This window comes from Diplotaxodon limnothrissa, linkage group LG13 (genome assembly GCF_057381915.1).
Source record: "Diplotaxodon limnothrissa isolate DT_005_m linkage group LG13, D_limnothrissa_male_GT1.1, whole genome shotgun sequence".
In the NCBI taxonomy this organism is placed as follows: domain Eukaryota; kingdom Metazoa; phylum Chordata; class Actinopteri; order Cichliformes; family Cichlidae; genus Diplotaxodon; species Diplotaxodon limnothrissa.
Window position 1 is genome coordinate 6,019,160 of NC_140608.1, and position 115,992 is coordinate 6,135,151.

The 115,992-nt window shown below is 40.1% G+C and overlaps 4 protein-coding genes across 4 annotated transcripts; 2 read left to right on the forward strand and 2 right to left on the reverse strand.

The window, feature by feature from the left end:
• Positions 1-6,019: 6,019 nt before the first annotated feature.
• Positions 6,020-67,952, reverse strand: ccdc88ab (coiled-coil and HOOK domain protein 88ab). The gene is made up of 34 exons (XM_085369699.1): positions 67,316-67,952; positions 67,119-67,219; positions 56,321-56,429; positions 39,767-39,836; positions 33,775-33,833; positions 32,906-32,989; positions 32,639-32,779; positions 31,849-32,021; positions 26,326-26,407; positions 25,636-25,794; positions 25,069-25,215; positions 24,826-24,970; positions 24,071-24,249; positions 22,968-23,105; positions 21,671-21,854; positions 21,381-21,511; positions 20,916-21,209; positions 20,443-20,625; positions 19,711-19,989; positions 19,337-19,461; positions 18,958-19,096; positions 18,114-18,290; positions 17,866-18,027; positions 16,344-16,621; positions 16,036-16,179; positions 15,728-15,914; positions 15,460-15,605; positions 15,232-15,324; positions 14,702-14,901; positions 12,687-12,764; positions 10,488-10,724; positions 10,313-10,366; positions 7,320-7,600; positions 6,020-7,134 (listed from the first exon to the last, which is right to left on the reverse strand). The coding sequence occupies exons 1-34, from the start codon at positions 67,376-67,378 to the stop codon at positions 6,244-6,246; spliced, it is 5,913 nt and encodes a 1,970-aa protein (XP_085225825.1). The 5' UTR covers positions 67,379-67,952; the 3' UTR covers positions 6,020-6,243.
• A 12,599-nt stretch (positions 67,953-80,551) lies between these two features.
• On the forward strand, positions 80,552-88,441 carry pnpt1 (polyribonucleotide nucleotidyltransferase 1). Its single transcript, XM_085369067.1, has 28 exons — positions 80,552-80,730; positions 80,838-80,898; positions 81,371-81,445; positions 81,561-81,666; positions 81,779-81,828; positions 81,948-82,011; positions 82,112-82,159; positions 82,281-82,394; positions 82,807-82,993; positions 83,207-83,258; positions 83,355-83,412; positions 83,521-83,617; positions 83,711-83,813; positions 84,182-84,252; positions 84,751-84,787; positions 84,889-84,955; positions 85,050-85,139; positions 85,249-85,302; positions 85,500-85,609; positions 85,745-85,816; positions 86,158-86,221; positions 86,308-86,391; positions 86,491-86,574; positions 86,725-86,831; positions 87,266-87,321; positions 87,457-87,535; positions 87,625-87,672; positions 87,752-88,441. The coding sequence occupies exons 1-28, from the start codon at positions 80,612-80,614 to the stop codon at positions 87,905-87,907; spliced, it is 2,313 nt and encodes a 770-aa protein (XP_085225193.1). The 5' UTR covers positions 80,552-80,611; the 3' UTR covers positions 87,908-88,441.
• Positions 88,442-90,617: 2,176 nt separating this feature from the next.
• Positions 90,618-102,214, forward strand: ppp4r3b (protein phosphatase 4, regulatory subunit 3B). The gene is made up of 16 exons (XM_085369700.1): positions 90,618-91,051; positions 91,581-91,636; positions 93,668-93,766; positions 93,972-94,595; positions 95,310-95,387; positions 95,618-95,734; positions 95,849-95,965; positions 96,530-96,661; positions 97,147-97,249; positions 97,331-97,372; positions 97,764-97,922; positions 98,099-98,268; positions 98,349-98,488; positions 98,776-98,921; positions 99,002-99,141; positions 99,456-102,214. Exons 1-16 carry the CDS (start codon positions 90,910-90,912, stop codon positions 99,558-99,560), a joined length of 2,370 nt encoding a protein of 789 aa, XP_085225826.1. The 5' UTR covers positions 90,618-90,909; the 3' UTR covers positions 99,561-102,214.
• Positions 102,215-103,985: 1,771 nt separating this feature from the next.
• On the reverse strand, positions 103,986-112,746 carry cfap36 (cilia and flagella associated protein 36). Its single transcript, XM_085369068.1, has 11 exons — positions 112,429-112,746; positions 112,005-112,069; positions 111,777-111,878; positions 109,720-109,834; positions 109,543-109,630; positions 107,417-107,576; positions 106,742-106,832; positions 106,267-106,448; positions 105,203-105,367; positions 104,670-104,789; positions 103,986-104,228 (listed from the first exon to the last, which is right to left on the reverse strand). The coding sequence occupies exons 1-11, from the start codon at positions 112,532-112,534 to the stop codon at positions 104,145-104,147; spliced, it is 1,278 nt and encodes a 425-aa protein (XP_085225194.1). The 5' UTR covers positions 112,535-112,746; the 3' UTR covers positions 103,986-104,144.
• Positions 112,747-115,992: the final 3,246 nt, after the last annotated feature.

Consider the following 115,992-nt stretch of genomic DNA (forward strand, 5'->3'; position numbering starts at 1 on the left):
TGTGTGTGTCTGTGTGTGTGCGCGTGTATGTATGTGTGTGCACTCGTTTCCACGCTTATGAGAATGTTTAAATGGAATGGGGAAAATACAGTTAGGCTTTAACGACTATCTTAGAAGGAGGAGAATTTATCAGAGTTTGCCAGAGTATTTGGACAGTTGACATCAAGCTTTTTTTTTGGTCAATTATGACAAAACCAAACTAGACTCAAATATTTTGATATGCTGTAGCCGAGAAAGCTCAGGCAAAACCAAAAATATTAAAAGGCTGAATTCCTTTAAGTTTTGACTATTTTAGGGCCCTTGCACTCACCTCTGGTCTGCTTTTGTTAGGCTGCAAGTGAGCCATCATTGATGTTAATATGTGAGCTGCACAGGCTTAACAAATAAGTTTTCAGTTAAACGTTAACAGTGAGTCTGCTCACGACTTTAGTCACACAGGTGGTGTGCAGATCCATCTGTATCCTGTTGCAAGTCCATATTTTTTTTATTCTTGGACTTTTACTGACTTTATTATTCAACTTAAAACAATTCTGTCCTGTCCCCCTCCTTTAACCTCCTAGGACCTGGCGTCCACATATGTGGACAACACATTTTGGGTTATTTAGACTAAAATACTCAATTTTGCTCTACAAGGGCCTGATATCCACTTATGAGGACATACTGCTACTGTTCTATCAAAATTGCTCTTTTCTTAAAAACAAAAATAAGGTTAAAAAAAAAATAAAAATCTGGTAATTCTTTGTTTTTACATTCATCGGGCCCCAATATGCCCAAATATCAAAGAGAAATTAAAAATGCATGTCGTGGAAGAGTTCGGGTCTTAGGGGGTAGCTTTTTTTCCTGATTGGCTGCCCCTCACAAACAGAAGGTTTGAACAGGAAATGGCTAGAGCTTCTATGCTCATAAAATATTAACTTACATGAACCAGAGCTAAGAGCATGAGATTTTGGGTTGTGCATATGCTTACCTGGTTACTTTGAATTGGGTGTGTTTAGTAAAAAATATTATGGAAAAAATATACACTTTAAATTTCATCTCCACTTTCTTTGCTCATAATTAACCTTAAAAATTAGATATTTCTCATGTTTTGCTTAATTGCAGATGGCAACAACAAGCCAAGACAGGGACTGCTAGTAGCAAGTTACGATGGATCTAAACAGTGCGTAAGATGATTTTAGAAATATCCACTTTCACAAAGCAACTTTAACATGGTCCAAATTTTATAATTAATGCAGTTTCAAAGAATCTTTTTCTCGACGTTAAGTATAAACTTACCTGTGAGTCGTTCAATTTTTGAACCCTTACCTAGAATATTAAAGACCGGAAGATCTAGTTTTGGTTTCTCAGTTTTCCAGTTTCTGTCACACCACATATAATCCGTATTTCTCCTTGGCTGATGTCAGCTGTTGGATAAATCAGCTGTTTGATCACTTTAGGGCACAGATTAACTTTGGAAAAAGCACCAAATGCATATAAGAGAATAATGATTCCCTATACTTTAAGTAGCTTTCCTGCATTTGAATTCTTTCAAAAGTCCTATTGTGTTCAGCAGTCAGGTTCTCCAAATACTTTGGCAAATGTGTGAAATGTGTTAAGAGTGTACCCGAGTGAACCGAGGAGCTGAAAAGATTTGTGAAAGGCTTAAAACAGATGTTTAAAGAGGATAATTTAAAAACCACAATCTTTAACAGCAACACTATATATGCAGTTTTACAAATGAAAGAAATATGCATGTCTACTTTCTGGTAATTTTTCACTGTTTACTTGATAAAGAAATGGAAACCTATGTTATTTGCATCCTCAAGGTTATGAAAAGGCTGAGATGTTAAAATCAAGTGATGTTAAATCGCTTTAAAATGCTTAAAAGATTAGCAAAAGCCTTAGCTTTTATGTGCCCCTTGAAAGTGAATTTATTGCATTGTAACCTTACAATAAAAAAATTAAAAAAAAGGGGGAAACATGTCAGAGTTTCAATTGGATGCTGGATTTTTGCATGACCATACAGTTAATAAACATACATTAAAAAAAGTGTGTTTTTTTTTTATTCAAAGCTTTACTGTTAATGTAAAAACATTTTGCAATATAAACAATGTTAATATATAACTGGAGAAAACTGTGCCTGCAATGAGATTAATAGCAAGTTACTTAAATTGGTTAAAATGTGTTCATTACCCAACCCACTCTAAGGTCTATTGGTAGTTAAAGGTAACATGAAATTACAGAATATATTGGTTCATCCATTTCTGTACCATCCATCCCTTTATTCAGCCTACATTGCCTCCCATGTGCCTATTAGGGAACAAAGTCCAGTCTTCATGCATATTTTAAAGTTAAATGGGCCCTGGGAGACAAACACAATGTTCTATTTTCAGAGAAAATTAGAGGCTTTTTTTTAAATGATCAGTATAAGTAAGAAGGGATCATTTGCAAGCACGCTGCAGAACATTTTAACTACTGCTTGCAGCAGAAAATACGCAACTTGCCTTTAAGAACCATACCTCTGACTCCTGGTCATCCTTCTCCCATCAGTGAGCCTGGATGAGGTTCGATTCCATCACTGACTTGATGGTTTGAAGTTGGCTGCATGTGAAGACGTTAATATCTCTCCTCTATACAAAGGCAGCCCCTTCCTTTCTCGTCATTTTATCCATTAATGGATATTTTATAACAAAGTCTGTTACATAATTATTCCCTTCATGCCTACATCATGATGGTAAAATTTATTGCAGCACTTCAGTACTAGACTGCATTAACTTTTAACTATGCGTATCTACTAAAGTTACAAATTAACGTTACACTACACCAGCTATTGCACTGGCTATTTTATACATATTTGGGGTATTTAAATCTGACTGTGTAAAGTTACTCACACACCAATTCTGCTTAAATGTAATAACTCAGAAATCAAGAGTAATTCAGCAGTAAGATAAACAACCAAGTACTGCAAGAACTACATTTGAGTTGCTGTGTTTCACCTTTGAAAAAGGAAAGGACCACAAACAGTAGCTCAAATAGAACTCCAACACGATTCACACTGCAGCGCTGTTGTATTAGACTACACTCTCATAACAGAGTACCCTGACTATATATACACATGCACACACAAACCAAGAGCGCACACAGGTAGTCTTGATGAATTTTAATTACATCAAATGAATTCATGTAAAAGTGGAAAAGGAGGAAAACACTGGGTCTCATCACTGCCAACATGTTCAACACAACAGAAGTCTGCACATGCTCCGTTTGCACTGGGCAGGTCGCAGGTCACCTATACTTCAGACAGATTTATTAAACGCTTCCTTACGGAGTGTCTTTTTAGAATGTAAAGACTGTGCTTTTACAGTTATTCTCTGGATTAGAGCAGCAATGGAAGTGATAAATGAGATGCTTCAGTGCCATTTGGTGAAGTGAAAATGAAGGGTGAAGATGAACTACATGTAGGGTTTTTCTCAGGGTGTGTCTCTGCCTTATAGGTGACCTGAAACACTCCCATGATAAGTCTCTACTTCTCTCTCACACTACCTTCACTCAATCAAGCTGTCATGGCTTCCTGTCCGAGTCCATTTGGCATCCTGGCATGTTTCCATTGAACACTGTTCTCTTTGATTGGATAAAGGAAGCGGGATGATTGACTGATTGCTCCATGCAGATTGTGATTCTTCGGACATGCTTCATGTTGTCTTTGTTTGTGCGTTCTGCCCAGTTACAAAATGTTTTATGACCATGGCACTGGGCAGAAGAAGGTCTGTCTCACTGGTTCAAGGTTGCCCTGTTGGCTGTTGTGTGAACACTGGCACTTTAATTTTAGTCCACAGACACTAGTGCATGTCTAACTGTCCGTCACACTGAAGGACACGTGGCAGTGCAATCTGCCATTGGAGTCTTAGTGGAAAGAAAACAAATAAAAACTGTCACTGTAACATTTTCTAATAATTTTAAGTTGTTTCCTTGATTCAAGGAAGAAAGAAGAAAACAGAGAAGGAAGCCACTTTTCTCTACTGAAGTGTCCTGGGTTAAAAAAAAAAGGGGGGGGGGGGGGGGTGAGACAGGCTTTTACAATCTTTTCTCACTGTAGACGGTCTCAGCAGATTCACCCTACTAGGCTTCAGACACACAGCTCCAAGGCCACCTTTCTCTGAGTCCCAAGCAAGCAAAGAGGAGTAGAGAGAATAGGAAAAGAAAGATGACAAGAAAGTTGAGAAAAATAAAAGAAGGAAAGGAGATGGAAAACAGACAAAGGAGAAAGTTAGAGATCAGAAGCTGTACCAGCAAAGACAGAGACGTGACAAGGGAACACAGAAGGACGCCTGGATCTACATGCAAGAGGGAAGGATTTGAGCGCTACACCAAAGCCATGCAGCAACAATAAGCAGCCTGCAAACACCGACTTCTTCACTCAGCAGTCGCCAACAGCATGAGATGCTTTATGAAGGAGTGGGAAACGGTGAGCTGCTGGAGCCGAATGGCTCGTCTTGTCGAGGGATTTGAGATCCAAGGGGGGGGGAAGCAGCATACACTGAGAGCTACACGGTAAAATGGCCCATATGCCATGCAGACGGGTCTCATCAGGCTCCTTGAACAGGCGTTTGGCACCACAGTGACAGTGAGGGGATGGACAGGACAGTGAGGGAGAAGGGTAACAGCTTAGAGAAGCAGGGGAAAGCAAGCGCACAGCAGGATGGACGACATCTGTTACACCATGTTTTAGGTTCCCATGGAGACAAGACTGACCCCACCCTCCCCACCCCCCTCCCCCTTTTCCTCCCGCTCGCTCACTCACCACGCGCTCACAGCATGGTAGCAGACAGACGAGGGTGGGGGGGACAGGGTTTAGCAGCTTTGCTGCGGCTCCCCGCTCCTGCTTTTAGACTTTCTGCCCTCCACATCTGTAGGACAAAGGCAACGCTTATGTTACATCTGCAGAGTGATGACAGACCATTTTCATTTACTTCATACCTGCGGATACTTTGAATCAAGATAAATACAATATAGCAACTTCAAAACAGCAACTAAAGAGTACAAAAGCAGAAATAAATAAGGACGTAGATACAGGCAGTTCAACTAGTATTGGCACAACATGTAGTGCTCGTCTTTGATTATAACTTAATGATAGCAGTCTATACAAGATAGGTCAGTCTCAAATATCACCTCAAGTTATCCAACTTGTGGCGTGTCAGGAGAAAATACCAAAAGGAATGATGTTCGCTTCATTCACAAAACAACCTCAAATGAATCAACTTACAGTATCAACTCCACGTTCTAAAAAAAATAATTAAAATACCCCCAAACAATCATAAACTGCGTGAAACCAAATCACTATTGCCATGCTGTATTCTGTGTCCTCTCCGTCAACTTTCACGTTTCAAACTAAAAATGCTGCCCTGATTGTTTTGGGAATGAAGCTTCATCATTTTGTCACCAGCCCAGGAGGTCAGCTTAGATCCACCAGATCATATTAATCCATTTGCAGAGGGGAGCAAACACTCCAGTGAACGAGTACACAGCAAAGAAAAACAGAAAAGATATCAAATGTAAAAAACAAACAGCACACACCATCATAAGAAACAAACTGATGAAAACCATTTTGATCACAGCAATCCAAATGAAAGTTTCAGGTCAAACAGACAAAACAAAGCCATGCAATTTAGGAGGTGAAAAGTGGGACTTGCCAAGAATCACCATAATAAACAGAAAATGCAAAGTGAACCTATTATCTGACTTTACTATGTAGAAATTGCCCCAGAATGCTTTGCTCATTATGCTCATTATAAAAAAAAATAAAAAAAAGCTTTTCCTGCTGTTTTTATGATTCCTGGTGTGACTTGAACCGACTTGCTCTGTGTGTTCTGGCCTCACATGAAAGCTTTAGATAATTCTCTATTTCTTCTCATTCCCAAGATAAAATGTATCACCTCACTGCAGCAGATAATAGTATAATGTTAGCCAGGTAAAACTTATCTGATGAGGTAAAAATAATGTGTGAAAGGGTATTGGACGGAAGAACAGTCAAAGTCCCGCATCATAGAAAAGAAAATGGGGGTTAAAAAAATATTAAAAATGAAAGTAAAGTCACCAATCAGCACCATAGCAAACAGGGAAAAATGACCCACATACACCACACAGAGACAGACAGTACTCTGACAAATACATGCAGAGGAAATGGCTTTGCTCTTTATCCATCCTTTTGTTCCTCCCTCTTCAAGTCAAGTATTAAAATCAGCAAACCAGAAACCTCCCCGTCATTTAGATACAGCCGTACTCGTACCACAGAGACTCCCTCTCCTCTGGGCTCAGTGACTGATCCGGATTATTTACACAACTCTGATCAACACCCTCGCTGGATCTCACCTGGCCGTTTGATTGGCTGTGGGGGGTCTGGTTTTGGGTGCGAATGTGATGCGGCACAGGAGGAGGGTGGGTCTTATTTGTAACAGGAGGCCCGCTGATGTTGCTGACTAAGGTGGGGTTAAGAGAAAGGAAGGGGAGGTTTTTGTCTGCTGACTCACTAAAGATGGAGTCCATGAATACAGATTCTACAGTGAAGGAAGGGCCGAGGAAAGACTCAAGGGTGGAGAGGTCGGGGTCCTCCGAGCTATTGCAAGGTAAGCTGACTGACTTGGGCATGGGGGTGATGGTGGTGAGGGGTCCCTTAAGGTTGGTGCTGTTGGGGTGGTACTCACTGGGTGTGGGCTGCGAGCGTAGCCCAGCCCTGGTGGAAGCAGCAGCAGCAGGAGCGTCAACCGAAACGGGCTGCCGGTTGTCCTTGGACAGCAGGTCGTGGATGCTGGTACGCCGTGTGGTACCTTCAGCAGTGGAGATGACACTGCTGGCCCGGGGCAGGGTGGAGGAGGCTGAATCGAGCCGTTCGGAGACAGAGGTCGCTTTGCCCTGTGAAGACAGGCTGGCGCGGATTGGGGCGGAGCCTTTCACCCGTGTGCTCTCGGCCTTCCGCAGGGAAGGGCGTCCTGGTTGTCCGGAAGACCTCGGAGGCCGGTCAGCGCTGACTGCTGCTGCCTTCCCGCTGGACGAGCGCAGTATGCCCCGGCCCTTTGTGACAGTGCGTTCTTTCTGGCCGTGCTCAGAGGAGGTGGAGAGGCGAGGAGAGTCTACAGTGAGGTTCTCCTGACTGCCAGACTACAAAAGACAGCAAACAGCATTAAGGACAGAACAAATAACAATGGAAACAATTCACGTCCAACTCCAAACGTTATCTGAACTGACTAATAAAGAAGAACATGTTCGATTTTAGTCCACTTCATATGTAGGCTGTAATCCAATAAATCTAAGAACAGCACTTATAGCAGAATTTCAGGCCTCACCTCTGCAGGATCAATACCCTCATCCAGGAACTGCTGCAGGGAAAGCACCTCGTTCCCTGGGGATCCCGTCTTCCTGATCTGGGACTGGACCACGCTGCCCGCGGCGGCGGATGGGTCAAGAGATCTGCGCAGCTGCAGGGGGCTCTGGTGGGAGGAGCGTGAGGAGGTGGGCTGCTGGACGGGGCTGCTGCCGCAGCTGGACCACACCTCCTGGTCCAGACTCAGGCTGAACTCGCCGCTGCTCTCGCTGTGAGGCCTGCTCAGACTGCCGTTCAATGTGCCTGCAGGACGAGGGGAGGCATGGATTACAAGATTTCTGATTGCATTAGTAGTGATCAGACTACCCCACACTTTCAGAACACACCATGCAATTTAAAAAGCATTATATTGAAAAAACAATCTCATAATTTAACTCAGATCTAATTTTATTACCATCATGACTTATTGCTTTCTACCCAATGAAGAAAAGAGAATGGCTTAAAGTTGAACCAAACCAACTTGATCACATTTTTGCGCGAGAAAAAAAAATTAATTTTTTGAGAAATGATGAGAGAAACGAGATGAAAGGGAGCAAAAGAAGAAGACAAGAGTAACAAGTGGATAGGAGCAGAGGAAGAGGAAAGGAGGAGCATACCTTTGCCCTCCAGAGGAGAAGTGAGGTGGGAGTTATTGTTACTATTACTACTGGTGGTCCTGTTGCTATGAAGACTGGAGGGTCTGGCGGCTGGGTAAGGGACGAGAGGTAAGACACATGCACACATACATTCACAGTTAGGATTTATATCTGTACACGCTTACATGTATCCACACCAACATGCACCAACGCGAGGAGTAACACGTATACGGACGCCAACACCCTGACAGAACGTCTCCTGCTGGGGGAGCAGATGGCACATGCCAGGCAGAGGGACAGGAAAGGTGGCTCAATGCCAGGCTGCAGCCCCAATATGTCCATTCAATAAACAAAGGAACTACTGACAGAGACGGCAGGGACACCCAAATATAAGGAACGATTTCCCACCAATAAAGGGGAAGTGACTGACGATACAAGTGTGAGTCTGTTAGTAATTAAAGAGGAAATGACAGGCCATGTTAGGAACTGAGAAGGAAGACAAAGAGTAAAAGGAAAGGTGTGAAGACAACATGAACTTGCTCTTTCCAGTGCTGACAGGGACAGCCCCAACTGAAAACCAGTGACTGTGAAATCATCTCAAACCGGTTTTCACGACATGCTTGACACCAAATTAGAATTTCAAATCAACCCCAATGTTACAGATCAGTATCAGAGTCAGAAACCAGCGGATTGCTTGTGGCCCCACAGTTCAGTTCCGTTCAGTTCAGTTCATTTTTATTTCAAACATTTCAAACATGTGCCTTCACAATCATTACAAAATATCATTCCATTATTTGTTTGAAAAGGAGTAGGCTGAAGTATTTACTTATTTGTCCCTACCCCCTCAAGTTTTACCTCTCATTCATTTAATTTTTTTTTGTCTTAAATTAAACAAACAACATATGAAACATATAAACATATGAAGTAAAACAAAACATAACATACATAAATCAAAAACAAGAAATTAGCAAGCCCCACCACAGTATAGTTTCTTTCATATGAAAAATACAGAATGTGTATATTTGCAGATACACAAGTTATGGAAAAACAACAAACCAAAACAAAACAAAAAAACAAAAAAACAACCAAAAAAGAACCGCAACACCATTACCAGCAACATTACCATCCTGGGTTAACCCCGTTTTCTTCATTCTTATACTTATTTAAAATTAGGTTTTTATATTTTACTTTAAACTGTTTTATGTTTTGACTGTCTTTTATTTCTTCTGTTAGACTGTTCCATAATTTAACTCCTGCAATTGAGATTGACATAGTTCTTAAAGTTGTTCTAGCACTTTGTATTTTTAAATTCCATTTCCCTCTTAAGTTATACCCACCTTCTCTTTCTATGAACAATTTACAGATTTCTTTGGGAAGCAATTTATTTCTGACTTTATACATTATTTGCGCTGTTTTAAGCTTCACCAAGTCTTGGAATTTAATAGCTTGCATTTTGACAAAGAGTGATCCTCAGTCCTGAGTAACTGTCACTTACTACAGATGCTACAGGACACTCTGCACACAGCGCTCAGACCAACAGCACAACGATTCAAATGGCAGGGAGACATATACCTCTGTGGCCCTGATAACAAACAAAAAAAATACAATGCAACACACCTAAAGGGTAACATGACAACTCAATACTGCTCAAAAATAATAAAGTTTAATGAAACGCAGATGGAAACAAAATTTTTTTTACAGAGTCTGGGGGAGGGGGGAAAAAATCAATACACGTCTCAAACTACCATTAGTGTCTACAACATCCGATGACCTAATGGCTCATACATTCTGAGCAACATCCGGTGTGTGAGTGAGACTGGGCGTCCTTCAACCATTACAGTGATGAGGTGGGAAATGAGTCTCACTATAGTCTCTCTCTCTCTCATTCTGGGAACAATATCCTGTGGAACCAGTTTATTGACCATCAAAAGTGCAGATGTTTGCAGCACTCAAGCACAACAAGAGAAATCTGTCTGTAGACCTAACTTAAGGAATGTGTGCCAGTAGTTTTGTGGCTGTTTAGCAACTGGGTCATCTACATTAAAGCGACACAGACCTGATCAAGTGTTGCCTGGATCCAGATTAACTGCCCTGGATAACACCCTAGCGCCTGTATTAAAGTCAATCCTGCTTTCAGCAAAGGCTGATCTGTCTCCCTCTCCCCGTCTCTTTTGCTCCCATCTAACTCTAAATCAAGCTTAATCAAAGTGCAGGAAGGCAGCCCAAAGATTATCAGTGGGACTCCTGAGGACATGACCTGTTTTTTCCCCCCCTCATTTCTTGTTTAAGGGGCCGTTAGATTCCAGCCTGGTGCTGAGAGACTGCAGGCGCTTTTCTTTGACACAGTTTCGTGCTGATGTCGTGTGAAGCTTTACTCTACCTTGACTCTTGGGATCATCCAATGAGCCGGCGACATCCTCGCAGGAGGCATTGTCTGTTGAGATAAAGGGTGCAGTCATGCTACGGCTTCTTTTCACTCTGTTCTGAACAAATTTCGTCAACTAAATGCAATGAGGAAATTAACACAATGTATTTCCACAAACAGGCATCCTGACCTTTGACCTGAAGCCTGTGCTTGGCTCTACTGTGACTTGAACTAGGCAGGGTGAGGGTGGCACAATCAATGGCATTGGTGGAAAAGGCGAGTTCCTTCATGCGCTGCCCGCTGCGCCTGCTGCTGCCCGTCATGTTGGCATCTCCGGCTTCAGCCCCGTCTAGATTCTCACTGCTGCCCGCCCACTGAGCCTCAGGACCACCTGCCATTGCCATGGTCTGAAGCAGGTCATTCATAGCTAGGATGGATGGGTTGGCATGAAGAAAAAAAACTGAGATTAGACATTTTAATACATATAATCTTACCTCAAGTAATGGCTCAGGATTTATAGCCATTTTATCTTACAGAAGTCTCAATTTAATCCATCTAGACTTTAAAGGCAAACTAAAATCAGAGAAACTGGTCGCTAAAATATGCTTACGATGGAAGAACAACCTTGCAAAGATTTTTTTACAACATTTTTTTGTACACAGGACACTCATCTAGGTCCCTCTTGGAGACAAAGGCTAAGTTACCATTGGGAATGTGCCTAGAGACATTACAGGAAACAGACGTGGCCTCAAAGAATCCTTCAATAATCTAAAAGGATTCTGTAAAAGCAAAGGTGGCGGTTATCCCGCTGCTGCCCCAGCAGAGCAAATCAACTGACAAAATGGAAAATACATTAGCCAATCATGTTTAAGTTTCATATAAGAAAAGCACATCTCATATTCATTATCTTAGCAAAGATGCGCTGTAATACTGTATCATGAATTGGCTGTGCTGAAACGAGAAGAGCACAGATCATGTGAGAAGTTGTGTCAGCACTGAGCCATTAGCAAAGCTGTAACGTTTTGAAACTGTGCACAGACAGAACTATAACTTCTCTCGGCTTTCATTTAGATGATAGCAATAAACATCTGTACAGAGGCTTTTCAAAATGGCTACCCAGTGCTGAGACTTGCTTCTCGAAGGACTCTGACAGGGCAGATCTAGACTATAATTATCAGTGGATATAAGTCAATATTCAATAATAAATTCATGCTATAGAATAACAGGTCCAAGCCTTTTAAAACTCAATGCACTTGCAGGCATACAGCATTATAATAATAATATTTTAAAAGCCAACAACATATCAACCAAAGTGCACGGTCGGTCACAGCCAGACACTTTTTGACATCCCTGACCGTCTCTATGCACTTTGATTACTGAGCCGACAGCGAAGAAGAAGCATGGAAACATGCAAAGCTGCTCTGAGCGACGGCGGTGGTGCTGTGCACACACACACACACACAAAAATAAATAAATCAGAGCGAGGCAAGCCCATGTCAGCAGAATAAGATCTGAAATGCAGCACGCTGACAGAGAAGAGAGAGAGACAGACGGAGGGAGAGAGACAGAATAAAGGCTCCATTTCAAGTCCTCCATGGTGAGTGCGAGCGATGATCAAGCACTTAGTGATTTTCTTTGTCATGCTGTAATCAAAGACGGGAGCACACATTTCTCAGGCGCATGAAAGGCAAACCCACAGTCTTTCCCGCTGTCTCACCTGAACACACACCCTCTCTCTCTCACACACACACACACACACACACACACGGCCTTTCATTCAGCATACACAAACAAAATAAAACCACAAAGCACACAAGAAAGCTGCCCATTGCACATTACTGTAAGTGACCAAATGACATGGTTTTGGTCCAGAGGTGAAAATGAAAGAAAACAGAAAAAAATAAATCACCACTGTTCCTATAGTTTAGCCCTAACAAACACTAAAGTTAGTGTTAAGGTTGTGTTAATCATTCATCTGCAAATAGTGAGAGGAAAGTGAGTAAAGACTTGGAAGATACTCTACAGGAGAAAGTGGCGGCGGCAGACGTGGCGGCAGAAGTGATGGGATGGGTGGGGATTACTAGGAAAAAATTTTAAGGACAAGTCACTGATGTCACCAGGTATAGCAGAGCGGCAGGGGGATGGGATAAATTCTATAAAGAATTTAAAAATTGATCCTCTGGTAGGTCCTTTGCAGACATCTCTAAAACATGGATGATAAAACTCTGGAGTTTTAAACACTGAATTCTGCAGATGTGACTGAAAACTGAAGTCCCTCACCACCGCCACCCTGACATCAGTGACTGCTCCTCCTTTGTTTCTCCTAGCGCGACAAGAGGAGGGAGAGGAGGCAGATGAAGGCTAGCGTGGCAGCTAACAGAGATCTTACACATGGAGCGCCGGTAGATGGCCTTGGCCTTGTCTTTGTCCTTGGATCTGTTCCTCATGAAAGGCAACCTTTTTATAGCTGTCCGATCACAGCCAGAGACAGACAGGTAGGGAGGGAAGAGAGCGACAGAGTAAGACCAGGAGGGAGGTGAAGGAAAAGCAAAATAAAAGAAAGAAAAGAAGGGCAGAACAGAGGGATGTGGTTAATGTTGTCACAAACAGAACCAGGGGAGAGAGAGCTGAGCTCCTGGACACCTTAACTGGACAACAGACAACACTGCAACAGACACAACAACAACTATAATATATGACTTTAAAAACATGTGGATTATAATATTAGAGAGCCTATTAGATGGTTAGTCAAGTGTAAGGTATTTCAATCTATACAAATTCTCTCCATATTATTAAAAATATACACACACACATTATTGGATGCCCTTTGGATGGACTGAAATGCCTTCCACTGACTTTCTATATGTTCTGTATTTAAGGGCAGGCTTTTGTATAAAACTACATTGTGTAAACAATAGAAAAACAGACACACATTATGCAAAACACACACCGTCTCCTGCACACAATCAGCATCATCCGCACATTCTCATGTTAATGGTTTTGACCACTGTATATTACATTCTCAACTTATTTCCAGGCATTACATTCTGTACACAACACAACACATTCCACACCTAGATGAGACGACAAGATGAAAATTATTAAAGGGTGCAATCAGGAGAACAAGAAGGGGCAGGTTAACAGCAAAAAACAGCACTACAGTGTTTCCAGCAAAGACTTTCCCAAGAACCTCAAAGAATGAGAGGTTTATAGCTGCTGTTCCAGCACACTCGACTGTGTAATTTCTGTACTGTACGCAAGTGTTTTAGCAAATGTTACTACATGGTTGTTAAAGGCTACGTTCTCTTTGTCTTACCTCTTATCTTGTGTGTTGTGAAAAACAGATTCATTACACTAACTGACAACTTTGTGCTACATAGCAGAAATATGTGGCTTAGTTGTTTCTTGGTGATTACAGTTAATGTCAGTACAACTGAAAACAACCAACCAAGCCAGGTCGCGATAACCAGGCAACGCATTGCACCTTTTAATATCTACGATGCTATGATACAGGACGTTTCTTATTTACGAGTGAGCTGAACAGATCGACAGGTTACCTGAGAGCAAAGCATCTTGGGATTAGATTTTTTTTTTTCTCCAATATTTAAACCATGAGGTGCACTTGATTCAGCTCGACCTTGAGCGAGTATGCTGGCAACATATATGTAGTCCAAATTATTCTGCAAATTCCAAGATATTAAATCTTACAGCTTAGCAAATGACAATGACTCCAGTGACACGAAGCGAAAGTGTTAAAGCGACTTTTCTTCAGAAATGGTGGACATGCCAGTAACTACATAAAATAGTACTATTCTTCAGTGATTGAGTTTAATAGCATTGGTAGCAGCTGACTGAGTGCACCTCAATTTGTTTCAAACACAAGAAATGCTTCTGCATCTTTAACCGGGTCTGAGGTCAAGAGTCAGCCTGCACAGCTCAGCCGTAATGTCTACGACAGCTGAGTGATATGGACAATGGACTCACAAAAACATGCCCTGAAAGACGTGACAGTCGGGTCACAAACCCCTCCCACCCTCCCCATCCGCAGCATACCATTGGAGGAACCCTGCACTTGGGCATGAGACTGCTGCCCTCTCCTCCCTTTGCAGAGAGATATAAAGAAGCAAAGGAGCAGTTAGGAGGGAAGACCCATTCAGTCACTCAGGCATACAAAGCCACACTCACAAAGTAGGCCATTATGTGTCAGTGAAGAAAGTTCAGCATCAAATTAAAGCTGTTAGCAAATGTTTCACTAATTCTGTGTGTACTACAAAACAGTATTTTAAGAGTTTCCCTTCTCTTTGTAACAAAAAAATATTGTGAACACATTAAAAGAAGTTCCTTCAGTGATGGTTGAAACTATAACTGTGCAATCTTGTGTGTGTTTGGTTCTTTCAGACTCACTGCTGCTCATGTGTGAGAGCGTGTCATCTAGCGAGTTGGTGCCCGAGCCTATGGATGAGCTGTCCTGGCTGTCCTGGGGAAACATCAGAAAACTGTCTCCAAACTCTGATCGAGATGGAGTCAGTGTGAGAGACCGGATCCTGTCCCGGCTCTTCGGCTTGATCAGCTTCTTCATCTTTAGAGTAATCCAGTTGCCGCGCCTGTAAAGCAGAGATGAGACAGACACTCAATAACAGACGAACAAAAGGAAATAGAATTTAAAAAAAATCAATACATAATCATATAAAGGATATATAAGGCTAGATGCATTTGAAATTTTATTTTAGGCCAAAAGCCCAAATGACTATCAGGGTTAAGAAAAATTTTTTTTCACTATACAGCTGTATGATGCTCTGCAGGTAATAAATATTTGATGCACTCCCTTCCTGATGCTGCACTGCTTTTCCATCTCAAAATACAAGACAGCATGTATGCAGAACTTTACCAATTTGACTCAATTTTATGTCATTTAAAGGAAACAAATTATGCACCTGCGTGGAGGTGAAGGGTCATAGAACTTGTACTGGTCCATGATCTTCTCCTCCAACTTCTCCTTCTGCCTCCTCAGCTCATTCAGCTTATCTCTGAAGGTTGGACGACGAGAAGATAAAAGCACAGTAAAAGCAGACAAGAATGCATACACTCTAAACATAAAGGCAGCATATTTGCATTTACAAACACAGATACATGGTTCTGGCATATTTCTTTGTGAGTTTTACATGTATTGTCTTTGCTCTACGTGGAACAGGTCCTTGCTCTCCATGGTCTGCTCCAGCAGTGTGCGATTTTGTAACATCAAAGTCTGGATTTGGTCCAACAGGTGACGGTTCTCTTCCTCCAAGTTTCCCTTCAGCTGGCTCAACAACTAACACAAACATAGACAGATACATTCATATTTGGCTTTAGAAGCAGTGTTTTGAAATATGATACATTAAAAAGGTAGACACCATGAGAAAACCTGAAGGGAAGAGAAGAGAGACTCATTACCTCACACTGGTTGGTTAGCTTGGTGGAGGTGATGTCCAGCTGCTGGTACTGCTCCTTCAGTTTAGAAAACTCAGCCTCCAGCTTGGTTTGGTCCAGCTTTGCACTGTTCAACTGGCTCTTTAGGTTTTTATGGTCCAGCTGGAGATTTTCATTGTCCTTCAAGAGCTGACGATAGGTGCTATTCAACCTGAGGAGAGAGAAAATCGACTCCTTGGTATACGGCCTCATTGATTTAATTCAGTCCCTTTGATGAATTAGTGCTAATGTGAGCATAATGTTTAAGGTTATGGAAAAAAGGTTGAGCTGACCTATCATTTTCCTCTTTGAGCAGTTTGTACTGGTCAGCTGTAGCTTGGTGGGTCTGATTCTCCAGGGCCATCTTTTCCTGCTGCTCCTTCAGATTCTTCTCCAGCTCCTCCAGCTCCCCCTTTCTCTGCAAGAGCTGTTTGTACCTACATACGCAAACAGACACACACCTTAACACTTATGTCGTTAGGTCCAGGACCATATTTCCTTGCAAAAGGCGGCCAAACTACAAACTAAAGTCACAAATGAGACTTAAGCTGCAATTAGACTTGAGCATGTGCCCATCCCAAGCTCCTAAACCACATCTCACTTGTCCTCCAAGTCCCTGTGCTGCTGTTCCAGGCTCTTGTGGGAGGTCTTCAGCCCACCGTGCTTTCCGATCAGCGCTTCATATTCGGCTGCCTGCCTCTCGTGGAGCGCTGCCAGCTTCTCGTGATCGCGCAGCAGCAGTTCATAGGTAGCTCTCAGCTCCTCTTTCTCCCTCAGCGCTCCTTCACGCTCTCCTTCCACACTGCTCTGCTGGGTCTGCAGCTGGGCGTTCTGGGCCATCAGGGATGCGCTCTGTGAGCTCAGAGTTGAGTTTTCCACCTAAAAAGAGGACAAAGGCAGAGGGAGAAAAGGACATATTACGCAAAGAGGTGATAAGAGTGATGTGTGGCGTGTGAATAAGAACAGCATTAAGCCCCTTAAATCAAACATCAAAGAACTTGGAAGCAGTAGCTGATGGGGCTTTGGTCTGTAGGGGGCACTCTTCCCTCAACCTGCTCTCCTGCTTCAAAATACTACAAAACATCAGCATGAAAGCTGTTTCTTTACATGTTTTCCTTTATGATCACAGCAGCACCCAGTTCTCAAATCCCTCTACAGACATGACTACTGTGTTTATTCACACTATGAACACACACACACACACACACACACACACACACACGGAGTCCTGGTGTTGCTACAATTTCTACCTTTTTTTTAAAAAACTCTTAACTACCTCTAGCCCACCCCACATACAAATGTCCTCAAACAGTGCCCAATTCAAAGCAACACATGCAAACAGAGAAATAGCTACTGTGTAAATCCCTCCACCCTTAAGAAGGGTTTGAATTACTGCCAAACAGGGAGGACAAGTATAAATCCAGAGCAGAGAGCTAAGCAGCCGGGCAAGGCAACAGTGCAAACAGGGCAGTACACAGTGGAGGCTATAAAGGCACGATGCAGTGCCATCCAAGTCAGAACGGCTAACAAAGCTCTGTTGCCTACTATATGCATGGTTGCCAGCTTTCTGCAAAGTCAATTGCTACAGAACCCAAACTCTCTGTTCTCAAGAACTGAGTAGAGAGCTTCATGGAAAGGGTTTTAATGGCATAGCAGCTGCATTCAAGCCTTACTTCACCAGACAGAAAAAATGGTTGGATGCAGTGGTGCAAAGCACTCCACCATTGGACTATAGAGCAGTGCAGGCGTGTTCTCAGGAGTGATGAATCACGATTCTCAGTCTGGCAATCCGATGGATGAGTTTGGCGGTTGCCAGAAGAACGGTACTTGCCTGACTGCACTGAGACAAGTATAAAGTTTGGGTGATGCGGGATTTTGGTGTAGGGCTGTTCTTTGGGAGCTGGGCCCAGCCCTTTAGTTTCAGTGAAAGAAACTCTTAACGTTTCAGCATACAAAGACTTTTTGGACAATTTCATCCTCCTAACTTTGAGGTAACAGTTTGGGGACGGCCCCATCCTGTTCCAACATGTATCATTCTCTGACTTCACAAATGCGCTTCTGGAAGAAGTGTGAAAAATTCCCCATAAACACACACCAAGCTGTGAGAGGTGTGACGGGATTACCTGTAGTTTGGCATTCTGCGTCTGTAGCGTTGTATTGTTCTCCTGTAAAGAGGCCGTCTGCCTCTGCACAGCCACTATCTGAGCCTGCAGGTTGGAGTTTTGGGTTTCCAGTTGTTTGAGTTGGCTCCTCAGGGCCACCTTCTCAGCCTGCAGAGTAGCATTCTGGGAAGACGACACATGATATTAGACAGGAAAATATAGAACCAAAATTCACACCATAATTCATTCCTGACAGTATCTAAACTTACATTCCTCTCCACTTCAATGAGTCTGTCTTTGACTTTCAGCAGTTCTCTGGTTGCTTCATGGCTTTCTTTCTCCCATTTACTGACAGCCTGAGGGTCTTCCCCCACTTTAGGGGGCGAGCTCTGCACCATCCTCTCCTCCTCCTCTCTCTGCCGGAGCGCCTCGTAGTTTTTCTTCACCTGGGGATGAAAATAGTAAGTCAACAAAATTAAACATTTCAATTCCTGCGACCGCCTGTTCATGGCTCATGTTTTTTCACAGCTTTGGATTAGATTTGTGTCAGCAGGTTCAAAATACAAACACCTCCCTGAAGGAAAGCAGACATCTCCTATAGCACATCAGCCCTTATAAATAGATAAAGTGCAGACAGAAACGAAGAGTGGATAAAATAAATAATGCATCGGCCTTGACAAGTCTTCGATGTTTTCATTGTTTCTAGCGTTTGAGTGTACGAGAAAGATGCTGGGACACGCTGATCTCAAGTGGACAAGCAAGCATATTCAAGTTTTTAATAATGGGGTTTTCTTTAATGTGGCAATGCTAAACATCTGTAAATGAACAAGTTTTATATTAAAGTATTTTTTTTTTTAAAAAGGAGCCAGTTGACATGGTTCAGGCATCTAGTTAGGATGCCAGATGGGAGGCCTCAAGAGACAGAACAGGCTGGGGAGTTCGGGAATGCTTTGGGATTGCCCAGAAAGAACTAGAGTGTGGCTGGAGAGAATGACATCTGGAATAGTCTCGTCAACGTGCTGCCAGCACAACTCCACTTTAGATAAGCAGAAGACGGCAGACTCACAGATACAAATCCATATTTTTAAAAAATTCATTGGTTGTGTTACAAACCGTTTTCAGCTCCTGGCGAAGCTGCTGGTTAAGGTTGGAGGACTCCTGCAGTCTTGCCTCAAGTGCAGCAATTTTCTCCTCTTTGATCTCCAGAGTTGATTTCAGGGTCGACTCCAGTTTGGTTTCCAGGAGCTTAAACCTGACGATAAAGGTTCAGGTCAGTCCAGACGAGTGTTTGTTTTTGCAAAGTGAGTTTGTGAAAGAAACGCTGTTTAAAATCAAAGCATGTCATTTACACCTCACCAGACTTGATTCATTTTAAGCCTTAACTTTAGTGATTGTGCTTTGTAATAATTCTGATTCCAAGCAAGCTGACAGGCTTCTCATACGAGCTGAATCTGAGGATGGTTTAGCTTTTGTGTGCAGATATAATATTCACCTGTCGTCTGAGCTCTCGTCATGCAGGAGCCTCTCTTTGTTCAGTCCAATCTTTTCCAACTCATGGGTCAGTTTCTCAAGATCATTGGTCATCTGCTGAGTCCGCAGCTTCTCACTCACAAGCTCCTAAACACACAATTACATGCTTTTGAATTCCATATTAGCAACAGACATATTATTAAAAATAACCCAATCAAATTGGTTGCAAGGTTTATTAAAAGGGATATAAAAACAAATTTTTAATCACAAATTCTTAATTTTATCAATATTTGTTTCAATACACAATGAATGGCCTCTACAATATATAAATCAAGAGGTTTAATATGTTTTGAGATAATATTTGCAGATGTCTGATAGTCTAACAGCTATTTTTACCTCTCTGAGCGTGACAAGGGTCTTCTTATCGATCGTGGCCTGTTTGACCAGCTCCTTTTTCTCCCTTTCCAGGTCCTTGACTCTCGTACAGGAGTCCCTGAAAAAGATCATCTCCTTGCCCATTGTCCGATTTTCCTTCTCCAGGGTAGTGATGCGCTGGTTGCTATCATCCAGCTTTGAGTCGCGGATCTCAGCCTGCTGCCTCAGTCGCTTGTTCTCCTTTTCCAGGAGCTTTTTGTCTTTCTCTAGCTGGGAGCTTTCCAACTCCAGAGCCTTGTTCTGGAGGAGAAACGAATGTAATGGAGAGCAGATGGTTAAATATGATTTGGGATTACTCTTTGTCTAAATGCCTTGTTTGGCTGAACTTGGACAAAGATTTGCTCAAAAGGCCAAAAATGTATACGACAAATAATCTGGGTTAATCCAACTCAGCTGGGAATCGCGCTATAATTTCAAAATAAACTAAAAAGAATCAGAGCGGCAGTACAATGCTCCTTAAGCACCAGATCATTTTTCACTTTTTTGATTTATTTAGGAGAATTCAGTCTGCTGAAACTACATTTTTTGAGCCAGTGTGACTGACCCCATTAATCAATGCCAACAAAAGTAACAGACGCCTAGAGCTGTCCCACTAGTTGCCATATATTTGAGCTGGACAAATAACTGCAAGTTCCTCAAAATACCTTTAATTCTTTCATTTTCAGTCCATTTCCACATTTAAGCATTACCTACCTCCTGCTCCAGCTGCTCGAGACGTTTACTGGAGATCTTGAGCTCCTCCAGGTTACGCTGGAGGGACTGATTCTCAGACTCCACCTCTTGCAGCTCTGCCTCCAACTGCTGGATCTTCTTGCTGCTGTTCTCTAAAGCCTTCTGCAGGCGCTGGTTCTCAGTATCTAGGCCCTGGTAGCTCACCTGGGAGAGGAATAGCCAGATTAGGAAATTCAAATCATCTATGAACTAGTTGTGCTTCTCCCTGAAGACAACTATATGTCAGATCCCCTGTAACAGCATTCAGTGATAATAAATTACAAAACTAAAACGGATTCTTCACATTCTTAAATAAACATCATCTTCGTTTGTGCCGAGATGGCCACTAATCTTCATTTGCATATATCTGCTTTATTTCTCAAAGAAATTTATTCCCACAGTTACATCTCACTGCTCTTCAATCACATATGTACCCGCTGTATGACCTGTATTACCTCTAATCTCTCAGTCTTCTTAGACGAGGCTTTGAGCAGCTCCAGACTGCGTTTCAGTTGGCTCTTCTCGCTCTCCAGCTCCCTGTTCTCGGCCTCCAGCTGAGCAGCCTTAGCCCCCGCCGAGCGGAGACTCTCAGCTGAGCGTCGAAGCTCCAGGTTCTCCTGCTCCAGTTGAGTGTTTTCTTTTTCCAAAGCCTCCAGCTGGAAGGCCATGTTTTTCAGCGTGTCAAGCTTCTTCTTGAGGCGGCGGCCTTCTGCCTCAAGCTCACTATTCTCCTTCTCCAAAGAAGCCACCTAAACACACACAGGAAACAAAGATGAGAAGCAAAGCATTTGGCAATACCACCAAATTCTTTTCATCTTACTCCAACAATTGCTTCCAAAAAAAAAAAATAATAATAATCTGAATGTGAGATAAGATAAGAGGATGAAAACTTGCAGACACTGTCACAAAATGCACCTGACCTTTTCACAGGTGATTCCAAGACTGGCAACTTTCTTCTGCAGGCTCTCGTTTTCCCTTTCCAACTTCTGTATCTGAATTTCCAGCTCTTCTGCTCTCTCTCCTTTCTCCTTCATAACTTCAAGCTCTTTTCCTGCAAAAATAGATGTTTAACAACAACTAGAATGTTTATCCATAACATTTTTATAGCACATGAGGAAAGATGAGGGGGGGAAAAAAACAAAACAAAAAAAAACCTACCATTACTAACTTGCTGTAATGAACCATAAAAAATAATAAACATGTCACTTACGCAGCTGTTTCCTTTCAAACTCCATCTTATTTAGTTTGGCAGTTGTCTCACAGATCGACTCGTGGAGAATGCGGTTCTCTTTTTCCACATCCTTGACCCGGGCCTCGGCACCCACCTGGCAGCGCTGACGCAGAGACGACACGGTTTGGCTCAGGTGCTTGTTCTCCTGTTCGAGACCCTTCATCTGGAGAGCACATATCAGTTTTATTGAAGGCTAACAGACAACTTTAAGATAAATTATTTACTTTTGGGTGAATTCTATGCTTAGTGACCATTTTTGCAACAACTAGCTTGGCTGCATGAGCCAGTGCTGGAGAAAGACTTTCATTTAGTTTCTTTTAGTCTAGTTAGATAAACTCATTAAAATTCAATTGACATCAAGAAAGAAAACTAATGATGTGTTAAAAAAAAAAGCAAAAAAAAAAGCAAAAAAACAAAAAAAACAAAACAAAACAGAAACTTATTAGGAGTATGCAAAGCTGTTCATGTATTTTGGAACATCACATTAGCCACATCTCATTATGTTCCCAGCCAAGTGCATAGATTTTGCTGCAGTAATCCCAGTGTTCTCTCTGTGTAGCTAATCAAGGCCGGATTTTACAAATCAGACACTTAAACTAATCAAAGGTGTCAGATTTAGGTCTAACGGCTGCAAAGTCCCTGCAGACGGGCAGCGAGCTAGTGCATCTGGGCGACAGAGTGCCAGAAATCTGTTCAGTCAATAAAACATTAGTGGAGTTTCCACTAAACAGTTTTTTGGAGCCAAACGCAAATCAATTACACAAAGATTGCTTTCAAGAAAACTAGAGACTTCAGTAAATTACACAGCCGTGTAGTAGTCGTGTTGTTTTAATGAAATTTCCAGGAATGAGAGTCAGTAACGGTTTTGTGGAGAGCACAGCGTCTATGTCAGAGCCCCATTTGTATTAATGTGTCTGAGACTGTCCAATAAACTGGAATGTTAATTACATTTTAAAGGCACAAAAATATTACGCAATTGGTTTTCAGAAAAGCTGCTCTCTAAATCAGTCAGTGAAGTATCATTCTTGAAAAGAGGCGCAAGGGGAGAGATTTAAATCAAAGTCAGGGCTAGCTTTCCAAAGCTAATTAGCTTTTTACCAAAAACTTTCCACTCCAGGTTATTATTTTTTAGAAAAATATATTTTTGATATTTTAGGCACATTCACAACTGAGTAGGATGTGACCACTCCAAAATATATTTGGATTACTGACTTCTAAAAATTGTGCATATTATTTTTTACTGATGACATGTCATTTCCTGTAAGCGTGTGCGTACCTGTCTCTCTGAGTTTTCTCTGAGGGTTTCCAGAGTCTTCTCCAGCAAAGCCTTCTCCTTCATCAGGTCAGTACTGAGAGATTCGGCACTGCGGAGCGACTCTCTGTCTGCTGTCAGTTCGCTCTCCAACGACTCCAACTGCAAACAATAATTAAAGCAAGTTTGCGATTTTTGTTCTTGGGAGTTTTTCTTATTCTGTTACAGAATAAGAAAAAGATGCACAGGAGATGGTCTTGCAGCATCAATTGTGTGGACGACATATCATAGTCACAAAGATGGCAATGCAGTTATTAATCTGTAACAAATGCTGAATACGTCACCTCATTCTGTCACTAATCTGCAGAGAGACACATAGAAGCAGCTGTTCACACATTAAAAGTAAATATTACTGTGGCTCGACTCTTCCAGCAGCTGCATTCACATTTTAATGTGCTCTGGCTCCTCAAGCCACTCAGAAATCTAACTCTGAATTTTCTCTTTGTGAGAGACGAACACAATTTCAAGCCTTTTATTCAACGGCCACAGAGAGGGGCTTATGTTTCTGAAAATAGCTGAGAAACTTCTCTTAGCAAGGGGCACTGGTGTGTCAAACACTGGAAAAGAAAAGGCAATGCAGGGCTCCCCGGATTTATAGGTTTGCTTTCAACCTCCCATCCACCCCTTTCTATACCCTCTCTCCTCCTTTCTGTCCATTTCCTACTGAGGGAAAAGGTCTAAAGTCAAGTACCAGGATGATATATTTTAGAGGAACTTGGTGCAATATGCTAATCTGATAAAGGACATAAATTTTAGCCTCAAAAAACGATGTAGAGCTGCAAATCTATACTAGAACACACACAGAATACCCACTTTATTTCAGTCATAGAAATGAACAGTGAACAGGACCTACATGTGAAACTATATATCCAGTTTTTATTGGGGAGGACTTGGGGTACAGGCAGGCATTTCTCCTTCGAATAACATAATCGGAAGCATAGTTGTCTGCGTAACTTTATTGAGTCATTCGACAAACATCAGATATGTTTAATCCAAACAGAAAACAGGAATTTACTTTCAGCTAGTTCCCAGAGAGAACAATAATAAAATATGACGTCAATTCTTACTTTCTTGCTCAGCTTCTGGTTTTCCTGGTTAGCTTTGACCAGTTTTGTCACAGTGTCCTGACTGGCCGCTGCTCTGAGTTCCTCAACCGTCTTCAGCAGGGTCTGGTTGTCTTTCTCCAGCTTTAGCAGACGGCTTGACGTTAGCTCATTCACCTCCTCCCCCAGAGACTTCTGAGGGGCTGAAAAATATGGATTACAAATAGCAAATGTTAACAACTAAATCCAAAGAATTCTGTTTTGATTAGTTCGTTACCAGGCCTCTGGAGAACTTCAGTACATGTTGAGGAGCTAATTTAGCCATTTAAATCAGCTGTGTTGATTCGAGGACATCTAAAACCTGCAGGGGCACCGGCCCTCGTGGACTGAGATTGCCCACCCCTGCACTATGGTATAACTTTACAGGTCTTAAAGCCTTTAAAGTGCCATTTTAACAAACAAACTCCCACACAAAGTCTTTATCCAGATCCCTGTCTTGTTAAACCTCTTAACCACTCTTATAATCCAAACGCACTGCTGATCTTTCAGGAGCGCTTGAATATTACTTACAGGTCTTAACCAAGTGGAAAGAAAACCCAGTGGAAGCTGACAAATGCACAAGGGCCATAGAGAAGACACCAGGATTAAGAGCCAATGACCACAGTCTGATCTGTCGGGCCATCTGAACCCTTAATCTTGGTGAACTCAGGTGACTGTCAGCAGCATTTTAACTCAACATGCTATTTTTCGACTTTTCAACTCCGTGGCTCTCCTCTAACCTTCTGTTAGCTCTGGTGTCTTTGATAATTGTTCCAGCTCCCATCCAAGGTGCAGGGATTCATCCATGCTCTGTTTCTGGGCCATCTCAAGCACAAGGTTCTCCTCTAACAGCTCCTTCATTCGCTTACGGTCCATGTCCCGCTCCTGGGTCATTGGGGATATAACAAAAGTTTTCATCACTATTTGTACTTTCCAAATAGTACCGATACTGAAACACCGAATTAAAAAACGTATCATCATACCATCTCCAGGTCGTGGATCTTTGATTTGATCTGTAGATTCTCCTTCTCCAGGAGATGTAATTTGTCGGACCGGGTCCTGCTAGCATCTAGCTGCTCCTCCAGCATCGTCTTAGTCTCCAGCAGAATCTGGTTGTCCTCCTTCAGCTCCTACAGAAAAGCCAGCAGGTAATAAAAGGTGAACAACAAAACTACAACTTGGACATGTGCTCTCTTTAAACAAAAACGTAAGATTTAAATTAATATATTGCATAGACTGGGCTTACACAGTTTTACATATGCATGAATCTTTATATATGTGAATGGCACAAAATATTCATCTAGAAAAGTGTTTTCTGTTAGATTTATAGTTTTTATTCAAGAGAGCACTAACAATAGTTCAATTTCTAATTCAAACATCAATACTTATTTTTTAAAAACTAGCAGTTTGCAGTGAACACAGATATTGCAGTATAGATAATAAGATGGGTCTCATACTGGTTGCATAATATCACAACACTGCCAACATAAACTAGAGTTATTAATATTTGGCTACGAGATCATGTTTGATCTGTATGTGCAGCCCTGTACCTCAACTCTGGCCTTGTAAAACTCGATGTCATGAAGTCTCTCCTTGTATCGGCTCAGCTCGCTCTCCAGCTTGTCCACGCGTATCGCTTTCTCTCGGAGCGAATCCAGCTCGTCACGATAGGCCCGAGCCGACCGAGCATCTGACAGCAGCTGATAGCTCTGAGGGAGTTGGCAAACAAATGTACAGCATGATAATGTGGATTCATGAAACAAAGAGCAACTGACAAAGAATTTCATGGACAAAGATGCAAACAACCAAAACATGCATTAAAGAAAAAAAACAACAACAACAACACTCAGTGAATCTGGAATCTTGTAAAAATATAAGCTATTAGCAACTTTAGCAAGTTTCTTCTGCTACATAAACAGATCAGGCCAGAATGAACTCGCCCCACAAACACCTCTGGAACCACAAGAATTACCCTCATGCACCTTGTTTACTGCAGTTCACCAGTCAGCCTGTCGCCCACTCCCTATCAAAAGCCATGTGAGGCTGCTGCTTCACTAAAGATAGCTCCAATAGCCTGTAATGAGCTAAGTCACCTGCTGACTGATTAAATCCTGGCAGAGCTGCACAAACAGAGGACTTAGAGGCACAAGGAGCAGGTGGAGGGGACATGTAGTCACATGAATGTTTGTGTGTTTGTGTGCATGTAGGTGCACAAGCATGGACGTCAGTGGAGACGTTACCTCTTGCTGAAGTCTCTTGAGCTCGACCTCCATGTTCTCAAGCTCCTGCCTGGTGTCCAAAAGCTGCTCACTCTTCTCCTCTCTGCAAACAAATGAGAAAGGTTAGCAATGGGAAAAAGGTTAGAAACATTAAGCTTTACACTGAAAAATCCCATGCCAAAGGGTTTTTGTACTTTTTGTTTTTAAGTGTGGATTCCTATGTATATCAGTTCTCGGGATGCACAAGAACATTCCCTTAGGGCTGTTTCGACTTCAAAGCTTTCAGCTACAGTTAATCATTTACAGGTGGAGCACAGAAATGAATATATGAACAAAATAAATGATCAGAAAAGTAGTTTCAGTAGGTAGACAGAATGTCAAACTTCTTTTATATTGTGGGCCACATGCAGCCTACTTTGATCTTAAGTGGGTTGGATCAGTAAAACTCCCTCTGTGTCAGTGTAAAGAAGTTTAACTACACATTTAATACCTGAAACACCTAAGTTAATACAACACTAAGTTCCAGTTTTTCTACATGATAAAGAAATGCTGCTGTAGTGAATGAAAGAAAGCATGACTTTACACATAAAGTTCTAGAAGCTATTTGCCCATACTGTCGTGTAATTATTAAAACAGGAAGTCTGTTAATTCACAGAAAAGGTTTAACCCCAAAAAATGTTTTTGGTGTCCTATGAAGGGCCATGGGAGAGCTCTTCATCAGTAGGAAGAGTTGTAAAATAATATGAAAATACAGTTAAAAGTCCAAAATTTGTGCCCTGTTTTAATTTTCAACGCTGCCTATCGGACTGCAGCCTTTGCCGGGCTGATCTTGGATTATGTTTGATACCCTTTAGTTTACGTAATTTGAGAAGCTTCAAGAAGTTATAAGTATTCAGCAACAGGCAGCAGGAATGTAAACCGAGTTTCAGCAGTTAGATCTCTTAAAACCACCGTCAGCTACTTGAAGGCCCCGATCTGTTTCACGTGCTAGTTATGCTCAAATTCCAGCTTTGATTGTTTTTGTCTGAGAAGCTTCTTTGCAATCAGCAGTTATGTAGTCTTTAAAAAAAAATAAAAAATACAAATCTTTTGATGCTCTTAAATCTTTGTGTGACATGTGTCATAGTGAGTAATATGAATCAGTTAGGTATTCAGTCCAATGTATGACTGTGCCACATTTTAGGAAATGCCTCCCAGGCATTCTTGTAACGTTGTGTCCATGAGAAAGGGAAGAATAACCCAAAATTAGGTTTTCAGTTGTGCCGTTACTGGGACAGACGCATAAAAATATCCTATCGTGCCTGGTGTGTATGACCTGTAGCTGTCAGGAGCGTCTTTCCTGCGTCTTGCCCTAAATTTGGTGAGTAATAAACAAACCGATTCTGCTTGACAGCACATTTTGAATAACAGCCAAAGGAAAACAGTCACAGACAAATGAAAAACAGAGTTCAAGAGATTGCATGTCAATCTTTCCCTGAGACTAAAACCCCTGGTGCACTTTGGAGCCAAAAAAATAAAAAGAGTGACATAAAAACTGGGATGGAAACTACAGAATTCAATTCATTACTCTTTTTTCGCATCAACAGTTGGGTCGATCTACTATCCAAGACTGTTCTGTAACATTTATTTCAATGACAGTGAAGTAGGGCAGCCTGACATTTGCCGTCTGTGTTGCAAATTCTCCCAGCTCCTTCCACAGAGGGTAGCTTTGAAGGAAAATAACTGCATTCCTGAGATGCTGCTCTCTGTGTGCATGTGTTTGCATGAATCCGCTCCACTGAACATTTGATGGACTATTTGATTACTGCTCTCTGGAGTCTCTGTCCATCTGAATAATAAAAAGCATCCTTTAATTCAGGCATTCTCGTTCACCTTCTTTCTTCCAAGGTTCACGTTATTCTGTTTTCATGTCATCAATTAACTCCCTGCCAAAAATCAAACACCTGTCAACACCACCCACGGAGATAGTTTTGGACTCTCATTGTGAATGCATCGCAGTCTGGTGCTTATTTGACTGGTTTAACACGCCATGCATGCACAGACAAACAGTTGTGTTAGTTGCCATATTCAAGAAGCCAAGAAACAAAGAAACCTTTATTCTTAGTCTAACAAATATCTAAATGTCCTCCATCTGTTAGTCTGGTGTTATTTTCATAGCTTTAATTCTTTGTCATATAAAAAAGTAGTATACTCTTGTCTAAGAACAAACAAAAGCATTCTCAATAAAAATACAGCTTTAAAATGAAAAGTTAGGACACCAAATATGGTTATGTTGAAAGATTTGTTGTGCTTTTCAATCAATCATTTAGATCCCAAAATGTAACAAAATATTACTTTTTACTTTTCAATATTTCTATCTATATGATTCTAGAACAGTCCAAATTTATATATCTAGGTGAAGCTGTAATACCTCTATATTAAAACTAATAAGCTTTTGGGGGCAGATAAGTGGAAATAGCACAAAAAATGAACAAAAACAGACCACTGTGGAAACAGTGAAACATACCCCCCAGCTCTGACCTGGTCTCCTTCAGACACAAAAAGCAGACACACACACACTTATATGGAGAGACACTGTCTGTGTATGTGCCTGCATCCATAGACACAACAAACAATCTTCCTCTCCCTTAAAGACGGCACAGAAATCATGTGACCAGACTACATCAGAATGGACAGACGGACCTTTTTGTTCCTTGTCACAGCTCATCACATGGCAATAACCTTTCTATCACAGACACAGCAGCACTATAGCAACACTATAGCAACCAACAAACAAAATAAATCTTGCTCTTGTTGTATTGTGCCCCTTTTTAAGTTAACTGAAGAGATTATAAATGTGGGTCAAGGAAGGAAAGATAAGCGAAACGCCTACAGTGATTGATGGCGACCCATTCCCGCACAAGAACTAAGACAAATTAGTTTAAGATCATTCAAGGTGAGATGTTTTTAATGTGACAAGGAAGTGGCTGATCTGCACCTCAATCTAAGATACAATCAATTGTTGAAGAACCATAATTTAGTCCTTTAAGTTAGGCCTCATACAAACATTTCGTTTAAACAAAGGAAACAAAACAACGCATCCTTCGACAAACAGGAATCTACCCTTTTGACTAATCAACAACCTGTTTAAACTGGAGTGAGTCGACAGTTAAAACTGAGAATGAGGCTAATCCATGACGTAGCACATTAGCAAATATTGCCTTATAAGAGACCAAAACCCTTTAGAAGTGATAGCCTACATTATACATTAACAAAATGTGAATATTATATAATGTGAGCAGAACTCACATCCCAGATCTAAATCCTTAAAATTATTATTTGGTAAAATAAATATATTTAACATTTCAATAAGAACACAGACAGCAGCTCACACTGCATGAACAAGCCTGCAATGTTGGTCATTTGTTATGGAGTTCTATCCATGTAAATTAAGCTTTAGCTGGTAGGTAGTTGGACTTCTTTTTCTATAAATTTAAGAAGTGCTCAGGACTTTCTCTGACTCAAAATGGGTCTTTGTGTAATAGATGGCTGTCATTTCTCTTAATTTGATAAAGAAAATGAGGGTACGCTTGACTAAATGAAACATACATGAACAAAACTACTTGAGTCCTGGTGATTTTCCCCCAAGTTAACCTCTTTGCGGTGAGCTAACATTTTTGTCAACACAGGGCTTGCACTCATTTAAATGCTGTTATGGTGACAGATTCACTTCTTTCCAGCAAATTAGATCCACTCAAGTGTGTAAACAATTTCCTTGACATAGTCTATGTCAGGACTGATAACAGCCTATCACAGGAATCCAATTCATGATTATTTCAGCTGGAACAGAAAACATGAAAATCAACCTCTGTAGAGTAAAACAGTTCCTGCAAAGTTGTTAAACAACACCAACTTCAAGGCACCAGCCAGTCTGTCAGGACAGGTACAAGTTAAGTTCATTCGTGCAGCACTACAGGGAGTGCAGAATTATTAGGCAAGTTGTATTTTTGAGGAATAATTTTATTATTGAACAACAACCATGTTCTCAATGAACCCAAAAAACTCATTAATATCAAAAGCTGAATGTTTTTGGAAGTAGTTTTTAGTTTGTTTTTAGTTTTAGCTATTTTAGGGGGATATCTGTGTGTAGGGTTAGGGTTAGGGTTACAAGGTGAACAAGGAGGCCATGTCATTAGTTTTTCTTCTTTTATACCCTTTCTTGCCAGCCACGCTGTGGAGTACTTGGACCCGTGTGATGGAGCATTGTCCTGCATGAACATCATGTTTTTCTTGAAGGATGCAGACTTCTTCCTGTACCACTGCTTGAAGAAGGTGTCTTCCAGAAACTGGCAGTAGGACTGGGAGTTGAGCTTGACTCCATCCTCAACCCGAAAAGGCCCCACAAGCTCATCTTTGATGATACCAGCCCAAACCAGTACTCCACCTCCACCTTGCTGGCGTCTGAGTCGGACTGGAGCTCTCTGCCCTTTACCAATCCAGCCACGGGCCCATCCATCTGGCCCATCAAGACTCACTCTCATTTCATCAGTCCATAAAACCTTAGAAAAACCAGTCTTGAGATATTTCTTGGCCCAGTCTTGACGTTTCAGCTTGTGTGTCTTGTTCAGTAGGCTTTCGAGCCTACACAGCTTGGAGTAAGACAACGTGCATGAAGAGGATGATGTGGACAAAATACTCACTTGCCTAATAATTCTGCACTCCCTGTAAAATACTTCCACTTGAAGTGAAAAGTTTTCTATTCTAACTGATCCATGTCAGCCATTAAGCCTTTGTCTGCTGGAAAATTACAGCACTTTAAAAAAGGAAACTCTATTATTCATAAACCACATTTAAAAGGCCTCTAAGGTTTCTGAGAATGACTTCACTTTTTCTTCTTTTGTGTGTGGCTCATAACAACAACGAAAGCTCGTGCAACTAATAAGTGGGCCAAGTGGAAATGGACTCTTTGGATAAATATCCAGTTAGACTGTATCCTTTTCTCACAATGAAGGTGATTGCTGATCACGAAGAATCTGATGAAGTTCAAATACTGATCCTGATGACCGTGCAAGATTTTATCTGCCCAGTTCAGATCACATTTGTGACACTTGCAACAGTAGGAAACAAAATTGGCACCCACAGAGATCCATTTACAGTTCTAGCTTCTTTTTTCTGTTCCCTGTGCTTAATTTAAATGGTAAATGGCCTGTATTTATATAGCGCTTTTCTAGTCCCTAAGGACCCCAAAGCGCTTTACATATCCAGTCATCCACCCATTCACGCACACATTCACACACTGGTGATGGCAAGCTACATTGTAGCCACAGCCACCCTGGGGCGCACTGACAGAGGCGAGGCTGCCGGACACTGGCGCCACCGAGCCCTCTGACCACCACCAGTAGGCAACGGGTGAAGTGTCTTGCCCAAGGACACAACGATCGAGACTGTCCGAGCCGGGGCTCGAACCAGCAACCTTCCGATTACAAGGCGAACTCCCAACTCTTGAGCCACGATCGCCCCAATTTAGATAATTATTGAAAAAGCTGATATGGTGGTTGCACTCACAGTTCCTGCCGAAGGCGTCTTATCTTGGCCTTGGCATCAGCCAACTCCACAGAGAGGTGCTGTCGGCTCTCAGTCCTCCTCATACTGGGAGAGTCACCGGGAGACTGGGTTGAACAGGGAGCCAGTGGAGAGAGCTGCACACAGTCTCTCTCCTGGGTAAGCTCGACTATAGTCTGGATGGGAGCAGAAAATAGAAGGTGAGGTGTTGTGTAAGTGCTAAGAGGGAAAAACAAAGAGGAGATTCACTGATTCAACGGAAGGACTCCCACCACCCAAAAACTAGAACAGAATAAAAAGTGCACACAGTCCCACATACAGCCCATTTTGATCTACTGCCCCCGACAGGAAATGGGATTTTAATTGAAAGCGGCTGGACTACAGTGATAATCTGGAGGCTATTAGAACCCCCTGACACACACACACACACACACACGCTGTATCTGTCATTGGGATCTGCACCCCATGGGTTGGAAACTCAATGACGCACGAAGTCAAAGTCAAACACACACACACACACACGCATCCATGCGACAGTTAACAGTTTCAACCCTTCCTTCCTGAGGTTTCTCTTGTGTGGTAACATGAAAAAAGGAAAAATTTCCACATAACCCTGTTCGAAAGTGACCTAAAGATTTTCATCAGCAAATCTCCCCCAACAACAGAGAGAATTTCAATTCATTAAATTTTCTACACTTCTTTGTTCTTTGGTCTGCATTGTTTATGTACTTTGTCATTTTACTAATAAGCCTAAATAAGTGTATATTCACACACATATACAGTATGTCATTACCTCAAGCTGTGTGTCCCTTTCATCCACCAGGCGCTTGAGGTGGAAAGCCAGGTTTCTGGAGAGGCTGTCCAGATCCTCTGGAGGTATTTCACCACTTTCCAACCACTGCAGGTCCACTACATTTTCTTGGTTATGAGTCACCTAAAATTACCATCATATTGTCAATAAAGCTTTAGCGAATAGTGAATGTAACAGTGAACACCAGCTGAAAGGTTTAGCAAGGCTTATAACATTTTCTCTTTTGTGTTTGCTGTGGAGGAGAAATACCTCTTGGATACGTGATGCTATGGCAGCTTTGGTGTCAAAGTCCAGAGTCTGGATACGCTCAATGTACTCTTCCTTCTTCTCACACTGTAAACAGAGAGAGGAGGATGCAGGGGCAAAAGTTAAATCTCTAAATCTTCAATGAGAGAAGAAGAGCACGATATTTGAGATGTGACATAGTTGATACTGTAAGTTTAATTGGGGGTCCAGAGGAGGTTAGCAGGCCAACAATGTAAACATGAGCTGAGTGTATTCTTATACATCAGAAAGATGATAAGAGCAAAAACAGCTGAGACAGGCTCTTGAACTGAATAAGAAGATGCAAGAAGATGGAAAAATGTATTTTTTTATTTTTAATGAATAATTCTGATTAGTAGCTAGGCATCTGTGCGTTTTAATGCAGCCTTGTGGTAGGCACATTATCAAGTCAGAGTTAAGTGCATGAACACAGGTGCAGCTTCATTTGAATAAAACAATGGAGTTTGTGAAAGGTCAGTGGTTTTATCTGACGTGCAGTGAGTAAGAGCTGAATGCAGGCTTTGTCATAAGACAGGAAAAAGGTCTGCATTGTCATTCATTACACAGCGTTAGTTGTATCAGAGTTAAAGCTGGCAGTAAATCAAGGAAGACTGGACTAAACAGACTTAAACTCTTCCAAATGTGTTTTTTGGATTGAGAATTAAATTGCAAAAGTATGACCACTAAAAATGACACAAATAACAATGATATCTATTTGACCTCCTCATAAAATATCATCTTGAGTTGATAGTCGTCTTTTATGAATCTTCTTAGTCCATACTTTCACAGCAGCATGAAACCTGTATCAAATGCACTTATGTGGAGTGTTTAGGTCGACTACACTGAGCTCTTACCTGGACAGCACAGCCTAGTAGCAACAGCAACAGTTTCTTCATCTCTTCCAGACCTTGTGCTGAAGGAAGACATAGGACACAGCAGGGGAATAACTTTAAATATGTCTGCATAAAAACCCAAACAAAATTCCTGTGGAAATCAAAGATCATTTGTTACGTGTGTCTTGTTACTCCCTTTATTTGTCTGGCTTTGTGTTCAGTTTTTGTGGTTTATTAAGGAGTAAAAACACAGAGGTTAGTTAATTAGTGCTACTGATTGGTGTTTTGTTGATAGCAGTGGAAGTATTTTCCGCAGCCTCTTCATCACAACAAGCTCAGATCGATTGCATGATGTAGGTCAGTAACTAACTCATAAATTAAGCTTTACAAACTGATTTTTTTTTTCAATTAGTAATAAATTTATCTTAAGGTTGTGTGTCCTTTGGAAACAGGGCTTCACACGACCAAATTCCCTGTAAAAATCAAGATGTAGTAGGTTCAGATTAAAACATCAGCTTCATCTTATTTTAAGACAGGAATAAAATCATTCCCACATTTACTTCCAATAAGCCTAAATTCTTGGGTTGTTCCCATTTCCCCTTATAAAACCTTTCCTCAGATACAGTGACACGATGTTTTCCACAGCGCAGTAGGCTGGCAGGGTGAACACCCAGTACTTCCACATGTCAGGACATATTGTCAGAAACTGCTGAAACCGACAAACAGCTGCTTGCCTGCTCAACAGGCCTGAGCTCATCTGTGTGATTTGGGACTGAACAACAGCAAACCAGGTGGTGCATGTTTGTGTGTGTGTGTGTGTGTGTGTGTGTGTGTGTGTGTGTGTGTGTCACACACTAACTAAGTGGTATAGTTAATGCTAGTTAAGGGCATCTGTGTCTCTCTGTACTAAGACTGTGTTCCCCCAGTTGATAACCAGAGTGTGTGTGATAAGCCAGCTCATCCCGCGGCCCAGGGGGGCTAGCAAGGGCTAAAAATGTCCCGCTAAAACGATCATAAATCCAGATTAGTGACAGCATGTTCTCGATGTAGGGTGGTCTGCTTTATGGGCCAATCATCACAGCTAAACAGCAGGCATACACAAGGACAATTTTCATTGACAACTTTAATCTTCGTGGGACTTTCCAAACGACAAAAAAAGAGAGATAATGAGATGAATGAGTGATGAAAGTACTTTTCACGAAGGACTGAAAAGTACATGTTTGGAGTGGGTTGAGGTGGTTAAAAAAAGCTGTGGAAAGCAACAACTTAAGGGCATTTCACATACAGTGTGGATACAAACGGCACCTCTGAAATCCATACATTCACACAACCCGTAGAAATGCAGACTGGCAGGAAGCGAGCGCATACCATAAACATAAAACCATAAGTGGCCGCAAAAAATGACATGGTACAGACAGAGAACAGAGAACAGTGGTCAGCGTTTGCTTGGCCTAGCAGTCAGCACAGCACATGCTGCTTTCTATGTGAAAGAGCTTTTTAAAGCAACAGACACTGTTGTCGCTCCAGGATGGCAAAACAGAGACTCCCATTGCAAGTGTCTATTCAGCTATTTTACAGGTTTCTCTATACAAATCAATTATGCTTCATTCATCAGTCTTGAATCAGAGGCACAAAAGTCAATATTATTACAGAGTAGCCCTGAAGCTTTTGAGAAATTACCAGACATGTCAGAATGCAAATGAGTCAGATCAGATATTAAAACTTAATCTCACAGCCTCCGTCTGTGTGACAGCCCCCGCCTCTCTGCCGGCTTGCACGTTGTGAAATATCACAGGTAATAATCCGGTGTGTTCACTGCATCCTGCCTCTAGGATGCTCTCTCTCGGCATCCTTCCCTAAAGCAAGTGGAATTTTGCCAACACCGAAAATCTATCTTGTGTGCCAACTGCTTGACAATGTCAGGACCCAACTGTGCCAACATTTGCAGCATTCATATGTGAGAAAATAACTTTCAGTTATGTTAAATATATAGTGAAGCAGGTCTCTTTTTCCCCCCTCTCTTTTTTGAGCATTCCAGCTAGTAGACCTGGAGCTTTGCAGCAGCCTTTTTTCTTCTTTAGGCACTTATTATAGAGATGCTTCAATCATAATATGGAAATTCTCTTGTAATAGAATTTGTGCTGAAGCGCAACCAAGGAAATGAGTGGCAGGTTGTTGACAACTCAGAGGGAAACTTTCTAACCTTCTGGTATAGAAATCAGTCATAACAAGGTCAGGTGTTTTTCCACAAATCCACTGTGCGTGTGACCCAGACATGGCATGATGTCATGAAACATTTTAGAAAAAAAAAATCAACTGAACATTTATGTCACTGCATTTTAAGTATATATTATCATTAATTAATAGTAAATACTCTTAACTCTTAATAACTGTCTCTAGAAAATAACCAGTGCTGTTTTAAGAATGAATACTGAAGTGTGCTTAGTCAGTCACTCATTATGAAGCACACAAAAAAGTGAATTTGGGCCTAGGAGCGTGACAGATAAAACTAATTCTCAGAGCCACTGGGCTTAACAATAGTCTATTAGAGCCACAGGAACCTATTCTAGTCAGGGAAGGGATTTAGCTCAGCAAATCGACTGAAGCAACCAAGGAAAGATAAGGGGCCTCATAGGATAAATAATTTATACCATCAGAGAGAGCAACCGAGAGACAGAGAGAACAAGAGCGAGAAGCGGTAAAGAGGGAGAGATGAAAGGAAGAGACACAAAAGGAGGAAAGCACCACAGCGCACAAGCAACACAAACACAAGGGAAGAATATAGAAACACAGAAACCAAAAGAGACAGAGAGCAGGAGGAAGGCGAAAAGGCAAGGTTGAAAATAACGAAAGAAATCTCCCTCCAGCAGCAAAGAGGTCGCCTTCAATCTCTGCTGGCTTTTTGTCCTCCATCACTCTCCTCCTCTCTTATCCAATCACTTCATCCACCCATTTATTCTTTGCAACACACATCCACCCATCCTTCCTTCCTACCATCCTCTAACATTGTTATAGAGGATCTGCACCTTCTGAGACTGAGCACACTCATCTAGGCTTCCTTTTTCACCACCTTTCCCTCCTCCCTCTTTTATCCTTTAGGCAGGAAACAAAAGGTCAGAAGGACAGTTACCAACCCTTCTTCCTGCAATGCCACAGCAGTGTGTGGGAGGATGTGAGTCAATTATGAGGAAAAACAGAATTGTGTACTTCCATGCAAGCTCTGTCAGGACCCAATGGCATGCATGTCAGTAATAATACTGGTACATGCAATATGATATTGCTTTGACAAGGTGCCAGAGTCTATTCAACCCATCTCACTGGAGCAGAGGACAGGGCAGAGTTGACTAAACCTTACTTAGAGATCATTTTAGAGCAATTGTGCTTTACCCAGCATTTCCTGCACATAGATTTTATTCAGGCAGGCTACCCATTTATATTAATAGCCACCAATCCCCCAGCTCTCAGAGCTAACCCAACACTGGTTTCCTCTCCATCTACTCTGCTTATTATAGACGCACAACTGACCACAACATAGTAAAAATAGGCAGAACTTTTTTCCTCAGTTTCAGAGATTTTCATATCGGATTTTCTTGCTTAAATATATTAATTCATAAAATAAATATTTACACTATATAAGGTATTTTTGCACATGGTGAAGCAAAGTCCTATTTCAAATCTTATGCAAAGACAGTAAATTCACACAAATACACAGTGGGTGACACACAAACAGAGGTAAACGTGCATCTCCACAAAACGAAAATATTTCAGCCTCAGGAACACAAATAGTCTGAGTGCTCCTATACAGTGAGGACAGCCAAAGCACTGTGATCGATACTGATTTAGACTTCGAGGAAATCCACTTCTGAACTGATGTCACCGGAAACTATTTTTATGCCTACACTTTTATGCCCCTCGTAGTTTACGTATGAGTTTTCAGCATAGAGTTAAAGAGGGCTTCAGATTATGGCGTTCTTCAATATAAGGGAGCATACTGTAGGTTTTAGAAATGCTCCAAAAACACTCCACTAATTTACCTTTAAATTTTGTCTGATGATGACTCAATCAGCTTTGTTTTTGGCTGGTGTCAGTGAATAGCATTTTCCATTAGGAGTGATGAAAAGAGGATTATAACTATAAAAGGCCACTCAATTTGCCCAAGGAAAGCAGCTATAGATTAGCTAAGATATTAGTGATGATAATTCACAGACTTTAAAACAGACTAAACAAAGGAGCTACTCTGTTTTTCTGACATGTGCACATAACCATACTGACCAGACACTACTTGCATGCACAAGGGAGTGTTTGTCTGTGCATATAACCCTGCATGTTTATGCAAGGGGAACTAGGGTTAAACCAGAGCCTTGAGGGGGGTACTACAGTGCATTCCCACTGTTCACTGTTGTGAAGACACCCCTCCCCCATCCACCAAACACACATGCATGCACTCACACACATGGAGAGCTGTCCCCTGCCCCCCCTAATGGGAGCATAATAAAAGCCACATGGCCAATGACTTTCAGCTGGCAGTCACTGAGCCAGCAGCCAAGCTCCACAGCTAGCACTGGTCTGACTGGCTGCTGCCTTGCTGAGTGATTATCTGATGAGCTACAAGGTAAAAAGCACTAGATGAGTGAAGTCTTCCTGCTTGGTCTGGCCCACTTACATGGAGCTTCACTCCACTCGTGCAATGGGTCGACCTCGGCATCCTCTTAATATTTCCTTCAGGACTTCTAAAGGCTGCTGCGTGAGGCTGTGAAAGACTGCCAAGGTGCTGTGAAAATGGCAGTGATGTATTCAAACAAACAGGGGCTGACAAGGATTAATAAACACCAAATAAAAGCAATTATGAAATCTGGTGCCAGTGATCCATACACAAAAGTATTCACTACTTGCAGCCTCTTATTGTTCATTTATTTACCTTTCATGCTAGTAGGGGCATATGAGAATTAAAAAGGGTAATTGTGACCACTAAAGAGTGCTGAAAACCCAAAAATAACAAACTGCTGTGATGAACGTATGATAAGGCAGCTGGGGGAGGATGGGTATTTAAAAAGGTACAGATCTTTCAGCAACATCTGTGACCTGAGCCTGGAAACAATACACTGAAGAGCTCATGATTAAAGTTGCAGACATCTACACAAAAGCTCTGAACCTTTGTGTGGATACTGTTTTCCCAAAGTAGAGCAACCAATCCAATGATCTTTTGTGTGTCTACTGATCTACACTGGCTGAACCCCCTCCAAATTATATATTTTAATACAGATGTATTTCTGCAACCACTACGGCATACTCTTAAATGATGACCTGCTGTTAGTTATCTTCTCCTCAGTGGCTTACTTAAGTTCATGCTGGAGTATCAAGTTGGCACTTAGGGCTGGACAAGTCAAGCTACATAAAATATTATCATGGTGTTCGAACACTTGACTCTGCACGATTGTTGCTTTTAAGGCGACTAAGACGTATTAAGTTGCATAGCTGGGAGCACCAGGTCAAAGCCTTGATGCCAAGGGGTTAAATGAATTTAACACTTTGGGTAATAGAACTCTACAGATGTGGCCGTGGGCGACTTGCTTGTGGTGGAAAATGTGTGTACAAGTTTTCACAACGCTTTCTGAGAATAGAGCTGCAGAAAGATTGTGAAACCTATAATTGGTCCACTTCACATCGCTGCAAAAATATGATCAACATTTTTCATTTTCTGCTGTTAAGTTTCGATTCAGCGTGGGTTATGAATGACATTTAACAGCTCGTTATTGTGCAGAAAAAGAAAATAAAGGCACCAAAGAGAAAGCACACATGAAACATCAAAGCACTGGATAATTTTAACAGGATTAAATTTGCATTCTGATGAAGTTTGGGGAGCTCTGCAATGTTGAATGTCCTCTTAGTGAACTGCCTGCAATGCACTTACTACCAGTGCCACTCAGCTAGAGTCAAGTTAAAACCGGCACAGGACGGGTCAGACCGTCAGTCTGTATAATGAAGACGTACTGTTTAGTACGCTGGCACTTACCAGAGAGGGGGTTCCGGCCCAGTATCAGCACATTTGGTAAAGGCATCATCACCAGCTGTTGGAGACACTCCTGTCACACAAAGAAAGAAAAAAAAATGTTCAGCAAGGGAGCGCAATGTCAAATATTTATTTTTAAAAAAAGAATTATGGAAAAGAAATCGAAGCAACTAAATCTAAACCAAGCCCAAATGTTACTTTAATTTGCCAGAGTTCTTGATTATTGGACTCTAAATAGCTTTAGTAGCGCTACATACGTCTATCAGAGGATACTACCATCCAAGATTATCTTTTTTTTTAGCATTGATTGTTTATCAATACATGGCTACATAGCAATAATTGAAATATTACAAGTATGATGCTCAGAGATTTGACAGTGTGGAAGTAGGAAGGTGAGATCCTTCCAAAGAAAGACAATTCTTAAATTTTTAAGAGTTACACACTGGGTGAGGCCAGATAAATCAATAGTATCTGGCTAACCATGAGATTTCGTGCATTGGTAGTGACTGCATATGTGAGATGATGCAAGTGGCAGTGGTGTGCATGTGGGTTAAATAGCTGGTGTGGTTTATGCCGCAGGGCCCTCTACATTCACATTTCAATCATCATAACCAAAATGAAACCAAACCAACAAATTACACTCAGGTAGACAAATGCACCAATGTGTACATCTGCACATACTGACAATGTTGGTGTTGATGCTTTCATTTTAGTCAAATTAAAGGTGCGGCAATGGTACAAAAACAGCTAGAAACAAATGACTTCAAATCATCATAATAATAAGATGTCTAATGCCATTTAAAAGGCTATATAAATTTCCTTTTAGAGGTCCACAACCATAAATAGATCATTTTTCACCCAAACTTTACATTTCTGCTCTCTCTCTGTATGCAACTCTATTCTAGACACAGTGTCTTTCAGACCATCTTTCAGAAAAGTTCTGTTTGCCTTGCATGGTTGGAACAAACAATAAGACAAAAGACTACTGTTGGCTAACCGTAAACCTCATGAGAACACGAGTAGCCATCAGCCAGTGGAGCCAGAACCAGAATCAGGCAAACAACGAGAACCTGCAACAGAAGACACTGTTTGGATGCCCTTACCATTTTCTCAAAGACCCGCACTGCAGCAAAAAAAGGCAACATGGAAACAAACCAACTCCCTCCCAGTCCTTGTTTACTGGTTTAAAATTGGTCTTAAAGTTTCCCCAGTTTCTGCCCCTTGCTGTTAAAATGTTGACATAACTTTGGCCTCTGGGCATATAATTATACCCACATTAGCCATGTAACAAAACAGCACAGAGTATTTTCCTGGTAGTGGTGTGGAAATCTTACTATAATACATGAAATCTGTCTTTTTCTACCAGCTCCTCCTGGACCAGTGGCTGAGCAACAAATCTGGCACGTGAGAACTTTAGTATTTCTGCACCTAAAACGCCTGATGAAAGCACCCTATTATTTTAAATTAATGACAACATCATTTATATCCACAAATGACATATGATGTGATGACGCCATCATGGTGCCAATCAACCACCAAGCAGCAGACTAAAATTACCTATTTTCATCATATAAACAGCATCTACCAGCCCTATTTTTTGTGATCAAGTATATCAGTTTGGACGAAGCATGAAGAGGTAAAAATAATAGTATAGCCTGGGCTTGTAGTAGTAAGGAGTCATCAATGTCTGGCATTTAACCAAGACTTGAAGGTGCAGCCTGAGCTACTGTAAAAGAATAAAAATGTTGGTCTGTAGGGTGCTTGTTCTCTGCCGGAGGTCATTAGGCAAATGTATTACCCGGCGATACAGACAAACAAAACAAAAAGCTGGACCCCAACAAGGTGTTTCAGACACCTAATAACAACTAGTATTTTCTGAAGTAGACAATTCCTTTTGACATGGGCTTTGTAACTTCTGCAGATATTACACATGCACAAAAAGGAAAAAACACAATAAATGAAAGTGGACAAGATAGGCAAAAGGTAAAATATGGCCTCCTTAAAAAAGGGAAAGAAAGGAAAGAAAAGAAAAACAGCAAACTGCCATAAAGCAACATCTGTAAAATTCAGAAAGTTCCAGCTAACCATCTGGTAGAAACTGTACACAGCTAACTGCCACAGTGTTCATGGTCTAAACTTTTAGAGCAGTATAAACCAACCCTAAACCACATGTCTGATTGCAAAGGAAGAGATGGGTTCTTTAAATAGAATATACATAAAGGTCAGCTAACTTGAATATTTCATACTTACCTGATGGCAGAGAACAACTTGAACTCATCTGACCTGACAGTCGACTATTCTGTGCAGTGCACTGCTGCAGTCATGACAACGAGGCTTATATTAGTAAAGGGTTTTGCAGAAGTTCTGCGTGTGCAGTAATTAACTGCTCTATACATACTCTGTGACCTCACCGTAGAAGGAGAAAAAAAAAGGAAAAAAAAAAACTGACATCACTTGGTGGTGGCTGGCTAAAAATTGAACCACATCTGTTGCTGCTTTGAAACATTTCCAAAATAATCAACCAGCTACATTCAGCTGATGAATTCAAAACTGTATCCCTGTATAACTTAGGGAACTACACAATAGGATATAATAGGAACTAAAAAACTACAACTTTTGGCCAATTTCACGTTTTCATTAATAGGCTCTCTTTACTGAGATATATGAAAATATGCATATATTTATGTACACACAAGAAATTTCTAGATTTGCTTCAAAATCTCAGTGCAGCTTTTCCCATCTCCATATAACTGTTTGTACACATGGCTGCAGTTTGAGAAACATGTATGGGCCAGTATATTTTTCATGTCAAAGGAAATTTAAGGAATTTAAGGAAATGTAAGTTGCAAACACAATTTCAGCACTATTATCCTTATCAGAGTCCTGCAGCAGAAGCAGCAGCTCTGACAACCTTTGTCAGCTGTTTGGATTGATGAAGAGAGAGAGAACCGCCGGTTCACACAGGAAGGTATACAGAGGATGGGGTGACAGATGTTCAGTGCATTTCTCACATCTGGTTTTAAACAGATAGCCACATAGTCTGAAAGACTGACAAATAACGAGCTATAACAAAAAGCTAGGGCTGTGCAAATAATTATATTTAATTATGATTTTCCATTGTTTGCTAAGGGTGCAATAATTCATAATTAAGATACAAATGACAATAATATATCAGTTTTGTCTTCATGTAGTGTCGTACCCATGTGGATACCTGTGTTTAAGAATTGGTCAGATAATGAGTGGACTGGAAATATATCAGAGTAAACACGTTTATTGCCAAAATTGTTATTTTGCCCTCCCATCCCCTCTAAAGAAAAACTGAAGTAAAATGTTAAACGGTAGCTTTGGAAAATTGTTACAACCTTAACGACGAACATGAACAAAAACTTTTTTTCCCCCTCCACTGTGAAGTTTATTTTGAGCCAAGAAAGGAAGCCTTTAATTAGAGGACACAAACCTGCAGAAAAATCATTAATACTTCAACTGAGTTAATGGATGATGTTCCTTAAGTTGAATATACGACCAAAATAATTGTGATTTTGATTTTTGGCCGTCATCAAATAGCACTACAACATGGTTCACATGGTCTTAGTTTGTTGTTGTCTTTTTTTAGACTGTAATATTTTAGTTGAAGAACGTTAGACTCACCAAATTTCCTTTAATAATTTGATAACAGAAATGATGCACAGAGACGCTTCACTAAAATGGGGTAAAGGTGAGAGTAGGGGGGGGGTCGCAGTAACAGGCAGTAATGGTTATTAGGTCCGAAGCGTGGTTGCCATGGTTTCATCCCAGTGGTGATAACAGCAGTGACCCTAGCTGCTATGTCTCTCTTCCTCTGTCTACACTGGTGTCTGAGCATGCACGGAGGAACGAAAGGAGTCATCATACATTTCCAAAGCAATTTCCAGAAAAGCTTACATATAATTTGCATTTCTGAAATTATAACTTCAAGTGCTTTTTGTAAAGAGCAATAAATGTTATAGCATTTTACAAGTAAATACTTAGCAATAAACAAATGTGGTAATGGCAAATACAACACTGATAACAATGACAAAATGGAGCGATAACAGTGACCAATGTCTGGCTGTTCCAGGCCGAAGCGACCAAACGGCCATAACGTCTGAAGGCTGAGACAGATTGACTCAACAAGCGTCAGACAGAATAATCAGCGTATCTCAGACGCCCACAGTTGGCATCTCACAGAGAGGCATTTGGTGTGCCTGACAGCCAATTCACCATGTAGAACTCATGACAGCCGCTTTGGGTGAAATTCATCTGATTTTAAAGGGCAAAAATAGAAGCCAAAATATGCTAAAGGAAACTAAAGAGCCTGGAGTCACCGTCTAAAATTTGGGGAAATTTTCAGCACTCTGCTTTATTATCTCTTTGGTATTCAGAGTGAATAAGCGCACACAGAGAGCTACACTTCAGACTCACTCCATTGCTGTTTAATATAGTACCACAAGTTCAGCCTGGGGAAAAATATTTTTGCCTTTGCTGCTGTGGAAACCAGACAAGTTTTAAACATTTGTGCCTTTTTGATGGTAAAACACCAGCAGAACATGATTTTTATAAGGTCAACTGAGCATTTGAGAGTACTAAATAAATAAACAAAGAAGTCATTTACTAGATTGACACAAACACACTTCTTTTCCTACAACCACCTGTCCCACTGCTGACCGCTGCTCCTCATCCATTCATGCTCACACCTGTCCCCTTCCATGCTAGCATGTGTTCGCCTTGCAAGCTCTGTTTTCTCACACTCTCATTTCATGACAACCATGTAATGACAACTGAGTTTAGTGCTTTATGTTCACACTTCAAGTATAGCTTTTCATTTGCAAAGGCAAACTTTCACTTTTCAAAGACCTGGATTTATATAATCATTTTGTTACTTTAATTTATTAGAATGTTTCCACTGATCATTTGTAAACATAAATAACTATGGAGAAATAGATATTATAAAACAGTCTCAGGGCTCGCAAAAATCGCTAGCCCGACGTCCCGGAGCTAGCGATATCTCCGGTCGGGCGACCAAAATCTATCTCAGCCCCGCCCGTTGGGTTATCATATAGCTATATTAATTATGCTATATTAATTATGTCATTAATTTGTAGCTTCTATGGCATAAAACCAGCTAATACTGATGGATTTGTCTGGGTGCATGACCTTTGTCATAGTCTGATACTCTTCTTCATGACCCATGTTGTGATTTGGCACTACAGCTGATTCATTCACTGATTCATCACCCAACTTCCTCTTCTGCTTTGTTAAAGACTTTATAAAAGAATGAACTACACCGTGGACAGTTTTTCCTTCTGTTCTTCCCCCACTGACACTGAAGAACACTTCGTAGTCTTTGATCTTGTGATATGTCTGGGTGTTAGCTTGGAGCTTTGTCAAAAAAAACTCAAGACAGCGTGCACTACATCTCTGCAGCTGACTTTATAACTTAGAAGAAAAAAAATATAAGACTGGAGCTTGACAGCATTCACGCAGACTAAATGTGTGGGAAATGTTCACAGTATAACATCATGGCGCAGTCACAGCTTCATATATTTTACCCAGACTGTGGGAGGGAGGTGTAGGGTATGTCGACTATAGGTTTCTGACAAGGTATAGGTGTTATAGGTAAGATCAGGTCCAGCACTTTCAAGTATGGTGCTATTTAAATTGACTTTTTTCCCTTCAAGAGCGTGAGTAATAGCATGCTTTGAGGATTAGAGGCGAATAATAAAAACTAAACTACAGTAGCCTAATATGCATCTTGGATTAGCTGGCAAAGGCTTAGCTCACATACATAAAACATGATGGACATTGCAGGAGAGAGACCAGCCATCACACTGAGCATGTCATGGCAATGTGCTACAAACACCAAGGGATGCATGTGCACACACACTTACTGTCATACAGATTTCAAGTGGAAAGCCTTCAGTGCTTTATCCGAACTGTGACAGCAGAAATGTCCTTAGCCAAGTCAATATGACAGCCTCCAATACTACAAATGTCTAATCATTTCCATTTCACACATGGGGGATGTGGAATAGCCAATCATTAAACTAAATTTAAAAAAATAAAAAAAAAGAGACGTTATTCAGACATTGAGAGGCATGTGTGATGAGCAAGGGGGGAAATGAGGAGAGAATGGGGAAAATGGCAAAGATGGAGAAATGAAAGAAAGAGAGCTACAGCTTTGATTCCATCACTTTTCACTCCAGGCACGCAGTGCTGGGCTCCTCCTCCTCCTCTTTTCTCATCTTTCTTTACCCCACCATCCCCCTATCCTGACACTATATTGCTGTATTATTGATTCCATGAGGATCCACAGCTCCTCAACACTGGCTGCTCTTGCATCCTACAGAGACATTTAGACAGGTTGCTAAAATGAGGTACAGGTTAAGTGGAAGCTTATCCACACACCCACCCCCATACATCCACCCAAACCTTGGAATATACTCCCTCAACATGTTCTCTCTGCACACACAGCTGTCATCATGTAGTATGTGTGAACAAAAAGTGGAAATACTTAAAAACATATTGCACTTCCTCTTTCCCTTTGTATTATTGAGCCATTTCCTCTGATAGGCGAAGCAAAAACATCCTCAATTGAAACGTAAGATAAACCCAAAGCATGTACAATAGAATACATTAAGAAAATTGCAAGGCAGATGATCATTTTGAGATCTGCAGACATCTCTATTGTCTAAGGCTCAAGGTCAGTGAATGGACGTGCTGAGAATGGAGATAATCTTCTTGCAGATGAGATTTGCACCTCGAGCTGCGAAAACCATGCGAAAATTAATACACATTACAGTATGTGTGCAAGTTTGCTGTGTGTTCAGTGTTGTCCATAGAGAGGTCATAAGCTGGCTGTGCTTTGGTCACACAGGACTGCTCTTTGTTAAGGTAGCCCTCTCAACACTCACACCTTCCATCTCTCCACCCAAGCACAAGTTCCGCTACCGGCAGAGCTTTAACAGGGGACTAATTGTGCAGTATGTGTGTGCTTGTACACATGCTGCCTGAGCCCTGAAAGCTTGAATCACACCCATTCTGCTGAGTGGAGTGTTACCATAGAAATGAGGAGATTGATTTATTCTCCCCATGCTCAAGAGTCTGAAGCACGTGGTACAGTAAATGTTCAGGAGCAGGCGTACACACACACACACACACACACACACACACACACACACCTCTGCAGAGAAAAACTGCAGAGATTATGAACTTGAAAAGGTTACAGCCAACAACAATGGGAAGGACCATGCTTCCGCTTTCTCTCATATCTATCGCACACACACCAAGCACTTTAAACGCCAGATCACACGACATCCCCACTGACCAAATCAATGCAGGAAAAGCTTTTCCTGTTGTTCAATGTGGTAAAGCCATTTTTACACTCATTTGAATTCATCCAGTGACATATTAAGGTTTCCTCTTTAAGTCTAAATGATCACCTTATTACAGCTTAAACTGATGGAAAACTTATTACAGCAGTGGTCCTGGGTATGTATACATATCACACTGTTACATAGCTACATAGTAACTGCAAAGTCCTCTGAAAACCCTATGCTGTAACCTTTGGTGTAACCTAATGTAGACCTCCCCAGAAGTGCAATGACATGTCAGGTAGTTACATCAGTGCGTTCATTACCGTCGATTCTTCCAGTGTATTTCTGGCTTCTAGTTTTTGAATTTATCAGTGAGAGAATAGCAATAATAGCCTCAATATAAGGAATAATATTAATAGCATTCACATAAGAACTCGAAAATGTCAGCAAATTCCTAGATGGAGAATGCGCCAACTACAGGATTAGACATGACGGGTCAAATGAAATGGAGGGACCTATATAGGAACCTTACATAGGTTGCGTCACAGGTTCTGCAAAGACTACCTACAGAAGTCTAAATCAGGCCTTACCCTACAGTCGCTTTTGGGGAGAAGGTGAAGTTTCTCTGTAGCAAGTCAAACTATTGATGGGACTCTGGAAACCATCAAGCTTTCTAGCTTAAATCATCTGCAGTCAGGTAAATGTAACTGTGTGTCATTAGCAATGTTAAAGAATAACACAGCTTTTCTTGATAAGTTGACCTGGTGGTAAAAATTTAAACAGTAACAGTCTCACGGCTGTCGACCAGGGAAGACCGCATGAGATAAAGCTGGAGCTAAAATTCCCAAGACAAACAGGAAGTCACATCCATCCATCAAGGTATGATAAAAATCCAGACTAATGCATTTTGCAGTCATTTATAAGGCCAGTTTATTCATAGTTTATCTCTGCTGCTGTCACCGTGTGTGAGAGATGAATGAGTTAGCAAGGGAGGAAGTAGATACAGAAAGAAAGAAAGGAAGACAAGTTACTTTCAACACACAAGTTTTAATAATAATAAAATAGCTGCATGAATTACACCTCATGTACCATGGCTCACTCTTCACTGCTCTGGCCACGTTTGAATAAAGTCAGCAATGTTTCATATCTCATGTCTGTAAGAGGCCTAAAAGAGCTGTAGGTACACTTAAGGGGTTTGCACAAGAGAACAAGGGGCAAGCCAACATAATTCTGTGAGCTTATTGGTCAAAGTAATATTTTAAGAGGAGAACAAAAATAAACTTTGATGGTCTCAGAGAAACTAACAAGTGAACAGCTTACCTGAACTGACAGCTTATCAAACTGAGTAAAAATCCACAAAAAAGGTTTGAGAATTATTTTTTAAATGAACACTTTATTAAAATTACTTTACTACTATTGTCAGTGGAGCCTTGCAGAAAGTGGTTACAAGCAAAAACAACTGAATTTTAGGAAAGAAATAAAAATCAAGAGTCACTCTTGGCAATAAAAACTACCATGAAAAGAGCAGCAGTGAGGGTCCACTGATAGCCAGATGGACAGATCATCATTTACATGAAGAGGAGTAGGCAAATGCACCATTAGTGCCCAGTTCCTTTGTTCATTGCTGGTATCCATCAGCTAGAGTGCTTTTAACAAGAGAGCCCCGAGGCAGAACGAGTGAACGGGTTGATCCTGCTGCTTGTCTCAAAGGTGTTGGCAGGTGGGCTGGGGAAGCCCTGCCCCACCACCCACTATCCAGTCATCCCTAGGGCTGTGCTTTACACTGACTGGAAAACTTTGTCTGATGCTACAGACGTCTTTGTAGTAATTATTGCTCTCTTTGATGCATAATTCAAATTAGCTTGGTTGTTTCTGTTGTCAATTCTGTAATGTGCTAAACCGTTTTGGAGCAGTAAATCTGAGTGGTTGTGTAAATGTGTTGCTGAAAATTGAATTTTTGGAGATTTCAAAGACACAGTGGGCTTTTTCTGCATTTATGTTTGAGAAAAGTGCAACTATTCACTGACGCTTCCAATAAAATGTCACTCTTATCTTCAGTAAGTCCATAACAGAGACATAGCAGACATGCTCAGTAATAGAAAAAGAAGAACCTAGCTCTTAGCTTCCCCTTAAAAACAACATCTATAAATATCTCCCTTTTGGCATACAGGAACTGTCTCTGCATTTAACTGCCACAAATTCCTGTTATGCTTTATCTTACTAGGCACATCCACAAACACTTGCAGATCAATGTGCACGCAGAGGAGCAGAGGCAAGCTAATGTTCAGTTCCCACTGAAGGCTGTGATTATTTGGTGTGAACGGTGAGAGGTTCTGGGTTTAAAATGGAACAACACTTAATACCAACCTTCATAAAATCTGAAGAAAAAAAAAAAAAGTGAGTTCGTTTACTGACTCATGCATCTCACAATATAGGTTTGTTTACAGTAAGCAGCCAACCAGAAAGCCAGTGGCAAAAGGTGACACATGGATGACATTCACTACAATATTTCTTTGACATTCTTTGATGTTTGACATTACTCAGAAAACCATCAACATGAAAGTGAAACCAGAAATTCAAACTTTTATTTATTTTTGAGTATCCTCAAGTTAAAATAACAGTTTCTGGCACAATTTCGTGTAGCTCACTGCTCAGACTGTCCCATATTTATAAAACTGAAATTTCTACTGTATTCAGTGAATGGCAGGAACTTTTCTGTTATTTGCTGTTTTTTTGTTACCCATCTACTGTGGAGTATAATTTTATTTCAAAGTTAAAAGTCCAAAAATGTATGCCTTCCCTTATATTTCAAAAAGCTGTTCAGCAGGTAGGATTAAGTCTTTGCCAGGCCGATTCTGGCCCCTGGGATTTACGTTGGCCTCTGCACCTTTTCTCAGAAAAGTAATAATACCGGGTTTTGCAAACCCGAAACAACTGCCAGCTTCAATTTGACAGTTTGGGGCCATGTGTCATGTACAGTCAATTTGCTTTTGAAACGATTGTTTTGAAGACAGGAACCAGGTCTGCAACATCTGCAATCTGTGTTTATAAACAGTGTTTTGATATAGCAAAATAACCAGAATCCAACCAACTAGCAACCACTTTTCTGTGAAAAGAAACACTATGCAAAAGAGTTGTGCTCGTTGGTGATTCACACTGTCTGCATTCATAAATAAGACGACAATGTTTTGCAAACGGTTGCTAATCTATCCGAGCGTGACTGCAGTTGAGGACCACAACTATCTGCAGATCACTTGCTTCCTACCAGGCAACCTGTGCCATCAGCTTGCGATCATTGCCATTTTATTTTTACTCCAGTGTGCTGAGCCATAAGACAATGACTGCCCCCTTCCTCCAGTCTATTCACGTCTTTTCTCATTTTCCTAACTCTGACAACCTCTATAGACAAATTGTTCTAAATTCTTCTGCCCTTTTTCAATATAAGTATGAGCATTTTTCAATATTTATTAGCTCCAAAGCCAACATAACCACCTCAGTGTTGCACGTGACTGCAGAGAAAGGTAAACACCAACAATATCCATTACAGTGTAACCTCCAAGGGATTCAGTGATATAAATCAAGCTTTTAAGTTCTTATTTGTATAGTCAGGTAATCTGATTAGCGACTTAATCAGGCTGTCTGGCATCTGTCAGTTTTTGAGACTCTTCAATTGTCTTTGCTTTAACCAAGTTATTGTTTTGGGAACAGAATAAAAAAAGATAGTTTATTTCATGATTTGAGCCAGACAGATCAATATGAATCAACTCCAAACCTTATTATATATGCCTAGAGTGATGTATGACTGACTGCTACCTGTGTAAGAGTTCAAAAACTGAGCTATTAAACTATTATAATCTACAGGACTTATTCAGAATAGCCAGCATGTGAGTCTGCATGACAAAGCACATTTAGCCTGCAGCTACAAGCACATGCCCTAATAAACTGATTTGCTCATGACTGATGCTGAAAGGACTGTGTGAGTAAGTTCAGACTTGGTGAAAATATACAAATACAGTACAATTTCTAGCAGAAAGCAATAAAACATAATCAGTATCTTGAGGCAAAGGCTACAACAAGAAAGATGCAAACATTATCCATCTGTGAAGTCAAGCCAGCCACACAATTTCAAAGGTTTCACCCTTATGCTTTCTCAGGTTTAGCTGATGGATAAAAGATCTGAAGCTTGGATTACAAATTCAAACACCAAATGCTCTTTTGAAACAACAGCAAAGAGAAAATGTGAAATAAAGGGTTTGAAAGGACTTTAGAACTGCTGCTCGCTGGTAAAGTGCTTACAGATCACCGTTAAACATGCAACGTTATCGTGAATTAGTCTGCAAAAAAAAAAACCCAAAAAAAAAAACCTTGCAGAGCTTTGGGGCCAGGCACACTCTGCATCAATGGTGTCCTCTGTTACTCTTTAAAGAGTCAAAACAGAGCTCCCAGCCTTTAAACCACACCCCAAACCAAAGCAGAGGCAAACAGGGGACAAAAACACTCTTATTTTCAAATGTAACGTCTAAAACTCAAAGGATAGAAGCAAAATGTTGCTGTGCACTAAAAGTAAATCAATGCAAGTTGCAATAATTTGTGTGCCATTTATACATTTTTATGAAAAACTACAAAAGTATATACACTTTCCTAACTTGAGGGAAAAAAATTATAATCCCTTCCATCAGTTTGAATGATTACGTTCGACTATGAATGACACCACATGGTGTCTGAGCCAGAGTTTCATAAACCAGGACAAAGGGATTCACTTAGCTTTGAGAAAAGTACATGCACAAAGACTTCAGTTCAGCTGAAGGCTCCATCTTACATCCCACTTAAGAATGCCAAACCAAGGCCACTAAATTAAAAAGAGGCCTGGCCTATATTTGGACTGACCATCAGTGCAATGGAAAAGTCAGTGGACTCTGTACCAGGAAACTTGATATTCTACTCAAAAGCAATGCAATAATTACCAGAATGAAAATTTCCACCCCTTGCTTACTTGTGTTGCAATCACCATGTCTGCTTCTTCACAACATTAAATTCACATGAAAAGGCACACACACACACACACGCTCAACCTTGATATGTTCACCAGATTCTAAAAATCAAAGCCTGAAGCCCGTCTAGACATCAACCTCCTCCTACAGAATCTACTTTACCAGAACAATAACCGAGACAAAGACTCACAAATATGACACGACACTGAAAGACAACCCTCATACTCAAACACAGCCCAAGACAGGGATACTTTGAAATGAAAGCCGTTATTACTGAATTTCTTGTTTGCCTGCTCACTTCTCGCAGCTTCTACACACACGCTCCTAGGATTACATCTCCTAGAGGCAAAGGGATGAGGAAAGGGACAAAGGAAAATCCCAGGTATGCAACTGCCTGCTATCAAAAAAGTTAATAACTGCATTTCTCTTGACACGAGGAGATTATTAAATTTGAACCCTTGCTGACTGACCAAATAAAGTCCTTCCCTCCTCCTTCCTCCCGGACATGTGCTGCTGTGCTGCTTATAAAGACGACAGCACAGTCACCGGGGCACGTCTGTTTAAAAAGCTTCTCTGAACTGCCTTGAGTTCTTGTTGCTGAATTACTCAGAGTTCCTCCAATGCTCCACTACACAGACTCAAAGATCAAGATCAATTTATTGAATCGTAGGAAGCAGCCAAGCATGCTGCATCCTCGTCCAAAGTGCTGCAGTAAATATAAAGCTGCTAACACCATTAGCCTAAGACCTGAAAGGTACCATCTTCTTCCATGTGTCACTGGAAATGTGAAACCAGTAAGAGGAAATGGAAACCACAGCAAAGCCATTTATCAAAGTCATTTTCCTCCTCATTGCTCCAGAAGACTGTGGCCTAGTGCGCAAACTGTGCATGTGTGCAAATATAGTATGATCATATATATTTATACATGGATACATATTTTGCAGGATGGCTCTGAAACTCTGCTGAGGAGCATAATCAGAAAATATGGTATACGTATGAACTGCTTTTCAATTTCTGAACAGCGCTGCAGAGGAAGAAAAGCCTAGCATGCTCAACAGGTATGACTGTTTAATCTTTAACCCACTGATTAATTTAACATCCAACGTGCTTCCCCACAGAAAGAACACATGCACACACAAACCGTTTCGCTATTATTAGAGATTGAAACAAAAAAAAGTGCTTTTCATTTTCATCTAAACAAATATAGAATTAATCTCATTCAGACTCACTATTTTTTATTAAATACAATACACACAGCCTCATAGACACTTTAGTTTTATTTCTTTTAAGCTGCTAATGAACTAAATATGAACTTCATTTAAAAAAAAAAAAAAAAAAAAAAAAAAAAAAAAATCAAGATAACATATGTCCAAAACCACACAAATCAAAATGATTAAAATGCTCACTTAAATAGGTAATTACATCCTACACATAACCCTTCCGTTGTCAGTTAAATCCCTAATAGGTCATCATAGGGGCAGTCAGACACACAACAAGGACAGCAGGGAACTTTGAGGGATTTAAGCCTGTAGGTGGTCTCCGAGAGTCTGAGGCTGCAGACACAAGTGGCTGAACAATGGCGTGACTAGGAGGTCAAAAGAACAACACCCATACAAACAGGGATGATTAATCAAACGCCATGGCCCTACAAGAGTTGCATTGTTGCCTTACAACGTTCACGTAAAGCTAACGACCACACAGATTACACAGTACTATATACACCCAAAACAACACCTGTTTACTTACATTAGCAAGGTCTTGAACTGAATTTGTCTCATATTAGTGCAACAAATTATCCCTCACAAGTAGGCAGGGTCAGTACTTAAATCTTAAATCACAAAAAGCTAAATTTTTCAGAAAAGGATGTTTTTTAATTAATATAAATAAGCAGGAAGCACATGCTGCATCCTGTGCTGAACACCTTGGAAAAATGACAAACCTTACTACAAATGCAACGTAAAGTAAATCAGATATCTGTATATTGTGCATGCACTCAACTAAATACATATATTTTTAATCTACCTCCCGGAAGATGGGGGCATTATTGAAGCCTAAATCCAGGATGTTAAAAAACAGGATAGATTGGGTCACTTCCAGTTAATGTCATTAACACTTCCTGTCATCTCATCATTCATTTACTCTGCTAGTCATTAATCAACCTCAGAGGAAACTGGCACACATTGATTCTATGGCACATAATTTGGCAAGTCCTTTTAAAGATGCCCACTGGAGCTTTTGTGGCCTTATAATGTAAAAGTCTGCACAACAGACTTTGCAACAGAAATTAGAAATGGCAGTTTTAATGACTAATTCTTACACAAGCCCAGCACACTCACAACCCATGAGGATACAAGTCAATCCTAAACCTGTAGTGTGGGAATTTGTGTCTATCAGGTTGACTGCTTGGCTAGATCGGCATTCCTAAACTCATTGCACTGTTGCAACAGCATGTTTGCGCACACAACTCCTGATTACCATAAACACAGTTCCAGCAACAATGTGAATCATATTCTCTGCGAATCTGTCAACCTTGCAGGTTTCACAACACACATGCATAACCATTATAAACAATACGGAGCAGACACTGAGGAATGCTGTGGGACAGCACGCTAAACTACACAACCGTAACAGCAACCTACCATGGGGCAACTTATGCATTTGAGGTTGGGCAATAAATCAACCTGTATTACAAAACTGTTTTCCAAAGATTACAAAAAACAAAGCACCTTTAAAAACATCTTGCCACAGGAACGCTGGGTGACACTGGTAGTTTCACAGAAATGCTGATTAATGTGTTCTGTCCTTTTAGATACATGAATTTATCTCAAGTTAAAGAACATCCACTTTAAAAAACAAAAAACAAAAAAACCCCACTGAAATCAAGTAACCCTACCTCATCTTAACACCTTGAATTTAAACTGCATGATACATAAAAATACATGACTGTCATGCTCACCAGTATTTCTTGGAAACACCGGGTGTCTCAACATATGTTAAAGAATATCAAAAAGTGTTCAGACCATTTTGTGTCGTGCATTAATTCAGCTGAAAATATCATTCTATGCCAACTAAACTTTATATTATATGTGAGATACAGAGCACTGATAAGCAGAGAAAAAATGTACACTCTACCACAGAGATAGGGGAGGATTACAGATTCAAATATCTGGCATCCGCACTTGGAAGTGGGCTGCAAACCAAAGTTGTTCGACACAAATCAACCATGTGTTGTCCCACATATGCAAGCAGTCAAGAGATTATCCAGGTTGAGTATGCACAAATATATCACAGCATTAGTGGGATTTACTGCTTGTGACCAGTTCACCACACGTGTTTTCAGTTTTGTCATATGGAAGTTAGCACAGGGTCAACACTGCAATGAAATGTATTTGACGAGCAGCAGACAGTAACTCAGCAGTATACTATACTGTTGCAGTATTTGATAAAGTATTTACTAAGTGTGAGCCTTTATTTACTGATATGATCAACTGCAAAGACTGTAGATTCACAAGTAATGATTAACCATGAACGGAAACTGAAACGTATATAGACCTGATAACATGCTAAGCAGTAATCTACTTCAGTATGCGTAACTTGGTCTACTTATATCAACTTCAAACCTCTGACCAAAGTTTATAAGAGTATCTTTTAGGCAGTAAGTTAGATTTCCTCATTTTTCTAGGACATTTACACAGAATGAATCAATATCAGGACAACTGCCTTATTTTTCTCACTGTCGGATGAAACTCTCTAAAATTAAGAAAATTGTTCAAGACGGAAATGGTACATAAGCAGATTTAAGTTAAAAATATATAGCAGACACTATAGACGAGTAACCACATCACTGTTTTACATTCCTGACGTCTCTTTAAATTTACTGGGCTACTTTTGACATCTGGATGGAGGCTGATACCACATCACTCACATACACATCTGCAAATACATCTCCGTTTATACAGCCAACTCTTTATGTGGCATGAGCTTGTGTGTATGCTGAGCTAAACTTGACGAGTGTGTTAACTGATACATTTTTGGTGGTGAAAGGTGGTGAAAGCCAACTCCTGTTTTAGGCATAAAGGAACATGGGGTATGTATGAAGAGCTAAATTTAAGGGATTTTGACCCTTATCACTAAATCCACACATTTTTATGACATATCTGCAATAAATAGCTCCTAACAATCACTTCAGTGTGGCTACTTTTAACTTCTGATAAAGCAAAGTAGTAAAATCTTACCTGATAGTAGGATTTAATCTGCCTGATGAGAATAGAAAGGTTCTGGATGCGCAGTGTGGAGTCATTGTTCACTTTCTTGTTGGTGCGCTGCACTGTGGCTTTGGGATTTCTGTAGGAGAAATGGAATAAGGGTTATTCAACAATCCAAGTTTGTAGCAAAGATAAATATCAGGTGAAGATTTCTTTGTTTCTAAGAATTGCCATTGTATCATTGCTTTATATAATAGAATGGCTCTGTATATAAGCCGTAGAGTGACAGTAGACCTTTGCTTAAATAAACAGAGTGCCATAACAATGTTAAAAGAAACCACAACCAACAAAACATTAGTGGCACCAAAGTTTCAGACAGTTTCTAGGGTCCAAATTAAAGTACTAAAATTCAAAGCTCTTGAAGTATTTAAACATTTGGGTTACACCAACTGCGGGGGAAAATCACTGAGATGGGGCATAGTGGCTCTGTTGATGGGACGTGGAAAACCAGAGGGGGGGGGGGGGGAGTGAAGCAAAATTAATTTTATAATCACTTTCAGGGAAAATGCACAAACAAGAGCTTCCTTTTGCTTACTACATGTTTTACTTCGATTTGGGGAATGTCAGAAAACATTTGATACCCACTAGGCTACACTGAGGCGTTGTATATCAGCAGTTCTGTGACATTTAACTGTGATCATTGCCTTCATGCTGCCTGCAGAGTCAAGAGGCTGTGTGCCCTCGGTGAGTGTTGCCTAAGGGATGTTAAACGGCGCATGCATCACAACTTATATTATCACAGGCGTCAACACGTTTTAAGGAGCCAAACATTCCACATCCACACAGAACCATTTCACATAGTAACTGATAGCAATCCAAACAATTTGCACATCTGTGAATGTTACCAAGCCTAATTACAAACATTCACCAATTAAGTCTACTGGTAAGATAATTAATCAGACAAATCCTTAGCAACTTGTATCCTCCCATCATTGGAAAGCCTGACATGCTGACCTGCTGTCAAGCTCAGAGTCTGCATCATTTATGGCTAATAATCTCCCAGGTTTTAACAATAAAGTTCTTTGATAGGATAAACGACACTGATTGGAGGGAGAGAAAAAAGAAGTTCAACCAGCTAGTTAGAGGTTAAAAAGATTGATACTATACAAGTCTTGTGTATTTAATGTGATATCTACTGATCCCCTGAGGGAAATTCCAGTTTCCTTGAGTCACAGAACTGAGGCGATGACAAAATGGCAGCCCTTGAGCAACTAGAGAGAAAGTCTTAATTTCACATTTGCTAATGCCAAATGCATCTATATATTGCTGTAACATTTGTCTCAAATACTTTTCATACAGTTTATTTGTTCTACATAATGAGTGTAGCTTTAGATGGGCAGCATTTCCTTCAGTAATCCCACTAAAAGTTCCACTAAAAGTCCACCCGATGAGTCAATGGTTTGCAGAAATCTTTACTTTTTTATTTATTTATTTATTTTATTACCCTTAACTTTAGTAATTGTTTTCTGTAAGACTTTATCAGTCTCTCACATTCTTGTGAAGGAATTTTGGCTCGTTCTTCTTCACAGCATTACTTCAGTTTACTCAACTGAGGCCTGCAGGCTTTCTTTTATGCACAGCTCATTAGCCGGCATACTCAGGATCACTGTCCTGTTTTTCATGACCCAATTTGGGCCAACATTTAGTTTTGGGACACATGTCACATTTAACTCTAGAATACTTGGTAAACAGAGGGGTTCACGGTCAAGTCATTCACTGCAAGCTGGCCAGAGCCAGTGGATGCAAAACAAGGCCAAATCATCACCCCTCCACTACCGTGCTTCTGATATGCTGTTCTTGATTTTACCAAACATGGTACTGTGCATTACATCTGTCCAAAGGTCATTGTTCCACACATTGTGGTTTGTTGATGCAAACCTGAGCTGTGCTGCCATGTTTTTCTGTCAACCCTTCTTAATGAGTAATGCTTGTGGTGTCCGAGACATAGCTCTGGATTTTTAGCGGTTCCTCTGTGCATTGCACAGTCTGAACTTGGAGTGAATTTCTCAGACAATCTTCCATCCCTTAAAAGATTGTGGTATTGTGTTAACAACTTCACAACTTCAATGATGAATAGACAAATGAACTGCCAAATCATCTGCTTTATTAAAAGGTGTTCACACTTGCTAATGATCAGTTTATTAATTGCAATACATCAGTAGCACCTGGATGCTCCTTACTTTCTTAATTCATATTGAAACAGTAAGGGTGTATTTAGGAGCCTCGTGAAAACTTTTTTTGCATAAGACTAAGTAAAACAGAACCACATCCGCTAAGGCCAATAGATCTCACACACACACACACACACACACACACACTCTTATGTCACTTTAAAGTGAAATGCAATTTAACACTCATGCTAATTTAATTTTAAACCGATAATTAACCAGCTACATTTTATACTAAACTTAACTCATTTTAACAAACTTGCCACACATTAATTTTGCTGTTCCTATAGATAAAAATAATAAAATAATTTACTTAACAATATTTGAGGCAACACATTTTGATGATCCATCAAAATGATGAACCATTTCACCATTCAGCTTCCATGTGTTATAGCTATATAAAGTAAAATACCTCCTATCCTCCATAAGGGAAACATATCCAAGTAATTAAGTCGTGGTATTTTCCTTACCATCATGCCTTACACCAACAATGCCAGAGAGCAGCTCTGATTATCGTGATATGCACTTTAAACCTCAGTGTGTATGCTCCATGACCTATTTATGAGGGTCAACATGGCTGCCTTGCGCCTGAGAAGGATCCTGACTGCTTATAAATGTATGCATGCATGCATGTAGTGTGCAGCACATGTGTCGTCATGCATGTGTGTGCATGACTGCTTCTGAAACACCCAAGAATCGCAAAGGAATGTCTGTATCTGCACAGCTCATAATTTGATTACAAAGATATAATCAAGATTTATTTTTCCTGTTTAGAAGAAGACGCTGAATGTCAAGGGTTGTATTTATCTTCAGCAACATTCATTCATTGGTGACTGGTTAAATCCTTTTCTTGTTTTACCACCATTACATTCTCCTTGCACTGAGCACCATTAAATATACCTCTAATAGAAACAAAACAAAGCATACTTGCTTAATACACAGTAATATAAAGACTCCAGTTATCAATTTAGACCCATTTATGAATTTATTTAGAAGTCTTGGGTTTATATGAAAAGTCTCTCTCAAATGGCTGCAGTGTGGATGTGTTAATTCGGCTTTTCAACAGCCTCCACCCTGAAATACACTCTCTCACACACACACACACACACGGCTCTTTTTAATACCGTGCTAAACGAAGTCACATGACCTTGCCATCTCTCCCCTCCACATGCACACACAGCCCCTTTCGAGGTCCATAGTAGGGGGTCTATTTAACCCATTAATTAAAAAGCACAGAGGAAGCTGTAATCCTATCAGTGCGAGGAGGGTAATGTGGTGAACGAGGTGTGTGAGAAATACTTGGAGAAGGGGAAAAGGAAGAGAAAAAAAAATGTTGTTACTATTCATGCATTCCATCATCATCATCACGCTCAGCTGACAACATGGCAGTCACCATCTCATGACAATAACATGCAATCCACTACTCATTTCTCCTGCACAATCTCTGATGTTACTAGTCTGGGACAGGCTGACACCCCTGTGGATCAGCGGGCGACTAAATACGGGGGCTTAACAGCAGTTAAAAAAAAAAAAAAAGAAAATCCAACTTATTGCCTCCCCCTCCCTGCTGATACAATAAACCTAAGACTTTAAATAGACAAACAGATTAAGGATGAACAGGCAAAGCCAGCTCAAGAGGCAGCAACACAGACAACTAGTCAGCAAGTCAGCCAGTCAATAAGTCGGTTCATGGTTGCCGTCGATAGGCACTGCAGCCTTATGCAGAGCAGGCGGCCACTGGGCTTCCTCCTCTCATCTGCAAGCTTTGATTGGCTGGGTAGGTTAGAGAGTAGTGTTAGCCTATATATGACAGGCTACATTAGAGTCAACGTGGGCAGCCAGGCACATGCCCGTACACACACCAATACAGAAAGCAGCCTAAATGCGCGCACACACAAAGCCCAGGCCCCATTTGGCCACGTGCTGGAGATGGAGATTGTGAGCTGTACTGTCCAAACACAGCAGGAGGGGTGTGTTTGTGCCTCCATGTGAGAGAGAAGACAAACATACACAGGAGGCCGGTGAAAGAAATCTGGGGGATGAGCTCTTATTAGCAGCCGTGTTAAGGCTGACGGTTTGGTTCAGGATAATTTCAGGTCGGTGTAAAGAATTAAGGCTGTCTGACACGCCCTCGGTTTGTTTTTTCCACCACTCAGAAGCACAAAGAAACAGCAGAAGCCTTTAAGATGTCAAAATTTTAAACCAGTTGGTTCAAATACCACTGAGGGCATGCAACCAACCCAGTAACACAGATCTAGACCTTATATGGCTTGTAGAACTGTTAACCAACAGGCTGATAGAAAATGATACTCTTTTCTACCATTTATCCCGGCTACTTTCAGTGCGAGGGAGTATAAGTACTACTTTGAGACACTCCAAAATTACTGAGCTCCTCCCGAGTCCAAATACCCTTTGGAGGAAGCTCATATTTACCACTTGTATTTCTGTGATCTGAAGCCTCGACTTTCCTTGTCTGTGAGTAAACACGAATCCACCTGAATCTGAACGGCGTAAATTTTGTGCACACCCAGGTGCCTGCCTGTTTTTTGTCCGCAGGGAATTTACATTACAATGCACCGACGACGCATCCGCCCCAGGCAGCGCATTTCCAAGGAGGATAACAGGAATCATTGCATGCTTGTTGGGTCTCCAGCTGTCCACGTCCACAATGGAGCATAGTCAAGACTTCATTCTGTCGGACACTAATCCAATATTTGTGGACATGTAGGAATATCGGTCAAATATTAGGGAATTGATTAATGAATAGTAAATAAATAGGATACCTTCATTAAAACATCACACTTACTATGAAAGCAAAGAAAGTTATTAACAATGATCCATACTAACAAGTCAGCTATAAAATGAGGAAATCAGCACTTATCTTTTAGATTTTGGAGTGCATCATTACACTGACTGCACTTCCAAACAGAAGCTTTGAAGTACAGTAAGCACAGGCAGGAGGTAACACATACTCTTATAAATCCAATTAATCTCAAATTAGTGAGGAATCAGACGGTGATTCTAGAGCATCATATGTCACTGCACCATTAGGTTATTTTTAACTTGGGCTGCAATGCAGATTATATTACTTTACCCCATTAGAATACTGGGAGTGCAAGATGCTGGGAACAAAGTAACATCCACCACTCTTTACAGATGTGGACTGCATCCTCTTCTCTCATTCTTCACCTTTTCTCACGGAAACTGTAGTGCTTAAACACACCGAGTTCTCATCGCCCCATTTCCTTGTCCTGGTTTTTCATGGAGTCGTTTCTTTTCCGTCTTTGTCTTTCTGTTACCACAGGGCCTCTTCCTGTCTTCCGTGTACCCACAAGGATTGTAGCTGAACTCATTCCTACCAATCTGGATTGGAGGTGCTGAGGAAAGTCCTTCCAAGGTTAGTCATCTATCTTGCAGTTTATCTGCATAATGAAGGACTAACTGCTCAAACTGGAAATGTGTAGGAGGTGAAGCACTGGTTCCTCAAGGCCTCAGAGCAAAGTAAGGTCTAGTGTTGCTACTTTCAGTCGACGATAGTGAAGGTGGAGTTCTGCCGCAGGACTACACACTATCTGTCAAAAAGTATAAAAAATACTTTTTTTGCAAACACACATTTGCAAAAGAGAAACTTTTAAATAAGATTAATTATTAATTCATTTGAGAAGGGTTCGCACCTTATTTAGACACATCCACTGTCAATATAGAGAATGAATCTTTCTAACATAAATCACACTTCAATCATTCTGCTATGGGTCACTCTTTGGAACAGAAATTGTTTTACCTGGTCGATGATTAATTTTACTTTGCTGTTAATTCTCAGTGTTAAGCTGCTGTTAATGAAACTCAACAATTCCTGCAGATGTTTCACCCCATAAGTCTTTCACTGAACAGAAGGGATTATATCCCTGAGCCGCTGAAGGGATAGAAATAAGTAACAGATGGAGGAAATGTTGAGTTTGCATTAATTGCAAATAGCAGCACCAGCAAATTAACAGCTACCTTTAATAAAAATCTGATATAAAGCTGCCAAAATGAACATTTGAAATGGTGGCAAATAGCATCAGTAGTGGAATTCAAAAGTTCAGTATTAAATTGTGATGGGCAGCAATTTATTCATAGTCATGCTAAATGCTATGCAGCAGCAAACTTAAATACTATACTTTAAGAGTCGGGTAATTGTAAGTCAAATGACTCTGCACTGCTAGAGTGAAAAACTCTGCGATTAAATTTCTACGATGATTCCTTTGGGGTTAAACGTCCTTGTTTCCGAGGTTTGGAGTGCCTCATATTAACACAGCCTTGTTAAAGTTTTGTCCTCCCAAGGTCACAGCTGCCGTTTCCTTCCTGATATGATACACATCCCCCTGCTCGCCGGGCACAGAGAGAATGACACAATGATGATTATGAGAGTTGAGATCCAAGGCGAACACTTTGATGTTGAAGGATGGAGCCCACACTCCAGCCAGGAGCAGGAGGGAAATCAAACAGTCTAACAACCCAGCAGCACATTTGTCTGCCTCCATTCTCCAATCCAGCAGGAATTTCAACTATGTCTGCTGTAACTAGCCCCAGAGAAAGCTAACAAAGGCTTCAACGTGCTGCTCAAAAGAAAACAGGAGAGAGAAATGAGAGTGAGAGGAGTGCTGAGGTGTGGACAGAAAAGGAAGTGGAGAGATGGAGATGCCAGCTGGAGGAAAGACGGGAGAAACAGACTAAGAGCATGTGGTGCAGGATCTGTAAGTGTTGGTAAATGATGAAGAGAGACAGCAGAAGAAAAAGAACATAAGATTTGACCCTATTGAAATATTTACCCCTCTGAGACCTATTGGTATTGCATGACTTGTAGTATTTTTTCTTAGCTGTTCTAGTTTGCTAAAAAAAAAAAAAAAAAAAACTAGAGAAGAGCAGAGGTGCAATAATACCTGGGTGTGATTCCTGAGTAAAAATTGTAAAGACAAATATGACAAAAAAACAAAAGACATGTATCAACATGCAACAGAGCTTTGTTTCAAGTAAAGTATTAGATTGGTGCACATATGACTTCACACAGTAAAACCCAGCCAATGCTGGAATTTACATCCATTTAAATTGTAATTTTAAGTTGATTATCTACGGCAGACCTCAATGGCTGTTACAACAGTACAAACAAAGTGTACTGAAATACACTGAGAAAAAAATATGCAGATGAAAATTCTGACAGCTGGTAGTTACGCTCAATTTTCTCACATTCTCTTTCCCATATGTGCACCCATTCAGACAGACTTACAGACATGCACTGATCTGTCTGAATAATAAACAGAAGTACTGACCACAGAACATGTGGAACCGCATTCTTTCCATTTCTCACATATGCTTTACTACTTTACACTTGTAGCTACTTCAGTAAAATTAGCAGCCAGTTTTTTGAACATCTTTTCTAGTTTAAAGTTGTTAGCATTGCAAAGTTAGCATTGCAAAGCTCACAGCTTTGCAATGCTAGAAAAGCACTGACATCCAACATGACAAATGTTGTGCACCCGATTTCCATCAACTGTCTGTCTCACTCAAATAAATCAGGTAACTGCAGCCTGTAAAAGGACGGACTGACCGGTTGACCGAACAGGCCAAGGAGCCAGCACGAGTCTACAGACTTTGCAAAAAAGCCAAGAATTCAAATGGACAGTTGTCACTCTGACAAAAATTTAATTGGCGCTTTCTTGCTGGGCGGGAAAACTAATTGGTTTGACAGCACTACGGAGGCGATGTAATTGGCTAGGTAATGTCAGTCACACGAGGGCAGGGGGAGGGGACACGGTGCCATCTGGGTGTCTGTCAGCAAACCGTTAGATAATCCTGGGGTCTCTCAGCTCTTTCTGTGCTCTCCCATGCTGTCCTCATGACAACTGCTGCCAGCCGGTCTGCCATGTCTCCTGCTTTGTGCTAGATAGAGACATGCGCACAGCAATACTAAAGCTTGCTCTACAACAGCTGATGTTGCCAATAAAATACCACAAAGGTGTGTAATTAGGCATGCATGTGAAGTGATCACACAATATTTATTAATGTTTTATTTTAACATAAAAGTATGCCGACTTCCATCCACTCATTTATGTAAGTTTTGTAGTTATATCATTGACTCTTCTAAATGCAGTGCTAACTGTGCTGAACGCTAGTGGGTGTTTTTTTGTTGCTGGTTTTTAATGTAAACAGCAGCTGGAGGGTAACACCAGTAGAGTACAGCTTTTTAGTGCAGCTGGATCAATTTCAAGCAAGGCAATAACACTCACTACAATATGTTTCAAGCTGTCACAACAGAGGAGAAAAGGAAAAAACTAAATGTGTGAGTAAGAGTGTTCTAGTGGGAGCCCTGTTAATTATCACCTACAGGTATTCGGAGAAGTTTCTAAGCTACTTTTAATGAGAGATGGAGCCGAAGGAAGTATAACCACACACCACGCATTGCTTTCAACCACATTTATGGTCTTAATACTGAATAAGCTCATGTTACATTTACAAAAGGATGACAATGAAAAAAATGATATAGCAATTATTCAAAGGGCTCTGCAGCAGCTGCAAAGTTTACAACCATGAGGTGTAATATACAGTTGAGTTTATGATATTTCAGTTAGCTGAAGTTAATCCTGCAGTGCCTGTAAAGCAGGAGAGGCAGACAAAGAGCAGTCTCACCAACACTAAATCTGACCAATACTGTAGCCCTTTGAGTGGAAGGGTGGCTGAACAAGATGACTACCAACAGCTGCCTCAGTCCAAAACCAAATACACAGGGAAAAGAAAAAACAAAAAAAACACAGATACACAAACTCCCACACAGAGACAGAAGCCCTGCAGAAAAGCATGCAGACACACACAAACATAAACACACTGTGCGGGCTGTGACTGAATATTCCCAGTATCCTGTCAGGCGATCACTAAGGCAGTCACGGTTCATTTTAGCATAGAGCTCTCAACCATCCACAGGAAATTTCCTTCTGGCTCTTTCCATTTTACTGCACACTGAAATCCTACCAATTACATGGCCACACACCTTTGTGTTAATATGTAGAACTGAGGAATTGCCATTGTGGCTCAGCAAACCAGGGATGTGAATTTGTCTTTTGTGTGTTAAATGCTTGCTCAATTTTTGCAAATCTTTCCTGTCATGTCAAAGTTGTTTGTTTTTTTTTCATCTCTGGCTTTTTGGCAAATCATTTTCTGCCTTCCTTGGTCCTCTGACCCTTCCCTTCCCCCCATATCCTTCCTGTTTCTTTTTCCACCATAGTGTGTCCCATAAGGGGGAAAATGCACTAAAAATATAGCAGACTTGTTTGATGAAGCTATGTGTGGAAGAGGAAAGACGGCCTTGCCATTTGGAGAATACATCAGCATGTAGAAAAAGCCTGGAGGAGGAAAACAAGCATGGGAAAAAGAGCCTGAAGAGATAGTTGAAACCTCAAGATAGGCAGCTTAGAGTGATGGGCGAACAGCAAGAGGTCGAGGACATTATAAGAAGGCAGGACAGGAGGAAGAGGAAACCATCCAAAGAGAGGAAACCGTGTGGGGGGTTAATCAGCTCCTCATGCAATGCAGCCACACATTTATCCTTCTGAAACACTACACACTTGTTACTAACATAAATCTGTACACAAAACAATGGAAAGACAGATTAGAATATCCATACATTTCCCTGAGCTACTGATGTGGCAAGAAGTTGTCACATGAAAGTGCAACACATAATCTCTTGAGAGGTGAAAATCAATTCCAGTGGGAGCAGGCTGGGTTGAATGGTGCTTAGACAGGCAGGCGGGGGGATAAATGCTGACAGTGTGGAGTGTAGCATTAGCGGAAAATATGAAAAATTGTCCTGCTAGCAGGAAGTACCAGCCAGGAGCCAGACAAAGGAATGGAAAGCGGTGTTCTGCCATGTTTTATATATTTATGACTGGAAAGAGACAAACTGAACATGAAATTCCTTTGCCTTATCAAACATCCAACCTCTCTCACTATCAACAGAACTCCCAATACATAAGCAGTCTTTCCCTTTCAGCTGAATGTAAACCAAATGTTGGCCTGCTGCATTGCAGTGCAGTCAACATCCAGATTCTGTGCTGCTACCAGGGATTCCTCTTAGGGCTACTATTTCTAGTTTAATTTACAGCACAGCAGGAAACGTGAAGCTGCAGCTTCCAGGGGCGGGGTGTCTTCCAGTCGGCTGCAGATAGGCAGTGTAGGATGACTTAAAAGAAAACACGCACGCATCTTTGCAGCAAACATGCCTGCAGACAATCTGCGGAGCTCTAAAGAACCCCTGACAATAACTGTCTGCAAAGATTTCTGACAGTGCGACCCATCATTGACCCCAATACAAGGTCCCTTTGTGCTTAGCCTACATTCATTTTAAGCGCCGGACAGAGGCTGCAGTTGCTTAATTTGCTCATGAGGGGATGACCCCACGAAAAACCCCCAGGGTGAGTACCACTTTGACCTTCCTCCACACCCACAGACCCCGTTTACTGACCAAAAAGCATACATATAACCACACAGAATGGGTACGGTTTAACCATGTAACCCTTGTTAATGCAATGATGGGTAATATTTCTGGATGTGTGCCGCAAACTACTTACATCTCAAGCATTATCTCATTCAGGTAAATCCCATCCACTAATTCAATATATTCCGATAATTTGGTGCCATCGGTCACCGTCGAGTGTCCGACCGTCTTCACCTGAAAAGGGGACAATAGATAATCAATAAAAGAACAGCATGGGGTGATTAATTGGCGAGCTCAAGACACATCTGAATAGCTAATTAGGGAGCTTACCCAGCAGACCAGAGGTGTGAGCATGAACTGCTCCAGCAAAGGAGTGAACACCTCGTTTTCCATATTTTCCTGGCGCCGTTTATTTCAGCAGATATGGGTTTTTTCCCTTTTTAAATCGGAGAGAAACGCGTTTCTTTTGACACCGCTCATGTAGTTAATTCAATTAAATCGACGCTCATTGTGGCTACAGGCCACTGAAAGACGTCCGAGGTTCCTTTGGATAAGGGGTAAAAAAAAATCGTTAATCCACAATTTTCTAGACACAAGCCAGCTGTTTCAGATGCCAACGACGGGGTTTCGGCTCCCTCACGGAGAAGGCAGGGATTCACATTTTCTGTTAAAGCGCTTTAAATAAAGATACTCTAATGTGTCGCCAGCCGGGCTCGCTGTCTATCTACAAATAAGATTAAGGAGACTCTGAGACCTGCGCCAGGTATGGTTTTATGCTGAGGAACTGGTAGATAGAGTCCAACGCTGAGGGGAGATATTCCTCCAACACCTCCTTTTAAATTAAATATCCAATACGAAGGGAAATCCAGATGTTCAAGGTCCGTGGTTTGAAACCATCGGGTTACTCCTCAAATTTATTCTAAGGTCATGTCTAGCCACTGATTCTGCTTCCCCTGTCTGCCTCTGTTCAAATGCTGCACACCACTGAGCGCAAGACTGGGGAGGAGGACAAGTAGGACCGCCCCCCTCCCTGCCTCTCGCGTGCATCTCCCTCCGCCTCATCGCCTCTTTAGCCCAAGAAAAGTAGGGCACTGATCAAAGCATCTCTTTCAGCTCAGACTACTTCATGCTCTTAGTCATGTTTCGTAGAAAGCACTTAGTCATCTAGCGCAGTTAAACTGTCTTAAGATCATTTTAAGTATCAAAGAAGCAAATGTTGTTTTTTTTTATTGAGAACCAGTTTGTCTGCAGCTTCAGCGTTATAATTTCTAACATGCTGTGGCACATTTGGTTCCAGTTTGTGCTTAGTTAATCCACTGGCATGTATAAATGGTGGGGATCCAGGTATACTCTTTGTCTGCTTTTGCACCATGCAGTACATTAGTGACATGTAGGCTACTGACACCTGGTGGGTAACGTAAAGACTGGAGGTGTAGTATCTGTCAATCAAAGAAACTGTTCCATCAAATTTGCAACATATGATTCGTTTAAATTTAAAATAAGCTTTCTGCAGTCTGTTGTTTGTTTGGTTTAATAAAGGAGACTTGTGCTCATTTCCAGCTTTGTGTTTGTTTATTTATTTATTTAGCATTATTTAGGAAGTTCTTTTGAAATCAAATCTGTTTTGCAAGGGAGATTTGGCCAATGCAACTTTTAGACATATATCCCCAAAATACCACAAATACAACAAAAAATACAAGGTCTACATACATACAATTAATATGCAATAAACAAATAACATAAAACATTAGTGGCCTCTAAAAAAAATAATGAAATGTCTCCTTTTCTGCAATCCATATGATGATTTAAATTCACCAATAGCTATAGCCATGTTTAAGTTTAAGGTCTTCCTGTAAATTCCATGTCTAACAAAACACTGTTGTCCCCACATCTGTCAGAACTCTAGTCACATCAAAAAAGGCCAATCATAGCTAGTAACTATTGATATGGCAACAAAGAGGCGTCCAATAGTGTTAAATAATATCGCTTCATAGAGAAAGATAAACCAATATTGGTTTTTGTAAGTTATCAGAGACTTTGGATTTTTAATAAAATGTAGAGATTCACGGTACAATCTATCAAGATCTTCTTGCTACTCTTGGACTCTAGTCTATTATTATTTCAAAACAATCCAGATTAATCTTATACTGGGCCTTGGTACAGTCCCTCATTTCATCCAGCATCTGTATTTTAGTTCTCATCTTTAACGCAACATTCTTCTGATTGGCTATCCCTGATAAAAACACAGGCTCAATAGCAGGTGGATGGGTCTGTAATGACAATATTATCTAGACTCAGTGACATCATGCATACTCAAGAGTAGGAAAAAAAGTATGTGAAATGGAGCAAGTTAGAGCAGTCTGAAACTTGAGCTTTTGGCTCATTACTTCTACATATTCGTCTGATTCTGATATGCCTCTATCATTAGTTGAGCAGTCGCCATTGTAACATTACAAATTTAACAGAAATAGACAGGTCTGCTTTAAAGACCATAAAACTAAAAATATCCATAATGATACAGAATGAGGTTATGTCATTTTTATTGATAGTTGTGTTTTTAAAATGACTTACTGATGATGATTTACTAAATGCCAGAACAGCTATAAATGGCTAATTTTGAAGCTCTAAGATAACTTGTGACTCACACTATTCAGTGAAAGGTCAAATGATTACTCAAGGTCAGATTTTGACAGAAAAAGAATCTGCTGCTTAGATAATTAATGAATCATTCAAATAATTTTTAAAACAAGTTGTCACCAACATTTCTCTGTTTTATAGCAGTGGAAACTGAATTTCTGAGTGGGCCGGACAGAACATGGACACTGATTGTATTAGGTTGGTTTGGGAAGACTGTGAGTAACTAATCAATAAATTCACTGTTGGCAACAAATAGTACAATGACTAATGTGTTTGACTAAATGTGACTTGGTTAGTTTGCTGAATGAAGCCAGCAGTTTTAAGCACACAATAATTTTTTTATTTTGCAAGGTGATGACTTAGAGATAAGTCCACTATAGAGGTTGAAGACACCTAATCAACAAATGATGAATGGCTTTGATGATGTGCAGAGGGAGCAAAGGCAATGTGGCCAAATAGCCAATCAAAACACAATCACTGGTTTGAGAACCAGAGACCTGAATCACCTCCAAGAAACAGGTTTAAGAATGAATGAATAGCTTACTGTACATATAGTCCCCTAAAACCTTCACTCAGCACATTTCACCAGCTGTTTTGAATAAGCAGAAGTTATAATTTGCATTTAGATTAACGGTCACTGTTGTTGGTGCTTTAGCTTGGGACTATACAGTATGTGTTCATGACAGGACCGGCTGTCTCTCGTTTCCTGCAAAACATGTTTAGCTGAAGCGATGTAAGTTGTTTAAAGCACAATATTCAGCTGGATAATCTAATGTAAACAAAACAAAAAAGGACTCTATTTATCTTTTACATGGAAGTCTGCATCTTTATGTGGGCATCAGCCATTTAAATGACGCTCTGCTGCTAACAGATGGGCTATGTCTAGCGTACAACAAAATGCTCATTAGATATAAGCAGAAACTGGTAAAAGTCTGACATGTTTCAACATGTAATGTCTGATTGTGTCTTTGCTTATATTTGAACTGCAAAAGTTCCTTTTGGAGGCTTGAAATAAATCCCTCTGTATCCTAGATCACGCATACCGAAGCACTAATTCGGTAACACACCTGTTTTATATTCAAATGTATTTAAAGTCTCTGAAGATGTCGTTTCATTTCTTGAGCTGTATCAGTAAAACACGAGAGGAAGGAAGAACATACTATTCTTTCTTCGGTGATGATTCAGATATGATCATTTTGTGCTCTGATCTTTAACCTTACAATCGAATTTCTTTAATGAAGACTAAGTGGATATGGTTATATATATGATATATTTTGCAATAAATATTCAATGTTATTAACTAAATTATTTAGGCCTTATTTTTAAGGCCAGAAGTAATTGTTAGGTAAGTGACATGAACTAGTTAAATAAAAGATAAGTTAACGTTCAGTGATATGTCCATGCAGGGAAATGCTAATTTGTTTTGTTTAGGCAAATATGTTTTAAGAAGCATCCTGAAAGCCAGGATTCTTGTTTTGTACTTTGTATTAAATCAGTCTCTGATCTTACTAGAAACCAAATGTGCTGCCCACTTCATTAATCAATTTACCATCTGACTATCTCTCATTCATTCTGGGCTGTTATAATTCAAAGTGACTTTGTGGAGGACTCCCAAGAATTGCTGATGAACTTCTCGGTCATGTTTGGCGTGATCTGTGTACTACATCTGCTGCTACAATTATCCCAAAAGACTCTGACCAACACTGTATTCATTTAAAGTACAGTAGTCTGGAAGCTGGCAAACTTTCCCAAATTAGAGACTCAAGAGTCAATCAATGAATCAAAGTCAGAACACAGTATTGTGTTTTGTTTTTTGTTGTTGTTTTAGTTTGATATTATTTGTAATTTTTGTAGCAATAACTACACTACAAAAAATGTATGATAGTCATTGTTTTGAATATCCAAGCATATATTCAAAAATAATAAAGTTCTTTTTTAACGGTTTTCAGTGTTATCAATCAAATCAGCTTTTCAGATGTTGAAATGTACGACACAAGATTTACCCTCACACCTTTGCAGGGCTGTAAAGAAGGTGCAAGAAGTAGCTTCAGTGCTGGAAAATAACTGTTTTGGCTGCATGAATTTGTTGGAGGCTCAAGGGTCAAAGTGGAGTAATAAGAACAAGAAATATATATTTGTAGCAAAGTCTACCTAACGATGCAGTCCTTTTTTGTAGTGTGCTGTTATTTTGGACATCAAGATGTGAAACGTGCACAGATCTGTTCAAGTGAATCACTGATCACACACAAAATGTTTTTCTGTTTTTTAGGTGACACCATTATGGCAGGTAGAAGCGTTTCAGGTTTTTTGTGTTTTTTTCTTATTAAAAAAATGAAAAAATATAACTTTGGGTCAACTTTCATTATCCCCTCCTGCATTTCTACTCATTCCCTCAAACCAAAATATTCTAACAATATGTTCCCTGTTTCTCATTGCTGTTCCTTGTTCCTGTTGTATTTCTTTGGAGTGCTTCATCAAACATCACTCGCAGGCCTTCTCTATTAGTCTCTATATAGAGTATTAATGGTTTTTATATTTGACAATATTTTACAGCAACATTTAATTGATTTTCAATGATCTAATTTAATGTAAAATTGTAGAAAAAAGTGTATAAAATATGTTATTCCTGAAGATGTTGTTCTCATTGATCATGTTTTTCGTCATTTCTAACAGACTGATAAATGAAGCGTACTAATAATAAGAAAATTGGTTTAATTGACATTGTTTTCTTAATTGAATCAAATGAGAACGGGGATTTGCTTCAGTGTCTGTGCAAATGTTTTTTTCTTCTTTTCAAATCAAGCCCAGCTCTTTTCCTTGGCAGCCCACACACATCTCTGCTAACCCTATCACCTCAGCCGACAATTAAGCCTGACGCAGATAATGAAAACCTTTCACGGTTCGTGTACCGCCTGCTTACTCACACAGCAGCCTGAATACTTTTTTTTTCAAAACTCATTTACTGTGGGGGATTAGACCTGTGGAGGTTTGGATATTTTGTAAAGCTCAATGTGTTTGTGATTGTGTATTTGCATTTATTTCCATTAGCGTGGCTTCGTTAACCTCAGACTGAACAGTGTGCTCCTGGCTGTTTTACTAAAATCTGTTATTCATGAGGCTTTTAAGAAGTTTTGTCACAAAGCGGCATCCACCTCCACCTAATGACTCAGTGATTTAACAGCACTTCTCTCACACACTCAGCTCTGAAAGTGGGGAAAAAGACCCAGTGGAAACCTACCAAAGAGAGCCACATGGAAACTTCTCCTCTAGCTGACGTAAAAGACGCACTGGCAGCTCCTCTCTAAGAAAGTTCTCTTTGACGACTGTAGTTTCCTGTTAGTTATTCCACAGGAATTTACAAGACGCCACAAACATTTTAATTTGGAGCTGGGCCCATCTCTTGTGGTCTTGGATGCAGCTTTGAATGACTAAGGCTGCACAGAATTTCCTCTTTCTTCAACTAAAGATAAAATGACTATTACAAAAATGAGAAAGTGTAGTTAACTTGTCATTAATGAGAAAAGTTTAGTATTAAATCCTGGTAGAATGGGCCATTTTAAGAGAAATTTTGCAATCCATCATTTGAAATGCAAGATTTTTTTTAAAAAGAAAAGAAACATCAGGAATATACCAAAGTAAATGGAAATCTGGCCAGCATTTTCCATAATTCACATTCACACAATGATGGAGCATGGGACTAAAATCAGGGGGGCTGGTCTGAATATTTAACTCCTGATTTACTTGGATTTTCCCACATAAGCATCTCTAAGGTTTACAGAGAATTGTTCATGTCTTGCTAAAGACAGAGATCTACAACTGCTTCAAGCTGATAGGAAGTCAACAAGAGTTACTCTAAAAACCACCAGTTACAACTAAGGTGTGCAGAAGAGTATATCCAAACATGCAACATGCCAAACCTTGAATAAGATGGTAGTGAAGACTACACAGAAAGAGCAGAAGACCACTCAGGCACCACTCCTTTTGGCTAAGAAATGAAAATTGAGCCTAAAATTCAAATAAATTGGACAATAGAAGATGGAAAAATTGGTGTGATGAATCTCAGTTTCTGCAGCAACATACCAGAAAACTGCAGGGTCTGAATTAGGCATAAACAACATGAAAGAATGGATCCATCCTGCCTTGTATAAATGTTTTGGACTGCCGGTGGTGTGGGGATATTTCCTTGCCACACTTTGGGCCTCTTAGTACCAAGTGAGCATCATTTAAAAAGCCCAGTCTAGCTGAGTATTGTTACTGATTATGACCATCCCTTTATGACTACAGAGTATCCATCTTCTGATGGTTGCTGAAGCACCGGTGTGATCTATCATGTCAACGTGGACCAAAATCTCTAAGAGATGTTCCAAACCCTTATTTTTTCTGCAAAGGATTGACACAGTTCTGAAAGAAAAAGGGGGTCCAACCCGATACTAGCAAGGTGTACCCGATAATGTGTCCAGTGACTGATTACAGGTATCATTAATTTTCAGAACAAATTTAATGGTAATCTGCTTAGTAGATTATAAGAGTATTAAGGTGTGGGAATGTGTACGAACACATATAACATAAAATAAAATGCATATCTTACAACATTACCTCAGCCTTTCTAGATTAAGTAATTTAAAGATTTAACCTCTATCATTATAGTGGAGGTCACTCTGACCATCCGCCCTGTCTCTGTATCCATCCCACCAAGGAATCAATGCCACAACAAATCAATGCAAAACTCTTAAATCTCCAATGTTAATGGTTAAGAGCCCCGTGGCACAGTGAAAGCCTAATTGCATAACATTGCATTAATAAAGATGAGCATGCCCTAACCCTTTCATCATGCAAATGTGTTGTAAAATGCTGATGCATGCTTTAACTCTCACAGATAAACTAAGTATTTTTATTTTATTGAGACACTGGAGTACCACTACATCATCATGGTGGCAGTTTAATTTTGAAAAAAGCTACTGGATTTATATTGGTTGATTTTTATTGCTTTGTCTGAATAATTTATCCTACCATAGGAACAGCACAGTCTGATGTTATGAGGAGCCTTAATGACTGGCCATAATAGGATGGAGATCAAAAAGTATTCGGCTCTTTGCAGCCCCTTGGCTTTATGTCACATGTCTGTTTGAGAGGCTTTGGAAATGAGTAATGCTGCAGGAAGCCAATATTTAGGAAAGCAGGATCACGATTTAAATCACAACATTTTGGTTCAATTTTATTTCAAAAAATAAATAAACATTGATTTTGCTAATTTAGATAGTAAGACAGAGATAACAGAAAGATATGCTCTTTGATCTCTGTACAGCATTTGCTTATGTTAGACTTTGGGAGCGGTGGGTCGCCATTGTTTAACACATGGAGACCTACATTTGCTGTAAACCAGTGGCTTTTTCCTGCAGCACAGTAATAGGAAAATTCACCTGCCATGTTTTTGATGTCATTAGAAACTATAGATCCTAAAAGAGCCAGTGCGAGCACTGAGAGAACAACAGTGCTACCCAAATGATACTATTTTAAGAAAAAAAGTCAAAATGTGGAGATTACAGTTGTTGTTTCAAGACATACTGCTACAGTTTCTGTACCCTCTGAGTTAGTGAGCTCAGAATCTGTTTTAGTAACAAGAAAGGAAATGATTTCTCTTTTAGCACATAAACACAGAGTGGTGATAATTATAAGGACGTTGGAAAGATGGTGCAGAAAGCTGCATCTGGTTAGACGGGAAAACACACAAATGTGGAGAAGGAAATGAAGGAAATGGATTGTAATGGTCATATGCAAGGTTATCGATGGTTACACACTCATGCAATAAAGAGAATGCATGTTGTGTTACCATACGGCTCGTTAATTTGTTTCACTAACTCATCTAAACAAGGTAATTTGTAGAGGGTATAGCAGCTGTGGCAGTTTGTCTTGAAACAACAATGGTAATCTCATTTCAAATTTTTTCCCAAAACGATCAACAATATATTTTTTCTTAATGTGACCCTAATACTCCTTCATTGTTTCCAACCAATTATTATTATTAAAAATAATAATAATAATAATGAAAACTGTTGTTCACTGTTGTCATGAATCTCTGCAACTGATGATCAGCTGATGTCACACTCTGGTTGGACTGATCATCTCAACATCAGCATGTTGTGCATGTGTCATGAGGACACTTTTCCCGGTGTTCTCTGAATCATCATTCATATCCAGTAAACACACACACACACACACACACACACACACACACACACACACACACACACACACACACACACACACACACACACACACACACACACACACACACACAGAAATAGAGAGAAGAGAGAAAGGAGAGAGAGGAGGGGGGTGGAGTTCTAATCTGCATCTAATCAATAAACTGATCCCAAAAGATTCATTAATTAGGAGCCATAATGCTGACAAAGCTAGCCTGCCAGTGAACTGTATGCATCAGTCAAAATTCACTTCTTTAGACCTTATACATACAAGGTGAGTTTTCCTGGCTGCTGTACAGCAACACCTTGGAAGGCATTTACTGGACAAGGTGTTAAACTCCATAAAGGATTTTTCATAATACAAAATCATTGAATCATTTGCCCACAGCTGCTGTACATGTTAATGTCTTGTAGGAAAAGGAACAGCAATGCAATTGCAATGTTACAAAATAATAATAATAATGTACAACAATTACAAATTTGCACAAAAGGTCAATGTGAAATACCTATGATACTCTCTATATATAAATATAGTATATATAAATACTCTCTCTCTCTATTTGTCTTTCTCTTTCATATAGATAGATAGAGAGAGAGAGAGAGAGAGAGAGAGAGAGAGAGAGAGAGAGAGAGAGAGAGCAGTTAAAAACAGTAATATATGAGTCATATTTGTACGCTGATGATTATTAACGATCAGTGTTATAGGTTATGGTAGTTAGGATAGGTTAACACTCACAGGGTGTATGTTTTCTGTGTTGAATACTTTTGCTTTTACATGTATTTATTCTTTTTTTGTTTTCAAATTTAACATGTAAGTATTTTTCAAGCATGGTATTCATACCTTTTGTTAAGTCAGTGGACTAAATGAATCACAGCCATGAAGCAACAACCTTCCATGAGCTACAGTTGTGCCCTGCTTTGTTCTCAGAGAGGGAGCTCCTTATGTGGATCCTTGCCATGTGCCATAATGTAATTATCACGCTTGTGACAAAGCAAATCATGCCTTGTCAGCTCAAGTAGCCAAAAGCTGTCTATACATGGCTGCTGCAAGCTTATGCGTGTCCATATCAGTCAAATCAATTATTGAGCTTTCGCTTTACAGAAAGAAGGAATGATGAGATGTTTTTTAAAATATAAAGTAAGGACTACAAGGAACCAACGCTTCTCTGGTAAAAAATAAAATCATTAAACAAATTAAACAGCAGTACTCAATTAAAGGTTTTCTTTCTTTTTTTTTCTTTTTTTTTTTTGCCTGTCCCATTTGGTTCTTTAGCCGTCAGAATTGTTGTCTGAAGACCAACAAGGATACCCAATGGATTTATTTTGCCAAATGGATCATCGTGGCATTGCCGTATTGGTCCATTTGATCGACCTTTGTTTTTATTATTTATTTTATTTTCAGTTGTTACAGACGGGACAGACATGAGTGAGGGATAGGAAAGGGAGAAAGAAAGAGGAAGGAAAAGAATAACAGAAGGGGAGAGGGACAGTGAGAAGGGGGGGGGGGGGAGAAGGGGAAAAAAAATCTCCTGGATCACCTGTTGAGAGAAAAAGAATAGAAAACAAGCAAAAAAAAAAAACAAAGCAACATACTAAACACAACATCATCGCATTAATCTAGCTAAGTGTAAACAGCAGTAAATACTAAATATTCAATGTTGTTGTGCAGCACGCAGGACAGACAGCGCACAATGTGCTTTGAAGTAGCAGCCAAGAAAGGTGTAATTTAAGTCTACGAACAGTGAACACCCGTGTGCACATCTGTGTGGATCAGTGCGCTTGTATTCGAATGGTTTCCACATGTAATGGTCTGCAAGAGGATGTAGAGAGCCATAGCCCTGTCCCCCAGAGCATGAAGCAGGCATGGAGGAGATCCAGGCCCCAGACATCCAGAGGCCCCAGAGTGCGAGAGCCCAAGGAGGACCACCGGAGGGGCATCCGTGCCACCCTCATGGGAAGGGCTGAGGATCCCCAGACGAGGCGTCACCCAGTAGCCACCGAGCAGAAGCTAGAGGGGGCTGCACCGGCGTGCCCGCCGGCTCTGCAGTCAGCCAGCTGTGCCAGAGTGAACCGAGCCGCAGGCCCAGAGGCCGGAGGCCTGAGGGCCCCCCGCACCCCGGAGGAGGCCTGACCGAGCAACAGGCGCCAGGCCCCGCCAAGTAGCCACCGGGAGTGAGCTGGTACATACCTGAGCGCCCAGCCCTGGACACCAAGAACCACCAATGCACCGACCCCTGAGGGCATCAGTCACTCTGACTCAAACTGATCGCCAAGGAGCCAGAAAAGCCTCGTTTCTCACCCCCGCTAAAGCTCCTGTTGATTCTGCATTTGTGTGTTCATGTGTGTGTGACAGAAAATCAGTGCAGAGTTAATGCAGGCTGTTCTGTTGCCCCCTCCTGATCCAACACAGCATGAAAATCACTAAACCACGTAAGCCTCTTGTGTCCTGAAGTGATCGAGAGACAAACACACTCCAGACACATAAACAAAAAACCTTTTTGCACTTTTATCAATTGCACGATCATCCTACATGAAGACCAGACACTATGGCTTAAAGTGGTGTCCCAATTTTCTTGAAAGATGGAACTGATATTATACTTTTACTTCCCCTTTACTTCCCCTAAATCTTCCCTGTTTGAGTAACCATTGATTAGTCAAATGGATTCAATTCAATTCAATAAAAAATTTTTGATCCTGAAGGTTGACCCCAAAGGAAATTGGGTAATTCTAATTATTATGCAGTTAGTTCAAATCATCAAATCAAGGCCACAGGAGTCTCTGTTAGATGACCAGATGACTTAATGACTGATTGATACAGCCTGTCCGTTAACATATATCAAACTTTTGTATTTGTCTCTAGACATTTACATTTTCTCTTCAAGGCAAACAACACATTATCTTCCACTGAGTTATTTATATGATCCATGTAGTCCTGTGGAAAACACTGAGTGGTCCATTACACAGTAATAGTTTGTGGCTCTGCGTGGTATAAATGAGATCTCAGTGTGTCCTGGAGCCACGGAAACAAGATAAAACTGGTAGAAACCTTAGTAATAATGGGAATGAGAGCTTATGTGTTTCAGTGTGTGTGCCCGTGTGAAATCCTGCTGCTCAGCCCTGCAATTAGCTTCTGTGTGTGCGCGTGCGTGTATGCGTGAAAGTAATGCCTGGAGATGCTGTTAACACTTCATCTGTTGCCATAACAACTGCACCAGGCTCAGTGTTAGTGAGCTGGCTCACTGACTGACTGGAAGGCTGTAAACAAACTTCAGGACTGATCGTCTCATGTGGAGGCAAGTTCACTGATTGACTGCCAGATGTACTGACTGATAACTGGACAGGGTCCATGCAATGTTTAATACTAGGTTTCAAGATAAATCATAACAGTTGATACAAAAACGTTACTCTTCCTGAACAAAGGCAACTTTCTGAATATGGATGAGATAGCAACACAAGCATTTTTTTCCTTATATGCTGTTATATAGGGTTGAAATAATCTCACCACTTTAATGAAAGTGGCTGGATGTCGAGCAAACGAAAATATCAGCAGAACTTTTTAAACAAACAAACAAACAAACAAACAAACAAACAAACAAACAAACAAACAAACAAACAAACAAACAAACAAACAAACAAACAAACAAACAAACATCTATACTTCAACAGTGACGTCCATGGAGAAAAAGGAGAGTGTCTGACCGTTGTGGTAGAACTATATGCCTTATATGAGCTTTTTAATCCTGACACCTAGTGGTGAGAATTTAAAATTGCATTTTAGTGACGCAGCAAAAACATAAATATCGCCTTGAAAAATTGTAAATAATAATAATACTACTACTACTACTACTACTAATAAGAATAAGAATAAGAATAATAATAATAAGAAGAAGAATAATGAAAAGATATAAATAAAAATAGAAAACTGAGGGTAGTCTTTCATAAGATGAGAACTGGCTGATCTATGCAAATTCCCACAGAAATGCACAAATTGTCATTTACAGCATGATAATTTCCACGGGCATCTTAGACATCACGATTATTTGTTTGCTTAAGACATTTTGCATATAGCAAATGTTAGATGCAATCTAGATTTTAAGAAATCAGTCACTGACATATATTCTGGGAATGTGAAGAAAGAGGTTTTTTTTTTAAAGCAAACTTAATACTGTTTTCCCCTTAAACTTTTTACTCGGTCTTAAGAAAATGTGTTTTTTTTAATTTGTGGAATAAGTGGGTCAAATATATCAAACCATTACAATCAGATTTCATGGAGGTCTTAAGTGAATGATCGTGTCATCTTTTGTATTTCCTCTTTCCTCTAGCAAGTTTTACTCCTCTTTTTTTCTTATATTGCTTTCTAAACTCACTGATATTTTTTAAGTAACTAGACATCAAGGAGATTATAGGAAAATAAATACAAAAATATATTACATACGTCAAACAATCGAAAAATATGCCATACTTTTGAGCTTTTTTAAGATTATAGAGAATCAAGTAAAATATGTAAAATGAAAACCTTATTGATTACTAAAAGCCAATTTGAATACACCTGTTTGTTTATTTATTTAAATAGATAAATGTAAAGTAGATCAAGCGGAACTGTTGTTTACTGGATGGCAGGAAACTCCGTGGATGTGACACACTCTCCTCGCTCTGTCCAATCAGAAGAGACAGCTTCTCTACGTAATTCCGCACATGTGACGAACTGTCATGGTAGCCTCCTCGCTCACATCCCAACTGTAAAGACAAACTGAGCGCGGATATTTTTGTTGTTTACTGGTTAAATATGAAGTATTTGCTCCGGCTGGGGCGCTCGTTCGCCCGCCTTCATGTCCGGTTATGTCACCAGAGTGTTTACAGCCGCCATACTAACGCATGTAGAGTGGGAGTGGACCTCGGAGAGAAGTGAGTGGTCTTTCCCAGTTTCCATTCTCTTCCATGAACTGTGAAATAAAGCGAGCGGTGCAGGGTCACTGGCAGTTTCACGTGTTGTGTTCTTGCTGTTTTTGTAGGAAACTTGAAATCTCTTCAGGGAGGTTTGCCAGATTTGCTGATGGAGCTGCTGTAGTACAGGTACAAAAAAGTCTTCTTTGATTTGTCTTCGCCCTTTCTTTTTGCTTCTTTGTGTATTGTTTCTATTTCTGATTCTGTTTACTACTAATCCTCCTTCTGTTGTGGTAATTCATTAAACACCAGGCATAACTTTGTTGGCAAAAGATCTTTATTACAGAATAGTAAACCATGGGCCATCAGCATGCAGAGAATCGTCACTTATGCACAGGAATCCCACCAAGAAAAAAATCCTTTCAACTGGTAGCAGCCGGTCTATTAGTTTGGCTTTATGTCCCATGTCCGTTTTACCCAGGACGTGTCAGCACAGCACAGCAGAACCTATACTGAGGCTTGTATTGTTCGTGTTCATATGTTCAACTTGTAATTCACCTCTGTGGCTGCTTATTAAAACAGAGCAAAGATGACCTGTGATTTTTTTTAAAAATGTTGTTCTTCAGGTTTAAATGGTGACCACTTTTTCCTTTTCCCATAGCTCGGAGACACCTCTGTGATGGTGACCGCTGTGAGCAAAACCAAACCTTCTCCGTCTCAGTTCATGCCGCTTGTGGTACGACTCCATGTTTGTTACAGCCGTGTTCTAAGTGGATTTGACTTTATGAATCCCCGATGTAAGGAAACATCTGGTGGGGTTCTTTTGATTTAATATCCTTTTCAACTGACAGGTGGACTACAGACAGAAAGCTGCAGCTGCTGGTCGGATTCCCACGAACTACCTGCGGCGAGAGCTGGGCACCACCGACAATGAGATCCTCACCAGCAGACTTATTGGTGAGTTAATAAGATAAGCGCTGTCCTTACTGAGTGTATAACATTGTCGTGGAGGTTTGGTTTCCTGTTTAATTGGAGTGACCTGACTAACTTTCCCGTTCGTTTTGCTCAGATCGGTCGATTAGACCTCTTTTCCCTCCTGGTTATTTCTATGACACTCAGGTAAGTTAAATTTTAAAGAATTTTCACTGTCATGTGGTGATTATGTTGCCACATTTTTGTTTTCTTGCACAAAGGTGATAATCCTCCCATTCTGTTTTAATGTATGTTCACTCCTAAAGATCCTCTGTAACCTGCTAGCAGTCGATGGCGCCAATGATCCAGATGTGCTGGCTATTAATGCAGGTGAGGTAAATCTCAGCTACAGAGATTTCTTCACAAATCAGATTTTTTTTGTTTGTTTGTTTTATATCCTCGAGTAAAACATTATATTCTTCCATTAAAGCTTCTGCTGCCCTGGCCCTGTCTGACATCCCCTGGCATGGACCAGTGGGTGAGAAATATTGTTTTATTGATCTGAAATGGTGGTTTTCACTTCACTTTCAGTTCCTGGGACATTATTGTTATTATTGTTTATCTCCACCTTGGAGCTACTTATGTTATTGTGTGTGCAGGTGCTGTGCGTGTGGGTATGGTAAATGGAGAGTTGCTGGTCAACCCCACGAGGGCAGAGATGGCTTCTAGCAGTCTTAACCTGATAGTGGCTGGAGCTCCCAGCAGTCAAGTGGGTAAGTTAATAATTGGTATGTGATAAGCAGCAGAATATCTAGTGTTTATAGCGGCATGTAGTTAAGCTGCTAAGTTTAGAATTCAAACACTTGATCAAGTGTTTGGAATCACTTTGCTGAGGAGATAGTGCCTGCAGAAGTATTGACTTCCTGTATTTATAGACTTACCTTTATGTAAATTGTCTTTTATTGCTTCTCCTTTATGGGGATTTATTCATAATAGCATTTTGTGTTTTAAATTTGACAATTTCTGCTAAAGGTTACCTTGGACTTTTTTTTAAATCTTTTTGTGGCCTGGATGTGTGGCTTTCTGTAATAATTCAGTTTCTGAGAATCCTACATTTTCCTGACTCCTGCTTCTTGTGCCTGTCTTAGACAGCATCACATACTCATGTTTCTCTGTGTCTGCCAGTGATGATTGAGGCATCAGCTGAAAACGTGCTGCAGCAGGACTTCTGCCATGCTGTGAAGGTGGGAGTAAAACACACCCAGCAAATCATACATGCCATCCAGCAGCTGGCACGAGAGCAGAAGGTGACTAAGCGCACCCCGGTCAAGATGTTTTCACCCCCGGCTGACATGGTGGAACATGTTCGGAGGTAAGAACACAGCCTGAGACTGAGGAAGATGAAGGCAAAGGATGCTGGGAATTAAGCAGTGTATTTTGAAATGTTTTGATAAACGAGAAAACAAAATAATCTTGAGGCAAGGGTAATGATTTCATTTAATGGTTTGGCCAAAAATAGGACAAAAATAGGATTTATATTGTTCTAGCTCTCAGAAATGACTTGCTTTTCCTTTTCCTGTTGCAGATTAGCTTCTGAGAGGATCTACGCTGTTTTTACCGATTATACTCATGACAAGGTAAAATCTATCATCTTTATTCAGCTTTCTGCTTCAGTTTATGTATTAGGGAAGTTTACCTAAATAACTGTAATAATCTCATCATAATCTTTTTAGATTTCGAGAGATGAAGCAATCAACAAAGTTCGGCTGGAAACTGAAGAGGAACTTAAAGGTATTACGCCTTCAAAGTTATGGTGCATGGAAAGAATTTACAGTTGAGTTTCCAGTGTTGCTGTATTTCCATCTTTAACCCCTGTCAATTGATGTCGTCGATTCATAGAAAAATTCCCTCAGGCCGAGCCTTTTGAAGTCATTGAATCCTTTAACACTTTGAGCAAGGAAATCTTCCGTAATCTAGTGCTCAATGAGTACAGGAGGTAAGCACTCTGTGTTGTGGGTGGATATTATAATGTCACATCATCTGGGTGTGGAAAAATGGAAACATTGTGTTTCCCATTTTGTGTTTTTAGGTGTGATGGAAGAGAGCTGACTGGTTTAAGAAACATTTCATGTGATGTAGATCTATTTAAACCGCTGCATGGCTCGGCTCTGTTTCAAAGAGGACAAACACAGGTATGCTAAAGCACAAAGAGCCAACAACAGTCATAGTTCATTTGGTAAATAAGTTGGGGTTTTTTTTGAAGGGATTGAAGATGTTTGTGGCTGTTTCTTCAGTTTTGAAATCAAAAGTATGACAGGTTTGAATACAACAGCAGGAACGCTGAAACTGTAGTCGAGATATGTCGCTTTAATGACTGTTACACAGGATTTTTTCCTGGCTCAGAGTAGGCCTGTTTGGTACACACTTAAGCATGATCAGTTTAAATAAAGTATCGTCTATGAGTCTGTGTTACCAGTGTACCATTCTGTGTTTAAAAAATCCTCTAAACTGGAAAAACTTGGATGTTACCTGTAACAAAGTCCTCCTCTGCTCCCTGTAGGTGCTGTGCAGTGTCACATTTGATTCCCTGGAGTCCAGCATCAAAACAGATATTATCACTACAGCTTTAAGGTAAAACAACCCGAACACATATCCCAAAAAGTTGATTCTGTTCATCTGGAAGTAGCGTTTTCAGCGGGAGAGAAAATTTCGTTACTCATCCAAGTGACTTCTTCAGTCACTTGCAGACCCCTGCAGGTTTCCCCTTAGATCCTGAGACTGAAGAAGTCACTTTGATGAGTGACTAAACATTTGTCCCGCTGAAAACGCTACATCCAGATAAACAGAATCAACTTTTTGGAATTTCCTTACATGGATGCTCAGACGGGAGCATGACCATAACTGGATATTTGTTGCTCATGCTGATACTGTTTATCATGGATTAAAAAAACGGTATCACCTCATATACTTTATATATACAGATATGCAGTATGTTAATGTAGTATTGAAAAGGATCATTGTTCAGGAAGTTTCAAGGAATGTATTTCAAAAGCTAGTTATTAATTGTGGAGATACTGCCAGCGTCTACCAACATCTGCACTCCTGTGATGCATGCATTTCTTTTTGCAGTGGCATCAAAGACAAAAACTTTATGCTTCATTATGAAGTAAGTAAAATCATTTTTTAAGTCACATAGTTTATCAGATATTAAATATAATTGTTTTAGTTTTCAAATAGAGCTGTAAAGTCAACTTTCCTTTCTTTTAGTTCCCCCCATATGCAACCAATGAGACTGGAAAGATGGGAGGCCTCAACAGGCGAGAGCTTGGACATGGTTTGTTTGACTTTTTTCATCCTCTGTTTGTATTCAGTCTAATAATCCCTCATTTCCATCAAGAATCTTTTGTGCATTGTTCGTGTTTTTGCAGGAGCTCTGGCCGAGAAGGCTCTGAGACCAGTCATTCCTAAAGACTTCCCTTTCACCATCAGGGTCACTGCTGAGGTGTTAGAGTCAAATGGTGAGTGCGGGGAAGCAATTTTATAAGTCGTAATATAAAAAGTCACAAATACGAATGTGTCCATTGCTCTTATTTTTCAACATATTTCCATCTCTGCATGTCCTCTCAGGATCCTCCTCTATGGCTTCAGCGTGTGGGGGCAGCCTCGCTCTTATGGATGCAGGTACTGTTCTGACTTTTTAGTTAATCCAGGAAAAATCCAGTTGTAAATTGCTCTCTGGACCTTAGACGTGCAGACAGCAAACATCAGCTTTTTTTTTTCAAAGTGACCTGAATTTTGCATGTGTCTGGATACGATGCTAGTCAGATAATATGTCATATAATAATGATTAACTAATATATCTAAATCTGTGTTGCCAGGTGTGCCCATCTCTTCTGCTGTGGCAGGTGTAGCCATTGGTCTCATCTCCAAGGCTAACCCAGAAAAACCTGCTGAGATAGAAAACTACAGACTATTAACAGACATTCTGGTAAGTCCAGTTTGTGATCAGTTATTATCACTAACAAGTGGAAGAAAGATTATAGTTGAATGCTCAAAATGTTATTGTAGTTGTTCCTGGGTATGACAGGTGTTGAGTATGAGCTCTTAACTGTTTCGTAAACAGGGAATAGAGGATTACCTGGGAGATATGGACTTCAAACTGGCAGGAACAAACAAGGGTATCACTGCTTTACAGGTACTGCATTGAGTAACTTGTAATAAGTGTCTAAGAAAGATGTTTTAGAAGTAAAATTTAATAAAGCTAGCTGAAGGGACATCACTTTTTCATAGAAATGTTTTAATATAAACTGTACTCAATGTGTAAAATATTAAAGAAGAGACCAGTATAGTGTTAGAGCTTTATTTTATTCTCTTTTTATTATAAGACAACACTAACTTGTCTCTGTAATGGCAAGTTAAGCAGGATTCTTCTTAGTGAAAGTGTTGTTCTGCTTAAACGACTGCGTGGTGAAACATAAATGGCCTTTCTGATACAGATGAAATGTATTAACTAAATTTTCTTTATTTTACCTCCAGGCTGATGTGAAGATTCCTGGGTTGCCACTGAAGGTGGTCATGGAGGCAATCCAACAGGCCACAGGTAGCCCCAAAACTGAGAAATATACTCTTTATTAAAATTTTATTTGCATGGCTGTTTTTCAGCATTTGCCTGTTGTTGTGTTTCAGTGGCAAAGAGGGAGATCTTGGGCATTATGAACAAATGCATAGCAAAACCCAGAGAGAGCAGGAAAGAGAATGGACCTGTTGTAGGTAGGTTATGTCTGAATATTATATATATAGAAAGATGCAATATTTAATAGACAGTTTTTACTGTCATCTGTTCCAATATGTGATGTTTTCTGTCTTCAGAAAATGTCCGGGTACCTGTCTCAAGGCGAGCTCGCTTTGTTGGCCCTGGAGGCTACAACCTCCGCAGGCTTCAAGCTCAAACAGGTAATGTATAAGTAATAAAGTCTGAAAAAGGCAACTTGGAATGTGATGGTGACGTGATGCTAATCCAGCAGCACACAGATTTGTTTTTTCATAATAGAAACTGTTGTGCAGAATATAAAAACGTCACCACGTTTTCTTCTTTGCCTTTAGGTGTGACGATAAGTCAGGTAGACGAAGAGACTTTTTCCGTGTTCGCTCCAACACCAGGAGCCATGAACGAAGCCCAACACTTCATCAGCGAGATCTGCAAAGATGATGTGAGTCTCCCCCACTTGTAATTACCTTTATAATAGCAGTCTGTCTTTATTCAGAGCCTTTCAAAATTTGTGTTAAAATTTGCTCTACAGAGAACCCGAAACAGATTAAAAAAAGAGGAATATAGTATAAAGCTTAAGCTAGATGGCATTTAAACAAAGAAATAAGAGAAATAATCCTGATCAGTACACTTAAAAAAACAGGAAAGCTCTCAGCATGCTCTAATAAAACATAAAATATATATATCTATATTTATATATTCTAATAGTTTCTTTGCACCCTTTTATGCACATATATAAACTCAATTGCTGTTTTATATCACAATGCAAACATGACCTGCATAAACAAATCAAAACATTAAGAACAACTGCTTACACATATTACACATATTCATAATGTATGTAGGTGAAAATGGGTCTATTTCTTTGTTTTGCAGCAAGAACAGCAGCTGGAGTTTGGTGCTATCTACACTGCCACCATCACAGAAATAAGGTAAACTAAAACAATGCGTTATTTACCAACAGTGTTTGTTTACAGTTATTTCTCCACACTTGGAAACTGATTTATGTATAAATAAAGTATTGCAGCCTTCATACATTCATCTGTTCTTCTGCTCCTCTGCTTTAGGGACATTGGCGTGATGGTGAAACTTTATCCCAACATGACTCCTGTCCTGCTGCACAACTCCCAGCTGGACCACAAACGGGTTTGTGAATTTGTCTGCGTAAAATGGTTTTCCTTTTGAGTCTGATGGTAAGATTTCTACTTAAGTCACTTCCTTTATTTTCCTTTTAGATCAAACATCCGAGTGCTTTGGGCTTAGAGGTGGGACAGGAGATACAGGTGCGTCTCGGTTACTGCAGACAAGGCATTGCGTATTTCAGTCTGGGATGCTTGTATCTAAACTGTGTTCTGCTAACAGGTCAAGTATTTTGGACGGGACCCAACAGATGGCAGAATGAGGCTTTCGCGGAAGGTGCTCCAGTCTACCGCTGCAAGCGTCGTAAAGAGACTGAATGACAAACAGAGCATCTCCATGGGTTCAAGCGACATGCAGACGACCAGTACAGATTCGTGACACTCCCCCATGACTGCCTAACTTCTGGCTTTTCTGTCAGAGTAGACTTGGACTGAGTCAACTTTCCCTTTTCAAACAACAGATCTTGTTACGAACTATACATAAAGAAGGTTACTCCGCTGCTGAGAGCATGGATGTGGCTAAAATGCTGCTGACATCATGACTCTGAGAATTTGCACAAACAAACGGATAAGACGAGGAGGCAAACATTTTCAAAAATACAAGTGTCTACCCATTTTCATGCTCTGTTGTTTGACTGTATCAAAGTCATAAGATTTTTCTTTCATTACACAACAACAGTGCTTCTGTCATTCACATGTGTGATAATGTTGCCTCTTGAGGCATATTTGGTATCTGTTGTAGCAGCGTGTCCACTAAAGAAAAGAAAGGCAAGTGGGTGATGTGTTAGAGAGAGGCGTTTTCTTAATCTTTATATGGTGTTGCATTTATATTATATGTGAGTAATAAAATGTAAATAAAAAATCAGCCACAGGTGGGCCACATGCCAGTGTACTCCTAGTGCTGTTACCAACCATGGATAAGTAGGTCAGGAAGGGGATCCGATGTAAAATCTTCAAATCAAATATGTGGATCATCAAGAATGAACGACTACCAATGGTGCTGTTGACCAGCAGGGTGCTGGTGGAAACTGCTGTGCAAAGACAAAGAAAGAGGAAAGCAGGAGAGAAGGAAAGGTTTGTAAATGAGAGTTTACAAACCCAACTAAAAGGAGTAGCAGTATGTAGACGTAATATGTAAATAAAGTCATTAATGATTTCTTTATTCATGTCTTTAAGTCAACAAAACACCTTCCAACCGTGCCAGAATGTACTGAGTGCATGCATGTAAAATTTTCTTCATAAAAAGCTGATTTAATTGCATGTTTCAGTGGCCACATGCAGGCACACAAGTACTGCTTCAGCGTGTTTTAAAAAAGACAGTTGCTTCACAAGCAACTGCTTCACAAGGGCAGCACGGTGGCACGGTGGTTAGCACTGTTGCCGCACAGCAACCTGAGTTCAATTCCACCATCAGGCCGGGGTCTTTCTGTGTGGAGTTTGCATGTTCTCCCCGTGTTTGCGTGGGTTCTCTCCGGGTACTCCGGCTTCCTCCCACCGTCCAAAGACATGCAGCTTGTGGGGATAGGTTAATTGATTAATCCAAATTGTCACTAGGTGTGAATGTGAGTGTGAATGGTTGTCTGTCCCTGTGTGTTAGCCCTGCGACAGACTGGCGACCTGTCCAGGGTGTACCCCGCCTTTCGCCCTATGACAGCTGGGATAGGCTCCAGCGCCCCCCGCGACCCTGAAAAGGATAAGCGGAAGCGAATGGATGGATGGATGGACAGTTGCTTCACAATAGAAAAGGTTCATCCAGTGGGTCCTTAAAAGAAACTGAGTGGTGGAGATGATAACAGGAGAGCTGTAAAATTTCAACATTTATTTAAAACAATTTATTGCATAATATTGGACAGGGAAAGATCTAATAACTCTTTGGAGTCTTACAGAAGAATTAAGTGTTTCTCTGTTCAGCCTTAATCTAAGAGTGTTAGTAGTAATGTGTAGGGTTGCATCAGGAAGGGCCTACAGATCTGGAGGGAGGAGGAATGAAAGTCAGTAGAAGCAAGGCAGAATACATGTGTATGACTTAAATACCTCTGGGCTACAATCCAAAACAACAGACAGTGCACAAGACAGTATAGGCAGGGTGGAGTGGCTGTCGAGGTAATTTGTGGATATATTGGACAAAGGATGTTGAAGACGAAGCTTGCCAGACAGGAGGACAAGAGGATAACCTCCGAGAAGATTGATGGATGCAGAGGAAGGTTGATGTGACAGAGGAGGATGGACTGAGATGGAGGCAGATGATCCTCTGTGGCTCACCTTTCTCTGCAGAATAGTTTGAATTCAGTCATGTTGGGAGGTTCGTGAACATGAACGGCCTGTTTAAGGTCATGCGTCTAATTTAGGTCCCAACTTTGAATAGACCAATCCCAAACCTTTGTTTTGTTTTTGTTTTTTTGTTTTTTTTGAGGCATTCAGTGAAGTTTTGGTGTTTTGGATCATTGTCTTGCCGCATAACCCAAGTCTGCTAAAATTTCAGATGGCTGGACATTCTCATTCATGATTTTCTGGTAGAGGACAGACTTCACGGTTCCATCAGCTGCATAAAGCAGCAAACCAGCCCCAGACCATCACACTACCGTCACCATGTTTGACTGTTGCTTTGATATTCTTTTAATTAAATGTTACCGGTAGTTTTACTTACCAAAAAGTTAATCTTTTGTCTGAGGAATATTTTCCAAGAAGTCTAGAAACTTATGCCAAAAAAACCCATCAAGCTTTTATTCCTTTCTTTCTCTGTAGATCATGGCTTGAAGTGTTGCTTTTTCCAAGACAAATTCCTCGTTTGTGTAAAAAAAAAAAACTTGTCAGTTATGATTGTGATTAATTAACGTGAAAAACTCTGTTAATCTTCTGCTTAAGTAAGTATCTGCTTCCTCTATGAATTAAACAAGCTGAACAAAATCACATCTGTACATTATGCCAACATCTGCAAACGGCTATGGGTGCTATTACCTTTCTCTACCGTTGGTGACGCGGTGAGCTGGAGGAGCCGCAGTTCTGCCATTGGACGATGCAGCCCGGGGGAGGAGACCCCGCGGCAGTTAGCGCTTGATTGACGTAGAAAAAGAAAAAGAACACAAGATCGGATTACAAGATGGCGGTCTGTGGACGTTAGCAAGAAGGCCGTTAGAGTTGTTGTGTTCTCTCAGAATTTTCCAGTTTAATATTAGGCCCCTTAATAAGTAGATTCACGTCGTAATATGTTTATGAAATACCTACTAATATATTTTGTTGCTATTGGGAACTAAATTTAAACATGCATGTTTTATAACATGCGGTTGGAAACAAAGTTAACAGGTCGAGGAAAACACTAGACGGGTGAGGTGATAGCTTGTTAGCAGAAAGCTAGCCTGCTAGCTCCGACTCGTTTAAACCATGTCGGACACTCGGCGGCGAGTGAAGGTATATACGCTGAATGAAGATCGGCAATGGGATGATCGGGGTACCGGGCACGTTTCGTCTACATTTGTCGAACGACTGAGGGGGATATCGTTATTAGTTCGGGCTGAATCGGACGGTAAGTTCCCTGTTAGCATAGTTGTTGCGGTGGTTAGCATGCTAACTCCTGGTTGTTCGGAGAGAGCGCTTCGATTGCCCACAGTGGGCACCAGATTACCTTATTAGACTTTTTTTCTACATGTGGGGCAGACTTCGCCGTCATAGTGCCAGAACTGTTAATATTAGGCACGTCTCTCAATAAATGGCAAATATTTATTGAATAGCTGTTGCTAGCATGCTTATTAGTTTAGTCCGACGGGATCTCTATAGCATGGTGCCCCTGAAAGTCTGAACGCATAAACTTGTTATTGCTCTTTGTGGTTCATGTATGTGACAAAGAAAGTACATAACGTTATTACAATAGAATCTAAGGTCTGCTGTAGTTATTTTACCTTTGTTTTTAAGCATTTTAGTTTAATTCGATTGTTTTTGTGTGTATTTGCATAGCCATGACTGTTTATTCCCAGGCAGAATAACAAACCTCGTCTTTAAAGAACCGGCTTTCTAACTGGTTTGAATATTTAGTCACCTATATCTCTGTGCTTTAGGATCACTGCTATTGGAATCGAAGATAAGTCCAAATACTGCATATCAAAAACAACAGGTAAGTTTTTATTATTACCTGAGTCTGGCTCAGCTACAGATAGCACACATATTTAAATAATCCCAACACTGGTTTGAGATCTGCTGCTGGATAGTTAATGTAATCTAGGCGAGACAGTAGAAATTGGCTGACTGATGCAATTGTAAACTTGGTATCGAGTAATAATCGGGTAATGCCGTGAGTAATTACCACATATGAACCACACCGGTTTGTAAATCAAGGTATCATTAGAATTATGGCATAAATATGAAGTCTTCCCACATTTATAGCTGAGTGTCTGAAAGTCAACTTCCACCTTCCTTTAACAGTGAGCTGCTGTAATTGATGAAACATTTAACTAATTCAACTTAACCTTAACCTTGTAACTCTGCAAGTTCCTAAATAAAGAAAAATATTTTCCACCTTTTTCTAAATATTTTTGCACGTCTTTAAAATTACTGCTCTTTGTTGAAGGTTGTTGAATAACTTCCTTTTTTTAGGTATTGGAGGCTGACAGCAGCTCTTGTTCTCAGACATGTTGAGGCGTGTTTTTTTTTTTTCTTTCTTTTTTTTTGTTGTTGTGTTGCATGGGTTTTTTTTAATGTATCACTGTTATTGTGATATGACACTTTTATATTACCTAAAAATTTATAGAATTATTAATGATTAGGGTCTGGCTAACTTCAGGTTTAATCCTGGATTTCCAGTGTTTTGGAGCTGGTTTACTTCTTATGGGGTACATTACTGTGGCAATTTACACTCGCCTAATCTCCTCAGGAATGGGGCATGTTTGAGACAAGAGATCAACATGTTTGAAATCGCGTCCCATGGAACAATTATTTCTATGAAATAATGCATAAAGATCAATTAGAGCTTAGTGTGCAGATATTAAGAAAATCTGAAGTTTGTCTCAGCATCGGTAAGAAATAGAGATTCTTGAGGGCAACTTTATTCCTTGCTTCTTTCCTGTTGACTGCAAACAATATTAAAGCAACTTTATTGTTGTATAGGCTGTAATACATTGAAATGATACTAAAACAGGCAATTTAAACCTTTTCGTTTCTGACGTCATGAAACATTTGCAAGTTGGCTACTTACCAGTTTGAAATCTTTTATTTTGTTAAATTTTGTCTCTACTTGCCCTTAGACTATTTCAAATTGCGGAGACTGAGTGAAAGAAGCGGCAAATCTAAACGTCATTAGCTTCTTTTTATTGTAATATAGTAATGAGGTCTTCCCAGATCTTTGACATTAAGTTTGTTGCCTTAAATTATCAAAATTTGTACACACTTTACTATTTACTTTAATCATTATTACTTTAAGACATATATAACAATACTTTAAAATTACACAGCGCTTTTCTTCTCACACAGACTGACACTGCTGTTTTGGCTACAGAAGTTGTGTTGCAGCGAGTCTGTATTATCGGTTTACCTACTTCATGTTATATAATGCTAATTTTATAGCATGATAGTATTCATAAACTATGCCCCTCAGCTGCTAATAGACCGGTTCATGTTTCTGGTTGGTCATGCTGCCATTGCTGCCTCTTTCATGTGAATGTGGTCATAGCTAGATCGAAAAACCCCTGTTTGACTTATTTGATAACCACCTTGGTGAAGCTAGGTACAAAAAAGATATTCTGCATGTGTTTAGCTTGCTTTGTCTGTTGTAGACTTTTGTTCAAATCATTTTCATACTCTGTGGATAAGTCACTGTCATGCTAGAGGAGTGCATTCCCACCAGGATAGAAAACTTTATCCTTCAGATACACTTTAAGGATTTGCACCCAAATCCTGCCAGCAATACGTACAAGAAGGCATAACGGAGCCACAAGATCCTCTGTCTGCAGGAGTTAAATGTTGACGTTTTTATTTTCCTTTGCTGCCTGTGTGTGTGTGTGTGCACACATTTGTAAGCATGTGTTCAGTTAACATACAATTTAATGAAGTGTATCTTGAATAAGTGTCTGTGTGTGTCTGTGAGTGCCTGCCGTGAAAGAGTTAAGCGTGTCCGTGTGTAAAGTTTAATAATCCTTTGTCTTTGTTCCAGGACACATTGATTGTCTGGTCAGAAGCAGATAACTATGACCTTGCACTCAGTTTCCAGGAAAAGGCTGGCTGTGATGAGATCTGGGAAAGAATTTGCCAGGTAAAACTCAAACCAGGAACATACAGCTGTTTCACTGATGCTAAAATTCCATTGAGCCTACCACAATGGGCAAGCTCTGTTGATCTATTTAATAGTTTGTGTACTGGACAAATTACTGAGAAACGTTAACCTGTGCAAAGAGGTGACTGTACACATGATACTATCAATTGTGTTCATTTAATAATAGCTTTTATTTGTGACTCAGGTCCAAGGTAGAGACCCTGCTCTGGACATCACCCAGGACCCCATTGATGAGTCTGAGGAAGAGCGCTTTGAGGAGATTCCAGAGACAAGCCACTTAGTTGAGCTCCCCCCTTGTGAGCAAGGCAGACTGGAGGAAATTGCCGACTTGGTTACCTCTGTCCTTTCTTCACCCATCCGGAGGGAAAAGCTTGCCCTGGCCCTGATGACTGAGGGCTACATCAAGAAACTCCTGGGTCTCTTTAGAGTATGTGAGGAAGTGGACAACAGGGAAGGCCTCCATCACCTCTATGAGATTGTCCGAGGCGTCTTATTTCTCAATAAAGCAGCCCTCTTTGAGGTGATGTTCTCTGACGACTGTATCATGGATGTGGTGGGCTGCCTGGAGTACGACCCAGCATTGGTTCAACCTAAACGCCACCGGGAATTCTTGACCAAGACGGCGAAATTTAAGGAGGTGATCCCTATCACAGACTCTGAACTGCGGCAGAAGATCCACCAGACATACAGAGTTCAGTACATCCAGGACATAATCCTGCCCACACCATCTGTCTTTGAGGAGAACTTCCTATCCACACTCACCTCCTTCATCTTCTTCAACAAGGTGGAAATTGTCAGTATGTTGCAGGTAAGGATTCAAACCAAGCTATTTATAAAACAACATTATGAGTTAATTATTTAATCCACTGTGTAGTTTAGCCAGTACATATACAGTATTGCTGTACATGTTGTGACTAATTAAAATTTGTTTGACAAATGACCCTGCTTGTAGATTAGTCCACCAAGATGACTCATGCTTAAAACCAAATTAAAAATTTTTCTTTAAATGTATTTAATTCTCATGTGAAATGTTAAATCAAGTGGGAAAGCTCAAATAATAAGTGTGAACAGATGGAAATGTATAAGCCTGTAATGACTGTACAAATAATGTATGCGTAAGATGTGTGTGTCAAGTTTTGTATTGTGATGATGACCAATTAAAACTATACATTAAAACATTTTCAAAATCTTTGAGTGAATAGGTTTAGGCCCATTGTAACACTTGTATGTGGATTGTAATATGGTGCAAATGTGAGGCATATGTTCTGAACAATAAGTTTTATACCACACAATTATTTTCATGGTGTAAACAAACAGGACCTTAGAATTCTTTCATTTCACAGTCAGGTGACTGATTTTAATTTTCTGTACGGTTCTAGGACTCATGGGTTTATTGCTGGAATAATTTGCCTTTCATTCTTGTTGTGCTGAAATTGCAAGTCAGGATTAGATTTTCTGTTTATTTTTAAGACATGTTTCTTTATTGTTCTGATGTTTTAACCCGGCTTTAAATGTGCCGCAGGAGGATGAGAAGTTCCTAACGGAGGTCTTTGCACAGCTCACAGATGATGCGACTGAGGACAGTAAAAGGAGAGAATTGGCAAGTTTTAAGAAGTTTTTTTTGTTCTTGTTGGTTTTTTTTTTGGTTTTTTTTGGACATATGTTGAAACCTCAAAGTAGTTGCCTTTCATAACCATGTTTGAGAAATGAGCCCAGAAATGGCGGTAGGCACAGTGATTTTTATTTGGGACCGGTTTAATTATTTTGATCTTTGCATTTCTCATTTATATTGTCATTTATCTATCTCCTTTTTTTTCCTCCTCTCCTTAGGTTAACTTCGTCAAAGAATTCTGTGCGTTTTCACAAACGTTGCAGCCTCAAAACAGGGATGCGTTCTTCAAAACTCTGGCAAATCTAGGCATTTTACCTGCTCTTGAAATAGTAATGGTACGTTATAGTTCTGGCATGAATGTGTATCTGAGGTAGTCTTAATAAAAGTCTTTTTTGATTGGTCAATGCTCAGTTGAATTAACTTCTTTTTTTTTTTTTTTTTTTGTTCAGGGAATGGATGACTTGCAGGTGAGGGCAGCAGCTACTGATATTTTCTCTTACCTGGTGGAATTCAGCCCCTCCATGGTTAGGGAATTTGTCATGCAGGAACCTCAGCAGACAGATGATGTAAGCATCTAATCATTATTTTTTTTTAAAAAAAAGAACTTTCTCTTTAATGAAAGCAGTGTTTTGGCAGCCCAGGCTCTCTCAGTTTCAAATAGTTCATTACCACATCAGGCATGTAGAACAGTCCATAACTGAGGTGAAATCTAAATAAGGAAAACTGTTTGCTTTATGAACAATGAGGGAAACGAGGTGTTTTGTATTGTGACAACAGCCTGTCACTGTTGGGGCTCACGTGATGTGCTCGATTTTTACTACAGAGCCATAACATTTGAAGGCATTTTATAGCTGATACACAATTTACATGTTTGATAAAGTAGTATAAAAACACAGAACTGTTATAGAGAATTACTGAGACAAAGTTTGATTAACTTTCTTTAGTGTCCTCTGTTGATCTTCTGTTCTGTGTACAAGAAGGCTTTTTTTTGTTTGTTTTAATACTGTGTGTTTGCCCTGTTTTTTTTGAGAGAGACAGTTTTCTTTTCATGCCATACAAAATTTATTTTTAATCTGAGCGCGCTACTGTGTTAACTTCTCCTTTGTTTGCTTTGTGTATTTGTGTTTCAGGATGTTCTCCTGATAAATGTTGTGATTAAGCAGATGATTTGTGACTCTGACCCAGAGCTGGGGGGAGCTGTCCAGCTGATGGGTCTGCTCAGGACACTCATCGACCCTGAGAATATGTTGGCTTCCACCAACGTAAGCAAAATCAACCAGATTTTTGTTGATTTCTTCCCCTTTCCTTTTTCTCCAGCCATTGCTCAATGTTGATCACTCTGCTTTTTCATTTAAATCAGTTGTTCTCAGACTTTTATTTGGTGTGACTCATTTCCCCACACTTTTTAGTCATTAACAATGAAGAAAGGATCCAATTTAGTCAAATTAGGGTCAGTGGAGTCTTCTGTATTTAAAAAAACAAAGTCTACAAAGTCAAGTTTATTCAACTTAGTTTCACGCATTATTTTTACCCACCTGCAGTGGCTCTGCCAGTGAGTCCTGCCTCACAGTTGAAGAAACACTGATGTAAAGCAGCACATTTATGGTGCCTACCTCATTGTTATCTGACAAAATCCCCCATCTGTGTCTCCACATGTCCGTTACCACCACTAGATTAAGTATATGTGTCCCCTGAGTGAAACCTTAAACACTTATTAAAGTTTTTTTGTGTTTGTTTTTTCTGCTAGAAAACTGAGAAGACAGAGTTTCTGAGTTTCTTCTACAAATACTGCATGCACGTGTTGACTGCTCCTCTGCTGGCCAACACTGCACTTGACAAAAATTCAAAAGGTGAGCTGGGAAGTTAAACTAGGGTACAACAGACTGGAAGAAAGGAAATTTCACTGTTTAATCTATGTAATCACATTTCAGATCTGCAGGAGGGATCAACAAAGGTCAACCCAGTGTGCCCAGGTGGGTGTTATTTAAACTGTCAACCATGAACTACTCAACAGTTAGAAATTTGTGCATTTGAAGTGGCTTGAAAGTACTGCTCTTGTAGTAGACAACATCATTATATTATTTGTTTTTACCTGAACCCTTCCAAAATAAATGACCAGCAGCTCTTACTAAGGGTGTGGTTCTTTTTCTTTTAGAGGACGTGAATAAGAAATAAAATGTTAAGCTAGTCACCAGACTATGGGAACAGCTTCAAATTATTAAGGAAGATGCTGAGGATCACAAAATCTGGAATGACTCTTAAAACCATATATTAAAGGATTGTACACTTGCTGTCTGGCTTGTATTTGGAAATGTACCTGGACAGTGCTGCATGTCCTAACACGATTTGTCTTTATTTGTGTAGACAACTTCCAGACAGCTCAGTTGCTGGCACTGATCCTGGAGCTTCTGACCTTTTGTGTGGAACACCACACCTATCACATCAAGACCTACATCATGAACAAAGACCTGCTTAGAAGAGTGCTGGTGCTGATGAACTCAAAGCACACGTTCCTTGCTCTTTGTAAGTTCCCTGTGTTCTGATAGCGACTACATTGTGGTTGAACCTCATATACAGATATAACCATACCAGAGCTGTGTAACTGCTGTTTGTATCCAAGCTCACAGAAATAATACAGATAAGACTTTGAATCATATCGTGCCTCGTTTTTTTACAAAGTGGCTCTGTTTTTGTCCAAGGTGCTCTGCGTTTCATGCGCAGAATCATTGGTCTAAAAGACGAATACTACAACCGCTACATCATCAAAGGGAACCTGTTTGAGCCTGTCATTAATGCCTTGCTGGACAATGGGACCCGATACAACCTCCTCAACTCTGCCATCATAGAGCTCTTTGAGTTTATTAAAGTGGTATGTAAAAGCACAAAGGCTACTTTAACAAGCCTTTGGTTTTGCATTAAATATATAATGATCCACCTTTTGCTTTCCAGGAGGACATCAAATCACTCATAGCTCACATCGTGGATAACTTCTACAAAGCACTTGAATCCATTGAGTATGTCCAGACATTCAAGGGCTTGAAAGGACGATATGAACAGGAAAAAGACCGGCAGAGCCAGAGACTCAACAGGTCAGAAGCAAGGGTCATTCCCTTACTGTGATCTTTATCACTCATGCACTCCACCACATAAATTTACATGTATATATGCCGACTTTACATAGTTTTCTATTCCCATTTTGTGCACACCCCTACCGAATTTCTGCATGTTTTAGTCAACCTCTGTTAACCCTAGTGCTTGTCATCATTGTTCAGCTTCATAACCTTCATTTATATTTAATCAGAGACTTATTACCACAAGGTAGTACTTCCCCTTGTGTAGACACCTGTACCTCATGAAGCAGTTTTCTCAACTGTAGATATCGAAGAGATGCGCGGTCTTTGGATGAGGATGAAGAGTTGTGGTTCAATGACGATGATGACGATGACGATGGAGAGGCAGTGGAGAAGAGAATGGGGGATGACTTCTCTGATAGCTACGGCAAGTACATGGAAGCCAAAAAAGGTAAGCTATATTCTCTTACTGTATGAATGTTGCTGGATAGTTTTTCCCAGATTGTTGCATGATCCTAGTTTGTGTTGTAGGAGCTGCCAACGGAGCCAATGGTGCCAATAACAATGGGAAAGCTGCTGCCCTCCCACCTGCCTCACCAGCCGTCACTCCAAACAACAGTTCAGCTTCTTCTGTCAAAACTGTTCCTCTTCCTGCCACACCAGTAGTCAAGGTAATATTTCATGTTGCATTCTGAGAAAGACTTGAATTCCTATCCTGTCCTATCCTAATCCTTTGTCCAATTTTGGGACAGTATAACACAGGACAGTCTTTAATTTTCTGTGTTGCACAATATGTTTCGAGTGGTATCACAACATGAATGCAGATAAAAGTTACACAAGTTACTTGTTGTTTGACTTCACTGGTCAGAATAAGTAAAATGTGAGTGAAATTTAGAACACTATGTTTCAGCACTAATAGCTGTCCTGCGCTCCTGCAAAAGTACATGTTGAAATGAAACAGTCACTCTTGTTGTTGTTGTCTTAGACTGCTCTGGTTGGTTTGGTGGACTACCCTGACGATGAAGATGAAGAGGAAGATGATGAGGAAGAAGACCAGTCTCCAAGGAAGCGGCCTCGTTTGAGCTCCTAAGGCGAATTGTCCTCTTTGGTCATGGTGGACGGACATTGAGTCCCTTTGAAATCCCCTCCTCTGGTTGTCTCATTGGCTGCCTGCCTGTGCCACCTGTCTCACTGAAGAAATGGACAAAGATGAGCTCCCACCTCTCTCAGTCCCTTCTGATTGCTGCTCCAGCTTCTCCCTCGGCAAAAGGAGATGAAGAGTTGCTTTTGTTTTGTTTTGTTTTTGTTTTTTTAAAGAAAGAAGGATCAATCTGTGTCTCAGCCTGTTTACCTCTTCCTTTTCAACAACCTCTTCAGGGAGATTCCCAAATCTCTTTTCTTCCACCTGAGAACCTCATTGACCCTTTGAGAATTCATCTCTCCCCTCTTTCACTCCTTCCTGCTCTCCTTTCCTGCTCTCACTTATTCCTCCTCACCCACAACCCTAAACACCAACAAGACATTGAAGTTTGAATTGGTGGCACAGCAGTTCCCAGCTCTACAGGGCTAAGGAAGCTGCAGTCCAACAAGAGCCCCACTGCGCCTGTCACCTCTTATTTAAAAAAAATAAATAAAAATAAAAAGCCCTTCCATACTTCTCAAATCCAAATCGATGAGCTCCAGAGAGAGAGGAAGTCAGATCACAACCAGCCAGTGTATGAACTTGACAGCAGGTCAGTCAGGCTAGCAGGACTAGCCGTCATAGTAATAGAAAGCTTGACTGGCTGAAGCTGTGTGTGCCGCCCTCCCAGAGAACTACTTACTTTAGTCATGGATAGAGGGACATCATAGAAAAATCCCCAAATTCTTAAGACAAGGGAGCTGACCAGTGAGACTGGGATGAAGACTAAGAGCGAGAGGAGCAGGACTCAAACCTTCAAAAGCCATGTTGTCAGTTTGGTCGAGGCACACACACAAACACACACACACACGATGATACACGCACATACAAGACTGTGTTAGCCAGGAAGTCCTGTATTTCATGACTTTGTTAAAAAGTACTGTACAGATCTTTTTGTTCCTCTTTTTAATCTTTTGCCCCTGACGTGATTTTTGAAAGGGGAGCAAGACCCCTACCTGCCTGTGTTCTTTTTGTTGTCGCACAAAAAGGTGGGGTCACTGTTCACCCTTTAGTACAGTTCATTTGATTCAGTGTACAAATACAGAGAAGTCCTAAATGCTGGTTTAAAAATAACAAAAAAACTTGCAGTAAAGTTTCTTTTTTTCAGTCAACATTTCGAGGATGTCTGGAATTTTGTACTTAAGTCAAACTTGGCGTCCTCGTTACAGTGTGCACATCATCAGCCCAGTTTGTGTTTTAAAAGGGTGGCAAACCTGAGTCGTTCATCCTTCTCCCAGACAGATCTCAGGTTCAGAGTTTAACTTGCATCAGAAACAAAAAGCTGCCCACCTTGTTGTGGCACAGCTGGTATAAAAGATGGATGTAGCCAGTGGCGTCACCCACTGGTTTGTGAAGTCCTGTTATGAAGCCTTGAGCTTAGCCTCTTGTAGTTTTAAAACCAGATGTGAGAAGGGGGGAGATGATCTTGCTGTGAACAAGGATATCACACACGGGATCCTACCCTGACTAATCCTCTTTTCGGATTCTAATAATGACTGCAATTTACAAAAGTGAGCTTCATGTTTTATTCAGTATTACCTGAAACTAGTGATTGAAACCATGAAGCCATAAACAAAGTGTACTGAGGTCATAGGGCAAGCAAGTTGAGGGCCGGTTTCCCATAAACTTCAATTTTTTTTTTGCAACCAGAGTTGGCCCCATCCACACTGGTTTCACTTTTCAGTCCTGGAAGCTGTGTCCATCTTTTATACTATGTTCTGGCCAGAGTAACACTACTAGATGGTGAATAATCAGATATTACATATACTGTGGAGACTTCTTCTAATGAGATTGAGGTGCTAAAGGGGGCTTTTGTTTTCATTTTGAGGGTTCAAAATGTCGTTCTGCTCTGGTTGAGATCTTCTTACTCCCAAAATTTAAAGCCTATTTCAAGTTTTTTTGTTTTGTTTTTTTCATTTTCTGTTTAAAAAAAAAAAACACAAAAAAGAAGAAAAATAAACCCTACAGATCAAAAGTTAGTTTAAGTCCTTTTAAAAAAAAAAAGTTTTCATTGACTGAATGGATGATCTGTTTTTATTAGGTATGATAAATATGATTTACCCCGCAGTCAATGCAGTGAAGTTTTTGAATCAAACAGTGGTTCTTGTGCGTATTATTTCTGACAACACACCGGTGTGATGAAGCGGGATAATTCTGTCGGGTTGGAACATTTCTTTCATTGCTTCTTCTCTCATGGTCCCAACACAAGCACATAGGAAGATGAAGGGAATCTAAACTGGGTAAAAAAAATAGCTAGATCAGTTGTTCATGTACAACAACAAAAGCAGGAGGTAGGAAATGAGAGAATTATTGCCAATGTGCTTTTCAGGAGCAGCACCTGCAGTGAATTGTCTTTCCTCCTCTATGTTGGTTCCATCCAACAATGACTGTTTCTGCTCTCCCTTGATGAATTTGTACCAAGTGCATTTACTACCACCATCCATTCTTAACATTTGTATGAATTTATTTGATAAGTTTTGAAATTAAATGTGACCCTGACATTGAACTTGTGAATCTAGCTTTGTTTACCAACTTTGTACCAATTGGCAATTGGAGCTGCAAGTGTCCTAGATTTTATGTTAGGCATTTTGATTGCTTAATAAGAGGCCAGAAAATATTAAGAAAATGGGGTTTAACATCTGAAAAGTTATATGTGCTTTCTTTTACTATGCACTGTATATCAGTTGGCTGAATTGCATGGAAAGTTACAGAGATAAGAGCAGGAGAACAAAAAGCCTGCGCTATTGGCCCTCATGGAGAATGGTCTGAAAAAGAGAAGTGAGCAGCAGTTCTCTGGATGAAAATGCCTTGTCAATGTCAGAGTAGCCAGGCTGCTTTGTTACACTGGTAACAGGAAAAATGTGTAACACACTGAATCTTGCTGCAGCAGTAGAAGATCATATATCAGCTGAGAACAGAAAACAGGCTACTGTTTGCACAGGTTTAAAAAATTGGACAAACTTTGCCGCAATAATTAGGGCAGTTATGAAAACAAAAGGGGGGTCCAACCTAGTACTTAAAAGGTCTAACTACTGAAGTGGGTAGGTTTTTATATATATACATTCAAGTCTAGACTGCAGGTTGTTTCTAAAAAATATTTTTTTTATTAAACAGCATACACAATAACAACATTACAAATAAACTGGTGCATTATGGTTGATTGAAGTGAAGACTCTTGATTGGTTTGCAGATAAATACAGCACTCGTAGAAAGCAGCGCACTGTTCTCTTGGCCCCTGTATGAACATGTGATTGGTCATCTTGACAACTTGCACAGCTCTCTTAACTGCCAACGACGTACCAGCTTCCTTGTGGGAGTGCTAACAGTGGAAAACAATCTGTGCACTGGATCCAACTAATACTGCCTTTACCTCAGCGTAGAGTCCTCCCAAATCTGTACTCACTGATTCATCACGTCATGGCCAGTTACTGTTAACTGTTGCTAGAAGGAAATCAGCCAGTGTCTGAATCCAAATCCAGCACTCCAAACATATTGACTAGTTTCAAAGTAGCAAAATGGGTTTCAGAAACTGTGAAGCAAGATTTTGTACCATTACTGACGAGCATAGTGTTGCATATCTTCTGCTTATTTTCTTAATTGTCCTTCAATTTTAGAAAACCGAGGAAAAAAAATACAACTATACACCCTTTTATTTGAAAAGTACAAAATGTCTAAATATCCTCTTTACCTTGGTATGTGACAAAAGAAATATTCAAATCTTCACAATTTTGCTTAAAAATGTCAAATTATGACAAAAATAATTAATACCTGTTTGGATTGATTTGTTGTCCAACGGCTAGACATTTCTAAAAAGTAGTGTACAGACTGAAAAAACATTTTTATTCCACTTTTTCAACCAATGGTCTACAAATGTAGCAGTTATACAGCACATTTTAAGTAGTAGTGCTTTGAAGCTATACTCAGTCATGCATTCACACACCAGTGCAGGTGCAGCTGCCAAGTAAGGTGCTGCCTTGCCATCAAGAAGAAACTGGGGTTCATCGTTCTGCTCACTAAACACACTTTGGCATGTGGTGGGGTTGTGGCCGCACCACCAAACCTGCAATTAGGGGCAACCTACTCTTCTCCTGAACCCACGATCCCCACAGTATAATTAAAGTCTGTCTACAAATGAAAAGCAGAGGTTTCGGTACCGCTGGCAGGATATCGCTTGATATACAGAAGCACACAGCCCCTTGTGCTTTAGCTCAATTAACATTTTCTGAAATTAGTCCAATACAGAAAGTAGCTATCAGACCTTTAAATACTGCAGTGGGCTGTTAAGAGTAATGAGTGTCATTTAAAAACAAAGATGCTCTTTTTGCTACACAGAAAAGAACTCAGAAGATGGAAGAGCCCATAATTTTTGTCTTTAGAAAGAAAAGAGAAAAGATTTGCATTACGAAATATGCAGCAGTGTAAAGGAAGCCATGTGTTTGATTGCCAGAGTAAATAGATAAGATATAAGGGAGAATATTGCATTTTGAGGGGAAGTCATTTCTTGATCACTTCCACTTTCAGCTTGTCGGCAAGGTGCTTTCTCTTCTCCAGCCTCTTTCTTTCCTCAGCAGATATCTCCTGTGAGAAGAGACCAGACCAGGAAGCAGTCAATACTCACCAGCAAAATAGGGAAAGTGGAAAAAGCAGCGAGAAAGGCGACTAAAATACAACCAAGCACATGTGTCTACATACAGTACACAAGCAAGAAAACTAAACACAGGCAGCTAGTACTGGAAACATTGGCATAGTAATCCTGTAACTTTGAGGTAAACAAGGTGCTGACAGAGAATCGCATCTAATAAGGAATAGGAACTGAGTCAAGATCGATGATTTCAGTCAACACAAATCAAGATCTGATTCTCTTCAGTTTGTGGCAATAAAATTATTAATTTAGGGGGGGAAAAGATGCAGACCTTTAGTTGGTGATAATGAAGGGAATGATTACTACAAAGCAAAAGCAGATGAACACAAGACATGAACAAGTACAGTTGTTAACATCAGAGGCAGCTGATGGATCACCTTCTGACTGGAGGAGCGCTGTGCTGGAGAAGCACAGTGAGGAGTAGGTGGAGGAGGAGGAGAAGAAGGAGGATGAGGAGGGGAACAGGCCCCATTTCTCTGGGACTGACCCACTGCCTCCTAACAGGCCAGTCCAGAGCAGACACAAGTGGAAGTGGGTGGAAATGAAGAACAAGAAAAAGAAGCAAATAAAACAAGTTGGAAGGGGAAAAAAACAAGAAGACAAAAAAATTAAATGTAGGTTTAAGAAAATCAGGCGAAATTTGGATAACTGGTCCTGGGTGAGGCATAATTCATAACCAGCGTCAAACTTAAATTTCTAATCTCTAAAGATAACTTTGAAGAACTTTAATAAGCCACTATGAGTATTAATGCATGAATGTGTGTCTAATCAAAAACAATGTATTCACTTCAACACAACTACTGCAAATCCCTGTTTCAACAGATAGAATTTGTGCCAAACTGCCTGCAGCAGTTGGATGAGCAACTTTATGAAGTGAGGTATGGAGAAGGAGGCGAGGACCTGCATTTACCGGGGTAGTGCTGGGTGCTGGTGTGGGACTGCTGGGTGCCTCCTCCGGCAAGGACGATTGCTTGGTTTTCTGCTGCTCTTTTCGGAGCGCGTGCAGCTTGTCCCTCTGCTGACGCAGATATGCCGCCCTCTGCTGGAGCTGCTCCTGCTGTGATACTGATAACTCCTGCAGAGAAACGCAGGTGAAGCTCAATTATTATATTTCAACAGCAATTACAGCTGCTCTCCTATCTCCCAAACTGCTTCCACAGTACATCTGCACATTTGATTTGGCACAGACTTTTACACCTCCTGACACAATCCTCACATTTATCCAGGCTTGGGACTGTTACTAGTCATTCTAGCATGCGGAGCTTTAGTCTCCTCCTAGTTTCAAACTGGCAATCTCTCACACATGAGGCATAAGGGCATGTAAACTTGTTATTGTCAAGTCTCTACATTTCTTTCAAACTCTTAGTTACACCCACTGCATGTTTGTTGAGTCCTTTTTAAAAACACCAAAAATCAAAACATGTAATCTGCAACATTAGTAATACTACTGATGCTGCTCGTTTACATGACTTCCAGCATTAAAAATGTATCTCATCTGACTATGTGGGTTGGCTGTAGCTCAGGAGATAACGCAGGTCACCTACTAATCTGAAGATTGGTGGTCACATTCACAACAAGACCTTACAAAGCATTGGTGAAATCACCGACAACACCTGTCTGTCTTTTATATACAGTCTATGCATTGGTGTTCCTCCCTTAAATTAATGCAGGTCATAATTTGTATTGTATTGTGATTATCTGTATCTGTATCTATTGTACATATTTATGTTAGGTAGGGAAGTAAAAAAAATATCTGTATTTTATTTTGTTTTCTTTCAGTAATAGGTAATTCAGTTGTTTAAAACTAAATAATTGTTGTCTACCTAAAAGGAAATATTAAACCCTTCTGTTTAGAGTGCAATTGTGCTTTGGCACTGATCTTTCCTTCAGAGTGAGGATGAGGCAAATCGCTTTTTATGTTATGCGCAGATTTCCTGTAATCTATGGGGTACGTCAGCAGTCTCACAGACTCACAGTATATGGCTTAGAGAAGCCAGCCTCCCTGTGTGCTTCCTCCAGCCACGCCTCGCTTGTAGTCTGGCTGCTGTTGCTCTGCTCCCCGGCATGAGGACTGCTGCTGATGGAGGGCTCACCAGACTTCACAGGAGCTCTCACAGCTGGCAGAACTCGGGATCCCACAGCATCACTACCACGATCTGTGGGCACATACACAAATGACTTTGATGAGCTGCCACTCTCGTGTTGGTTGTGTGTTTAAAATAAAACAAAAGATTAAAAAGCTTCACATGTTATCTGCAACATTAGTAATACTACTGATGCTGCTCGTTTACATGATTTCCAGTAATAAAAATGTTTCTCATCTGACTATGTGGGTTGTCTGTAGCTCAGGAGATCAAGAATAATGTGGTATAGTGGGGTAATTTTATATAACAAGAAGAAAGAAAGAGTTCAGTTGGTCGCAAAGTGTTTGTCTTCTCTTCTAACTTACCTGTTGTGGGTTTAGAGGAGCTACTCCTCTCAGCACCACCTCCTGTAGCAGCTGTCTTGCTCCCTTCTTTTCTAACTGGGTTACTGTTGACCTACAGGTGGGGATATGGGTGATGGAAAGAATGAATGAACATTTAAACTGTCTCCAAATAATGTGCAAAATCCACAAAGCACAAACACTTCAAAGCTGCTTAATGATCCAATAATTAGGCTGGTATTTATATCTGTTAAGAGCAGAGGTCTACTGTGCATTTTAGTTTTACCAGCATTTTCTCTCTGTTAGCTATCACAGACACAGCTGGACTGGCATTACTGTATTTCTAGTTAGTAAACTGCAGTGTACTTATTAATACATCCCTGATTAAAATCTTACTGCATGGATGGTTCAACTTTATACTGTGTTTTTCCAGTTACCAGTGTGGTGTGCTGATCATTAACCCATGCTTTCACCTTGGTGAAATTTAAATAGCACATTAATAAAAAAGTGATTTCAAGGTTAAAGGGGACTTCACAATAAGAATTGAGCTCAGGCACTCAATGGAAAAGTAGTTAGTGAGATTATGTGAGATAAAGTCCAACAAAAGGTAACACTGGCATGCACAAGAAGCCTCACTAAGATGCACTATTTGGCTGGTTCACAGGTCTTATTTAACTCATAGTGCTCATGATGCCTCACCTTGGCAGGGCTGATGTGTTGGCTGAGGGCGGAGGAGGTATTCTTGGCTTCATCACACTCTGCCATTAGCTTACTAGAGCAGCCACTGGAGGTGGAACCAACCTCTTTCTCTAATAGCAGCCTCCTGGACATTTCCTCATCATACTCCTCTTTTGACTTTCTACACAGGAATAAGCAGGAGAGAAAAAAAAGAAAGAAAGAGTTCAACATAAGCCTAGGACCAACTAACTGTTTAAACTTCACTATTTCAGCCCTGTTGCAAAGCCTTTGGTCAAGAGCCCTCTCGAAGGGGTTCACAGTATGTTCAGTAGTTTTGGTGTGATAACCTTGGCCTTTGACACCACGTGAGATGTTGGTTTTTTATTTTTATTTTAGTTGTTTTTAGGTGATTCGATGCTGTTTTATCTTGTTTTTGCTTTAACATAGGGCTGTTTTAATTTTATGTCTTATGTGTTTTATTTATTTAATTTGCTGTTTTTTGTTATTCTATTGTTTTAACTTATTTTCTGTACAGCACTTTGTTCCTGTGCTGGGTATTTTAAAGTGCTTTATAAATAAAATTGGATTGGATTGGATTGATAAGAGCATTGACAATTTAGAGGTAAGCCTGTTCTATTGTCCAGTTAGCTCTTGGCTGACAGCACCAGTAGAAACTAGAAAAAGACAGCCGCGTCAGGGATTTCCATGTGGTAACCCCGTTTTAACCCAACCAGCTCCCAGGCATCACCCGGGAATCACAGCCAGATCCTTTAATTAGATTTATTTAATAGCCTAAATTGTCTCAGTGGAGACTGCTGCAAAGCATTTACAAGTAGGTGTATGGAAACACAGAGATACTGTGACTGGAACTGTGCCTAGTCATAAATCCTGTGAGGATTTTTATAGGTGGATATTGACAGAACATAGATACATTTGAACTGTTGAGGATAAAACAATTAAACATAAACTTGCAGAATTAATACTAGTTTAAGACCCGTCATCAAAATAAGCGTCAGCTTCAGTGATGCAGTTCCAATCAGAGATTACGTAAAACAATTCCTTTATGATGCCACTTATATAGAAGAAACTATTGATAACCTGGAGAGGAGTAGGGGCAGCATAGTGGACCGCTGATAAGGTTCCCTGGTATGACAAAAGGGATGAAACCATCGTTTTTCTCAGCTGCTTGTTTAGTGTCAATCCCTCCAACCTAAATTAGCTGGATCCTAAGGAGCTTAACTGTGGTCCCATTAGACTCGGTGTGTTCTACTTGGCCAGGCACTCAATAGCAAAATCCCATTAGAGAAGAGTGATAGGAGCTTCGGGAAGCCTTCAGGAAGTGCAATGGATGCATAAAGAAAATGTGGAAATTTCTTAATGGTATAGTGAGGAACAAAAGCCTCATATGTACTATAAAATTAACTGAATTACCTGAAAAGTAAAATTAGTAAACACCTACTGACTAATGTAAATGTGAAATTTCAGCCTAAATACAAAGAAAAAGAATCTATTCAGTTAGGAATAATTGAGAAAAAAATGGGGATTTAACTTCCCGTCAGAGTTGTTAAGCAAATACATTCCTAATTAATGTTAACTTGGAATACAAATAAATAGAGCAGCACTTTTTTATTCTGTTGTAGAAATGATCAAAAACTGTTTCCATGAAATTCCCGTCAGAGACTGTTCAAAATCTGGCTCATAGGACTTCTAAAATATCCTTTCAACAGATGTGCCATAAAAACACGAAGAGCCACAGCATTTAAAAAAAAACATTAGAGTGCTCTTAACTAAGGTGGCACAGTGAACTGTGAGGATGTTTCTAAGAAAGGGTGAATGAGATGTCAGGTTCAACAGAACTAGTGATGGTCCACAGTCAGTAAAAAACTATGTGGGGAAAGATAGTTGAGCAGGTACTGGCTCGTTTTGGCGTTCACTGATTGATTCACCTGTGAAACAAACTAACTGAACCAGACACTCACTAAAGGTTTTCTTACAGTCACATATTGAAATATCAACAATCCTAAATCTTCAAATCGGCCATTCGAATAGCTTTACACAACAACTAAAAGTTTATTTTTGGGACACCAGTAAATGTTATGTCAAACACTGAAGGAGTCAGATACCACAAGAATGACAGAGCGACTTACTTAAGAACCTCCTGCAGGATTTTCATCTCTTGCTGTTGCAACTCTGTCATGACGTCCACACCATCAGTCAGACACTCTGGGAGGGCCCCTACACACACGAAGACATTTAACCTACAGCTGAGCGTTTGGCTCTGCAAGTGTGTGTTTGGATTTGCTTTACATGTTAATCCAGCCTACCGTTCCTTTCTTTAATGACCCTGAGGGCTTGGAGCTGCAGCTCCATATTCTTGTGAACCATCAATGAGCGAAAGATCTGGAAGTCATCTGTAGCCAGAACTGGCTGGAATACTGCCTGAAGAACAAAAAAACCAACATCAGTGACGTAGTCCGTTCACAGGTTGTAGTAATGTGTGAAATAGTTGTTGTTTTCATTGACTGGCTTTATTGAACAAACTACTGAGAATTATTATGTATTGAGAAGACAATGAGGCAATGTCAATGTCATATCCAAGACGAATTTAAACTCTGAACAATGCAGGAGGAGAAGCAATTCTTGTGAAAATGAAAATTTTCCATAAAACAACCAATATCACCCTGACCTTAAACATAATTTGGGTGAAGGCTCATCAGGTGATCACTTTGTGCAAGTTTAGTTTATTAAATACTGCCATGGAAGAGTAGCGTGTCCTGTTGATCATGGACAAACCTTACTGGGCCTTCAGTCCAATAAAAACTATGTAAAAAGTTTGTGTTCATATCACATGATAATGAAGACTGAGTGTGTGCTTATAGAAGAGACACAACTGTAAAATTCAAATTATATTCTGCATCAAAATCTATTCAATTAGACTTTTTTTTTTCTTCACAATTCCAATGTCGTCCAACTGATCACTGCCAGTGGTAATCCATGAACATGGTCTATATTTTTGGACATTTTTGCTTTAGTTCTGGCAACTCATCAGTTTCACCAAAACAGTTTCAGTCTCTCATAAACACAAAAAAAAAACAACTATATTGTGAAGTATTTGACTCAATAACTAAACACAGAGGAAGACTGAAAACACAGTGACTCCTAATGAAGTGCAGCTTGAAGATGATTTCTTTTGATAGGTCTGCTTTGTGTAATAAACATTCAGACACAGTATAACACTTCATGGTGCTAAGGTTGTAGTATTTACAGAGGACTTACATTAATCTAAACTAATGTGATAAAATGGAAACAACCGTTTAACCCTTCCTTAATTGATGGCTCAATTCAGAACTAAGAAATGTGTTTTCTGAGGAAAAAGCTCAGTTTGACTATGTTTACAGCAACAGATAAAAAAGCAGAAACAAAAGACAAACATCTCAAACTAATTAGGTTATTTGGCAACAGGATAAGTAACAGAATGAGTATAAAAACAGTGCATTAGTGATACCAAATCTTTTAGAAGTAATGACTGCAGAGATTCTGCAGTCTGTATAAAAGGGCTAGAGCAAATGTTCAGAAATACATTTGCAAAGAGTTTTCATCATTTTGATATTTAAAACGGCTAAAGATTCAGAAAATCTGGAAAATGACCATGATTTCAGGATTTCAGGAGGGAATATCAGCATGGGATCAGGAATAATTCCAAAACAAACACTGTCAGATCACAACTTGCATTGATAAATGCAGCTTAAAATTATCATGCAAAGACAAAATGTACCTACACAAATCCAGAAACACTTATCTGGATGCTAAGCTCATTTAAGGTAAACTAGGGGACAATAAAAAAAACAAAAAAACAAAAACACTGCCCTCTGGGTTTTGAAGTTCGTTTTGGAATTTATAGATGTATAGATGCTATGCCTTCAGCCAAAAGAGAAAGAATCATTTAACTTAGTGCACAGTTCAATCGCCAGTATCCATGGTGGTGTAGGGGTGAATGAGTTTGCATCTGTAAAAGCACAATATATATACAGGCTTTGCTTATTTCAGTAAGACAATGTCAACCAAACTCAGCATCTGAAAAGTAGTAAGTACCTGACATGTCAAGACCTGTCAGCTATTGAAAACATCTGATGAACTATGCAGCAAAAAACACAGCAAAGACGGCCTTAGACAGCTGGAATGTTGTATAACGCAAGACTGTGAATGTTTCAACTTAAATGGAAACCCCTCCAAACTAATTTTTTAAAAACGTGTTGTTGGCATCAAGCAGTGGGCTTGATGCCAGCAACACTGGGCTTATGTAAGCAAATCCTATCCCTGATTCTCAATTCAGGTTAGCTGGCAGGATGACAGTGGTGTGCAAACAGGAAGCTTAGAGTACCTCCAGAGCTTTAGACTTGGCAAAGGGAGAAGTACACGCATCCAAAAACTGCTGCTCGTTGATGCCAACCTCCTGCATGTAATTCTCCAACAGCTTCTCCACCTACGAAAGCAAAGCAGCTCACACCAGTCCATTCTGACGAGTCAGCAATATGAAACTACTACTGACTGATGCTGATGAGGCAATGCACGACATTAGCCAGATTGTAGTAATCACAATTGAACTCACCAATTTCTTATACTGCTCGTGGATTTCTGTGTATGCCAACTTATTCTCATCTTCGTCGTCAAAAACTGAAATATTGAAAACACACAGTTGACAGAAATGAATTGTGTCCACGGAAATATTTTATAGACTTAGCTAGATGCACTGACTTTAGCACGCAGAAAAGTTAAACATGTAAAACCTGTTTATAGGTCCGCTTATATGCAGATGTTTGTTGTATTTGGTGTCGTAAGATTTGCTGTCGCTGTTTCCGCTCGTATCATATGTAAATGTACAGGAGGAGAAAGTCTAGTACTAAACTTGAGTGGATAGACTATCAGACAGCATCGCTGTTACACGTTAGCGTTAGCTTAGCCGCAGCGCTAACGGTGCACAGCTCCAGAGAGGCTTAGTCTCAGACTAAAATCACCTCATAACCTGTTTTTACCTGTGCATTTGTTTTCCAAAAAGTCCGTTACAGGAACGACCCATTCGGGACTTCCAAGGTAGCCAACGATGCTTTCTAAAACCCATTCACTGTCGTCCTCAGCCATGTTGGTCGTAGCTGGCGGGCGTAAGCAGCAGCAACAACAACAAAGGCAGCAGCGGCAGCCCTGACACAGTGTTGTTCTTCAGGTCGGCGCGTGCAGCACAGCTCACACAGATGGGAAAACACATCTGGTTTATCGTCCCTCATTAACTAGTCCGCATGAGTCTCGGAGGCTGCTTTTTCCGTTCTGGACAAGGTGAGAAATGCGCAGTCATGAATTTGAGAATGGTGAGTGGTGACGCCTAATTGGTTGCTAAGGTAACCATTACGTCAGTCAGCTGCTCCTTCTGCCTGGACGAAGTAGAGCCCTCCACTGGCACCGAGACGGAGAAGCCGCTAAAGTAAGCATTAAAAACTCCCCACAGTCCCAAACCTGCAGTTGCTGGAAATATCACAAAAACAAGATAAAACAAAAGTTAATTCTGCATCGTTCGCTCATTGTATATAGATTACTGAGTCTTTTGTTTGTACTTTTTGTTACCATTTAGCGTGTGCTATCTCAAAAAGCAATGTATGGTGAACCAAACGTTTTCAGATTCTACTCCCTTTATTTGTTGTTTTTATGCTTCACATAAAAATGAAATTACATATAGTAGAAATATAAGTTAAAATGAAATAAATAGTATGAGTGTTAAATATTTAAAAATATTACTATGCAGAAATCTCGAGTAACCCCTCATTTCTTTATATTATGCTGGGAATCAGCCTTTACTATTCTCTTTTTTTGAAGGTCTGATGATGGAATTAATTTGTCCTCCTGTTCTCTTGCACATTTTGCCAACTTATGTCATGTTTTCAGCCACTAGCAGTTTGGGAAATACATTGATCATCCAAAAAATACTCTTTTGTGTTGATCAAACTATGTTATCTTTGGGAATTTTCATAGATTTAAAGAAATGGGAACAAATGATGAACCTTTGCAACAGGCTAGTGGTAACAAAACAACTTAAATTGGTTCTTTGTATGTTGTCTGTCTACAACAGAGGTTTAAGTGGCTTAAGAAACAACAACAACAATGACAAAAATGTTCCTTTGAAAATAATCGGGTACAAGAATTTGAAACGAGTGAGAAAAAAAAGCCAGTGCAAAAAGAAGAACTATGACTCAAGACCACTTTAACAATTAGACGAATGTCTGGCTCCTTGGAAGCAAAATATAAAGAAATGAGAGTTGACTCAAGACTTTTGCACATTACTGTACGTAGATTATGTTTTAAGTTGGCTGTGGTACTAATTTTAATCTCACATTAGCTTCATCCTGTGGCAAATCTAATTATTATGGTATTATGGTAAATATGATTGCAATTATTAAATATGATTATGATGATTATTGTTATTCGCCATCCTGTGGTAAGGCTTCTTTGATTGTCCATTCTGGTTACACAGGGCCTTGTCTGTGTAATCTGAATGTGCAGCGATGTACTAAGGATTAACTTCTGAGGTAAACCACTTTACTTAACGAAAGCCAGATCACTAAACAGACACACATACACACACAAACGCACAGAGAAACATAAGCTAAGATGCTTATTTTTTATTAATAGTAAAAATCGAGTGATCACATAATTTAGTAGTGCGCATTGACAAGGATATTCAATAAATATACATTCCTTCTGTATCTTTAAAGGTACAAGATTTCATTATTAGCATCATCTCAAGAAAGGCTCATAGCTACTGTGCACAGCTCATAAAGGCAAGGCATGCAAGCAGCAGTCATGCCGAAAAAACATACTAAAGGTAGGCAACATTTAAAAAGCTTTACAGGCAGTATTTGAAATGTATCTCTCGGTAATAGTGCTTTGTTTTGCTAAAATAAGCAGTTCTGCCCTTCTGTGTACAAGAAAAATATGATCTGTTACAGAGTTTTCACTAAAAAATGAACATTTCGCTGGAGCAATGGACAGGCAGACAACACACAATTCAGAAACATTCCAGTTTGTTTTTTTGTTTTTTTTTAAATTTTGCTCTGACTCTATAAGTTGCATGTAGCAGATTTTAAACCACTTAAATCTTGGCATCTGTGTACTCTGTACTGTGTACAGAGCTGAAATAATCCCCACTGTAACTGGAAAAAGATTTGTTTTCCAAAACAGAATAGTTACAAAACACAAAAACCATAAAAACCTGGGCAGAATGCAGTACCAGCGTTACCGCCCTCCCCATATGACAATCATAGATTATAGCAGCGTATAGTAGTGAATCTGACTCCAGGTCAGCTGGCAGATAAGCATTACAGTGTGGTGACAGTGCTTTACACATAGATATTATTATTGTCATAATCTCAAAGTCTACTCACTTGGTATGGAGATGTTATGCTACAAATAAAAAACGACTGTGTTTGTCATTTAAGGATACTTTTATGAAGTAATTATTATAGATAGATACGTGGCTGTGTCTTGCACAGAAAGGTATAGGTTCTTAGGGTACACATAAGTAGTAAAAAAAAGTTTTTTGCTTTTCAGAATGAAATAATTTTTTAAATGGTATTATTATTGTTTATAGTTTATACATTCTGGTGTGAAAGAATCGCTCTCAGGATAGAGTCAGTTAAGTGTTATCTGATAAAACACACACATGCTCATGGAACTGCCTGTTATGCATGTTACACGTGCATAAAATCAGCAGCTGTGAACCAACATGTTGCTTGATCAAGGCTGAATTTTTCATTTAACATTTAATAGCAACTTTTAAGTGAAAGCAAGTAACTTGCCTCGTGACATCCACTAGATGGCAACAGCTACCCAAGTTTCAACTGACTCGATATTGGCCAACAAACATTTGAAATCCCAAGCCCCTGAAATGAAGAAAACTGGACTTCCTTTTGATCCATGTGCCAATTTAAAAAGATCCAGCTGCCTTCACGTAACATGCTTAGGACTACCACGGCGTGGATGACTGAGAACCTCGACAGAGATTCGTTTTTCAAATGGTACACAGCCTGAAAAATTACCAAACCCGAGATATTGTTTTAGGGATGGAACCAATGTTTTGTTTTCATTGCTGATTAAATTGCTAATATCTTTATTAGTTGGATCAAGAAACGTCACCTCATATATTAATGATAGAAAATTACTGTTTATGTAATTAATACATTATCAGAAGACTTGTCAATTAATTCTCTCCTGAAATCAGACGTAACACTGATGACGCATGTGGCGCTGTCATGTTAAACACTCCATAGCAACACATATATACATTTTAGACACAGACATCCCTACGATTTTCTCTCTGGTGGTGTTTTTGACTTTACTCAGTTAATGGCTTTGAAAGTTGAAAAAAAAAACCTTCTGTATTATTATAAATCCCACAAGAATCATTTCTAAAGGTTACACTTGTAGCAAAGAGTGTGTAAACATGCAATCATTCGAAATGCAAATAAATGTTGCTTCAAGCTTTCAGTCAAGTATAAACTAAAGATGCTAGATTTGTAGCTCTATCTCCACAAGATAAAGGGAATATATAT

Excerpts from the sequence above, each read along its gene's own strand:
- ccdc88ab (XM_085369699.1), bottom strand. The coding sequence starts at position 67,378 with ATGGAAAACGAGGTGTTCACTCCTTTGCTGGAGCAGTTCATGCTCACA. Across the intron at positions 33,834-39,766 it reads GGGCCGGAACCCCCTCTCTG|CACAAGGTCTGGAAGAGATG; the intron begins GTAAGTGCCAGC and ends GTCTTCCTTCAG. Across the intron at positions 25,795-26,325 it reads TCAAGAGACTTCAGCAAGAG|AGCTATCAGCTGCTGTCAGA; the intron begins GTAACGTCTCCA and ends CAACTCCCTCAG.
- pnpt1 (XM_085369067.1), top strand. The coding sequence starts at position 80,612 with ATGAAGTATTTGCTCCGGCTGGGGCGCTCGTTCGCCCGCCTTCATGTC. Across the intron at positions 81,667-81,778 it reads CCTCACCAGCAGACTTATTG|ATCGGTCGATTAGACCTCTT; the intron begins GTGAGTTAATAA and ends CGTTTTGCTCAG. Across the intron at positions 87,673-87,751 it reads AGGTGGGACAGGAGATACAG|GTCAAGTATTTTGGACGGGA; the intron begins GTGCGTCTCGGT and ends TTCTGCTAACAG.
- ppp4r3b (XM_085369700.1), top strand. The coding sequence starts at position 90,910 with ATGTCGGACACTCGGCGGCGAGTGAAGGTATATACGCTGAATGAAGAT. Across the intron at positions 94,596-95,309 it reads AAATTGTCAGTATGTTGCAG|GAGGATGAGAAGTTCCTAAC; the intron begins GTAAGGATTCAA and ends AATGTGCCGCAG. Across the intron at positions 98,489-98,775 it reads CAGAGCCAGAGACTCAACAG|ATATCGAAGAGATGCGCGGT; the intron begins GTCAGAAGCAAG and ends TCTCAACTGTAG.
- cfap36 (XM_085369068.1), bottom strand. The coding sequence starts at position 112,534 with ATGGCTGAGGACGACAGTGAATGGGTTTTAGAAAGCATCGTTGGCTAC. Across the intron at positions 106,833-107,416 it reads AACACATCAGCCCTGCCAAG|GTCAACAGTAACCCAGTTAG; the intron begins GTGAGGCATCAT and ends CCCCACCTGTAG. Across the intron at positions 104,229-104,669 it reads AGCGCTCCTCCAGTCAGAAG|GAGATATCTGCTGAGGAAAG; the intron begins GTGATCCATCAG and ends CTCTTCTCACAG.